We start from the raw sequence: 144,179 nt of genomic DNA, 5'->3' as shown, positions 1-144,179 counted from the left end.
TGATCTTTGTTAATTTGATTAATATGTGTCTTGGGGTGTTTCACCTTGGGTTTATCCTATTTGAAACTGTCTGTGTTTCTTGGACTTGGGTGATTATTTCCTTCCCCATTTTAGGAAAGTTTTCAACTATTATCTCCTCAAGGATTTTCTCATGGTCTTTCTTTTTGTCTTCTTCTTCTGGGACTCCTATAATTTGAATGTTGGAGCGTTTCATGTTGTCCTGGAGGTCTCTGAGATTGTCCTCATTTCTTTTAATTCGTTTTTCTTGTTTCCTCTCTGATTCATTTATTTCTACCATTCTATCTTCTATTTCACTAATCCTATCTTCTGCCTCCGTTATTCTGCTATTTGTTACCTCCAGAGTGTTTCTGATCTCATTTATTGCATTATTCATTGTATATTGACACTTTTTTATTTATTCTAGGTCCTGGTTAAACCTTTCTTGCATCTTCTCAATCCTTGTCTCTAGGCTATTTATCTGTGATTCCATTTTGATTTCAAGATTTTGGATCATTTTCACTATCAATATTTGGAATTCTTTCTCAGGTAGATTCCCTACCTCTTCCTCTTTTGTTTGGTTTGGTGGGCAACTCTCCTGTTCCTTTACCTGCTGAGTATTCCTCTGTATCTTCATCTTGATTATATTGCTGCGTTTGGGGTGGCCTTTTTATATTCTGTTAATTTGTGGAGTTCTCTTTATTATGGAGCTTCCTCACTGTGGGTGGGGTTGTATCAGTGGCTTGTCTAGGTTTCTTGGTTAGGGAGGCTTGTGTTGGAGTTCTGGTGGGTGGAGCTCGGTTTCTTCTCTCTGGAGTGCAGTGGAGTGACCAGTAATGGGTTATGAGATGTTAAAGGTTTTGGAATAACTTTGAGCTGCCTGTATATTGAAGCTCAGGGGTGTGTTCCTGTGTTGCTGGAGAATTTGCATGGTATGTCTTGTTCTGGAACTTGTTGGTCCTTGGGTGGAGCTTGGTTTCAGTGTAGGTGTGGAGGCATTTGATGAACTCCTATTGCTTAATGTTCCCTGAATTCAGGAGTTCTCTGATGTTTTCAGGCTTTGGACTTAAGCCTCCTGCTTCTGGTTTTCAGTTTTATTTTTACAGTAGTCTCTAGACTTCTCCATCTATACAGCACCGATGATAAAACATCTAGGTTAAAGATGAAAAGTTTCTCCACATTGAGGGACACTCAGAGAGGTTCACTGAGTTACAAGGAGAAGAGAAGAGGGAGGGGGTAGTTAGAGGTGACTGGAATGAGATGCGGTGAGATCAAAAGAGGAGAGAGCAAGCTAGCCAGTAGTCACTTCCTTATGTGCGCTCTATAGTCTGGACCACTCAGAGGTATTTACGGAGTTATACAGGGAAGAGGAGAGGGAGGAAGTAGACAGAGGTGGCCAGGAGGATAAGAGAGAGGAATGAGAAGGAGAGAGACAAATCCTGCCAGTAACCAGTTCCTTAGGTGTTCTCTACCATCTGGAACACACACAGATTCACAGAGTTGGATAGAGAAGAGATGGGGAAGAAAAGAGACAGAGGCCACCTGGTGGAGAAAAAGGAGAGTCCAAAGGAGGCGAGAGTGGTCAAGCCAGTAATCTCGCTCTCAGGTAAAACTGGGTAGTGAAGTTTGGGTTTTTAAATGTACATAATTGACAACAAAAACCTAAGAGCAAAGATTAATAATCTAGAGTAGAGGTTGGATTTTCAAAAATACAATATTAAAGAAAAGAAGCAGAAGGAAAAAGGAAAAAAGAAAAAAAAAACACAAGAATTATTTAAAAAAAAAAAAAAAACAAAAAACAATAACCACCCAAAGACTATATATGGTGTTTGGCTTAAAAAAAAAAAAGTCTTTTTTTTGAATAGTAGTAATAGGTTATAGAAATAAAAATTAGAGGAGAACTAGAAGACTTAACTATTAAAAAAAAGTTAGAAAAAAAAAGGAATGATTTAAAAAATAGTAAAAATATATCTAGCCCTTCTCTGATGTTGTGGGCAGTGTGGGGTCACTTCCAAGGCGGTTCCCTCTGTTTAACTTCTTCTTTATGCTGGTTTTATAGGCTCACTAGTTCAGTCGTGCTGTGGGGAGGGGGGATGCTGCAAACAAATAATGCTGTCGTGTGCACACAGTGTCTCAGCCCCTCTGGACCTGTCCCTTCTCTCGGCGTACAAACCGCTCCGGCTCTACGATGCTCAGCCAGGAACTGTTTGAGGCCGGCCCTAGGCTGCGTGCACTTCCCCGGTCTAAGCCGCTCAGGTTTGGCCCTCAGGTAGCCCTCAGAGGCACAGATTCGGTTGGGACTGCGTTTTGTGCCCTTCCTGGGTCCTAGTAGCTCAGGAGTTTGGCGAGCACGATCGCTGCGACTTGTTGCCTTTTCTGCCTCTGCTGCTCAGTTTTCTGGGTGGACTGCTGGCTCCCCTTGTGAGGCAGATGGTGACTGTCCAGCACCCCCAGAAGTCTTAGCATAGAAGCCTGCTTGCAGTTTGGTAAGTGAAGTCTCTCCGGGTCTGCAATTGCCCCTTTCCAGCCCTTACAGCTCTGGCTGCCTGTCCCCGGCAGGGGATGGTCTGCAGCTGGCTTTTTCTGTTCCATCCTTTGTTCAGTGCTCGGTCCTGGCGGTGTCTTATGTTTGAGCTTTTCGCGTGGTAGCTATCCCACAGTCTGGTTTGCTAGCCCAAGTTAGATCGTTCTGGTTGCGCGTGGGCATTCCTGCCCGATTCTTACAAAGCACTGCAGCCTGCGCCTCCTGCGCTTCCCTGCCCTGCCCCCACTTCCTAGTGGCGGATGCAGGTGTCTGTGCTGCTTTTCCACTGGGGGAGTTACTGTTGGGCTTGTAATCTCTTGGTTTTAATTATTTATTTATTTTTCCCTTCCTGTTATATTGCCTTTTCCCTTCCTGTTATATTGCCCTCTGTGTTTCCAAGGCTCGCCACAGACTCGGTAGGGAGAGTGTTTCCTGGTGTTTGGAAACCTCTCTTCTTAAAATTCCCTTCCTGGGATGGGCTTCCCTTCCTGGGATGGAGCTTCCGCCCTACCTCCTTTGTCTCCTTTTTCCCCTTTTATATTTTTTCCTCCCTGTTTTTGAAGACAATGGTCTTCTTTTCTGTTGCCTGATGTCCTCTGCCAGCCTACAGAAGTTGTTTTGTGGAGTTTGCTCAGCGTTGAAATGTTCTTTTGAGGAATATGTGAGGGAGAAAGTGGTCTTCCAGTCCTATTTCTCCACCATCTTAGGACCGCCCCCCTATTGACTACTAATTAAAGTCTCCTTTGCTTCACTTAGATTTCTGATAGTTGTGAAGAAGCAAAAGACCTGTTGTGCAAGAACTACATGACGCAGGATGAAATTGCCATGCTACGACTGGAGATAGATGCAGTGAAAATTCAGCACAGGGAAAAGGAAAATAAACATTTTGATAACATTGAAATTGTAAAAGGAAAGAATGATGATCTTCAAAAGGCAATAAAACTGAATGAGGAAACGTCAACAAAGACTATATCCCAGTATATTAAGTCAGCTTAACGCTCCAACAGCTGAGAATACAATGCTAAACTCTAAGCTGGAGAATGAAAAATAAAGCAAATGAAGACTGGAAACGGAAGTGTAATCCTACCGTTCTAGACTGGCTGCTGCCTCACACGATCATGATCAATGTCAGACATCAGAAAGAGACCTGGAACTTGCCTTCCAGAGAGCAAGAGATGAGTGGTTACATTTGCAAGACAAAATGAAGACTGATGTGGCTAACCTGAAAGATAACAACAAGATGCTTTCCCAGCAACTTTCTAGAGCAGAAAGTAAGTTCAATAACCTAGAAATTAAGCTGCATCACACGAGAGATTCTCTCAGAGAAAAGATTTTGATGTTAGAACATGTCCAGAGAGACCTAAGCCAAACAGAGTTTCAGAAGCAGGAAATTGAACACACATATCAGAATGAACAAGGCAAAGTGAATAAATATATTGGAAAGCAGGAGTCCTTAGAGGAGAGATTATCTCGACTCCAGAGTGAAAACATCCCACAGCAACTGGATGATGCACAAAACAGAGCCGACAGTAAAGAGAAAACGGTCATTAGCATCCAAGACCAGTTTCAGCAGATCGTGAGAAAACTTCAGGCCGAACGTGAGAAAGAAGCTCTGATGCTGGAGGAAAGAAACAAGGAGTTAATCAAGGAATGTAATCATTTAAAAGAGAGAATGTGTCAGTATGAAAATGAGAAAGCAGGAAGAGAAGTGAGTATCCAGAAGAAGAAATTCTCAGACTTTCTGAAAGAAAGTTCACAGTGATTCTTGATTTTGGCTAAATGTTGGATCTAGTTGAACATAAAAAATACATAGGCTGTGAATCTATGGTCTCTAAACCAGCCTAAAAGTATACCTTGTATCCAGCAAATAAAAATTAGACCCAAGAGATGCTTTACTTTGAGTAGAGACATCGTATTGCTTTATGAAATGTTAAGAGATTCAGTTCTAAATTATTAATATAGATAGTGTTAGTAATTTACTCTTTTACTATTAGGATAAGAATTTTAATATTTATGTTACCACATTTCAGTATCATGATGAAGCAGATAAATGAAATGCTCAAACCTAAAATGAATATTTCAAAATTAAGTTTCAGTTACATGGATTACCTTGACAGTCAATTCCAGGTTTCCCAGATGCTATATTTTATATTTTGTAATTTGCCTTCAGTAGCTTGTCATACTTTTTTGTCATATTTGTTGGTATAATTTTATTTATATAAATTTGAATTAATTTGGGAAAATTTCAGCCTTGAATCATTTTTTATTATGGCCTCTCAATGCTTTAAAGGCATCTATTTGTCATTGAATCATAATTTGGGACTCGAGTGGTGAGCTTTAGCCAAACTATTCCTGATTTAATCTTCCCACTGCTATTTATGTTATTTACTTAGAGCAGTTTTACAAATAATTTGCTCGTAATTCTTGTTTTAAGGATCAATTAGTATCATTTGAATACAAGTTTATCCACTAAAAGTGAAGGATGACAGGATTTGTGAGCAGCAGGAATAGAGTGAGTCAGGGAGAAGGTCATAGGGGCTGCAGTCTGGAGGCAGGTGGAGGCCAGGATATCGAGGCTCCTTGAAGGCCATGGAGCAACCTCATTGTTTAAATTTCATTTTTCTTTTATATTGGAATATGATTAATTTACAATTTTGTGTTAGTTTCAGATGTACAGGAAATTGATTCAGTTATTCCTACACATATATCCATTATTTTTCAGTTCCTTTTCCCAGGTAGGTGACTACAGAATATTGAGTAGAGTTCCCTGTGCTCTCCAGTAGGTCCTTATGGTTGGCCAAGGGCAAAGTTGGAGAAGAGGGATAAATTAGGAGTTTGGGATTAATATAGACATACTACTAGATATAAAATAGATAAGCAACAAGGGAATGGCCTCATTTTTCTGCTGAGGTAGAATCTATTGGAAAGAGCTGAGCACTGGTTGGAATATGTGAAGATCTCTGAATTAATGAAAGCTTTTATAAAAAAGGAAAGGAAAATGTTTCCACAGTGTGGAATTTTCCATCACTTTTCCTACCTACACACTCAGTTCTTTCTGGACGTGAGGTGGTGAAGCTGTACACATTTATTGGGAGGGGCAGGGCATGGACAGTGGGGCCACATCCTTTGTCTGAGTAACTTAATATCAGGAAGGCTGGAGGGTGGCCCCTTCTGTGTTTGTAACCAAACTCAGTAAAGAGGATAAAGAAGGTGAGTTGCTGTCTGTGGTGATAATTTTCAAAGTACATATGTTGGAGTTATCTATTATTAACATAATATAATAGTAAAGTGATTTGATAAACTCAGTGACAGAGCATCTTATTAGGCAGTTGTGAGACAACTTCAACAAGAACTGGCTGATACCCTCAGAAAGCCTCAGAGGCGTCACTGGAGGTTGTCACATTATCGTGCCAACTTAGAAGTTGAGGCACAGGATTTAAAGAATTTATGTCAACTCACAAGTCAGGTATGTATGAAAGTGAATATGTTGACTGTTTATATGTAGGATAAAGTGTTTTAGGACACTCGTTTTCATGGACAGCTTTCTTTTGTATTTTCATTGCAAGTAATTTACTACAATTTTATTATCTTTATAATGCACTCATTTCTAAAACTTGACTTTCATTCTGCCATTTGCATTATATATTTTTTTCTTATATTATTTATACTTAGGAAAGTTAAGAATTGTGCAGCATTCTTCACAGAAGTTGAGAGACTGTTTCTTTGAAACAATACTTTTTGTGTGTGTGTGATACCTGTATTGCCATGATAAGGCAAGCCAGATAAAATCAGAGGATGTTTAATGGAATGTTTCAGGAAATTATCTTTTCTCATCTTCACTTATGTCAATGACTGTAGATATATATATATATATATATATATATATATATATTTCATAGATTTCAGAATAACTTGTGTGGAAATGGTATTATACAAACTAGTTGAAGTTAAACATTGCCTTTTCATTTTAGATATATTATAAAAGCCTGGAGGTACTCAGATGGTGTATAGTATGTACATCCAAAATAGAGAATTAAGAAGATTATTTAGACCCTGCCATTGGATTAAAAAAAAAAGCTATTGAAATATAATTCGTGTATCATATAATTCACCCACTGAAAATGTGTAGTTCACTATCTCAGTGTAGAAAGGTGTTACCTGTGACCAATTTTAGAGCCTTTCCATCACCCCAAAAAGGAAACCCTGCATCCCTTAGCCACCCCTCATGGCCCCTGATCTCCCTCAGCTCCAGGCAAACAGCAGTGTAGTATCTGTCTCGGGCTTTCATATAAATGAAATCACACAGTGTGTGCTCCTTTGTGATGAGCTTTTCTCATTTGATGTCATGTTTTTGAGTTTCATCCATGTTATAGCACGTTATCAGTTCTTCTATTTCTGTCAATTGTCAAAAAATAAACAGTATGTGGCTAAGCCATTTATCCATTCACCAGTTGATGAAGCTTTGGGTTGTTTCCACTTTGAGGCTATTAATAATGCTGCTGTGAACACTGATTTACAAGTTTCTGTGTGGACACGGTTTTCTTTTCCTGTGGTTGGATTTTATCCTCAGAGTTAACTGGCTTATTTCACCTTTTCTTGGCCTTTGCTCAGACTGTCCTTTCGGTGTTCACAGTTTTGTTTTCTCTTGGGTAGTCCTCCATTTATTCACACCTGGTGCCCAGTCTCTTCTCATCCATGGAGCTTTCCTGACTGTCCAGTTCTCATTGAGCCTTTTCTATTCAGCCTTTCTCATCTAGTCTGTGAAGAATATTTTAGCCCTTAATTTTATATTGTTGTCCTTTTTTTTTTCATGAGGGAGAATCTTGTCCAAGTATACATTGGTTTAACAGGGAATATTTATTGATATGCATAATACTTGTCTGCATAAATGGAAAATATTTTAGCTTAACAATTGTTAGGATACAACTAAGTACTTTTTACCATACCAATAATTTCTTCTTGGAGATACTGGTATAGTAAAACTTTTATTAAGAAACTAAATTCTATTAGTGTAATAGAATAGAATTGTTCAATTAAATGCTCATTTTTTTCCCTGACTCTGGAATAAAAATGTAAATTTTCCTTCCTTCATTATACAGCCAGAAGTGGGATTTATGGATTTCTAGCCTTTCACCAACTGTAAGGTTCTGGAGTTGGCTTCTCTGATATCCATAGCTTGTAACCTTAATTTTCTCATCTGAGTACTTGCTAGACATTAACAGTTCCCGGGAATGAATTGATTCAGAACTTTGATTTAGCAGTAGGGTAATATTTCCATTGCAGTGGCTTTACACTTCCTCTGATGGTCATGTTAAGTTCTGTACCACACCATCCAGGAGGTGCTCTTTGCATATTCACCCATGGTCATTGTCCACTGAGTAGTACAGAGAAGTAAGTTACAAATTATTATAAGTGGAGAACACTGCTAGTTGATTAGTGCAGTCAGTGAACATTTTTGAAGTACTGGATGCATATGTTCTGGGCCTCGTGCTCACCCTTACTGCCACTTGGTATGGAGAGGGATTTCAGTGTGACTTGTGTTGAAAATGACTTTTGTTGACATGACATCTGCCTGATATATCAAATTGTTTTGCAGATAAAATACAGCGACCGTAAAAACACCAATTACAAACAGTTCTTATTCTACGCCACTTCCTCTTTTAAATAGTTTATGTATGTGTTTAGTCACTCAGTCATGTCCAATTCTTTGTGACCTCATGAACTGTAGCACACCAGGCTCCTCTGTCCATGGCATTCTCCAGACAAGAATACTGGAGCAGGTTTCCTTCTGGCAATACTAGAGCCATTTCCTTCTCTCAAGTACATTATGTAAACTCCACAATATAATCTTCCAAACATCCCACTGAGGTTATCTCTATTTTATGGATGGAGAAACTGAGATACAGGAAGGTTAAGTGATTTGCTCTAGGACATGCCGCTCAGAACTGATGGAACTGTGACAGAGGCCCACACATTCTGGCTCCTGTGTAGCTACTGCCTCTCACACTAGGTTGTCACCAACAGCAGTGTTAGCTGTCATAACCACTGGAAGACCTGTGGTCATTTACATATGTGGATATTTAAAGTGATGGCCGATGTGGAGCCTGGATTAAAAAATATATATATATTTGTTCATCATAAGGTAGTTTTCTGTCTTTCCGCATTTGAGTAGTTTATAAATTTGTGACTTTATTTGAGAAAATCTGATTTAAAACATGGAGGATGTTGTGTTTGAGTGCTGGAAGAGAGGTCAGTAACCTGCAGAGGGCAGACAGGAAATATTTTCACTTTGTGCACTGTAAGATGTCTGTTGTAACAACTCATCTCTGCTGTATGGCAGGAAAACAGCTGTTAACAGTATGCAGACAAAAGAGACAAAAACCAATGATGGTGGGTTTACTAGGTTATTAGTAGTTAAAAGAGTTGTTTTTTTCTTTTTTTGTTGCAAGAAGCACTGGATCAACTTACAGAGGCTGTGAGATGTGCTGGAAAACACAAGATCACATCAAGAAGTATGATTTAAAGCAGCATAGAAAATAAGTATAAAGCAGATAAACAGTATAATATAAGAATAGATCAATAGTGATAATAAACACATTATCGTGAAGCTGTGTAACATTTCAGCTTTGAGCTGTTTTGAGATGCATAATTTCCCCCCATTATTTCCATATTTTGCACATTATCCACAAGTGAAAAGTGAAAGTTTTAATCGCTCAGTCATGTCTGACTCTTAGCAACCTGTGGACTCTCGCCGTCCAGGCTCCTTTGTCCATGGAATTCTCCAGGCAAGAATCCTGGAGTGGGTTGCCATTCCCTTCTCCAGGGGATCTTCCTGACTCAAGGATCGAACCTGGGTCTCCTGTATTGCCAGCAGATTCTTTACCATGTGAGCCACCAGGGAAGGCAATTAGTCACAAATAGAAAAACAGTACAGTTGCCGAATCATCTACTTTTCAAATTTCTAAGAACCTATGTAATTGTACCTGCAGATGTTTGTTCAAAAACAGTGTGATATGTTAAAAATTTATGTGTGAAAGAATGCCGTGACAGTCCAAGGGTTAAAGCTATGCCTTCCAAGGCAGAGGGTGTGGGTTTGATCCCTGGTTGGGGAGCTAGGACCCCACGTGCCTCACAGCCAAAAAAAAACAAAACATAAAACAGACGCAATATTGCAGTCAATTCAATAAAGACTTTAAAAATGGTCTACGTAAAAAAAAAAAATCTTTTAAAAAAACCCTATGTGTGAGAATAATTATTTTAAAATCTGCATTTTAGGCTTGAAATGGAAAATGCTGAGTTACAAACTACAGTCAAAAAGCAAGCGGGCAAAAATGAACAGCTTCAGAAAAACCTGTCAAGTACAAGATCAGTAAGTTAACCTCTTAATTTCTGTCATACTGAGAAAGGATTTTAATTTTTATTTTTACTAATGATAAGAATATTTTGCACAATGTGAAAAGTTTCATTCATTAGCTTATTGTATTTTTACTGGTACTGCTTGCTACTGGTACTGTGATTCCTCTATAGAAGAAGTCGACTGAATTCATAAAATTAATGATTTTTATAGTAAGATTTTAATTAAAAAAATTGTGACAGTCCAAAAGCAATATTTTATATAGACCAAATTTTGTTTGTTCACTCATCTGTCAATGAAATTCCACCTTCTGACTATTGTTAATAATGCTGCTTTGAACATTCATACACAAACATCTATTTGAGTCCAGAAATTTGCGTAATGATTTGATTGAGAATTTTGAGTTTCTTTTGTAATTCAGATCTTTCTGTGAGTTTTTGAGAATGAATCATTTTAAATATTGTAGTTTGTTCTCTTCATTAAGAATGAATACTATGTCTGTATAGAACCATTTTTCTGAACAAATGTATTTTTCATTTGTTGGATTTTTTTTTTAAGAGATGGGGGTTGCATGGGAATTTTTCAAAGATTATTTTAGTAAGGTGTGACTTAACAAAACCTGGAACATCTTGAACCATTGATGAAAATAATTTAGAGCATCTCTAGAAAGTAAAATGTAAATATAGGCAGTCTTTAAAAAAACTTTCATTAACATTTAGTATTTTATGTGTAAAAGTTTCTATTTCTAACAAATAAATGTTAGCAATTTAAATTCTAGAAAAATGATGAAATGAAAAATCATTTTAAGTTGTTTTAAGAAAAGTCATCATTTTGAAATCTGTTATCGGCATCAGTCAGGTTTAAAAACTGTGTTTACTATAAATTCATGTTAACTTGTGAACCCATGAGAAATAATATTCTTAAGAAAGAATAAGTCTCTCCAGGTGTTTAAAAATAATTTTCTTAAATTGTTTTCTTCTAAGTCTGAAGATAAAAAGGAACAATTAAATACATTGAATTAAAACAATCTCTGGAAAATAGCTTGGACCAAGAAAAGAAGAAAAACAGTGAGTTAGAAAAAGATATTACTGGGTAAGATTTTAATATTTCTGATAATCTCAACTATTAATAAAAGTATAATTTTAACTTATTTAAAACCTTAGACACAAATTCATTTTCATGTGTATTTTCATAATTAAACACATTATCCTATTTAAAAGTTTACTGTGGAAAATCAGCACAATCTGAAATGGTTTTGAGTGAAGCAGTGTTGTACTTATCTGTAATGATTTCTAAAACAGTAACAACCGTGACTCTGCATATAGTAATGTCACTCTCTTCCTCATCATCTATGCTGAATTTTACTTCTGCAAAGTATCTTTGTTCTTTTTGGTAATCCTGCCTTCTTTTAACTGTGTTCCTTCCCTTCATTATTCAAGTAATGTATTATCTAAAAACCTACCTATGTTATTGTTGAACAACAGTAATAAGTATCTTGATTTGGCTTATATTTTCTTTGTGCCCCAAAATTTTAGTTATGAAATGTACATCCAAAAATCTAGGTGTAACTTAAAGAATAATAAAATCAGTGACCATGTTTTGATCAGTAAGATAAAACACTGCTTCTGTTATTTTTGCTGAGTACAGTTAACCCTCATCATCTACAGATTCAGCCAACCCAAGACCAAAAGTATTCAGGGAAAAAAAATTGACAAGTTCCAAAAAGCAAAACTTGGATTGGTCTCAAGCTGGCAACTATTTCCATAGTGTTTACACTGTATTTATAACTATTTACAAGTGTTTACATTATATTAGATAATGTAAAAGATCTAAGGATGACTGAAAGTATAGGGAAGATGTGCTTAGGGAGACTTGAGCATCCATGGATTTTGTATCCACGGAGTGTTGGGGGATTTTTGAACCAGTCCTCTGTGGATGCCAAGTGATGATTATACAAAGGGTTCTTCTCGGATTCTTATTAATATTTTTCTCTTTTAATTTTCTCTACATTGCCTTGCATTTTGTTAACAATGTGCTGGGCAAGATTTCTACATCTGTTAAAACAGTCTTGAAGAGACTGGTACACTCTCTCTCTCTTCTGATTTCCTTTCTTCTAAAACTCTCAGCCTGGGTTATTTCCTGCTTAACTCAGGCACCAAAGATTTTTCTTTTTTTTTTCAATTTTAAGTGAGAATCTTGTTGGTTTTTTAAATCTATATTCTTTTCTTTTTGTAGAGCCTGTGATCAGTAGGAATAAACGTGTCTTGTGTCTTTTCAAAAAACATTCATATGTCATATCTCTTCATCTTTAGCTTGAATACTGATCTCTGCTTTATAACTAATATTTAATAACAAATTAATATTTCATACTAGCATGCTAAAAATTGACTTTAACTTATTTATAAGAACTCATATATTCCATATATCACACACAGTATATTTAGATGTGATAAAAATTTTTTTCATAATATTTATCTAAGATTAGAATTTAGTTATTATGCTTTCAAGGAATATTAAATTTGAACAATGACAAAGGATTCTAATTTATAGATTTGTTTGTTTTATCTGATAGAACATATATCTGTTTAATTATTAAATATCTGCTCTTAAAGAACTTACTCATTCTATACATTTCATCACCTTCTCTGCTACAGATTTAAGAAACTCTTAAAAATTACAAGAATGAAGTTAAATGAATATGAAAATGGAGAGCTTAGTTTCCATGGAGATTTAAAAACCAGTCAAACTGAAATGGATATTCAAATTAATATGTAAAACATAAGGTAATTTTTAGTCAGTTTTAGAGCCCCAAAATCACTTATTTTGGGGAAATATAAATCATTACATTCTTTGAGCAGTGAAACACAGATTGGTCTGTTAATTTTTTAGGTTGGACACCAGTAAAAAAGACAGCTTTTCCATATATCATTTTTAGATAAAAAGGGCACATTGTTGACTCTCTCTGTCTTGAACCCTGGCTGGTGATCTGAAGCTGAACAGCACAGCATTAATGACCCCAAAGCACCCGTTGTTTTTGGTGACAAGTTTGTTGAAATCTAATGATCATAGCATGCAGTTCATTCATTTAAACTGTATAGTTCAGTAACTTTATTGTGTTTAAAGAGTTATACAGGCATTACCACGTTAGAACATTTTCATCAACCTCCAAAGAAATCACCCTGTGCCAGTTTTCCCTTCCTGGTCTCCCAGCCTGAGGGAACCATGACTCCATTCCCTGACTGTGGAGACATCCCTTTTCTGGACATTTCGTGTCAGTGGAATCACACAATATGGGAACCTTTGTGACTGCCTTCTTTCATTTAGCATAATATTTTCCAGGTACATCTAACATGCATCAGTATTTCCTTGCCTTTATTGCTCAAAAATATTCTATTGTATGGACGTACCACATTTTATTTATCCATTCATCATCTGATGGACCTTTGGGGGTTGTTTCTACTTTTTGGCTAATGTCAGTAATGTTGCTGTGAACATTAATGTCTAAGTTTTGGTGTGAACATATTTTTTCACTTCTTTCAGGAATACAGTTATGAATAGAATTGCTGTATTACACAGTAACTCTGTTTAACCTTTTGAGTACCTTCCATACTGTTTTCCAGCATGGCTGCATCATTTTATATTTTTATCCAAAGTATGTAAAACGTTCCCATTTCTATACATTCCTGTCAACACTAGTTATTACCTGTCTCTGTGAGTATTGCCATCCTAGCAAGTCTGAAGTGGCATCTCGTGGTGTTTCATTTCTCTCTCTGAGGAGAGGACAATGAAGATTGAGTTCTAGATTAGTAACTACTCAAAGCTACCCATCTCTTTTAGAATTTCAGTAAATTGAGATGAGGTCAAAAGTCTGATTTTGGTAATTAAACTATTTCTAGTTATTTCTTATAGTTCAAATCATAGGTCTCATTGCTTACTAGTCTTCATTGTTTTCAAACTTGAGCAGAAATTCTAAAGAGTCACACCTGCCTATTTGTAAGAAATTGTAATTGAATGGCACCTTGAAAAAAACTTCTTCGTGAATAGTTCTTAAGTCTTTCTTCTAGTTATTTGCTTCTTCTCATCAACATTGTCATAAAAAATTTCACCCTTTATTATATTCCAGTTTATAGGAGATCAATTTCTACCTGCATTTAAGTTATGCTTTTATTTTCTTCTTCAAAAATCCATTTTTCTGTTTTTTTCCTAATCAGCTTTAAGCTTAGTGTCTTCAATAAACAACATTGGTTTCATTCAAAATCTACACTTAGGAAAAGGTGGCCAGGACGGCTGGCTTCTCATCCCCTAGGCTTCAGGTGGGTCAGCTCGAGGGCTGGGGGCTGGAATCGAGTGAAGGTGTGTTCATTACCATGCTTGATAGTTGATATCTGTGGTTGGCTGGACTTTGGTGAAGGCAGACAAGTGAAACACCTACCCTGAACACCTAGGCTCTTTGCAGCCTGGGCTTACTTGCAACATGGAGCCTGGTTCCCAGGTTGAGAGCCAGGCAGAAGCTCTGCCTCCTTGTCTAACCTCGCTTTGCAGTTCACACAGCATCACTTTCATCATCTTCTGTTCAATAGGAGCAAGTCAGTTATACCTCGCCTGTATTCTACCTTTTTTACCGAATAAAGATTTTAAAACTAATGGGTACATTTAAAAACTAGCACAGTTACTCACTGGCCACAATTTTTCATATTCCTTCCACTGAAAAATACCCTTTTCCCTACTCATTCCCTCACAAGTCTCAGTTGTTAAGTGTCAGGCCCAGGCTCAAGTCGAGGTCTTACCATCTTCATCAGGTACAGATGGCACATGGGGATGGGGTTTCTGGGTGTGATTTCTAGAGTGTGACCCTGTGAGCACAACCCTCTCAGTACTAAGACTTGAGAACTAAAGGGGCAAGTTATCTGCCACCTACACCCCCACCATTCTGCTGAATGACTAGACTCTCCTGTCCAGAAATGGGAAACGGGAGGCTCCGTAGTCCATGGCACCTCAAGGTCCAGTTTGGTGCTGCCAGCTCTTTGATGCGGACTTGATCCTGCCCATAGGAGTGCTTCTCCTTTGCTCTACCCTCTGAGCTCTGTGTGCTGTCCTTTTCAAAAGAAATGACCTCTGTCTGTAGCTGAGTCATGTTTCTTAAGCCAGCTTCCTCTTTATTGAACTTCTAAGAAAATCCCAAAGGCCTATTCTCATTTGTATGTCTTGGTCTCTGTTAGGCCAAGCACTATTTTTTGCTGCCAAGGTTATCTTTAAAGCTTTTAGTGTCCTGTGAATTGGATTGGGGTTCACATCATTGGAGAGGCTACCCTCACAAATCTTTTTTTGAGAGAAGCTCTGCACCTTGGGCTTCTTGTGAAGCTTTGTAGGATGATGCCTTTAAAATTCTTATGCCTTTAAGATCTTTATAGGAATTTGAGGCACCACCTTAAGTCTTTCCAAAGTCTTAATGAAGGCTTTTACAGTCTACAGGCTTCACCTTTAGACCATGTTTTTCTGGCAGCACCCTAGATTTGATCTTAGCCTAGAAGCTCTTTCTCTATGTTAGCATCATGTGACCACTGGACATGTGGAGATGCTGTAAAGGAGATAACAGATATTGAACCCAAATATAATTGAGCCTGGAAGCTTTATATTTAATAGTCCCCTTACCTTTTTATGATAGCTTCTCCCTCTCATTGATGTTACTTTCAGCTGGTTCGTAGCAAGAGTCTCCTTTCTACTGTGTTTCAGTGTCATTTTCTTCTCTTGCCTAGAAGCTGTCACCAGCAGCCTCTTTAAGGGGCATCAGGATTCAGTTTACAATGTCATGAAGCCCTTTGTGTTTTCATTTCTTTCTCTGCATCCATTCAGACCTCACCTACCTCCAGGTTGAAAGGCATTCTCACATCTTTTAGTTCTTTTCTGTGAAGAAAGCTGAGCGCTGAAGAATTGATGCTTTTAAACTGTGGTGTTGGAGAAGACTCTTGAGAGTCCCTTGGGCTACAAGGAGATCCAACCAATCCATTTTAAAGGAGATCAGCCCTGGGTGTTCTTTGGAAGAAATGATGCTAAAGCCAAAACTCCAGTACTTTGGACACCTCATGTGAAGAGTTGACTCAATGGAAAAGTCTCTGATGCTGGGAGAGATTGGGGGCAGGAGCAAAAGGGGACGACAGAGGATGAGATGGCTGGATGGCATCACCGACTCGATGGTTGTGAGTCTGAGTGAACTCCGGGAGTTGGTGATGGACAGGGAGGCCTGGAGTGCTGCAATTCATGGGGTCGCAAAGAGTCGGACACGACTGAGCAACTGAACTGAACTGAACTGAACTGAGTGGCATTTTTAATAACCGTATCTGTGCCAGGTATTTATCGCCAGCAAATTGTATAATAAACCACGTCAAAGCCTAGTGGCTCAAGGCAGCACTTCCTTTGTTCACAAATTTGTGTTGGGGCAAGGCTCAGTGAGTGAGGCCAGCACGTTTCTTTTCCAGTTATCAGCAGCTGGATGTCGTGAAGGTGGGGACCAGAGTCATCTGACGATTAGTTCATGCACATGTCTGGCAGTTGGAGCTCGCTTTTGGTTGGGACATTAGTTGGGGGTGTCAGTGGGGGCACTGACAAGGTGTTCAGTATGTGGTCTGGGCTTCGCAACATAGTGACTGATGCTAAGGGTGGGCTTTCCCACAGAGCAAAAGTCAGTTTCCCCAGACTCTGTCCAGTAGAAATCAGTTACTGAGGCCAGCACATATTTAAGGGGAGGCAATTTCAGAGAAAAGTGTCACAGAATTTGTAGACAGTTTCAATACCACCACCTCCACTCACCTCGACTTACCGAGTAATCATTCTGTCTAAAGGAAAGTTCTTTGCAACTTGGTGTCACCGAAATTCCCCGCAAAATTTGTTTGTTATTTTGTTTGGTATGTTCTGTTTTGTGAAAAGTAACAAATGGTTACAAAAATGAGGCTTTGTTGTTGTTGTTGTTGTTCAGAAAAATATATAGGTCATCTCACTAAGCTATTAGGAGATGGGATTTCTTTAACCTTTTGAATTATTTTTCTTTGGAATACAGTTCAAATTAGCAAAAGCTATTCATAGTTCAGAAAAAGACTTATGGGATTAGAATCCATATTTATAAGATTTATCAATGAGAGTCTTATTTTCACAATTTTCTTTTGGGAAGCGTTTATTAACTCAGCCCTAGATAACTGAATACAGTATCCCTCAAACTTCTTTAACACATAGGGCATTAAGATGGGGGGAAGGAGTAATAGACATTCTGCCAAGAGGTGACTTGTAGGCATTTTATGGAGAAAAAATAGAAAAGAGTGTAAAATCAAGTGCAAATGTTGTGTGACAAAGATGATGACGGTGAAGAATATATTTTGTGACTCTTGGTGGTTTGAACTTCTTTCTTGATTCTCTGAGTAATCCCTGGTCCTACATTCTACAATACAGATACCATCATATCTATTTGATCCTCGGTTTGAGTTAGGCTGTGCTCAGTCCACTTGCCTCATTACCAAACAGTATAATTTTATTCTTGCAGATTGATGATCTTACAGCAGAGCTGGAAACCACATCTTCAAAATGTCTGCACCTGGATGCAAAAAATCAAGTTCTTCGAGAGGAGTTATTATCTATGAAAGGAATGCAAAAGAAATGTGAAAAACTAGAGAAGAATAAAAAGAAGTTGGAGCAAGAAGTAGTAAACCTCAGAGGTCATATAGAAATGAACATGATAGAAGACAGTCAAGTAGAGCAGTATAAACAGGAGACTGAAGAAAGGGCGAGGCAGGATCTCATAGAGAAATTAAAGGAAGTCAACATATTTTTGCAGGTTAATTTGTTCATCTGTCATGTGCTTGAGTTCACCTCATTGTAAATTATGTTTTGGATCTATATAGCTTATGTGTTTCCTCTACTTCCCTTAGAGCAGTTGGTTTGGTAGTTTTCTGGAAAGAAGGGGCCACTTGTTTCTCCCTTTAAATATTTCCGTTTCCATCACAGTTATCACCAAATTGACCTATCAGAATGATTCTCACTAGAGAATCCTTTCATTTATAAGACCATCTGGTATAAAACAAGACTACTAGGAGGAAAAGAAAATACTGTGGTTTAGAACTGTTACCATCCTCTTGAATTATTTTTAAGTTGTCTTGTTCAATTTTTAAAATTTTAAGTTGATCCTCTTGTTCTTTGAATTATCAGGTTATATAAGCACCACCATAACAATAATTCCAGTTTAATTTTATAATTCATATTTAATTCACTTCACATTGACAATAATTGTTTTAAACTTCTGCTCTTTTTTTTTTTACCTTTAAAATTGCTTTCTGAATCATTGACTCAAAACTAAAGGGAGCAAATACCATTTTCCAGGTTAATGATTATTTTAAAAATGTTATCTTTTAAAATTTGCCTTAGGGTTCATGTTTGGGAATGCATGTAAGAATTAAAGATTTTAAAATTTAAAAAAAAAAAAAAAATTTGCCTTAGATACAAGCAGCATCTCAGGAGAACTTAGAGCAGTTACAAGAGAAGGGTAATGCTTCCGTAGGAAGTCAGATGGAACTCAGAATTAAAGACTTGGAATCTGAACTCTCCAAGGTGAAAACTTTGCAAGAAGATTCTCATAAAGCAGAGTTGGAAAAATATAAGCAACTCTGCCTAGTAGAACTAGAAGTTAGAAAGTGATTGGAAGGTAAACTAGACAAGTAAGTCAAAATATAAAATCACAGAAAGTAAATTTAGTTCGTCTATTTGTCTCTAAAGCCTAATTTTTATAGAGCGCAGTTCCTGAGATTAGTAGGAAGTGAAAGCTAACTAGATGGTCACTGCTAGAGGGCGCCCTAAGACAAACTATTAATACTGTGTACTTTTAAGTTTTACCACAGAATCGGAAACGACTGAAGTGACTTAGCAGCAGCAGCACACTGCATAAAGGCATGCTTGTGAAATTGGGGGCAGTTACCACAGGGGTGAAAGGCAGGATAATTCACAGAGTGGCTAGAAATAGTATGGTGACCTGACTGAGGCGGGGTGTCGAGGATGGAAAGGGCAGGTCCCACCTCCAGTGCCTAGTCCAGGTTTCCCCACTGTCTGAAAGCAGAACACTCCTAGGAAGCCTTTCATAAGCCAAAACAGCATACAGCAAAGAAGCAGGTACCCGAGGGCACGTTCTGCTAGTTGAAGCCTAAAGTGAATATGCACAAGTGAAGCACAGGTGCTCCCAAATAGGGTTCAGGGTTGTGGGGACTTGACACTGAGATGTGGGGTGTGGCTTCCAGGGAAGGAGCTCAGTGGGGCCAGTCTCCCTGCTTGGGGAGCGTGATGCCTCTCACTGTAAAACGTACACTGAACCTTTTTATAAATCAAAAAGTCTCTTCAAAAAAAAATTTTTTTTTTCTAAAACAGATGCTGACATAGGCCTTTCCTAGAAGTGAAGTAACATAAAGTGAACTTTGGAAAAGCAGGGGATGCTTGTAATTGTTCCTGGGGCTGGTTTAGCTCTTTTCAATCACCCATTGACTTTCTTGTCCTCCTCTCTAGATTGTGACTCTAGATGACTCCTCAGAGCCAAAAGCTTAGTTTCTCTGAGGTCATTAGTGAAACCTGTATACAAGGGTGGTGAAAGCAAATGCTTGAATGTGGCTTTGTGGGATGCAGTGTTTCTTCAACCCTGAAATGTTTCCTGGAGGCAGGTGTGTCCCAGAGGGCAGCAGGTGTCACTGTGAGGCCACCTCCCTTTTTCTCTGATGCCCTTTCTCTCCTCTCCCAACTGTGACTTGCTACTTGAAGAGCCCTAAACACATGTGTACTTCTTTAGAGCAAGGGTACAACTATCATTGTTTACAGTAGGTCTGCTCTGTGTTTTCAGTGTTCAAACAGTTTATTGGGAATTCCATTTACTATATGGCAGCTTTAAAAATGCAAATCATTAAGCTGGTGTTTTCCATCTTCCTCAGGACTCATGAGAGGATGGCAGTGATCAGCACCAAGCTTGAGGTGAAGAAAGAGCAGAACAAATCTTTACTCGGCACTCTTAGCACGAGGCCAGTCCTGGAGCCCCCTTGTGTTGGAAATTTCAATAATCCTCTAGTGCCCAACGGAAATCTTACTCCAAGAGCAAACATAGGGTTTCCTACCTCAATTCCACGCCCTTTGAATAACAGCATGGAGACTTACTTGACCAAGGTTAGTTCTATTATCTTTTTTCCACTGGGTTTCAGATTTCTGATACGAATGATCCTTGTTTTTAATTTGGTGAACTTCTGAGTTGTTTATTTGACTTAATGCACACTAAGTAAAAGTCATAATTAGCTGTGCTAATAAAGGAGACAGAAATTTTATGATTATTTTGTCCCAAAGTTCTTGATTTTTAGAGATACTTACTAACTTATTAAATTTCTTGAAAAGCTGCATTTAAATTCTACTTTAGAAATGAAATCTTATTGCCTAGTATCCAAAAGTATTCTTTCAGATGTTTCACTTCCTTTCCAATTGATTTCAGTTGGCAATGGTTCATAATCATTTCCAAGCTCTGCTGTACCCAACGAGGTTTTTCTACCTCTAAGCATAAGTGAATCACTGCATCTAAACACTAACCACATATGGATGCTTTTTGTTTAAAGGAAGCCTAGATAAATCTTTTCTTTGAATTAAATAAACTTATAATACTAAACTAAAATATTAATTTCTAGTTTTAGCTTAACATTTTTTTGTCATTTTCTTACATAAATGTTGTCATTTCTTACAAAAATGCCATTTTTTGTCATTTTCTTTAATTGCTATTTTACCTATAGCATTTTAATTTAAAATTAAAGAAGACAATATTGCTGAGCATTTGTAGAATATTTCTAGATATGTAGTTAATTCAAACATTTAAATATTATAAATGAAGCTCACTTTATCTGTATCTTGACATCACCTGGATAAATGGTATCTAAGATAGCAATGATGGGGAGTCTTGAAATTGCAACCAGTTTTCATTGTTCAATCATTGTGTTTAAAATATCCATTTTAGTCAGTGCACACAGGTTTATAGTTTTAATGGTGTTTTCCTGATGTTTGTGATGCACAGAAAAGTAGCCCTTGTTAAATGCAGTCTCAACCTGTTTTCTCATTTGGTTTCTTGCCATCATAGGAGAGCAATTAAGGTTTCTTTTACAGCACTGCATCTACATTGGGTCTTAGTACTTGAGAGCTGTGAACCTGGAGGAAGTGCTTTAGCTGTGCGGTCACAACGGGCCTCCGAACACTTCATCCCAAGTCAGACACTTGCCTACACAGGCCTAAGAGGAGGAAGCAAATGCTTGACCCCCATCCCAGACACAGGCTGCCTACTGCACACCCAAGTTCATGGTGCTGTAGGCGCATACATCTTTTCAAAGTAGAGATTTAGAGCCAAGCAAGCACTCTCCCAAAACTCAGCCATTAGATAAATCTCCTCACCTCTCATAAGGAGGGTAGGAGTACAAGTCCTCACCTTGAAACTTTTCTCCTTCAAGTTCCCTGATTTATGCTTTATAAATTAATTGTATCACCTGACTGCGACTTATAGGACTTTAACAATAATTTATTCTTGTTCTTGCCTTTAAAACATGATTTAATTAGAAAGCTACTATGTCATGTCATACCACAAGTATTATTGAACTATGTAAGAAGGTTTTACATATTCATTTTCTCTGCATTATAGTTAAAAATCTATGTGTTTTAATCTGAGGAAGTAGCTGGCATAGGACTCTGGACTCAGTAAGAAAGTCATTGGTTTTTTTACTTCTTTTGTAGAATTATGAACTTTGCCTAAATCATGACTCTCGTACCTTAAAAAAGTTTTTTTTTTTCCAAAGTAAAAACCTTTCTTAAAAAAAAAAAAACTTTTGTGTGGAACCATATTATATAAAATGGGGAAAAGTATAAAGCCTTTTAGACAAAGGAGTGGCCAGTGGTCCTGTGTTTTTGTTAAATGGAAAAGTTTAAAGAAAACTGCAGATGTGTTCTCCTTAATAACATTCAACTCAAACTACTGCCTCCATTTGAACAGGATCCTCACCTAGAAATCAAAATAAAGGTGTATTTAGGGCAGGAGCTGTTAGGGGGAAAATATAGTAATCTTGTGGGTCATTCCTAGGATCATGGGTCATTCTCTAATTCTTTGAAATTATGTGTACTCAATAGACTGATATTTATCATACTTTTTACCAGATTAATGTTCCATACATAGGTTCTCTGTTATTTATAAGCAGAATAAGTAGGAATGCATTTTATTTTATTTATGTGATTATTTTTCTACTTAAGTAATCTTCAAATTAGGTCTAGTCTATAAAAGTATTATTTAAATGTCACATTTAGTAAGCTATATAATTCTTATGATAATATCTCTTGCTTAACTTAAAGATAAATAATATTTGACTTATTTCAATGTGGCAGGAGTTGGACAGGGCTATAACTAGAGAACTAAGAGAAGGTATGTTGCCAAAATGTATGAATTAAATTTAGATATTGATTTCTGAAATACACTGTAAATAATAAATGGCATCTCTTTCCATTGTTTGGATAACAGATGCTATGTTAAATGTTTTCCTCTTATACATAGCTAATGAAAAATGTGAAAGCATAAGCAGTCATAGTGAAAAATATTCTTCTTCCTCATTTATTCATCATGTTCCATAATTTTAAAAAAAATCTCAAAAGGTCTCTGTATTTCCATTTATTTCTGGCTGTATCCTTTCTCTACTACTGCCATCACTGTGGAACTGCCCATCTGCACCCTGAGACCATTCTCAGAAAGCATGGAGTTCATCAACGTCTCAAGTGTCTGGTAGTGGTTAAGGCTAGAACACCCAGACTCAAGCAGTCATGTTTGTGTAGCTGTCACTTGGTGGGTGACTTTATAATTTCTGAGTCATTGACTTTGTCACTGGTTTATCTCTTGCCATCAGGAAAAGCTCCAAACACATGCATCAATTTGGGTCCTTCCAAAGTAGTTGGCCTTATCTCTTTACCACCTTACTCTGTCCCTTAGCTGTGCATCTAACCAGCCAGACTGTATAGGATCCCACAGATTCGTTTCCTCACCTCTGATCTTTGTACGTGCTTCTCCCCTCTGACTCTTGTACTTTTTCCTGTCCTTCAGGTAGCTACTTCTATAGCACCTCCACCAAAAAGCTGGCAGTATTGACACAAAGCCGGCTGTCCCTTCTGAGTGTTTCTTGTGCCATCTTGTATACCTGTCTTAGTATTTATGACTCTGTATGGAAATTGTCTGTTCATCTATTTTTACAGTTTATTGCATTATCATTTCTCAGGTGAAGGGTTAATAGGGTAGCAGAGATGTGCCTGCAAACGGGCCTCTTTGCTAGGGCTGGATGTCCTTGCAAAGGAGGCGTTCTGCCAAAGAGTCTGGACACAGCCTTGAGTTTAACGGTCCCTTGCAAATGAGGGAGCATTCCCTTCTTGTGATAAAGAAGGAATAGAGGGCTTTGTACAGTCTCTGCAGTAGACCAGGATTTTACTCCCCTTTGCTATACGATAACATGTATGCACCTGCACTGTGCTGAAAAGGCTTATTCATGCAGTCTGGAATTCTGCCTAGGGGGCTTTTATAATAAACGACAATTAGTTTTTTGCCCACTTCTATTCCTCTGGCCGGAGTGTGCATGTTGTCTGTCTTTTGTGTGTCTTGTTCTGTGTCATTTCACTTGTAATCTCCAACATCTGGCACCCAACGTGGGGCTCGAGTGAAACCGAAAGGGTGAGTAACCCCGGGGGGATTTTAAATCCATAGCAGGGGAACTTTCGGGAAAATTATGGGGAATTCCTCACCCTAGCAGAGGGGAGCTTTCAAAAAAAAATCATGGGGAATTCCTCATCATCATTATGGGCACAATACATGGAGTTAGTCCAAGGACTTCTCCACTCCATAGGCATTAAAGCCTCGACTTGTCGGTTGAGTGAGCTCTTTCGCTTGGTGGAGCAATATTGTCATTGGTTTCAATATCAAACTAAGTTACAGTTAAACTTGAAGGAATGGAAAATAATTCAAAAGGAATTGAGAAAGCAACATCAGAAGGGTAATGTGATCCCTTTGAAGTTGTGGACTTTGTGTAGTGCTATAACACAGGCTTTGACCTTGCTCTCTACTGATAATGAAACTAAATCTAATGCTTCAAGGAGGGGAAAAATTTTATGAGGATGTGTCAGACGTTGGTGGGGCTTCTGCATCGCCTGAAGGCAAGGATACAAATGAGCCTTCTCCTGTAAATGGTGAAACATCTGATAGTTCAGAATCAGATTTGGAGGCTTCTTTGGTTTTGTCAGAGGAGGGCAAAGAGATTAAAGAAATGACCTATCTATTCCAGGAATGGTGGAAATCCCATATGGAGGAGAAAAAATCTACACCTTCTGCTCCTCCTTGTGCTTCTCTTTTCCCCTCTGTGGTTAATCAGCCCAATGTGGGCAGGGAACATTGTCGGTTCTCCTTTCCTTTGTCTATGCTTCATGATGATGACTCGCCTGCTCCCCCTGGTGGGTTTATCGATCTTCCACAATTGTTTCCCATCCAGAGACAGCAGGATGGCAATGTGATAAATGTTCAATATGCTCCTTTGGAATATAAATTTTTTAAAGATCTTAAAACTGCAGTAGTGCAGTACGGTCCTCAATCTCCCTTTGTTTTGGCTATGCTGGAATCATTGGGAAAAGGCAAATTAATCATTTCATTAGATTGGGAATCTATTGTCCAAGCTGTCTTGGAGGGCTCTCAATGGTTGCAACTTCATAGCTGGTGGGAAGAAGAAGCTAGAAAGCAGGTTCGGATTAATGAGAGACAGAATCCCCCTGATCCTCTTGAGGACAAGCTAATGGGAGAGGGCCAATATCGGGCTTTAAGAGAACAGACTCAATACTCTGACCAAGACTTACAACAAGTCCGCCAGGTCTTTTTACGAGCACCTACTGGCCACACCCAGCCCTCCTTTGTTAAAACAATGCAAGGCCCCAATGAGCCATATACTGATTTTCTAGCAAGATTGAGGGTAGCTGTGGAACGGGCTGTAGGGAGGAATGAGATTTCAGAGATATTATTACAAACTTTAGCATTTGAAAATGCAAATCCTGAACTCAAGCATATACTGGGACCTTTAAAGGGACAGGGTGCATCGATAGCTGAATATATCAGAGCCTGCTCAGGAATAGGAGGGACTGAGCATTAGGCTAATGTCTTTGCTACAGCCTTGGCCAAAGTTATGAGACCACCAAAGGGAGGTAACTGCTTTCATTGTGGAAAACCTGGTCATATGAAAAGAGAGTGTCGGAAATTAAAAGTTGATCAAGGTGTAATTCCTAAAGACAGATCTCTTGCTGGGAAGAATAAGACTCCTCCTGGACTTTGCCATCAGTGCAGGAAGGGGTTTCATTGGGCTAATGAATGCAGATCTAAAACAGACAAAATGGCCAACCCAATACTGGGAAACTATCCTGCAGGCCTAAGTCCTTGGGGCCCAGGAACAATACCGGGGACTTATCCTCCTTGCCCTCCTCCCATCCCATCTGTCCCAACCCTATTCCCTCCCAACAACCGTTACGAGTCAATGCCCTGTTAAAAGGACCTCAGATGATGATTTTGAACTTACGGTCTGCTACTTCAGGGAGTGCTGCTGCTGATTTGCCACTAGCTGATAATGTTCTTTTGTCACCAGGGGAAGGCATTTATAAATTAAAAACAAATGTATTTGGACCACTGCCTAAAGGCACTTTTGGCTTGATATTAGGCTGTAGCAGCACGGCTTTGAGAGGTTTAACCATATTTTCTGGGGTAATAGACTCTGATTATGTTGGGGAAATTTTAATTATGGTCTCTATTTCTATCACACTTTCATTGTTAGCTGGGGAACATATTGGCTCAAATACTTCTCCTACCTTATCACCCCTTTTTGGCTCTTCCTAATGAACAAACAGGAGGATTTGGAAGTACTGGGCGACATATATTTTGGGAAATGCTTGTCAAAGATTCCCGCCCTGTTCTCTCCTTGAATATACAGGGAAACAACTTTGAAGGACTAGTAGACACAGGGGTGGATGTTTCAGCCATTTCTTCTCAACAATGGCCCCAAGATTGGGAAAAAGAAAAAAGCCCTTTAATGCTGACGGGATTGGGCTCCATTGCAGATGTCTGGAAGAGTACCCATCCCTTACAATGTCAATTCCATAATGGAAGATCAGTGTTTGTTACCTTTTATATTGTAAATATACCTATTAATATATGGGGAAGAGATCTTCTCTCTCCTTTGGGGGCTTCTGTAACCATTCTATAGGAAAACTAGGAGCCACTGCTCAAATTCCTCGAGCACTCCCATTAAAATGGTTAACTAATACTCCAAAATGGGTTGAGCAGTGGCCATTACCACAAATGAAGCTCGAGGCATTAGAATAATTAGTACAAGAACAACTCCAACTTGGTCATATAGAGCCCTCTACCTCCCCCTGGAATTCTCCTGTTTTTGTTTTAAAAAATAAATCTAGAAAATGGAGAATGTTAACTGATTTACGAAAAGTTAATAAATGTATTGAACCTATGGGAGCCTTGCAATTGGTACTCCCCTCTCCAGCTCTTATTCCTCAGAATTGTTCCTTAATGGTGTTAGATCTTAAAGACTGTTTTTTTTTTTTTTTTTTTTTTTTTTTTTACCATTCCCCTCCAATTGAAAGATAGAGATAAATTTGCTTTTACAGTTCCTGTTCTTAATCATGCTCAGCCTGTTAAGCATTATCAATGGACAGTCTTACCACAAGGAATGATAAATAGTCCTACCTTATGCCAAGAATTTGTAGCTTGCTCTTTACAATCCCTCCATCAAGAATACGCCAATTATATTCTATATGATTATATGGATGATCTCCTATTGGCAGCTCCTAGTATTGCTGAACGTGATGAATTCTTTTTAAAAGTACAGGAGGCTTTAAGACTATACAATTTGCAAGTAGCCCCGGGAAAAATTCAAAAGGACTTTCCTATTTCATATTTAGGGACAATATTGGAACAACATAGAATTAGGCCCCAAAAGTTGCAAATTAGAAGAGACCATCTCAAAACCTTAAATGATTTTCAAAAGTTATTGGGAGATATTAATTGGCTACACCTGGTACTTGGGATTCCTACTTATCAATTACGACATTTGTTTTCTACTTTAGAAGGAGATACAGCTCTGGATAGCCCCCCGGACCTTAACCCCATTGGCTTTACAGGAATATCAATTTGTTGAGCGACGACTAAATGATGGCTTTTTGACTTACTTACATGCATCTCAACCTATTTCTTTTGTAATATTTCATACCCCTTACTCCCTATCTGGTATAATTGCTCAAGAAAAAGGATTAATAGAATGGGTTTTCTTACCTAACTGTTTTTCCAAAAAATTGACTGTATATATGGACAAATTAGCCTTCCTTATACAGAAGGGTCACCGTCATATTTTACAATTATCAGGATGTGAACCACACCAGATTGTTACTCAGTTAATAACTGCTCAAATATCTCGATGTTTACAATTTAATGAAAACTGGCAAATTTCTCTTGCCTCATATCCTGGTTCATTTTCTAATCATTATCCATCATCTAAATTAATTGATTTTCTCTGGACTAACACTATGATATCTCATTCCCCGATTTCAGATGTTCCAGTAAAGGGACCCACTACTTTTACAGATGCAAATAAAAATACTGCTGGATATTGGAACCTGGAAAATTCCAAGGTTCTCCCCCACTCATTTTCTTCTGTACAGCCCGCTGAATTGTGGGCTATCTATTTAGTTTTGCAAGATTTTCCCTAACTTCCTATTAACATTGTTTCAGATTCTCAATATGCTGTTCTCTCTTGCCTACAGCTTCCCCATGTCTCCCTTCCATTGACTCTTAAAACAGTTATTGATAAATTGTTTTACCAAGTACAACAGTTGCTCTTGCAGCGTTTAGAGTTAATTTTCTTTAGTCACATCCATGCACATTCTGCCCTTCCTGGACCCTTATCATTCAGAAATGCTACAATTTATGTCTTACTTTATCCTATAGAAGCAGCAAAACAAGAACATCTCTGACAACATACCAACTCCAAAGGGTTACAAAAATCCCATGCTATTACTCGAAAACAAGCTCAAAATATTGTTCATTCTTGTTCTATATGTGCACCTTTTGTTTTGTCATTCACCCCACCAGGTGTCAACATAAGAGGACTACAAGCAAATCAGATATGGCAAATGGATGTAATTTACATTTCTTCCTTCGGACAACAAAAATGTGTGCATCATACTGTAGATAATTGCACACATTTTCAATGGGCCACTGCATTACATTCTGAAAAGGCTGATGCTGTTATTACTCATTTGTTGTCTTGTTTTGCAGTTATGGGATTACCAATTGAATTGAAAACTGCACCTGCTTACCAATCCGCACAATTAGCTCACTTTTTATCTCAATACCATATAACTCATACTTTTTGTATTCCTTATAATAGTCAAGGGCAAGCTATCATGGAAAGAGCTAATCATAGCTTGCATGATTATCTTGAAAAAATAAAAAAGGGGGAACAAGAGAGATTTATGAAACTTAAAGACATTATGAATAAAACCTTACTTACCCTACATTTTTGAATGTTTGGAGCAAGGGAAATCTATCAGCAGCAGAGTTGCATTTTCTAGGGAAAGAAGAGGATAAAAAGATCTTGAATATGCCTATTTGGTATAAAGATAAAGAGAAAGGTTGGATCCCAGCATCATTAATATATTTGGGACGAGGGTATGCTTTCATTTCTGTTGATAATTACAGGTTTTGGACCCCAGCAAGATTGATCTAAATCAACAATGGCTGATCCCCTTGTTCAAAAATTCAAAGAGCTTACTATACAGAGAAGCCTTACTTCCCGCACAAGGGATGCAACACCTCCTACATGGGGTCAAATGAAGAGGTTGACCCAGGAAGCAGAGAAGACGTTAATGAAGGCGGGGCAACCTCTGAATCCTACCAATCTTTTGCTTGCCATGATGGCAGTGGTGACATGTCAGGTAATCGGTGTATCGGCAAGTAATCATACATATTGGGCATATATACCTAATCCCCCATTAGTAAGAGCAGTTTCCTGGGGGGAACCAGAAGTGCAGGTATGTACTAATGAGACTGCCTTCTTTCCTCCGCTAGCTTGTGGGGGAATAGAACAACTATCTCATCATGAACAACAATATAATATTAGTAATTTGACCATTGCAGTAGAAGGTATTCCTTTATGTATAGGGGGACACCCCTTTTGTCTGTCCACCAAGGAACATTCTCATCATTCTTATAAATACATAGGGGGTGAAATATAATAATTACCATTTTGCTACTTTTACTGTGCTTGTTTCCACCAGGGGATTTAGCACCTCGACAGAACTGATAGATATTCATAATGGGAAACACATGTCGCTATGTCCTGTTAACTTTTTTGTTCCTTCTCTAGAATCTTTGGAGTGGGAACATTGCCGAGGTCATCGACCCTTTAAAGTCATGAATTATTCTGGGGCCATCATTGTAGATTGGAGTCCAGATCATGGGCAATTCTTAGAAAAATGGTCAAATAAATCTTTTAGGTGGCATCGTGCAAATAGCACTTTGATGGGCAATGGTAATGAAACAGTTAAATGGCAGCAATTTGCACTTGTCCCTCCTCAATTACAATTGCAAGGATATCCGCACATTCAAGGAGATATTTGGAAACTATGGGTGGTTTCTGGTAACCTCACTATCTGGTCAGGAAACTATGCTTTGGACAGTGGTGACTCTTCAGGTCCATTCCATGTTAATTTACATGTTAATAAATCTTATTCTGCAATGGCATGTGTAAAATATCCTTTTGCATTGTTATATGGGAATTGGACCTGGAATGATACTGTGGTGTCTGTGTCATGTGACTATTGTAATCTAACTTAATGTGTAAATCAGTCTTGGTGGGAAGAATTTGAAAGACCAACCTATAATTCCAACTTCTCGCTAGTAATTGTTAAGGCTCGGACAGAAGTATGGTTACCTATAAATCTGACTCTGCCGTGGTCAGATTCTTTTGCTGTTTCTCATCTAGTAACCACTGTACAGACTTTGCTACACTGATCTCGAGGTATGCTTGCTGTGGTCATTGCTTCGATTTTAGCAGTTGTGCCAGTAACTGCAACAGCAGCAGTAGCAGGTCTTGTGTTACACCAAGGAATTCAAACAGCTGATTTTATTTGGGACTGGCATAAAGACTCTCATTAGTTATGGCAACAACAGTGAGATTTGGATGCCCAACTTGCTATCGATGTGCTCAATCTTGAACACACCATTTCCTGGCTTGGAGATCAATCGGCTGTTTTATCTACACGAAGTGTGTTGAAATGTGATTGAAATTCTTCTCAGTTTTGTATAACACCTGTACCATTTAACATGAGTGAAGGATGGGATAAAGTAAAACGATCCTTGACTGGGCATCAAAATCTCACTATGGAGATTATGGACCTGGAAAGACAAATTTTGTCTACTTTTAGCAGGACTTTATCTGACATTATGGGGTCTGATTTGCTGAAAAGTCTTCAAGAGGGAATGAATAACTTAAATCCATTAGGGCACGTATCCTCACTAATTGGGACTACTTTTGGGAACACTGTGTTTATATTACTTTTATGTTGTGTTGCTTTTCTAGTCTTCCAGCGATGGCGGAAAGGGAAACAACTAAAGTGCAAAGCAGAGAAGATCCGGACCATGCTACAGTTTGTAAAAGCAAATAAAAAAGGGGGAGATGAAGGGTTATTAAGGTAGCAGAGATGTGCCTGCAAACGGGCCTCTTTGCTAGGACTGGATGTCCTTGCAAACGAGGCATTCTGCCAAAGAGTCTGGACACAGCCTTGAGTTTAATGGTCCCATGCAAACGAGGGAGCATTCCCTTCTTGTGATAAAGAAGGAATAGAGGGCTTTGTACAGACTCTGCAGTAGACTAGGATTTTACTCCCCTTTGCTATACGATAACATGTATGCACCTGCGCTGTGCTGAAAAGGCTTATTCATGCAGTCTGGAATTCTGCCTAGGGGGCTTTTATAATCAACGGCAATCAGTTTTTTGCCCAGTTCTGTCCCTCCGGCCAGAGTGTGCGTGTTGTCTGTCTTTTTTATGTCTTGTTCTGTGTCATTTCACTTGTAATCTCCAACACTCAGGGTGACTGGGTCACCTTCATCTTGTAATTCCAGTGTTTATCGCAGCACCTTAGCAGATAATTATTGAGTAAATGAATGAAGAATGACAAAGCCAGAATACTAAGCCACATGTGGGACCATGGGCTGATTATATAATTGTAATCTTGTATTTTGTTTTCTGTCATTTATAGATATGTTTCATTTTTCAGAGCACTTAGAAATATCTGTTTTGTTTTTTTTTTGTTTGTTTGTTTTTTTTTTTTTTTACTGAGTTAACTCAAGTATTTTAGATAAAGAATGGAATCCTTTTTCTTTCCAGCTGCTGCTGAATTTGAATCTGAGTCCTATGGATTGTCTCCCCTAGGAGCTACAGATGGGTCAAATCTGTTTCAGGACCTGCTTTTGAAAACATCACAAGAATATGTACAGATTTTGAAGAAAAATGATCTGAAAGATAAATAGTAAAAATTTCCCTTCTGGACTGTTTTCATAACATTTTAGTTGTTTCTCATTAAACATGATGAGAAAATCTTTATTAAAGGAAAATATTTTTATGTGTATGATGAAAATTTATATGGTATTTTAAAAATACTACTTTTAAGTAGTATTAATACTACTTTTAAACAGCAGTATCTAAGTACTTTTGATGCAAACAGTAGTATCTAAGTATCCCATGTATTTTCTCTGCAGCTAACTTGAGCGATTTAAAAACCAGCACTGTTAAGTTTTCCATATTTGAAGTGAAAGTGTTAGTCACTCAGTCGTGTCCGACTCTGTGACCAATGGACTGCAGCCCGCCAGACTCCTCTGTCCTCCACTATCTTGTGGGGTTAGCTCAAATTCATGTCCATTGAGTTGGTGATGCTATCCAACCCGCTTGTCCCCTTTTTCCTCCTGGCTTCCATATTTCCCAGCATGAGGGTCTTTTCTGATGCGTCAGCTCTTCACATCAAGTGGCTGAGGTACTGGAGCTTCAGCCTCAACATCAGTCCTTCCAATGAGTATTCAGGATTGATTTCCTTTAGGATTGACTGGGTTAATCTCCTTGCAGTCCAAGGACTCTCAAGAGTCTACTCCCAACACCACAGTTCAAAAGTATTAATTCTTTTTCAGTCAGCCTTCTTTATTGTACAATTCTCATATCCATACATGGCTACTAGAAAATAGTGTATATATGTTAATATCAATCTCCTAATTTGTCTTTTCCCTCATGTTTCCCCTTTCATAACCATAATTTGATTTTGAGATCTTGTGAGTTGTGTAAATAAGCTTATTTTTATTAAATTCCACATGTAAGTGATGTGATACTTGTTTTTCTCTGTCTGAGTTACTTCACTTATGATTGCAATTTCGAGATCCATCTGTGTTGCTGCTAATGGCATTATTATTTCTTTTTATGGCCTAGTAATATTTCATGTTCGCTGTGTGTGTGTGTATACTGCATCTTCTTTATCCATTTTTCTGTTGATGGACACTTAGGTTGCTTCAATATCTTGGCTATTGTAAATAGTTCTGCAGTGAACATTGCGGTGCATGTACCTTTTTGAATTATTGTTTTCTCTAGATATATGCCCAGGACTGAGATTGCTGAATCATATGGCAACTCTATATTTAGTTTTTATAGAAAACTTTATAGAGTTTTCTACAGTGGGTGTACCTAGTTGCATTCCATAAGCAGTGTAGAAGGGTTCCCTTTTCTCCACACTCTCTCCAGCATTTATTGTTTGTATATTTTTTGATGGTGGCTATTCTGATTGGTGTAAAATGATACCTTATTATAGTATTTCTGCATTTCTATAATTAGTGATGGGGAGCTTCCTTTCTGAGCATCCTTCATGTGCTTTTTGGTCATCTGTAGGTGTTCCTTACAGAAATGTGTATTTAGATCTTATACTCATTTTTTGATCAGGTTGTTTGGTTTTTGATATTGAGCTCTTTGAGCTGTTTGAATATGTTGGAGATTAATCCCTTGTCAGTTGCATCATTTGCAAATAGTCTGTGGGTTTTCGCCTGTCTTGTTTATGATTTCCTGCACTGTGGAAAAGCTTTTAAGTTTAATTAGATCCCATTTGCTTATTTCTGTTTTTATTTTCATTACTCTAAGAGGTGGATGAAAAAAAGATCCTGCTGTAATTTATGTCAGAGTGTTTTGCCTATATTCTTCTCTGAGTTTTACATGACCTGTCTTATATTTAGGTGTTTAGTCCATTTTGAGTTTATTTTTGTGTATGATGTTAGGGAGTGTTCTAATTTCCGTCTTATATGTGCAGCTGTTGAGTTTTCTCAAACCACTTATTGAAGGGCCTGTCTTTTCTCCTTTGTATATAGTCTTGCCTCCTTTATCCTAGATTAATTGACCACAGATACGTAGGTTTCTCTCTGGACTTTCTGTCTTGTTCCATTGATCATTCAGTATATTTCTGTTTTTTGCTAGTACTGTGTTTTGATTACTGAAGCTTGCAGAGTAGTCTGCAGTCAGGGTACCTGATTCTTTCAGCTCTTGCTTTTCTTTCTCAAGATTGCTTTGTCTATTTGGGGTCTTTTGTTTCCATACACAACTGTAAAATTTTTTGTTCCAGTTGTGTGAAAAATGCCATTGGTAATTTGATAGAAATTGCACTGACTCTGTAGATTGCTTTGGATACTATAGTTATTTTGACAGTTATACAGTTATAATGTCACTTACATTTCTGTATTTCAGTTTCCTCTCTTTCCTTCTTAGTTTAGCTAAGGGTATTGACATTGTTTCTTTCAGGAAATGAACTTACAGTTCTTGCATATGAGCACTGGGCTGGCACACCAGGCCTCTGTGCACATGGAAAATGTGTTTAGAGGTGTTGCTTAGCAACGATCATTCTGGGATGAAAGATTCCAAACCGTTGAGCTTCTCAGCTGCGAGGTTGTGGCGGGACGGCTCTGGCTTACCTGTAGTGCTCGTGTTGGGTTTAGGGGACTGTGAAGAGTCATGGGAGAGGTGAGGTGTTTTTAAAGTCCATAGGCTCTGCGATGAAGATTTTTGGCTTCGGGAGTAAGAAGGGTGTGTCGTCCTTTGGCTCCTCCACCAACCTGGTGAGAGACAGTGGTCATGGAATCAACTTCCAGTCCAGGTACCACATCCGAGACAAAGACCTCCGAAAGATCCACAAAGCTGCCATTGTGGGCAACGTAGCCAAAGTGCAGCATGTTCTGTTGTTTGGAAAAAATGGCCTGAACGACAGGGGCAAGATGAAGAGGTAAGCGGAGTGGAAGGGCCTGGCAGAGATCCCTCCTTTGAGTCTGCCCTCCAAGGTTCCTGGATACCTTCCTGGGATCCAGCACCCCGCAGACTTTATAGACAGCAAAAAGCCTTAGCTGGTTTTGGACCCACTTATAATTCCTCTTATAGAAATTTACTGATAGTTTTGAAGTCATTTAACTGCATGTCGGTAATCACAGAAATGAAATGAAGCATGAATAGCATCTGTTTTTCCTTTCTTCCTCCTGCTTTTTATTTGCATGGGTTAGCATGATGATGTACTCATGATGTACTCATGAGTAAAAGCTCTCAAGTTATATAGCCTTCAAGGAATCTTCTGAACTTTCTGGCTCTCACATTTTTTCTCATGTGATTTATGAAAGCACTTCTTCATGGATCGCCTATTGTGGATCATGGCAGTGGAGAGATTCCTGATGTTGTCAATATCTTATTTTTAATGTATATATTTTTTATACCATAAAGTTATATATTACAGAAAACTGCATAGTGAGCAAAATAATTCCCATGCCAAATCAACTTCTGGATTAAAAATTCTTCAGATAAAATTCAATATCCATTTTATATCAGTGTACATTTTGGTATATGTGTTCTTTGATGAAGGACCTTAGAAGACAGCTTTGAAGTTGGAAGCTGGCTGTGTCCTTGCGTAGGAAGGCATTTTCTTAGGATGTATGGTCTTTCTATATTTAAAGCAAATCAACATTTCATGGTTTTAAAGATTTGGGGTTGCATATACTGTCTTTAATTATTGTGATGAAATTAAAAGTTTTGTATAATAGAGGAAGATTTGCCCTTCTAGATATCAAAATGTGCTATAAGTGCCCACAAAGTGTTCATTTACTAACGACTGAAAAGATAAACAAATGGAACAGAATGCCCAAACACCCAAATGTATGTAAAACTTTAAAACTTGAAAATGATGACCTTTTCTGTGAGAAATAATAAACTGTGTGTAGATGGTGGAGAAATAACCTGGTAAAAGAGAAAAGTAACTCAGTTTTTATCTCACCAAAAAATTCCAGGTAGAGTATGTATCAAACATTTCAAATATGCACAGTGAGAAATGTATCAGAATAAAACTCAGATTCCTATTTATACATTTTTTATCTGCTGACGGAGACCTTCTGTTTTTTTTTCTATTTCTGTTCCTTAACCTTATTTTTTTTTAAATTGGAGAATAATTGCTTTACAATGTTGTGTTGTGTTCTGCTGTATAACATCATAAATCAGTTGTAAGTATACATATATCCCCTTCCTTGTGAGCCTCCCTCCCACCCCAAAGACCTTTCTAAGAATGATTTCAGAAGAAAGAATTCTGGAGTTTCCTGGATTTTGGCACAGATAAAAATGATTTCTCACTTTCAAGTTTTTTGAGGATTGATATTTTCTGACAACTTTCAGCCTTTTCAGAAGTCAAGGGAATCTAGGGAGTTCCTTGGTCATCCAGTGGTTAAGACCCGCTGCTGTGGGCCTAGGGTTCAATACCTGGTGGGGGAACTAAAATCCTGCCAGCTACTGGGATATATTGTACAACATGGGGAATATAGCAAATGTCATATAATAACTTTAAATGGAGTATGACTTATAAAAATTGTGAATCACTATGTTGTGTACCTGTAATATATAATAATATGTAATATGCATCATCTATATTTTAATTAAAAAGAAGATACCTTAGACAAAAAGACCTTATGGTAATTAGATCAACAGGAAAAATGAGAAATGAGCAAACAAAAATGCTACCAATTTTAGTTGTACAGACATTGTGAATTATAGATTTCGTTCCAATGTCAGAGACGTTAAAATGTCAGAAAATGAACGTATTAGAATTATTGAAGTACAGTGTTGTCTCTAATCCTCAAAATGTATCTGCAAAGGAGGTATGATATCCTTTGACTTCATTGAGATGTTGTCCTTGTGAAATAGTAGTAATAATAATAAGTATGATTATATTACCTAACAGTTACTGAGCTGTTACCTGTGCCAGGAACAGTTCTAAACTCTTTGCATGGATCTCATTTAAGCATCGCAGTGCTGTCCTGTGAGAGAACTACTTCTCTCTCTCCATTTTGTTGTTGAGGAAATTGAGGCACAGAGAGGCTGAGCGACAGCTAAGTGACAGAGTGAAAGTCAAATTCAAACCCAAGTTGAGCTGAATTTCAAGGTCATGGTCATTCAATTCAAGTAAATTGTTCTTTCATTACTGTGTTAAGAAGAGCTTATGCTAATATATAATGTTCTTTCTCCAGAAGGAAATGAAATATTTGTTTTACAGCGATAAGAATAGCATGCTATTGAATGTTTTCAATCACAAGAGCAATTGTTTGTTTTGAAACAGTAACACTACAGTTTCCTGAAAACTCCTCTTGCTTTCATAGGACTGCCCTCCACTTAGCCTGTACCAATGGCCATTCAGCGGTGGTAACTCTGCTCCTGGAGAGAAAATGCCTGCTTAACCTCTGTGACAATGAAAACAGAACAGTGCTGATGAAGGTATGGGGCAGCGAACCTTGTCCACATGAGGTGGATGTGATTTAACTACTGAGACTAAAGTGAAAGCATCTCATTTAGATATAGCAAAGCGGTGAAGCTTGTGGACCGTTTACTTTGAATTCCTAGAATTTGCACTCTGTTTCTTGGTGCAACACTGACAGGCCATAGAATGCCAAGAAGAGGAGTGTGCAACTCTTCTGCTGGAGCATGGTGCCGACCCAAATGTCACAGACGTCAATGGGAACACCACTCTCCACTATGCTGTCTTTTGCCAGAATATATCACTTGCAGCAAAGCTGCTTTCCTGCGACGCCAATATAGAAGCCAGGAACAAGGTATATCTCAACTAACTTTATTTACAAAATATTTGCAAAGCATTTTTTTAAACTAGAAGTGTTTTATTTCTAACTATGTAAATAAGTAAACTGAATAGTGTCCATCAAGCCCTGTTACCATGGAAACAACTCCAAAGCCACTGCAGCAGGGTGGGGAAAGATGTTGGAGCCCACAGAGAGGGCAAAGCTTTGTCTCCCAGCCAGCTGTCTATACCAGAAGGAAGATTTCTCGTCAGAACGTGCTGGAGAGTGGGTGGTAGGCTCAGAGCCCGCAAATGATGAAGGCCTGGGGTAAGTGAAGTGATGTGAGGAGTGGCTGCTTCCAGGGCCTCAGGGAATGGGTACCCCTGGAGGTGGGTGCGAGGAGGAAGGAGACCCAGTGCCCATGAGGGGGAGCCGGGTGAGTGCAAGTGGGCCTGGGAGGCAGCAGGCCTAGAGCCCTGAGCCCTCCAGGACCCCGGTTCTGAGATCCAGCCAAGAGGGTCAGGTCATGTTTGACACACAGCAAGGGCGTTCACTTGTGCTGGTGACTGCTTGGTTCGCGTTGTACACCTCGGGGTCTCCTGCGTTCAGCCCTGGGGAGCTGCTCGGTGGGGTTGCAGCTGTGCGTGTGGAGCTGGTGGTGGCGAAGCCGCCCTTCTTGCTTTCTCCAGGACACATGTGACGTCCTGCAGCGGCAGCCCCACCAGGAACTCCCTCCATTCTCACAGGTGGGCTCAGTTTTTCGTCTTTGGAAGGTCCAGCCTTCGCTGTGTCAAACTATTTTGAAGGAACCAAATTGTCTATGATTTCACTTGAAATCATGGTATTTCTCAAGCATTAGAGAGTAAAGCATTCCTTTATGTGTTTATGGCTGGTATTCGTGATAACACTGCACTTGTTAAAGGTAAAATATTTTCCAAATATTTTCCCCCACTTAAGTTTTTTTTTTTTTTTTTGATAATCAGTCTAAAATAACACAGTAAAGCAAAATTTGCCTCAGTAGACTTTGTCTTGAAATTCAAACATAATGAAAGCATCTTACAACATATTAGAAATTTTGCTGCTGTTCACAAATTCCCATTTTATGAAAAATGGTTTATATAAACACAGTTTCTCTCTCATTGCCCAAGTCTTAAGAGGGTAAAAGGAAAAGAAAAGGAGCAAGCAAGTGAAAAGTGCAAGCCAAGCTGGAATTTTGACAGTTGGGAAATGCCAAGAGGAGGATTTATTTATTTTAGTATTTATTTATTTGGCTGAGCTGGGCTTAGTTTCAGCATGTAGGATCTAGTTTCCTGACCAGGGGTCGAACCCAGGCCCTCTTTCTTGGGAGGCACTGAGACCCAGCCACGGGACCACCACAGAAGTCCCGAGATTTTGTTTTGTGCTTTTTATTCCCTTCAGTTTATATATTTCTTATATGCTTTTCAGTTTTCAGGGATAATTGTTGTTATTTTGAAGAAGAGTGTGAGTGAATTGTAAACTTGCCTAGGTGCCAGTTTTAAGAAGACTCTGATCCAAACAGACTGACAGTGAACAGGTGGTGATTAAGTGGGAATTAAGAGAGAAGAGCAAATAACTACCTGATATTACCCTATCCTGGCAGAACCATCCACTTAGGTAAGAGTCTAGACTCTCCTCTCCCATCTAGAATGTCTTGATGGGAAGGAAGTAAGGGGTTTATAAATAATGAGATCAGGTTGCCTTTTGGTTTTACTAGTCCCTGTTCTACCACTGTTTACCCAGGAAAATTTAAAAAATTGCAGTTTTGATGACTCTTGCCTCTTACACTTTTCTTTTTTATTCAAACCTTTACATAAGAGAAGGAATTGGCAGTGTGAGTAAGAGATGAGACTGGAGTGGCTGCTGCACTAATCCTCAGCTATATTCTGCTGGTGAACCACAGTTATTTGGGAAAACGTATTTTTAAAATGTATTAGCCTAGGCTGTTCGCTGTAGATTTTGACTGAGTAAATTGAGGAACTCTTGGGCGTGTGTGTTTAGAATTATTCCCTTGAGATTCTGATCCAATCGTTGATGAATAACTATGGAGTGAATACATGTAATTTCTAAATGCACCCTTCACAAAGGAAAGTAGTCTCCTGAAGTGTTGGAGTTTGATCAATGCTAGCTACTTCCATCAGCTCCCTCCTTTCCAACAATATTAGCCTGACTTTTTCTCTGCCCCTGTGTTTGAGACATTAGAAGGAATATCTTTGGCAGTGTCTATGGGCTTGAACAATAACTCCTTTTCCTTCCAACCACTCATCATTCAGTGACACTCCGAGAGTCTTTAGCGATTTGCTCATGGCGAAGTCACTTCGTCTGTAGAGTCTGACCCTTTAAGGATTTTGCACCTTCACTTATAGTCCAGGTCATTAGGTCAACGGATGTTTGTTACCAACAGGGTTTTCCTGACTGCAGTAATAGTAACTCATGAGCCTTTTTTGGTGTCAGCTGCAGGACAGACTCTTGCAGTATGTCTGTTAGAATTGCTGATCCCTGGCATAAGCAGATGAGAGCTTTAAAACCCATGAAGTTAGTAACAGTACAGATTAGAATTGTTTTAAGCATTTATTTTCAGCAGGCTTGGTAACTCATGATCCATTTTATTAACAATCTAGAAGAATTCTAGAGATAGACTGTAGTTTCAACAGGCAGTGGAAACATTCTTGACTGTGAATTATGAGTCTTTTTAAAATAATTTATGTTTACTTGAATTATGAGTCTTAATAGCCATATTTATTACATACTGGGACCCACACTTTTTGTGAAACATATGATACTAAAGAAAGGAAAGGTTTCACATACAAATATTTGCTTTATACCCACCTGTTTGGAAACAGCAAACATAAAACAAAAAGTGGACCATAGACCAAACATGGCTCTTGGATATGTTTAGTTTACCTCCACACATTGAGTCAACATTTCAAATTTAGGAGGCCCATGCAGAAGTTCAGGCTTCTCCAAGGGCCAAATCTAGACCCCCTTGAGCCCATCCTACTGTTTGGTCTGCGTGCAGAGGCTACCCCTTCTGTGTGGGACATGTGTTTTGGGGGTTACCGGTCTCACCTGGCTTTTTCACTTACTCAGGTCATCAGCTTTCCATCCATAAGCATTTGAGTTACCAATTTTTGATTGATAGTTCATTTTGATAAATATTTGAAAGTTTTTTAAGACAGTCTAATTAATCTATAATTGATTTCATATTTTAAAAAAATCTCTTAAGAATGGGATTAAATTTTTCAAATTAGAATTGTTAAGTTGCTTGTGGCAGTTTTGCACTGAATAACTCTCACAAACACACAGATTATAAGAGACAGTGCAGGGAGAGCTGGTGGAAGAGCAACTCCCTGAGAAAATGTTGAGCATGTATTTATTGGTAATTTTATGCTGCAATCTTTAACTAAGAGCAGTAAAGCAAGACAGACACCAGAACTCTAGGATTTTGGAAGCTTCCTCCTGGTCATCTGGAGGTAATCACATGAGAGCCATCATGAAGGGTCTTTGAAGATAAGGTGGGGAGGGCACTCATTCTGCATGCAGTTAGCAGCTAGCTAAATGCTGACCTCTTAGCCAGAACATCTAACTTAAGGAAGGGCGGTGGAAAGAGCAAGCAAGGAAGAGAGAATGAGTAAGGTTAAATTCCAGGAGACATTTCTGAGAAAGCAGTAAAACAGGGTTCCCACAGTTGATTTTTTGGAAAAAAAAAAAAGTTTCTTTCTTTGCATGTTCATGTAGAGAGTAACGTTCCCACTGGAATGTCTGTAAACCGTTTGAGTTTACTCATGGTCATCCTTGGATAGGTTATGCATGCTACAGATAGTATTATGTATTTCTGCCTCAGCATTGTCCCTAAAATATGCAGTTGATACAGTAGCTAAATGATACCCACACCGCTTGCATTGGGAGCTTGACACTTAGCCACTGGACCACCAGGGAAGGCCCAGAGGAGGAGCATATTAAAGAGAAAGAAGGTGCACAGGGCAGTGATGAGGGGGTTCTCTTTCATTTACTTTCTGACTTTTATTCTTAAGTTCAGAGAATCTATTGCACAATTTTAATTTCAACTTAGAAATAGGTTAACTGTGTACATTAGAAATGGTTTTCCCTGTTTTACAGGATGACCTGACACCACTGTTACTTGTGATACATGAAAGGAGAGGGCAAATGGTGGAGTTTTTACTAAAGAAAGAAGCGAATATACATGCTGTTGATAAGATGAAAAGGTACTGTTCTTTTTCTTTTTAAAACCCTTAGTGCTGTTCTAGGATGGTAATATCAAGATTAAATGAATAAGAGGATTCATTTGTGATCAACACATCATCACTTAGGTAGAAAATCAATTATTCTGACTGGGAATCATGAACAATATATAGCAGGAATGTATAGCAGGTTTCATATTCCTTTATACTATTGACTGATGTCATATGCAACCTCTTTTTGTTTTGTTGGTTGATCTTGTAATAGCTGAGAGATTTCAAATTAGTTTTATTAGCTTTGTGAAATATGGATTCTGCTTTTTAGTTTACCTCATGACAATATCAAGTTTCTTAATTCTTTAAAAAGAATTCTTTAACCTCTACTTTGTATGTATATATTTTTATAAAATGCATAGTAAACCTAAAAGACTTGATTTTGTCTTTTGGATAACTCTTTGTTTTAAATTACTTTGTTTGAAGAATGCTGATGTTACTAGGTTGCAAAAGAGTCAGATACATCATAATGGCTAAATAACAACAGCCACAAAAAGGTGATTATTACTCACTGTCACCAGATCCTGTGGGCTCATCAATTTTTATCCTTTCTCATTTTAGTACATTTTGATATTTTCATTTTTAATGCAGGTAGAAGGAAGAAAGATAGCTTTGATTGGATAAACAGTTCCTTTAACAAAGACAAGTCAGAGGTGGACGATACAGATGAAAATGATGGGCTTTAGAGTCAGGCTAGGTTCAATTCCTAGGTTTCCTACCAATTAGGGTTATCATCAGCAAATAAGTTTCCTGATAAAAAGGCAAATAGTAATGCATCTTTCAAAGGTGCCTGTGTGTAAGAAAGATTTTATATATAGTATTTCATTTTTAATGCCTATCACATGCTCGTCCACATCATTAACTGCCACCATGACTATGTTTATTCTCATTATTATCAATATTTTTGATTTAAACCTGCAAGTAGCCTTTCCTTAACCCAACCTCTAACTGACTTTGAAGCTGAATATATCAGATTAAGGAGGAAATGGGGAATTTATCCTTTAAATAGTCACCTGCCTCAGATAAGTGACCTCAGTATCATTTCTTGTCCATCGAGCACTTTATTATTATTTTTAAAAAGCATTTATTTGTTTGGCTGCATGGAGTCCTAGTTGAGGGAACTCTTAGTTGCAGCATATGGGATCAAGTTCCCTGACCAAGGATGGAACCTAGGCCCCCTGCATTGGGAGCCTGGAGTCTTATCCACTGGCCCACCAAGGAAGTCCCCATCACGGACTTTTGAAATAGTAAGTGCTCCTACCTGGCATCCCAGTGGAACAGGAGGCTTCTTTTCGGTCCCTTCATTTTAGCCTTGGAGGTAATTTGCAAAGATGAACACTTGAGCCTGTAAATTGTCAGTTCTTCATGAAAGGGCAAGGCGTTCACTTGGTAAAGCATATCAAATTAACTGTTTAAGGAAGTCAACTCAACTTCCTGAGGCTGAAGTCATCTCTCTGTTGTTTTAGAACAACCCTCATGCTTGCTGTCAAGTATGAATCAGCAAATGTCGTCAGACTTCTCCTTCAGCAAGGTGCTGACATCTTTTCTCAAGATGTTTTTGGATGGACTGTAGAAGAATATGCTGTTATTAGTGGGTTTAATATGTAAGTGTTCACATTAAAATGCTAGTTCTCACTAAACTGCAGCCAAAAATAATTTTAACTGTTACTTGCTACGTGACCAGTGAGAGTTCCAGTTTGGTGCAGGCAGTTTGGAGAATGGTGGTGAGATGTTTCCCCTCAAGAGCTGAAAGCCAAGCAAAGGCCAATTAGTTACTCTTGGCTGTGGGTTTGGGGTGCTTTATCTCAGGACATGTAGACCTTGATCCTTAGAGAGCTTGACATTAGCCACTTCATTCCGAGTGTGACCTCTCGGTACAGTGTATGAACAGTGTCACAGTTGTGATATTTCTAACTAGTTCTTTGGGTCTCGAAATACTTAGTTTAGCAGCAAATCCTGTTTTCCCTTGAGAACTTGCCTCTCTATACACTTCCACTTGAATTTTCCAAGAACCTAGAGGATTCCCTAAGGTCAATGAGACAGTCCTGTTCCACAAGTCATTTGGAGGGGAGAAAATAGTTCTTTCTCATCATTCTGTTGCTTGCATTGATTCTACTGCTGCAGCACTGCGGTTCCAGCTTGTCTTGACAGGGTCTACTTGGCAGCTGGATCTGTAGTCTGGATGTGGCTCTATAAAGACCTTTAATAAAATCATTTTAAAAGGAGAGAGATAAAAAAAAAACTCATCCTGCAGTGGGCTCATGATTGACCTTTGCTCCCAGGCCACCCCTCTGGGTCCAGGTTTCCCAGCCTTTAAGGTGATGCACAAGTCGACTTCAGAGTGAGAGCTCCTTTGTTCTCATATATATGCTTGTCACTCAGTCACTGTTGCAAACAAAGCACCAGCACCCAGTTCAGGCAGCTGGGCTGCCTAGCTTCCCCCTTCACTCAGAGACGTTATGTGGAGCCCATGTGGAAGCCTAGATCTTCCCGATGAGGTGCTCTTGAGGCTCTTATTTATCTTTTCCGCTAGCAGATGTCAGTGGGGACCATTTTAGGCTGTCAGAGAGGGTCAAGTGCTCCTGCAGAGATTGAGCAGACTTCCCTTTCCCCTTTGTATCTAGACTTGAAGCTCAAGGCGGCTTTTTGTTCAGTGGGGGCACCTTTTCTTAGGTCACAGGTTCCCTGTCATCCTTCCCAGAGTAGTGGGTGCCAGCTTGCCTGAGATTCCCTAATTATGCTTGGCCCCTCAAAGGATCTGTTTCCTTTAATAATGAAAATCTTCCAACGGATTTCTCTCTGTCTCCACCTTAAATGTTTTCAGAATCTGCCCCATAAGGAACCCACTCAGCAGAAATCCCTAAATCTCAAGTAAGATAGTTGGAATTCAGAGAGGTAAGCCCTGTCTAGAGCTTGCCAGTACCCACTGTAAGAGTAGGGATATGTCTTCCAAGTGAATTGGAGAGGAACATAGAGATTAAAAATCATTGTCAGAAAGATCTGCTGGTTCAGAGTTTGAGTAGGTAGAGAAGGAAGAGTAGTGGTCCAGGGCAGGTCTTGATTGTGATTAGTTTTCTACTCTTGGTGTAATTAGCTGCAATAATGGGGGATCGTTATGTTCTCTAATGTAGTGAATGCCTATGTTATAAATAAATTTAGGTACACATTATCTAACAGCTGAGATTCCTTACATTGCAAACCACAAAGAACAGCTAATCACCAGAATTAATAACAGTTTCATGCAACACTTGAATGTTAAACATATGAAAAGGCACACTGAGATTTACTTGGAATTCCAAAGTAGTTACAGCAATAAAGTTGAAGGTGAACTTACTCCACTCATTGACTGTTTCTGCAAGCATTTGGGGGGTATATTATCTCATTACATCCTGTTAACCCTCTTGTGAAATAAGGTAGTAATATCCCAGTTGTGTAGAGGAAGACTTTGAACTGAAGAGAAACAATTCCTGCAGGAACAAAGAGCAATTGGTTATAGAACTAGAATTTGCAAGCTCGAGAGATTTTTCATATGCCAAGCTAAATCTAGTTAATTATTGGAGCTGTACGGCCCTGAGTTCATGATTATTTCATCTTCCTTTTCTTTCTCCTTTCCGTTCAGTTCAGTTGCTCGGTCGTGTTCAAATCTTTGGGACCCCATGAACTGCAGCATGCCAGGCCTCCCTGTCCATCACCAACTCCCAGAGTTTACCCAAAATCATATCCACTGAGTCGGTGATGCTATCCAACCATCTCATCTTCTGTCGTCCCCTTCTCCTCCTGCCTTCGGTCTTTCCCAGCATCAGGGTCTTTTCAAATGTCTACTCTTCACATCAGGTGGCCAAAATATTGGAGTTTCAGCTTTAACAACTGTCCTTCCAATGAACACCCAGGACTGATTTCCTTTAGGATGGGCTGGTTGGATCTCCTTGCAGTCCAAGGGACTCTCAAGAGTCTTTCCCAAGACCACAGTTCAGAAACATCAATTCTTCTGTGCTCAGCTTTCTTTATAGTCCAACTGTTAAATCCATACATGACTACTGGAAAAACCATAACCTTGACTAGCGGACCTTTGTGGAGAAAGTAATGTCTCTGCTTTTTAATATGCTAAGTTGGTCTAACTTTCTTTCCAAGGAGTAAGTGTCTTTTAATTTCTTGACTGCAGTCACCATCTGCAGTGATTTTGGAGCCCAAAAAAACAAAGTCAGTCACTGTTTCCCCATCTATTTGCCATGAAGTGATGGGACCAGATGCCATGATCTTAGTTTTCTGAATGTTGAGCTTTAAGCCAACTTTTTCACTCTCTTCTTTCACTTTCATCAAGAGGCTTTTTAGTTCTTCTTCACTTTCTGCCATAAGGGTGATGTCATCTGCATATCTGAGGTTATTGATATTTTTCCCGGCAATCTTGATTCCAGCTTGTGCTTCATCCAGCCCAGTGTTTCTCATGATGCACTCTGCATATAAGTTAAATAAGCAGGGTAAAAATATACCTTTACTTTTTCCTTTACTACATGCTAAATAAAAGTTTATAGAACTTAGAAACTTGAAATGTATGCGACAATTGAAGTTTTAATATTATCTCTGACATTGTCTGAAATGATCTAAGAATTTGGTAGTTGTTTTTCATATCACTGTTAAAATATAATTTATCGTATTTTTAATACATAGCTTTCGCCAACTGATTTCTGAATATAAAGAAAAGAGATCTAAAATTTCTCCTGAAAATAGCAACCCAGGTACGTCATCTGACACCAAATTACTCTCAGTGATTCTACCATAGATAAAGTAGGAATGAGGAAGTTTTAATAATGAAAGAACTGTGAAAAAATTAGTGTAAATTGCATGTGAATTTTATTTTTTAAATTAATTTCTTTATACTCTAGTATTCAGAATTCTTTAAGAAGTTAATTGTAGGTCATTTAACATCAAAGACAGTATTTTCTGAAAAGAAATCCAAAAAAAAAAAGAAATCCATCTCTTTAGTATGACCCCTAAAGTCCTTAGATCTTTGTGTAAATCAGAAAAAAAAAAAAATTAAGTGAGTATGATGTATATTTCATCTATAGTTATAGTATAGCAGATTGGACATCTTATGAAAGTGAACTTTCATTTTTAGAAATGGTTTGCATTTAGTGAATGAATAGTTAGTAGTTACTGTGTAGTGATTAGTCTCACTAAAATAGTTACCATCATTAAAACTGGGAACTTGAATAATCCTTTGCTGGTAAGATAAATGATAAACAATAACTGCAAAGCTGAGCCAGTGTGCAGCATAGTAGTGAGAGATTATTTCTGAAAGATACCTACCAATTGTACAGAAGGCAGAAAAGCAATGCCTGGTTGAGAACCAGTTATTTTGCCTATTGTACCAAGCAGATCTAGATTACCAACTTCATTCCTTACAGATCCAGAGAGAATGAGATAGGTTGACTTCATTAGGATCAGATATTTTCTTTTGTGTGTTGGACAATTGTCATGAGAATATAGTTTTGTAAGAACAAGATGTTCTCTTGCCATCAGTTAAAAGATTATCATAATAGATATTCAAATAGAACAACTTGGGACTCTGCAGGTTCTAATAAAAGCACAAAAATACTTTGCATTCACAAAAACAGCATTAGGTCCACTGGATGTAGCATCTAGCACATTGTACAAGGTATCCAATGATTCCTTTAACTGAGTCAAGTGAAAGTGAAGTCACTCAGTCGTGTCTGACTGTTTGCGATCTAATCAAAGGGGGCTTCCCAGGTGGCTCTGTAGTAAAGAATCCACCCGCCAATGCAGGAGATACGGTTTGATCCCTGTGTTGGGAAGATCCCCTGGAGAAGAAAATGGCAACACACTCCAGTACTCTTGCCTGGGAAATTCCATGGACAGAAGGGCCTGGTGAGCTATAGTCCATGGGGTCACAAGAGTCAAACACGATTTGGTGACTGAACAACAAAAAATGTAGGTTGGTTTATTACACTAGTCAGAGGAGATACAGAGATGACAGTGTCTTGGTCTTCAATACGCTAAGAATAGAGTTCTCTCTGGTTAATTTCTGTATTTTTCTAAAGAAAATTTTCAAAGAAATCATGCTTATTTATTTGTTCATTTGTTCACTAAACAGATAACTTTCAAGTGTCTTTTATGTACTAAGTATTGTTCTGATGTCACAGGGTGCAAACATTGAAAAATAACTGCCCCTGCTCTCCTTGCTCAAGCTTGCAGTGCTCCTCTCCTCGTGGAGTCACTGCATGTGAATTATCCCTCCAGCATCAGATCATGACGACCCCTGGGAAATGTTGTCCAACAGCACCAGAGTCTGTGGCTCCCTCCATCCTTCCCTCTCTCCCCTTGTTCATCAGCTTAGGATGTGATGTATGGCTTCCAAACTGAAAAAGCATGATTTCTGTAAACATTTGCCATATAATGGGAAGGACTGATATAATGATATCCCTAACTAGTACACTAGTACCACTCTTTGGACCATCCTCCTCTGTGTGGTCCAGATACTCTTGAGCAATGGAAGGAGATAGTCTCAAGAGATTCCTTTTAAGCATGTTAGTATATGCACAGAAGCTGAACTTTTTAAAAGAAGTCCATATATATATATATATATATATATATATATATATAGTTATTAGTTATAGTTATATAGTCCATATACTATATATATATATAGTTCTCTCTCTATATATATAAGGAACTATATATAGGGAAATATATATATATATGAGAGAGAGAGAGAGAGAGAGAGAGAGAGAGAGAGAGAGAGAGAGAGAGAACTTTATAAAAAAGTTCAGCTTCTGTGTACCCTACTTCATGCTCACCACTACAAGTCTATTCCCCATTCTCACCACTGAGTTGAGCCCCTTTACCCGTTTGCCCTCCCCCACCTGCCTTTCTAGAGATTATCCTTTCTAAACCTGGAATCACTACATCTTTCATACTTCTCTTGCCTTTGGAAAGAGAGCCAGGAAGAGAAGACTTTTGTTTCCGATGTTTTACCTTGCTCTGAGGTTCAGTGCCTTTGACCAAGCTTCCCTGTGATAGAGCATTTTCACTGTGAACTGAAGAGCCAGAGAAGTTGTCATGTCCCAGCAAGACACCTATAGTCTCTGTTCAGTGCTCCAGGCAATAGAAATCCAGAAATACTGTGTTGTTTAAGCGTGCTATTGTCAGCGTATAGTACTGGTTGTATTAATGGTATAATATAATTTTCTGTTAGTCTCCTGGAGTTTGGTTAAGATTATGGTCATTGTAAAGAGCAGTTCTTTTCTTTGTTATTTTGTTTTGCATTTGATGACTATAAAGGGGAGGAGTGGTTCTATGGCATTAGTGGCCTACGAGTATAGTACAACCACTGTTCCCTTCCTCTAGTGTGGCCTCTGGGTGCGGTTTGAAAGGAATACTTTTAAACAAAGCCTAAGTCTTGAGGTTTTAATATTCTGTATTTTTCTTCCATTGATTTAAAATGTATCTTGCTTTTTTCTTTAATAGTGGATGAGAGTTCTGAAGAGGACTCTTAAAGGAGGTAGGATTTTATGGATGTTTTAAATTATATGTTTAACTAAGGGAACATGGAGAAGAGAAACTAATGTTTGTTGAGTGTTCTACTCTGGGTTAGACACTGCATTATGTGCTTAACATTTGTGACCTCATAGAGTCATCATAGCAGCTTTGTAAAGTAACTGTGTCCTACTTTTACTTAATTATGCAACTGTGGTTTTAGGAGGTTTGACAATTGGCCTTCCTGGCTCTCAGGTCCACTCCCATTGCCCTCAGCAGAGACTGAGAAGTGCCCATGTAGCACATAAGTTAAAGATATAAGTTAGTTCTTTGACTTGAGTAAATTTTAAGTTTCGACATTGTGGGCAAACTCCCTGTACTCCCTTAGAGTAAAGGAGAGAAGTGGTGCCATCTCAGTAAGTGGTATCCCTGCTGACGGACCAAGACTCCCATTTTGGATGGACTCAGATTTGTCTCTGAACCTTTAACAGACAATGGAGAAGGAAAAGCCTATTCTTCTGCTTTGTTTTAAGTCATCAGGTTTATTTCAGTTTGGGCAAACAAGAATTACTGCAATCCATCAATTGGATTTTCAGTTCAGCTATTAGAACTTTTAGTGAAAACAAATTATTTCTAGGCTCTGCCGATATATTGGCTGTCACTCTCTGTTATGGAAACTAAGAATGAGTGTTAACTAGATATTTCATAGGTTTGGAGAGATGGATGCAGAAATAGGTAACGAAAAACTTTTTTGGAGACTTCCCTGGGGGTGCAATGGTTAAGATGGTTAGTAAGACATCTTCCAATGTAGGCAGTGTGGGTTCAATACTCTGTCAAAGAAGCTAAGATCTCACATGACCTGGGGTCAGACAGCAAAAAAAAAAAAAAAAAAAATAGAAGCACCATTGGAACTAATTCAGTAAAGACTTTAAAAGTGGTCCACGTCAAGAAATCTTAAAAAAAAAAAAAAAAAGCTGTTTTAAAACAGGGCAAATTTTATTCATGTCAAGAAAGTTCATTTAATATATAGACAAACTTTCACTTTTTTTTTCCTTTGTTCAGGGACATGAGCTCACTCATTTCTATTGTATGTTTTTGCTTTAAATGTTTCCCAACAAACATGGCGTTGATTTAGGGCCTACATCAAATGATGATGTCTTAGATTTTAAAACTAAGGTAAAGTGTTCTGTTGTGAAATTAGTTTTCCCGCTCTGAAATTAGTTTCATGTAGTATTTACTCTTATGATTAGACAGTGGAAGTGACAAATAGATTCAAGGCATTAGATCTGATAAACAGAGTGCCTGAAGAACTATGGATGGAGATTCATGACATTGTACAAGAGGCAGTTCTCAAGACCATCCCCAAGAAAAATAAAAGGAAAGAGGCAAAATGGTTGTCTGAGGAGGCATTCCAAATAGCTGAGTAAGGAAGAGAAGCAAAAGGCAAAGGAGAAATGGAAAGATATACCCATTTGAATGCGGAGTTCCAAAGAATAGCAAAGAGAGATAAGAAAGCCTTTCTCAATGGTGAATGCAGAGAAATAGAGGGAAAAAAAAGAATGGGAAAGGCTAGAGATCTCTTGAAGAAAATTAGAGATACCATGGGAACATTTCATGCAAAGATGGACACCATAAAGGATGAAATGGTATGGACCTAAAAGAAGCAGAAGATATTAAGATGAGGTGGCAAGAACACACAGAACTCTACAAAAAAGATCTTTATGACCCAGATAACCAGGATGGTGTGATCACTCACCTAGAGCCAAACATCCTGGAATGTGAAGTCAAGTAGGCCTTAAGAAGCATCACTATGAGCAAAGCTGGTGGAGGTGATGGAATTGCAGTTGAGCTATTTCAAATCCTCAAAGATGATGCTGTGAAAGTGCTGCACTCAATATGCCAGCAAGTCTGGAAAACTCATCAGTGGCCACAGGAGTGGAAAAAGTGTTTTCCTTCCAATCCCAAAGAAAGGAAATGCCAAAGAATGTTCAAACTACCACATAATGGCACACATCTCATATGCTAGCAAAGTAATGCTCAAAATTTTCCAAGCCAGGCTTTAAGAGTACATGAACCATGAACTTCAGATGTTCAAGATGGATTTAGAAAAGGCAGAGGAACCAGAGATCAAACTGTCAACATCCTCTGGATCATATGAAAAGCAAGTGAGTTCCAGAAATGCATCTACTTCTGTTTTATTGAATGTGCTAAACCATTTGACTCTGTGGATCACAACAAATTGTAGAAGATTCTTCAAGAGATGGGAATACCAGACTATCTGACCTGCCTCTGGAGAAATCTGTATATAGGACAAGAAGCAACAGTTAGGACTGGATATGGAAAAACAAACTTGTTTCAAATCAGGAAAGGAGTACATCAAGGATGTAAATTGTCACCCAGCTTATTTAACTTATATGCAGAGTACATCATGCGAAATGCCAGGCTGGATGAAGCACAAGCTGGAATCAAGATAGCAAGAAGAAATATCAATAACCTCAGATACTCAGATGACACCACCATGGTGGCAGAAATTGAAGAAGGACTAAAGAGCCTCTTGATGAAAGTGAAAGAAGAGAGTGAAAAAGTTGGCTTAAACTCAACATTCAGAAAACTAAGATCATGGCATCTGGTCCCATCACTTCGTGGCAAATAGATGGAGAAACAATGGAAACAGTGACAGACTTCTTTTTTGGGGGCTTCAAAATCACTGCAGATGGTGACTGCAGCCATGAAATTAAAAGACTCTTGCTCCTTGGATGAAAAGCTATGCCCAACCTAGACAGCAGATTGAAAAGCAGGGACATTACTTTGCCAGCAAAGTTCTGGCAAAGCTATGGTTTCATATGGTTTTTCTAGTAGTCTAAGCTATGGTTTTTCTAGTAGCCATGTATGGATGTGAGAGTTTGACTATAAAACAGGCTGAGTGCCGAATAATTGCTGCTTTTGAACTGTGGTGTTGGAGAAGACTCTTCAGAGTCCCTTGGACTGCAAGGAGATCCAATCAGTCCATTCTAAAGGAAATCAGTCCTGAATATTCATTGAAAGGACTGATGCTGAAGCTGAAACTCCAATAGTTTGGTCATCTGATGCGAAGAACTGACTCATTGGAAAATACTGGTTCTAGGAAAGTTTGAAGGCGGGAGGAGAAGGGGACAACAGAGGATGAGATGGTTGGATGGCATCACCGACTTAATGGACAAGAGTCTGTAAAACCTCTCGGAGTTGGTGATGAACAGGGAAGCCTGGTGTGCTGCAGTCCATGGGATTGCAAAGAGTTGCACACAACTGAGCAACTGAACTGAGCTGAACTGAGGTTGATATTTTCATAAAATTTGAAGAACAGTGTAGATGCATAAAACTATATTAATAAAATCATATGAAACAGAGGCTTTGCTCATAGTATAAGCATGAGAATACTGAATAGTATAAGGCTTAAGAATGCTGATATGTTATTGATTTATTGTATATAAATTCTAAATATATGTTTCTCCACATACATTATTATACTTGTGTTTTTTTCCCATAAAGTTTGTTCTTGGCTAGAAATGTCTCACTTTTTCCTTTGTTCTTACTCCTCTACCTTTTTAATTAAAAAAAAAAATTTACTGTTAACCTAATTTTTCCTCGCAGAACACATTTCTTCAATGTCTGTTCTTTCAGTCCATCTCTCTCTGTCTCTATTGTGAACATGTTTGCTTATGGCTTTCTATTTATAGTGTGGCTTTCATTCATGATCATTGCCCTATGGGTTTTACCTTGTTTTTTCCCTGTTTCATGGACGCAGCTGAATTTTTTTCCCTGTTTCATTGGTCTCTAGCTGTTTGACAAACAGAATAGAAGTAGCTTATCCTGTTTTCAGTTTTAGCCTATCTAAATAAGGTTCTGTTAAAACCTAAACTTTCATATTTCCCTTCACAAGTGATAATCTATGCATATATTAATCATGGAAGCAAATTTCAAAATATAGCAATTAATTTAAATGTCTTAGTTTTTCAATAATGCTCTAAACTACCAGGGATAAATTACTACTCTAGAACGTTTTGGAAGAGAAAGTAATCTAGTGGGTGTCCTAGTATTTGTATAGCAGTCAGTTAGGGATAAGGAGAGGAACATCTGGGGCTTCTGATGTCATCTGTCATAATCCTTTCCCCATGAGCAGGTCAGTCAGTGACAGAACTGGGATTTGAATCCACATCTGAATGACTCCAGAGCCTGTGCTCTTTGTGTTAGATCAGAGAGGAATGGGGGATGTTATAATTCTTTTCTTCAGGTTGATACTTGTTACATTCTTCAAGCTCTTATTTTCTTCTTCAGCATGTCCTGAAATCAAAGTTAACGAAACTAATGAAGGCTTCTCAGCAATCCAAGAGAAACAGTAAGTTATTTGAGGACTGTCTTCCTGGTGTTATTCCTTGATTTGAAATGACACATGTTCTCAAGTACTCTTTCCTGTTTTCACTGTAGCAGAAGCAAAACGTGGCATTTTGAGACCAGAGAGTACAACTTTGTCTGAGGACAATAATTCTGATAGAAACGTTGAAGATGTGGTTGAAACATTTCCCAAATCATCACCCTGGTTGGAGGGCATCTGTCACCCTGCCTTCCCATAGCCTGAACCTGTTTCAAAACTTCTCAAGTCTGTAGCAGGCCTTGGTCGTACCAAGGTAAGTTGTTCTGTTTGTAGCTCTTCTTTCCCTGTATTTGTTCACAAACCAGTCCCCTGATCCTTATGGTGACAAAAAGGATCCCACCACAGAAATAGAAGCCCTGAAAGTCAAGATATGAAGTGGTGTGGTAATGAGAGCCATACATATGCGTGATTCAGATTTATAAATATTGGCATACTAACTGGGCTGTTATGAAAGAAGAGAATAACAAAGCACTGAGGAAAAACAACTAGATGAATATGAAGATGGGGAGGAGGATAAAGGGGAATAATTCCTTTCAGAAGGACAAGATGAATATAAGATGGAATGAGGGTGAAGATGAGACAGATATTATACAAACACAACAGAAATAGTGGGGGTCAGTCAGACCAGGAACTCTATATTATAAATATGCAAGAAATTATTTCAAGTTCAACTCAAGAAGAGAAAGTGAGGTTGTAAAAAAAAACAATGCTCAAACTCTTTTGAATGACATATAGCTGATTTTTATGAAGAACTAAAAAAAAATGTGTTCCTTATTTTTTTTTGGTGGTTGTTTTCCAGGTTGGTGGTGGTTCTTGTTTTTTCGTTGAAGTGTAGTCAATTTAAAATACTGTGTAAGTTTCAGATGTACAGGAATGTGATTTGTTTATACTTGTGTATGTGTGTATATATATACATTTTGAATATACTTCCCTCTGGAAGTTCATTTAAATTTGAAGTCATTTCTCTTTTTTTAAAAATTTTCACTTTGAAATTAATGAAGCAATGTCTTCTATTTAACCTAGCAAAACTTTCATTTAGAGATAATTCAAAATGAGTCCTGTTTTAGGCCTTAGGAGATATATTATGAATTAAGAATTTCTGGCTCTTTTGTTTCTTCTGGTTTCTAACTTCAGTTCAGTTCAGTCGCTCGGTTGTGTCTGACGCTCAATACTTAATGTACTTATCTAATTTATCTTACTGTTTGCTATAACCTTGGTGGGTTTTTTAGATCTTTCTAAAAATAAAGAGGAAGTACATAAGCATTTTATCTATTCTTTTTACTAAAATTATAATTTATAATTTTATAAATGAGATTCTTAATCTCTCTGCATTAAATGAGAAAATTTTCAGCTGCAACAGTCTGAAAGAAGAAATGTAGAAGTATATTTTTTCCTCTGGAGAGATTCTACTTTCTTTTTTTCTGAATGTCAGCAAATAATGGTCAATTACATACATTAAATGAATGAAATCACAACTTATGCTTTTTTTTTAGATAGACTACTTGTTATTATAAAATTATAAGCAAAGAAAAATTACCACCAGAGTTTATAAAATTATCTGTGGAAGATATTTTTTCTTTAAAAAATATCTCTAGCAACATGTACATTCCACATCAATTTTATTTTTTATTTTAAATGGAGGCTAGTTATTGTACAATATTATAGTGGTTTTGCTGTACACTGACATAAATCAGCCATGGATGTACATGTGTTCCCCATCCTGAACTCCCCTCCCACCTCCCTCCCCATCCCATCCCTCTGGGTCATCCCAGTGTAACAGCCCTGAGCACCCTGTCTCATGCATTGAACTTGGACTGGCGATCTGTTTCACATATGATAATATACATGTTTCAATGCTATTCTCTCAAGTCACTGCATCCTTGCCTTCTCCCATAGAGTCCAAAAGACTGTTCTTTACATCTGTGTCTCTTTTGCTGTCTCACATATAGGGTTATCGTTACCATCTCTCTAAATTCCATATATATGCGTTAGTATACTGTATTGGTGTTTTTCTTTCTGGCTGACTTCACTCTGTATAATAGGCTCCAGTTTCATCCACCTCATTAGAACTGATTTAAATGTATTCTTTTTAATGGCTGTGTAATACTCCATTGTGTATATGTACCACAGCTTTCTTATCCATTCATTTGCTGATGGACATCTAGGTTGCTTCCATGTCCTGGCTATTATAAACAGTGCTGTGATGAAAATTGGGGTACACGTGTCTCTTTCACTTCTGGTTTCCTCAGTGTGTATGCCCAGCAGTGGGATTGCTGGGTCGTGTGGCAGTTCTATTTCCAGTTTTTTAAGGAATCTCCACATTGTTCTCCACATTGGCTGTACTAGTTTGCATTCCCACAAACAATGTAAGAGGATTCCCTTTTCTCAGCACTCTCTCCAGCATTTACTGTTTGTAGACTTTTGGATAGCAGCCATTCTGACCAACGTGAGATGGTACCTCATGGTGGTTTTGATTTGCATTTTTCTGATAATGAGTGATGTGGAGCATCTTTTCATGTGTTTGTTAGTGATCTGTATGTCTTCTTTGGAGAAATGTCTGTTTAGTTCTTTGGCCCATTTTTGGATTGGGTCATTTATTTTTCTGGAATGAGGTGCAGGAGCTGCTTGTATATTTTTGAGATTAATTCTTTGACAGTTGCTTCATTTGCTATTATTTTCTCCCATCCTGAAGGCTCTCTCTTCACCATCCTTATAGATTCCTTTGTTGTGCAAAAGCCCTTAAGTTTAATTAGGTCCCTTTTGTTTATTTTTGCTTTTATTTCCATTACTCTGGGAGGTGGGTCATAGAGGACCCTGCTGTGATTTATGTCGGAGAGCATTTTACCTATGTTTTCCTCTAGAAGTTTTATAGTTTCTGGTCTTATGTTTAGATCTTTAATCCATTTTGAGTTTATTTTTGTGAATGGTGTTAGAAAGTGTTCTAGTTTCATTCTTTTACAAGTGGTTGACCAGTTTTCCCAGCACCACTTGTTAAAGAGACTGTCTTTTCTCCATTGTATATTCTTGCCTCCTTTGTCATCGATAAGGTGTCCATAGGTGCATGGATTTATCTCTGGGCCTTCTATTTTGTTCCATTGATCTATATTTCAGTCTTTGTGCCAGTACCATACTGTCCTGATGACTGTAGCTTTGTAGTATAGCCTGAAGTCAGGCAGGTTGATTCCTCCACTTCTATTCTTCTTTCACAAGACTGCTTTGGCTATTCAAAGTTTTTTTTATATTTCCATACAAATTGTGATAGTATTTGTTCTAGTTCTGTGAAAAATACCTTCGGTAGCTTGATAGCGATTGCATTGAATCTATAGATTGCTTTGGGTAGTATACTAATTTTCACTATATTGATTCTTCCAATCCATGAACATGGTATATTTCTCCATCTATTTGTGTCCTCTTTGATTTCTTTCAACAGTGTTTTATAGTTTTCTATATATAGGTCCTTTGTTTCTTTAGGTAGGTATAGTCTAAGTATTTTATTCTTTTCATTGCAATGGTGAATGAAATTGTTTCCTTCATTTCCCTTTCTGTTTTCTCATTGTTCATGTATAGGAATGCCAAGGGATTTCTGTGTGTTAATTTTATATCCTGCAACTTTACTATATTCATTGATTAGCTCTAGTAGTTTTCTGGTGGAGTCTTTAGGGTTTTCTAGGTAGAAGATCATGTCATCTGCAAGCAGTCAAAGTTTTACTTCTTCTTTTCCAATCTGGATTCCTTTTATTTTTCTGCTCTGATTGCTGTGGCCAAGACTTCAAAAGCTATGTTGTATAGTAGTGGTGAGAGTGGGCACCCTTGTCTTGTTCCTGACTTTAGGGGGAGTGCTTTCAATTTTTCACCACTGAGGATAATGTTTGCTGTGAGTTTGTCATATATAACTTCTTATGTTCCTTCTGTTCCTGCTTTCTGGAAAGTTTTTATCATAAATGGATGTTGAATGGCTTTCTCTGCATCTATTGAGATAATCATATGGTTTTTATCTTTCAGTTTGTTAAGGTGATATATTACATTGGTTGATTTATGGATATTGAAAAATCCTTGCATCCCTGGGATAAAGCCCACTTGGTCATGATGTATGATCTTTTGAATATGTTGTTGGATTCTGTTTGTTAGAAATTTGTTAAGGATCTTTGCATCTATGATCATCAGTGATATCGGCCTGTAGTTTTTGTGGCATCTTTGTCTGGTTTTGGTATTAGGGTGATCGTGACCTCATAGAACGAGTTTGGAAGTTTACGTTCCTCTGCAATTTTCTGGAAGAGTTTGAGCAGGATAGGTGTTAGCTCTTCTCTAAATTTTGGTAGAATTCAGCTGTGAAACTGTCTGGTCTTGGGCTTTTGTTTGCTGGAAGATTTCTGATTACAGCTTCAATTTCCATGCTTGTGATGTGTCTGTTAAGATTTTCTATTTCTTCCTGGTTCAGTTTTGGAAAGTTATACTTTTCTAAGAATTTGTCCATTTTATTGGCATATAGTTATTGATAGTAGTCTCTTAAGATCCTTTGTATTTCTGTTGTCTGTTGTGATTTCTCCATTTTCATTTCTAACTTTGTTAATTTGATTTTCCCCCCTTTGTTTCTTGATGAGTTTGGCAAATGGTTTGTGAATTTTATTTATCTTCTCAAAGAAACAGCTTTTAGCTTTGTTTATTATGGTCTCTTTTATTTCTTTTGCATTTCTTTCTGAGTTAATTTTTAAAGATTTCTTTCCTTCTACTAACCCTGGGGTTCTTCATTTCTTCCTTTTCTAGTTGCTTTAGGTGTAGAGTTAGGTTATTTGACTTTTTTTCTTGTTTCTTGAGGTAAGCCTGTATTACTCTGAGCCTTCCCCTTAGCACTGCTTTTACAGTGTCCCATAGGTTTTGGGTTGTTTTGTTTTCATTTTCCTTCATTTCTGTGCATATTTTGATTCCATTTTTGATTTCTTCTGTGATTTGTTCGTTATTCAGAAGCGTGTTGTTCAGCCTCCATATCTTGGAATTTTAAATAGTTTTTCTCCTGTAATTGACATCTAATCTTACTGCATTGTGGTCAGAAAAAATGTTTGGAATGATTTCAATTTTTTTGAATTTACCAAGGCTAGATTTATGACCCAGGATGTGATCTATCCTGGAGAAGTTTCCATATGCACTTGAGAAAAAGGTGAAATTCATTGTTTTGGGGTGAAATGTCCTATAGATATCATTTAAGTCTAACTGGTCCATTGCATCATTTAAAGTTTGTGTTTCCTTGTTAATTTTCTGTTTAGTTGATGTATCCATAGGTGAGAGTGGGGCATTAAAGTCTCCCACTATTATTGTGTTTTTGTTAATTTCCGCTTTCGTACTTGTTAGCATTTGAGTCACATATTGTGGTGCTCCTGTGTTGGTGCATATATATTTATAATTGTTATATCTTCTTCCTGGATTGATCCATTGGTCATTATGTAGTTTCCTTCTTTGTCTCTTTTCACAGCCTTTATTTTAAAGTCTATTTTATTGAATATGAGTACTGCTACTCCTGCTTTCTTTTGGTCTCTATTTGCATCAAACAACTTTTTCCAGCCCTTCACTTTCAGTCTGTATGTGTCCCCTGTTTTGAAGTGGGTCTTTTATAGACAACATATATAGGGGTCTAGTTTTTGTATCCATTCAGCCAGTCTTAGTCTTTTGATTGGGGCATTCAACCCACTTACATTTAGTTAATTATTGATAAGTATGATCCCGTTGCCATTTACTTTGTTTTGGGTTTGAGTTTATATACCCTTTCTATGTTTCCTGTCTAGAGAAGATCTTTTATCATTTGTTGAAGAGCTGGTTTGGTGGTGCTGAATTCTCTGTTTTTGCTTGTCTGTAAAGCTTTTGATTTCTCCTTCATATTTGAATGAGCTCCTTGCTGGGTACAGTAATCTGGGTTGTAGGTTTTTCTCTATCATCACTTTAAGTGTGTCCTGCCATTCCTTTCTGGCCTGAAGAGTTTCTAGTGAAAGATCAGCTGTTATCCTTATAGGAATCCTCTTGTGTGTTATTTGTTGTTTTTCCCTTGCTGCTTTTAATATTTGTTCTTTGTGTTTGATCTTTGTTAATTTGATTAATATGTGTCTTGGGGTGTTTCACCTTGGATTTATCCTATTTGGGACTCTCTGGATTTCTTGGACTTGGATAACTATTTCTTCCCCATTTTAGGGAAGTTTTCAACTATTATCACCTCAAGTATTTTCTCATGGCCTTTCTTTTTGTCTTCTTCTTCTGGGACTCCTCTGATTTAAATGTGGGAGTGTTTAGCATTGTCCCAGAGGTCTCTGAGGTTGTCCTTATTCCTTTTAATTCTTTTTTCTTTTTTCGGCTCTGCTTCATTTATTTCATTTATTTCTACTTATCCTATTTTCTGCCACTGCTATTCAACTGTTGGTTCCCTACAGAGTGTTTTTGATCTCATTTATTACATTATTCATTATTGACTGACTCTTTTTTATTTCTTCTAGCTCCTCATTAAACATGTATTGAATTTTCTCAATCCTTGTCTCCAGGATATTTATCTGTAACTCCATTTTGTTTTCAAGATTTTGGATCATTTTTACTATCATTATTCTGAATTCTTTTTCAGGTAGACTCCCTATCTCCTTTTCTTTGGTTTGGTTTGGTGGGCATTTATCATGTTCCTTTACCTGCTGAGTATTTCTCTGCTTTTTCAACTTGTTTAGATTGCTGTGTTTGAGGTGGCCTTTCAGTATTCTGGCAGTTTGTGGTTCCTCTTTATTGTGGAGGTTCCTCCCTGTGGGTGGGGTTGGACGATTGGCTTGTCAAGGTTTCCTGGTTAGGAAAGCTTGTGTCGGTGTTCTGGTGGGTGGAGCTGGATTTCTTCTGTCTGGAGTGCAATGAAGTGTCCAGTAGTGAGTTTGGGATGTCTATGGGTTTGGTGTGACTTTGGGCAGCCTGTATATTGAAGCTCAGGGCTATGTTCCTGCATTGCTGGAGAATTTGCCTGGCATGTCTTGCTCTGGAACTTGTTGGATCTTGGGTGGTGCTTGCTTTCAGTGTAGCTATGGAGGCTTTTCGATGAGCCCTCATCGAGTAATGTTCCCAGGAGTTAGGAGTTCTCTGGTGTTCTCAGGTTTTGGACTTACGCCTCCCGCCTCTGGTTTTCAGTCTGATTCTTACAGTAGCTTCAGGACTTCTCCATCTATCCAGAACCAATGATAAAACATCTAGGTTAATGATGAAAAGCTCCTCCACAGTGAGGAACACCTTGAGAGGTTCATAGAGTTACATGGAGAAGAGAAGAGGGAGTAGGGAGATAGAAGTGACCAGGAGTAGGAGAGGGGGAATCAAAAGAGGAAAGAGCCAGCTAGGCAGTAATCAATTCCCTATGTGCTCTCCACAGTCTGGATCCCTTGGAGAGGTCCACGGAGTTACAAAGAGAAGAGAAGAGGGAGGAAGGAGACAGAGGTGACCAGGAGGAGAAAAGCTTGAATGAAATGGAGAGAGACAGATCCGGGCACTAATCAGGTCCCTAAGTATTCTCCACAGTCTGGAACACACAAAGAGATTCACAGAGTTGGGTATAGAAAAGAAGGGGGAGGGAGGAGATAGAGGCGACCTGGTGGAGACAAAGCAGAGTCAAAAAGGGGAGAGAGCAATTAACCCAGTAATCATACTCCCAAGTAAAAATGGGTACTGAAGATTGGGTTCTTTAAGGTACAAAATTGATAAAAAATACCAAAAAGCAAAGATTAATAATCTAGAGTAGAAGTTAGACTCTGAAAAATACAATATTAGGAAAACAAAACAAAGTCATAAAAATTATGAAATATAGATATGAAGTTTGGTTTAAAAACAAGGTCTTTTTTTTGCAAGGTAATAGTAGGTTATAAAAATGAAAATTAAAGGAGTAATGTCAGGGGATGTTCAGCTTTAAGGAATCCAAATGTTATTCTTTTCTTTTGTGTGCCATTTCTCAAGGATTCTCTATTCCTCATCAGTTGCTGTAGGAACAAGCAGAGCTGCACACAGTTCCCAGAACTGAGATCCTGAGAAAGGGCACCTGCTAGGTCCCTTCAGTGACTCCCTCCAGTGACCTCACTCAAACGTGATCTGCTCAGTTATGCCCCTCTCACTCAGGACATGAAATGTTTTCTGGCCCTTTGAAGATTGTTATTTGCTTGGCTTTGTTTTTGTTCAGTTTTTTTTAACTGCCTAAAGCTGCCTTGTATGAAGATATATAAACATGCTTTTCTGCAAACAAAGCACCCTTGTTTCATTCGACACTTGGGTTCCCTGCATCCCTCTTCTCATCAACTCCAGTCTCCAGGTCCCGGTCTACAAAGACCATGACAGAGTAATAGAGAACTTAAAAAAATTAAACATTTAAATAATGATAATAGTAAAAATGTATCTAGGAATTTCTCTGGAGCTGTTGTGGGCAGTATGGGGTCAGTTCAGTTTTAGATAGTTCCTTGATCCAGCTTATACTTCTCAAGATCTATAGGCCCCTTCCAATGTAGTCGCTGCTAACTACAGGCTTTTAATCTGTTGCACCTGTCACTTCAAAAGCAGTTCCCTTTGTGTATTTTAGCTTCTTCCTTTTGCTGTTCTCTTCAGTGTCTAATTTCTGTCCTGACACAAGGGGGCGAAGGTGGTCACTTATTTAGGCTCACTTGTTCGATAATGCTATGGCAACAGAGGAACACTGCAAACAAATATCACTGGCATGTGTGGGGAGTGCTTGCAGTGTCTTGGCCACACTGGGTTTGCCCCTGCTCATGGCGCGTGCACTTTTCCAGTCTACACTTCTCAGGCTCTAGGTTGCTCTGCCAGGGAACTATCTGAGGCAGGCCCTGGGTTGCGTGCACTACCAAGGTCTAAGCCACTCAGGTTCAAGTTCTCAGGTACCCCACAAAGGGGCAGAACTCGGTTGGGCGTGCATTTTGTACCCTTCCCAGGTCCGAGCAGCTCAGGAAACCAGGTGCTTGGCGAGCGCTGTCTCCCCAGGTGGGGAGTGTGTCTTATTACCTCCTCGGTCCCAGCCGCTCAGTTTCCTGGGTGGCAGGGGGGGTGCCATATGTCTCTTCTGGGGAGCTAATCTTTGGCTGTGACCCTCCGGTCAAAAGTCAACCATCCAAAATCCCAAGGGGTTTTGGTTAGCAATTTGGTGCCTGCTTGCTGCTTGGTAGAGGGTGCCTCTCTGGGGCTGAGTTTGCCTCTTTCCAGCTCTGGCTGCCCCCTCCTGCCTCCCTGTCTCCAGTGGGGGATGGGACGATCCACAGCCATCTAGTTCTCCTCTGGTTTTCGCTCAGTCCTTTGTTTTTTGAGTGGGCCTGGCAGTGCCTTAGGTTAGGGGTTTTCGCAGGATAGTTCTCTCTCTCTCTCTCTTTTGTTTTTCCTCTCTCTCTCTGGCTATCCCACAGTTTGGATAGCTATCTCATGTTAGTTCCCTCAGATTGTCCCCTCAGGGCACTCAGGCCCAATCTTTACCCTAAGCAGTACAGCCCGCCCCTCCCTGTTCAGCCCCACTTGCTGGTGGTGGATGGAAGCACAGGGAGTTCCGATTAGGCACGTGATCTGTGGGTTTTATTTATTTATGTATTTATTTTTCCTCCCGGTTATGTTGCCTTCTGAGATTCCAAAACTCCCCACAGACCTGCTGGTGAGAGTGTTTCCTGGTGTCTGGAAACTTCTCCCCTTTTAAGACTCCCTCCCTGGGATGGATCTCCATCCTTACCACTTTCTCTCTCTTTTTATCTTTTATATTTTGTCCTACCTCCTTTCAAAGACAATGGGCTGCCTTTCTGGGTGCCTGATGTCCTCTGCGAGCATTCAGAAGTTGTTTTGTGGAATTTGCTCAGCGTTCAAATTTTCTTTCACCGAACTTGTGAGGGAGAAAGTGGTCTGCCTGTCCTATTCCTCTGTCATCTTAGGACTGTGTTCCCCCATATTATTATTAAGAAACTTTATTAATTTCAGTGTTTATAGATGTTAAATTACCATGTCAATTCTTTGTTATACATGTGAAACTAATGTGTAAATTTTTCCATATAGAAAAGTTAGTCATTGTGGTTACTTGATTTTTTTAGTTGTTTTTTTCTTTCCCATTGTGAATATTGAGTCTTTGTTGATAATCATAAATGTATTTGAAAACTTTTAAACCTCAACTTGGATAATCATAGTTTTACTCTTTTTTTTTCCTAGGTCATTCCTTTAATCTTTACCTGCCTCTCCAAAGGACATAGATAAAAAGTTAGAGTCATTAGTGTGCTGTTTACAGGGAAAGAAGCAGTAAACCATGTGAATGTTCAAATAGGGTTGTAAAAAATTTATTCTTAAATGAAGGATAATTGCTTTCCAGAATTTTGTTGTCTTCTGTCAGACATCAGCAAGAATCAGTCTTAGGGACACCCAGGTCCACTCCCTCCCAAACCCCTCTCCAATCTCCCTCTCCATGCCACCCTTCTCAATTGTTGAAGAGCCCCTCTTTGAGTTCCCTGAGTGATAGGGTAAATTCCCATTGGCTATCTATTTTACATATGGAATTGTAAGTTTCCATGTTACTCTTTCCATCCATCTCACCCTCTCCCCTCTTCCCCTTCACCCATGTCCCTAAGTCTGTTCTCTCTGTCTGTTTCTCCATTGCTGCCCTGCAAATAAATTCATCAGTACCATCTTTCTAGACTCCATACATATGTGTTAGTATCAGATATTTATATTTCTCTTCCTGACTTACTTCACTATGTATAATAGGCTCCAGGTTCATCCACCTCAATAGAACTAACTCAAATGCCTTCCTTTTTACAGCTGAGTAACGTTCCTTTGTATATGTGTACCACCACATCTTCATTGGAGAAGGCAATGGCACCCCATTCCAGTACTCTTGCCTGGAAAATCCCATGGATGGAAGAGCCTGGTGGGCTGCAGTCCATGGGATTGTGAAGATTTGGACACGACTGAGCGACTTTACTTTCACTTTTTACTTTCATGCATTGGAGAAGGAAATGACAACCCACTCCATTGTTCTTGCCTGGAGAATCCCAGGGATGGTGGAGGCTGGTGGGCTACCGTCTGTTGGGTCGCACAGAGTTGGACACGACTGAAGCGACTTAGCAGCAGCAGCAGCACATCTTCATCCATTCATGTGTCGATGGCCATCTAAGTTACTTCCATGTTCTAGCTATCATAAACAGTGCTGCAATGAACATTGGGGTGCATGTGTCTTTTTTCATTTTGGTTTCCTCAGGGTATTCTCCTAGGAGTGGGATTGCTAGGGCATATGGTGGTTTTATTCCTAGTTTCTTAAGGAACCTGCATACCGTCTTCCATAGTGGTTGTATCTATTTATCTTGCCACAAGCAGTGCAAGAGTGTTCTCTTTCCCCCCAGACCCTCTCCAGCATTCATTATTTATAGACTTTTTTTGATGGCCATTCTGACTGGTGTGAGGTGGTAAAGAATTGTGGCTGAGCGGTAAAGAATCTCCTATCAGTGGGAGACCTGGGTTTGATCCCTGAGTTGGGAAGGCGGGCATGACAACTCACTCCAGTATTCTTGCCTGGAGAATCCAATGGACAGGGGAGCCTGGAAGGCTTCAGTCCTAGGGTGGCAGAGAGTCGGACACGACTGAAGCAACTAAGCAGCAGCAGAGGTAACAGACTTTTGGATGATGGCCATTCTGCCTGGTGTGAGGTGGTATCTCATAGTTTTGATTTTTATTTTTACTGTGGTTTTTTTACCAAGTAAACATTGACAAGATAGTGCTTGAAGCTTGAAAGTATTACTACATTTGGATTGTCAAGTTGATCTGCAAGGAACATTTCAAGAGAAGCAAAAGCATGTGAAATAGTAATAAATATGTGGGGCTATAATAATAGCAGTTAGCTTTAGTGATGTTTTAGTAAGTGCAAACCATTTTGCATAGCTTAAGTAGCACGTGCATAGTACCTTTATGGCAGCCGTACTTGAAGTAACATAATGTAACAGTGCCCTGTTTGAAGGTGGCAGCTATGGAAGGAGATAAGAAGGGCCTGATCTTTTAGATGTGGCAGCCACTGCTTGGTGATGCAGCACCATGTTTGAATTCAGTATCCTGGTTCTGTCATATAGCAACTGTGGGATCTTGGCAAAACCTGTCTTAACCAGGTTAAAAGTAGAGTATTTCTTCAAAAGTGATTAGGAAAACTGCATGCAACTCATTGTTATCATCCATTCTAGCAGAGTATCTCTGAAAGCCTTCCACAGAAGTATGTGGATCATTTACTTGGAACTGCTGGTCAAAGAGGAAAAAAGACATTAAATGGACAAGTAGAAGGTAAGAACTATATTTTACAGAAAAATAATTTGACAGAATGTTGATTGAAAATGAGAATGCTGATGCATTCTGACAGGCAAAGAAGATCACCTGTCGGATGTGTAGTGAGAAAAAGGATGAGAAAAGGAGGGCAATTATGTATCTTATCAGGTGTCTACCACAGATTACATTGAGAATCCAGTTTAAGGAGCTAAATTATTAGTTCTTAGACTAACTTTGCGGCCCAATGTTTAAAACTTTGTCCTGTTAAGACTCTCCAATGCAGGTGGTGCAGTTTCGATCCCTGCTCAAGGAATTAAGATTCCATGTGACACATGACCAAAAACAAATTATTAGTTTTGTTTCAAGATACTCTATGACCTAAGGAAGGTCAGGAAATAAGAGGCAAGAGGGAATGAAGGATAAGAGAGGCCGAGGGTACAGGGAGGAAATGAAGAAAAGGAAGCACAGGTCTGTGGCGGAAGGGGGCAATAAGTAATGTAGGTCTTTAGATAAAGGGAGGGTATTTGACATGGACGGTGAATCTGAAGTGAGCTTCTGGCACCAAAACTTGTCAGAGAAGAACAGCAAAGTTCTCTCCTCTTCCTGTTTACTCGTAATTAGGAAGACGTTCAGAACTGTGGTCCCTGAGCGTGCAGAACGGTGTGTCATCCTCTGGGGGGAGCATGGCCATAGGTGCTCAGCTGTAATGTATGCAAATCGGTGTCATACGAAATGTTGCTGCTTTCCAGCATGGTGTCACATAGGACAAAACAAGAGAGCTGGAAAGAAGGAGAGAGCAGGGGGTGTGATGGGGAGACCAAGGATCCCACAGCCTCATAGAGAGTCCACTGGAAGGTTTCCAACTTCTAGTGCCATTTCAGTTCGGGGGGGTGGGCATGTTTGTGTGAGGAAATGGATGCTGAGATTTCCGGAGAATGAATTAAGTTGAAGTCATGTAGAAGCAGACTCCGTGTAGACCAGAGTTTCTCAAATTTTAATTAGTTGCTTGGGGACCATGTGTGAAGTGCACATGCTGAGGAGGAGGTCTGAGATTCTGTGTTTTTGACCAGCTCTCTGAGTAGCAAGGGTGTAGCCTTGCATATAGCGAAATCTGGAAGAAGAGCTTTGGATAGTGCAGGACATAACAGGATCAAAGAAAAGCATTATTTTGTGTTTCTTTCCTAGCATGTTTATAGCTAGAGGGAAGCAAAGAGTTGAAGTAGCAGTTATAGGTGTAAGATACCATTGCTAAGCAAAGAGGGAGAAAGAAGTGGTAGGTGTCAGGGAATGTTTAACTTTAGAGCTCCTGTATGTTGTTTTCTGTTTCTCATGAACCCTCTGTTCCTTATCAGTTCCTGGTATGCCAGGAACAAGTGGAGCAGCATGCTGTTCCCAGGACTGAGGCCGTGGGATGGAACGCATACATGGATTTCCTTCAGTAACTTTTACCCTACAGTAAAACTGTTTAGTCAAGACCCTTTCACTCAAGATTTGGATTGTCTTCTGGCCTTGTGACGATTGTTTCTCCTAGTTATTCCATTGGTAACGGTTGTTATACATCTGGCTTTTGTTGTTTTCTTAACTTTAGTTTTTTGCCTAAAGCTTCCTTGCATTACAATATATAAACTCACACAAACACGAATAATGCACCCTTGTTCCACTAGAGACTTGAGTCTCCCATGTCCTTCCTTCTCTCCCTGGCTAGTTCTTTGGAGCATGGAGGCCTGCTGAGCTCACTTTGCCACCTGGGCTTTCAAGACCTCCTTGAGAGGACGCCCTGTGCCTTAGTGAGCAGTACAAGCCCTATTCTAGGGCTTTATTTGTTTTCCATGTAAGCCAGGGTATATTAGTCTCTCTCTTTTGCTTTCTTTTCATCAACTCCGGTCCACCAGGCCCCAGTCTGTAAAGAAGACCACAGGTAGGTATGATCCATAGAAAGGATGTCAATGGGGAAAATTTAAGTCCGCAGATGCAGAGATTACTACCCTTTGGATAGGAGAGAATCTAGTGAAAGGACGAAAGGAGGAAAGGAAAGCCTTAGGGAGGTGAGTTTGGAGTTGATGAGGACACTTGAGAGAACTCCTTCTAGATGACTGCAGTGTATTTGCCCTGAAAAGAGATAAGATCATTATTGCTGCAGAGAATCTTGGAGGTGGGAGGGGGTGCTAGAAGTGGGGAAAACCACAGCTCCTCCGAGCAACTCTTAGGCATCAAAGGTATATGTTGTGCTGGTATTTGTTATTCAAATTAGATTAATTTGAAAAAAGAGGGATTGACTGTTGGCGACGGAATGAAACACCAACACTGCAGAGTGGTTTGAATCTTTTTACTTTAACTCTTTGCTTCTTACAGCTGCTTTATTTTATATCTTTTGCACGACAATCTACAGGGCAAGTTGCCAAACACTATGATTTAATGACTATACAGTGCGCAGGCGCGGGGCGAGATAACCTTTACTTAACTTATTTACTGCAGCTAAGACTTTGTTTTGGGGAACTTCCTTATCAACTTAGAATCCATTTTGTCCCTGGGTCTGTTCCTTCTGAGGAATCAGAGAAACATCCTTGTGTGCAAGAAATGTTCTTTTCCCACGGAAACAAACTGAGGATTCTTAGCTGAACATCTCGTTTGCAAGCACTTCTCAACCTTCCTTATACTTTGTTCCCTACAATTGACTTTTTTTTTTTAAAAGATAGCTGATTCTTTGAAAGTTGTTTCATCAAAATCCTTTAAAGCATTAGCATGATGTACCAAACCAAACTAAATTTTGAAGCCAAACAGATTAATAGGGTCCATTCCCTAAATGCTAGAAATACTTCTAATAAATACTACACTGATTTTGAAACATGCAAGATTTTTAATTTCTAATAATTCTATGGCAGTTAAATGTAGTATTTCCTTTTCACTATCTTTAGTGGATTCCTATGTCTGTCTTACCAGTGTCTTAAAATCCCCCTAAAAACAAGACACTAAAACTGAATGTATTCGGTGCCAAGGCTGAGCACAAGGATTCTGCTCGGTACTAACTCTGCATGAATGTACAGCTAGCTTTCATATTTACATGTAATTAACTTTTGGTCCCTTTTTCCTTTTAGATTCTCCTGGGAAATACCCTAACGTGAAGGTAAAAAAGTTTATGATTTTATCTTGAATTCTGAACTGTGGATCGTCTCCTATGTACATAATTTAGTAATCAACTTGTTTCCAAACCCCATTCAGCCAGCAGTAAGAATGAAAGAGTCTGTTCCTAATAAAACAGTCAGAATGAAGGATTTACAAACATCCAGTTCAGATAAATTTTGCAGTACACAGGTAGCTCTGGAAAGAGGGACACTGAACTATTTGAAATGCTCAGTCTTCATACTTCTAATATTGTCTTTGAAAATTTAATTGAAGAATTGGACATACATAAAGCAAATGTCATTGTTGATACCTGTGTTTTGAAACAAAAGATATTAACAAGGATAAGAACAAGAAAATTTTAAATTGTAAGCTTCAACTCAACATGTTTCTGTATATGCTTTGATACTCTGAAGTTCTCAGTTTGGAATCTCTATACTTCTCAGGAACTCTCAGAGATTAAACTTTAGACTCTAAGTTTTTTTCTTTTTTTAGTGTTAATTTCTTCTTCTTTTTCTTTTTTTAGTTTTTTATTTTTTAAATTTTAAAATCTTTAATTCTTATATGCGTTCCCAAACATGAACCCCCCTCCCACCTCCCTCCCCATAACATCTCTCTGGGTCATCCCCATGCACCAGCCCCAAGCATGCTGCATCCTGCGTCAGACATAGACTGGCGATTCAATTCTTACATGATAGTATACATGTTAGAATGTCATTCTCCCAAATCATCCCACCCTCTCCCTCTCTCTCTGAGTCCAAAAGTCCATTATACACATCTGTGTCTCTTTCCCTCTCTTGCATACAGGGTCGTCATTGCCATCTTCCTAAATTCCATATATATGTGTTAGTATACTGTATTGGTGTTTTTCTTTCTGGCTTACTTCACTCTGTATAATCGGCTCCAGTTTCATCCACCTCATCAGAACTGATTCAAATGAATTCTTTTTTACGGCTGAGTAATACTCCATTGTGTATATGTACCACAGCTTTCTTATCCATTCATCTGCTGATGGACATCTAGGTTGTTTCCATGTCCTGGCTATTATAAACAGTGCTGCGATGAACATTGGGGTACATGTGTCTCTTTCAATTTTGCTTTCCTCGGTGTGTATGCCCAGCAGTGGGATTGCTGGGTATAAGGCAGTTCTATTTGCAATTTTTTAAGGAATCTCCACACTGTTCTCCATAGTGGCTGTACTAGTTTGCATTCCCACCAACAGTGTAGGAGGGTTCCCTTTTCTCCACACCCTCTCCAGCATTTATTGCTTGCAAATTTTTGGATCGCAGACATTCTGACTGGTGTGAACTGGTACCTCATTGTGGTTTTGATTTACATTTCTCTAATAATGAGTGATGTTGAGCATCTTTTCATGTGTTTGCTGGCCATCCGTATGTCTTCTTCAGAAATCCCTTGCATTCCTATACACGAATAATGAGAAAGTAGAAAAACAAATTAAGGAAACAATTCCATTCACCATTGCAATGAAAAGAATAAAATACTTAGGAATATATCTACCTAAAGAAACTAAAGACCTATATATAGAAAACTATAAAACACTGATGAAAGAATTCAAAGAGGACACTAATAGATGGAGAAATATACCATGTTCATGGATCGGAAGAATCAATATAGTGAAAATGAGCATACTACCCAAAGCAATTTACAAATTCAATGCAATCCCTATCAAGCTACCAGCCACATTTTTCACAGAACTAGAACAAATAATTTCAAGATTTGTATGGAAATACAAAAAACCTCGAATAGCCAAAGCAATCTTGAGAAAGAAGAATGGAACTGGAGGAATCAACTTGCCTGACTTCAGGCTCTACTACAAAGCCACAGTCATCAAGACAGTATGGTACTGGCACAAAGACAGACATATAGATCAATGGAACAAAATAGAAAGCCCAGAGATAAATCCACACACATATGGACACCTTATCTTTGACAAAGGAGGCAAGAATATACAATGGAGGAAAGACAATCTCTTTAACAAGTGGTGCTGGGAAAACTGGTCAACCATTTGTAAAAGAATGAAACTAGATCACTTTCTAACACCGCACACAAAAATAAACTCAAAATGGATTAAAGATCTACATGTAGGATCAGAAACTATAAAACTCCTAGAGGAAAACATAGGCAAAACACTCTCAGACATAAATCAGAGCAGGATCCTCTATGATCCACCTCCCAGAATTCTGCAAATAAAAGCAAAAATAAACAAATGGGATCTAATTAAAATTAAAAGCTTCTGCACAACAAAGGAAAATATAAGCAAGGTGAAAAGACAGCCTTCTGAATGGGAGAAAATAATAGCAAATGAAGCAACTGACAAACAACTAATCTCAAAAATATACAAGCAACTTCTGCAGCTCAATTCCAGAAAAATAAAAGACCCAATCAAAAAATGGTCCAAAGAACTAAATAGACTCTAAGTTTTTTCTAATGTCCAAAAATGCTTGTTTTAACTCTAGCCTTTCCCTAGAGTACAACTTCACTTGCTAATATGTCAGTTGTATTTCAGCTCATAATTGTTTCATTATAGTATCATTACACAGATGAATGTAGGCCAATCAGATGTTTTGATGAGCAGACTGTGTGTGTGTGTTGTATGTGCGTGTGTGTGTGTGTGTGTGTGTGTGAGTTTGTGGTGTCTTTGATTATTAGAAGTAGGGGAAGTAATCATACTTTAATGGCTATTGGATAGATACGATCTTTTGAAACTGATTCTGAAAGTTGTTGGCTTTAGGATCCTATTATACTTCTAAAAACTATTGAGAATTCCAAGGAAATTTTGTTTATGGCTATTGATGTTTACTATATGGGAGTTCAGCTGAGTTCAGTCGCTCAGTCGTGTCCGACTCTTTGCGACCCCATGGACTGCTGCACACCAGGCTTCACTGTCCATCAGAACTCCCGGAGTTTACTCAGACTCAAGTCCATCGAGTTGGTGATGCCATCCAACCATCTCATCCTCTATATTCCCCTTCTCCTCCAGCCTCCAGTCTTTGCCAGCATCAGGGTCTTTTCCAGTGAGTCAGTTCTTCACATCAGGTGCCCAGAGTATTGGAGTTTCAGCTTCAGTGTCAGTCCTTTCAATGAAAATTCAGGACTGAATTCCCTTCAGATGGAGTGGTTGGATATCCTTGCAGTCCAAGTGGCTCTCAAGAGTCTTCTCCAACACTACAATTCAAAAGCCATCACTTCTTCGATGTGCAGCTTTCTGTACAGTCCAACTCTCACAACCATACATGACTAATGGAAAAACCATAGCTTGGACGAGAGAGATTGATGTTGGAAAAGTAATGTCTCTGCTTTTTAATATGCTGTCAAGGTCGGTCATAGCTTTTCTTCCAACGAGCAAATGTCTTTTAATTTCATGGGTGCAGTCACCATCTGCAGTGATTTTTGAGCCCCCAAAATAAAGTCTGTCACTGTTTCCATTCTTTCCCCATCTATTTGCATGAAGGGATGGGACCAGGTGCCATGATCTGAGTTTTTTGAATGTTGAGTTTTAAACCAACCTTTTCACTCTCCTCTTTCACTTTCATCCAAAGGCTCTTTAATTCTTTTTCGATTTCTGCTATAAGGGTGGTGTCATCTGCATATCTGTGGTTATTGATATTTCTTCCAGCTATCTTGATTTCAGCTTGCGCTTCATCCAGCCTGGAATTTTGCATGATGTACTCTGCATATAAGTTAAATAAACAGGGTGACATTATACAGCCTTGATGTTCTCCTTTCCCTATTTGGAATCAGTCTGTTGTTCCATGTCCAGTTCTAAGTGTTGCTTCTTGACCTGCATACAGATTTCTCAGGAGTTAGGTCAGGTGGTCTGGCATTCCCATCTCTTGAAGAATTTTCCAGTTTGTTGTGATCCACACTGTTAAAAGCTTTGGGGGTGGTCAATAAACAGAAGTACATATTTTTCTGGAACTCTCGCTTTTTCGATGATCCAGTGGATGTTGCCAATTTGATCTCTGGTTCCTCTGCCTTTTCTAAATCCAGCTTGAATGTCTGGAAGTTCATGTTTCATGTGCTGTTGAGGCCTGGCCTGTAGAATTTTGAGTATTACTTTGCTAGTATGTGAGATGAATGCAATTGTGCAGTAGTTTGAGCATTCTTTGGCATTGCCTTTCGTTGGGACTAGAATGAAAACTGACCATTTCCAGTCCTGTAGCCACTGCTGAGATTTCCAGATTTGCTGAAATATTGAGTGCAGCCCTTTCATAGCATCATCTGTTAGGATTTGAAATAGCTCAACTGCAATTCCATCACCTCCACCAGATTTGTTCATAGTGAAGCTTCCTAAGGCTCACTTGACTTCACATTCCAGGATGTCTGGCTCTAAGTAAAGAGCCATCTGCTTATCACACCATCATGCTTATCTGGATCATGAAGATCTTTTCTATACAATTTTTGTGTGTGTGTTCTTACCAACTCTTCTTAGTATCTTCTGCATCTGTTAGGTCCATACTATTTCTCTCCTTTATTGTGTCAATTTTTGCATAAAATGGTCCCTTGTATCTTTTACTCTCTTGAGGAGATCTCTAGTCTTTCCCATTCTATTATTTTCCTCTATTTCTTTGCATTGACCACTGAGAAAGGCTTTCTTATCTCTCCTTGCTATTCTTTGGAACTCTCCACTCAAATGGGTATATCTTTCCTGTTTCCCTTGCCTTTAGCTTCTCTTCTTTTCTCAGTTATTTGTAAGGCCTTGTCAGACAACCATTTTGCCTTTTTGCATTTCTTTTTCTCTGGGATGTTCTTGATCAATGCCTCCTGTACAATGTCACAAATCTCTGTCCATAGTTCTTCAGGCACTCTGTCTATCAAAACTAATCCCTTGAATCTGTTTGTCACATCCACTGTATAATCCTAACGGATTTGATTTAGGTCATACCTGAATGGTCTAGTGGTTTTCCCTACTTTCTTCAATTTAAGTCTAAATTTGGCAATAAGGAGTTCATGGTCTGAGCCACAGTCAGCTCCCGGTCTTGTTTTTGCTGACTGTACAGCACATCTCCATCTTTGGCTGCAAAGAATAGAATCAGTCTGATTTCGTGATTGACCATCTGGTGGTGTCCGTGTGTAGAGTCTTCTCTTGTGTTGTTGGAAGAGGGTGTTTGCTATGACCAGTATGTTCTCTTGGCAAAGCTCTGGTCACCTTTGTCCTGCTTCGTTTTGTACTTGAAGGCCAAATTTTCCTGTTACTCCAGGTATCTTGTGAATTCCTACTTGTACATTCCAGTCCCCTATATTGAAAAGAACATCTTTTTTCAGTGTTAGTTCTAGAAGGTCTTGTAGATCATCATAGAACCGTTCAGCTTCAGCTTGTTCAGCATTACTGGTCAGAGCATAGACTTGCATTACTGTGATATTGAATGGTTTGCCTTGGAAATGAATAAAGATCATTCTGTCATTTTTGAGATTGCATTCAAGTACTGCATTTGGGACTCTTGTTGACTGTGATGGCTACACCATTTGCTCCAAGGTATTCTTGCCCACAATAGTAGACATAATGGTCATCTGAGTTAAATTCACCCATTCCAGTACATTTGGGGTCTTCCCTGGTAACTCAGTTGGTAAAGAATCTACCTGCTGTGCAGGAGACCCAAGTTCGATGCTGAGGTCTGGAAGATCTCCTGAGGAAGGAAATGGCAACTGTCATGGGAGTGTATGTTCCTCCGTTCTTTGTCTTGTCACAACAAAGATTTGGAGTGATGGACATTAAAGCCCTTGGCACATCACAGCATCACAGGGTCTTGGACAAATCTTGTTATAGCGCTTAGGCAAATCAGTGTTACAGCTATTTTATTAGAAGATAGCAGGAGATTCCATCCTCGAAGCATGAGGGCATGCCAACCCAAAGACTTGAAGGGAAGAGAGTGGAGGAGTGCATGGGGGAGGGAGAGAGAGAAAGAGCACATGCACGTGGGAGAGAAAGAGAGAGAGAGAGCTTTGGCTCCTCCTTTTATATGTTTTTCTTCCACCTGGGCCTGCCCTATGCAAATTGGGCTTAGCAAGGAGTGTTGTTTGTTCTACCTGAAGTCTTCACTCTGGTCCTCGGACTTTCTTTTGTTCTATTTTCGCGGGCTTTTCCCTTCCTTGTCTTTTAGCCACCGCCATTTTGGACTCCTTTTCCCTATTCTACCTACCTAACAGCAACCCACTCCAGCATTTTTGCTTGGAAAATCCTATTGCCAGAGGAGTCTGGCGAGCTACAAATAGCCCATGGGGTCAGAAGCGTCGGATCACGACATACGTCGTAAACCACAAACCAGTCCATTTTAGTTCACTGATTCCTAAAATGTCGATGTTCACTCTTACCATCTCCTGCTTGACCACTTCCAATTTGCCTTGATTCATGGACCTAACACTCCTGGTTCCTATGCAGTATTACAGCCTTGGACTTGACTCCCATCACCAGTCACATCCACAGCTAGGTTTTGTTTTTCTAGGGCTCCGTCTCTTCATTCTTTCTAGATTTATTTCTCCACCAATCTCTAGTAGCATATTGGACACCTACTCACCTGGGGAGTTCATCTTTCAGTGTCCTGTCTTTTTGCTTTTTCATACTGTTCATGGGGTTCTTAAGGCAAGAATACCAAAGTGGTTTTCCCTTCTCTTCTCCAGTGGACCATGTTTTGTCAGAATGTTCCAGCATGACCTGTCTGTCTTGGATGGCCCTTCACAGCATGGCTTACTCATAATTTCATTGAGTTAGACAAGTCTGTGGTCCATGTGATCAGTTTGGTTTGTTTTCTCTGATTGAAGTTTTCAGTCTGCCTGCCCTCTGATGGATAAGGATAAGAGGCTTATGGAAACTTCCTAATGGGAAAGACTGACAGAAGGGGAAACTGGATCCTATTCAGATGGGCAGGGCCATGATCAGTAAATCTTTAATCCAATTTTCTGTTGATGGGTGGGGCTGTGTTCCCTCCCTGTTGTTTGACCTAAGGCCAAACTATGGTGGAGGTAATGAAGATAATGGCACCTCCTTCAACAGGTCCCATACATGCACTGCTGCACTCAGTGACACTGACCGTGCAGCAAGCCACCTCCAACCCTCGCCTCAGCCAGAGACTCCTGGAAAATAAAACTAAAAATGGTAAAAATATAGGCACACACAATCATAATGGCTAATTCCACTAGTCATTAGAGTTCTGATGTCACATATCCGGTCTCTGGAGAACTCCTGTGTGCACTCAGAACATAACTGAGCATGGAAGTAACATTTAGAGTTGTTGTGAAAAGAGTTTTGACCTCTTGGATCTTCGGGCCCAGTGGGTCTCTGGACTTCAGGAATTATCAGGGCACACTACAGAACCACCATTTTAAACCATTGGCATGGTTGGATGTGAAATGATAAAGGGACCTTTGTGTTGACACGGGGTTTAAAGTTTCGCTTTTACATTTCTTGCTTGTTTCTTTGATTTCTCTTAAGAAATTTAGACCTGAGAGTTCCCTTTTTTTTGTTAAGCAAATATTTCTGTGTTGCACTCATTCTTCCCCCATGGTGCTCTGTGCTCTTTGGATCTAGTGTGGTCCTAGACTTATCCTATTTTCACGTGGAAACAATTGGTCACCCACAAGAGTATCATGTCTCATATAAGTTTATGATGTCTATCCAGGGCTTAAAAATCAGTTCTGAAGATATTGGCAATCTGAGGAAAGACCATCTCATTGTAATTAAAGAAGTTGTCATTGGTGGTGGTGATCAGTCGCTAAGTCAGGTCCAACTCTTTGTGAGCCCATGGACTGCAGCACACTGGGCCTCCCTGTGCCTCACCATCTCCCAGAGTTTGCCCAAGTTCATATCCATTGCATCAGTGATGCTATCCCACCATCTCATCCTCTGCCACCCCCTTCTCCTTCTGCCCTCAATCTTTCCCAGCATCAGGGTCTTTTCCAGTGATTCAGCTCTTCACATCAGGTGTCCAAAGTATTGGACCTTTAGTTTCAACATCAATCCTTCCAGTGAATATTCAGCATTGATATCTCTTACGATTGACTGGTTTGATCTCTTTGCTGTCCAGTGGACTCTCAGATGTCTTCTCTAGCACCACTCTTTGAAAGCATCAATTCTTTGGCACTCAGCCTTCCTTATGGTCCAACACTCACATCTGTATGTGACTACTGAAGAAACCATGGCTTTGGCTGTACGGACCTTTGTCAGCAAAGTGATGTATTTGCTTTTTAATGTTGTCTAGGTTTGTAACATTAATTAAAGTAGTAGCATTCATTAAAATTGTTTTAAAAACCATGATCTCTAGAGCACACAGTATTATAAGGCATAATTAAGTGTAAAAGAAGGTAGATATACATTTTCTTAATAATATATTTGTATGTTGAAAAATAGTCATGTATGGATGTGAGAGTTGGACTATAAAGAAAGCTGAACACAGAAAAATTGATGCTTTTGAACTGTAGTGTTGGAGAAGACTCTTGAGAGTCCCTTGGACTGCAAGGAGATCCAACCGGTCCATCCTAAAGGAAATCAGTCCTGGGTGTTCATTGGAAGGACTGATGTTGAAGCTGAAACTCCAATATTTTGGCCACCCGATGCGAAGAGCTGACTCATTGGAAAAGACCCTGATATTAGGAAAGATTGAGGGCAGGAGGAGAAGGGGCCGACAGAGGATGAGATAGTTGGATGGCATCACTGACACAATGGACATGAGTTTGGGTAGACTCCAGGAGTTGGTGATGTACAGGAAGGCCTGGCGTGCTGCAGTTCATGAGGTTGTAAAGATTCGGAGATGACTGAGCGACTGAACTGAACTGAACTGATGTTGAAAAAATAATTATTGGTAAAGTTCTTATGAAATATAGAATATGCTGTCTTGCATACAGGGTCATCATTGCCATCTTCCTAAATTCCATATATATGTGTTAGTATACTGTATTGATGTTTTTCTTTCTGGCTTACTTCACTCTGTATAATCGGCTCCAGTTTCATCCATCTCAACAGAACTGATTCAAGTGTATTCTTTTTAATGGCTGAGTAATACTCCATTGTGTATATGTACCACAGCTTTCTTATCCATTCATCTGCTGATGGACATCTAGGTTGTTTCCATGTCCTGGCTATTATAAACAGTGCTACGATGAACATTGGGGTACATGTGTCTCTTTCAATTCTGGTTTCCTCGGTGTGCATGGGAGGGTGGGATGATTTGGGAGAATGGCATTGAAACATGTATACTATCATGTAAGAATCGAATCACCAGTCTATGTCTGATGCAGGATACAGCATGCTTGGGGCTGGTGCATGGAGATGACCCAGAGGGATGTTGTGGGGAGGGAGGTGGGTTCATGTTGGAATCGCATGTACACCCATGGTGGATTCAGGTCAATGTATGTCGAAACCAATACAGTATTGTAAAGTAAAATAAAGTAAAAATATTAAAAAAAATAAATATAGAATATGTAATAGAAGTTGAGTGAATCAAAATCAGTAATACTAGGCAATGAAAAAGTAGAAGAAATGAGACACACTAGTTTACATCTCTTCATGAATGACAGTGACATGTGAGATACTGTAAGCTGTGAAGGACTAGTGAGTTTCAAGGGAGAGGAGGACATGGAACTGATTCTCTGAAGAAAGACTTTGTACAAGTTAGTCAGAGTTGCATTCTCACATTCTAATAAGTGGAGACTTTGTTTTCACATTTTTCAAATTGGGCTTCTGCCGCTCTGAGCCTCAATAATGAGACTTGTCAAAGAGCCAGGCATTTGAAAGTTGATGGTCAGTGTGCATTTGTGTCCCATTCAATGACCAAAAATCAGTCAGCATCCACAGAATTTGGACAGAAGACTGTAATAGATAAAACGAAGATGAAGACTGCAGCAGTTTTCCCGGTAGGGAATTACTCGCTCCATCAGTTATGCAAGTTGGAGCTGCCAGGAAACAGAAGAAGCAAAGAAGGCAATGCAGAAGCCCAGAGCACTCAGCTGTGGGCCACCTGGGCACAGCCTTACCGTCCTTCTGATGGTTCCAAATTAGATTTTGTGGCAAAGTCTACCTTGTGCTGACTCCTTTTATGCAACCTGCTGCTGCTGCCACTGCTAAGTTGCTTCAGTCTTGTCCGACTCTGTGCGATCCCATAGACGGCAACCCACCAGGCTCCCCCGTACCTGGGATTCTCCAGGCAAGAACACTGGAGTGGGTTGCCATTTCCTTCTCCAATTCATGAAAGTGAAAAGTGAAAGTGAATTCACTCAGTCGTGTCTGACTCTTCGCGACCCCATGGACTGCAGCTTACCAGGCTCCTCCGTCCATGGGATTTTCCAGGCAAGAGTACTGGAGTGAGGTGCCATTGCCTTCTCCGTTTATGCAACCTACAGCCAATCAATACATCTTAGCAAGGTGTTTGCATTTTCCCTCTGACCATAGTAATATAATAAATAACAAAGAGAGTTAGGAAAAAGTAAGTTCGTTCAGGCTGGTATTTAGCATACACCTGAGAGTGGGTAGCAGGATTATGTTTAGAACTTTGAGACTAGTTGGGAGACTAGGTAGCCATCTAGAGACTGCCTTCTCAAAATGGGACTTCGTAGTGATGTTTTTATATGGCCGTCAATTCATAAGTATTAGTTATGATTATATTCAGTATAACTGCAAAATCAACTCTGATACCAAATAGTAAAATATTTCTTGTGTTTTCTGTGACTTCATATTTTTAGAATTGACTTTCCCAGTGGGAATGGGAGTCATGGGAAATTTTCTATATAGTACCTCCTTCTCAGCTGTGTTCACATAGTATATCAACTTGTTTTAGTATTTGTAATGAATTAAGAGTTCACGAGGTTTGTATAAAGGAGTGGTGTATCACTTAAAAGCAGTATATAGAAAGTCAATTCTGAGTCTACTAGGATGCCCAGTCTATTGAGTAACCATGTCTAAGAATGTATTGTCCATAAATACTAATTAATTTAGCACCCTTAATCAGTCATACTGTCAGGACTATGGTAAGAAATCATCCACTGTTTCTTTTTTCACTCCTGTACTTTTTTCTTTTCTATCCTCACCTTGCATTTACAGAATATTCTCAGTTATCTCCTAGAATAGTGACTACAGGCTCTAAACTCAACGTGTTTGTCTTTTTTTCTTTTAATCTATACAACTGAGTTGTTTGCTCTTGTTTCTCCATGAGCTTGGTAGGTCCAAGAAAAACAAATTCAAATAAAATGCCTACACGAGTCCCTTCAACACTGGACGATGTGAGATAGGAAAACTACAGAATAGATAGAAGCCACTTCAGTCAGTTCATGTGGATCATTTTCTTCTCAGTCAATACATTTTATAAAATAACGAGCAGTTATTTTATCCTTCAGGGTCCCTGGATTTGTACATTTATTGGTTTCTTAAAGATTTAGTCTATACTGTACCCTAAAAGTTTCATACCCTAAATATTTCTGTAAACACTCCCTCAGTTCAGGCCTGCATCACCTTGTTATTCCCAGTATTAATGCCTTCAGATTCACCTTCTTCCGGTTATTCGTATGCCCTTCAGATTCCTCCCTCCCGTGGTGTTTAGAGTCACCAGTCTCAAAAGCACACGTGACCATGAGGCACTCTGAGTCACATTAGTGTCCAGACCTCTTAAGGCGCCATTGATGCTCTCATAATCTGCCTTCTGCCTGACCCTTTATCTCTAGCCCTTTCAGTCCTTTGCTCTAGAATTCTGAACTACTGCTGGCTCCCTCGTCACTTGTCCCTGTTGTTGTTCAGTCGCTCAGTGGTGTCTGATTATACGTGGCCCCAGGGACCACAGCACACCAGGCTTCCCTGTCCTTCACCATCTCCCGGCGCTTGCTCAATTCACGTTCATGGAGTTGGTGATGCCATCCAAAATCTCATCCTCTGTCATTCCCTTCTGCTCCTGACTTCAACCTTTCCCAGCATCAGAGTCTTTTCTAATGAGTCAGCTCTTCAAATCCGGTGGCCAAAGTACTGGAACTTCAGTGCCAGCGTCAGTTTTTCCAATGAATGTTCAGAACTGATTTTGTTTAGGATTGACTGGTTGGATCTCCTTGCAGTCCAAGGGACTGTCATGAGTCTTTTCGAACACCACAATTGAAAAGCATCAGTTCTTTGGTGCTCAATCTTCTTTTTGATCCAACTCTCATATCCATACATGACTACTGGAAAAGACTTTGTTTTGACTAGATGGACCTTTGTCAGCAAAGTAATGTTACGCTAAGTTTGTCATATCTTTTCTTCCAAGGGGCAGGTGTCCTTTAATTTCATGACTGCATTCACCATCTGCATTGATTTTGGAGCCCAAGAAAATAAAGTCCGTTTCTGTTCTCATTGTTTCGCCATCTCTTTGCCACGAAGTGATGGGACTGGATGCCATGACCTTCGTCAGTCCCATCCCTTCACTTTGGACAAACATCTACCCTGTGGTGTGCGTGCTTCTCTCCCCATATTGCTACAGCCTGAAATGCTCTCCCTCTCCTGCCCTCTGTTCCCTTGAACTGTGTAAGTCTGCCCTCAGGCATTATCTCTAGACAAGCCATCCCTTACACCTTTTTCTACATTTTTCGTTAAACTCCAATGTCTAGTACTGAGGGGAAACCCGAGAAATAATTATTGAATAAAACACGGGCTCTGTATAAACCTAGAGGGGTGGGATGGGGAGGGAGATGAGAAGGAGGTTCAAAAGGGGCAATATATGTGTACCTGTGGCTGATTCATGTTGAGGTTTGACAGAAAACAACAAAATTCTGTAAAGCAGTTATCTTCCAATTAAAAAAAATAAAAATTCTATATATACCGAGATGACTTTTAAGAGCTTGTCCTCTGCATTCTAGGAGCCAAGAAGATAGGCATGTAAAAGAATAACTTACAGTTCAGGTCTATATCTATCACTAGGAAAATTTAGAAAGATACACTAGAAAAATCTTTAAAGGCCTAAGGTAGCCACAAGGAAAGGCATACCTCTTTATCAGAGGAAAGATGGCAGTAATCAAAGACAATTTCACAAAGCAGGTTGAGCCTTAAAAGATGAAAAGTAATTTGTCAGAAGAGTAGAGGGAAGCATTTCAGATGAAGGAACTGATTAAAGCTAAAAAGCAAGAGGAATTTTGTAAACCCTGAATAATGTTGCAGTTGATGCTTGGCATGTTGTTAAAAAGGTCCTGTTATGAAGTAGAGAAGAGAATGTATGGTGACTTTATATGTCTGTGCTGTATTTTGTTTTGTTTCTGATTGTTTTGTTCACTGCTGTTTGGATTGAGAAAGCAATGGCACCCCACTCCAGTACTCTTGCCTGGAAAATCCCATGGATGGAGGAGCCTGGTAGGCTGCAGTCCATGGGATCGCTAGGAGTCGGACACGATTGAATGACTTCACTTTCACTTTTCACTTTCATGCATTGGATAAAGACATGGCAACCCACTCCAGTGTTCTTGCTTGGAGAATCCCAGGGACAGGGGAGCCTGGTGGGCTGCCGTCTATGGGGTCGCACAGAGTCGGACACGACTGAAGCGACTTAGCAGCAGCAGCAATGACTGACTCTTTGAGCTGTTTGTGTTCCTGTAACCTGGTGACATCTGGTATTTCCCAAATGGTTTGTTGAAGTTTTTAGGTCATTGGAAGTAGTTCTTAAAGAAGTAAATATTCAGCTGAAGATTAAGATTGATTTAATGTCATTTCACACAATGTTTTAGATCTATGTTTTAAGTGACGATTATGTCTTTTATCTAAACATTCAAAGTAATTTTAACTAAACATGCAGATCTGTCAAGAGAACTAGACTTGGAAGTGATAACAGAGGAAGAACAAGAAAAACTTGATGAAGATGAGAATAACCATGCACAGGTATGTAAAACTGTAAATTTCAATATCTGGTGTAGTACTGTATGGGAAAATGTGTATCAAACAAGGCAAATTAGAATGGAAAGATAAGTTAGAACCGATCACGAATGAGTTAAAATGGAAGTTCAGTGAAATTTTGTGAGGACTACCAAATTACCATTTCTCCCGAGGAAGATCCACTAGGTGATAACCCTAAAGAAGGAGCAAACCAAAAGGAAATATCTCCTAATCTCACAAATAATATACCTGATTGTGAGGAAAAAGATGCATTTGGAGTATCTGTCTCTTTAGTATTCCAAGCATTTCCTGAACAAAAAGAACCCAGTCTCAAAAATATTTTTCTGTGGTCTGTAAAGTGTAGGTCCCTTGGATAGACTTGTGGGTCATCTTCAAAGCTTTGTGTCCCTGAAAATAAAGTAGACTTTTAAAACTACCAGCTAGACATTGTACATGTGCTTATGAAAATTGAGGAGAGTTTTTGTAATGATACAGAAAATAAAAAAGTAGGGGAGCTGGTAATTATATTCGAAGTGAAAGACCAAGAGATTGATATGCAGATGTCACAAAAATGAAGCAAGATTCCACTAATCGGAAATTAGACATGGGACAGGCATGTCACTCTAGTCTGTGGCTTGTCTACTCTGGTGAGAGGAAACATCAAATTCAAATAAAAATTCACGTTCCCCTTGCTGTTGTTAAATACTGATCTAAAAAATAAAGCAATACAGGACTGGTTCCAGAAGCCACTGTATGCAGATAATTGCAGTGCTAGTGACAATAAAAGCATGGAACCTGAATTAGAAAATGGGAATTCTTCTCCACCTAATAGTCATAGCGCATCTGAAGTGCATGTAAATGAAGAATTAGAGAAGGATATGCAGAGGTTTAAGAATGAAATAGACATGTTTCAAGTAGAGTTGCTGGCTCTGGAAAAAGAGAAAATTTAACTTCCAAAAGAGTTTCTCATTTTCTCTTGCTTTGGTTTTTCTCTTTCTTGATGATGTGGTCCATTTTGATTTTCCATTTATGAATAAAGCAGGGTCATCCAAAGAAGTAATTGTGTAGAAATCAATTATTATCTCAATAACAGGAATTCAGGAAACTATTTTCATGGCTTTTGTCCTTCAATCAATTCTAATATCTAATTCTTCTCCATCAGTCTTCATATGGACTGGGAAACTCAGTTAGCTATGTGCTATGTGGTCTTCTGAGCCAGAATAAGCACCAAGGAAATTGCTTAAGAAATATAATCAAAAAAAAAAAGAAAAGAAAAAAAAAAGAAAAATAATCAGCTAGGGTTTTGTGTCTTTTTTTCCCCCCCTTTAACTCTGTTGGGTTAAATATAAGTTATATTTCCATAGAATGGGAAGAATGACTGAGAGATGAGACATGAACATGTGTTCCCTCTAATCTCTTCATTGTGGTTGAATATGTGTGATCTTCTCTGCTTTCCGCAATCGCTGGGCACATAGATTTCTGGCCACTTCAGGATCTTTTAACTAACAAATACATGTGCTCCCACATATGCTTTAATCAGTACTCTCAGATGTTTCTTTTGAGACAGACCTTTCCATTATGTTGTTTACTAAAATGCAGAAAGTTTTGACATGTGTGATTTTGTTACATAGATAGTGTGTATGTGTGTGTGTGTGAAAGTTGCTCAGTCATGTCCAACTCTTTGCAAACCCTTGGACTGTAGCCTGCCAGGCTCCTCTGTCCATGGAATTCCCTAGGCCAGAAAGAAGACCAGAGTGGCTAGCTGTTCCCTTCTGCAGAGGATCTTCCTAATCCAGGGACTGAACCCAGGTATCCTGCATTGAAGGTGGATTCTTTAATATTTGAGCCACCAGGGAAGACCATAGGTAGTATAAACCCTGAGCAAAAAAGAAAAAAAAAAATTAAGGGTTTCTCTACAAAGGAGAAGACTGAGTTCTGAGATGCTATGAGATTTTTTTTTTCCAGTAATAAGGTTTTTTAAATTGTTTGTTTGCTCTTTTGTGTAAGAGGTGCTCTGACTGAGTTTGAACAGACAAAAAGACCAAAAAAAAAAAAAAGAAAGAAAGAAAGACTGAAAGAAAGAAAGAAAGAAAGAAAGAAAGAAGGAAAAAAACTCTATGTATTCTCCTGTTTAAAAAAAAAAAAAAAAAGGAGATGAGCCCTACCCCCAACTAAGGCATTGAGTTACTGTGCCAAAGTCACGCTTTTAACTTACCTGATTAATCTGATGAATTTATTTGGTAATATAAAACATTTGACATTCCAGAATTGTATTATCTCTTTTGGTGGCATAAAATGCTAGGGAGTGCCAGTTTAGGGGCCTTAAAGAAAACCTTGAACATTTTTTGATTTTATTGCTGTTTTTGGTAAATAGTGAGGCAATACTAGGTAATTATTTCTATACCCTCTAGCTGTAAGGTTTGATGGTTATTGAATGTGGAATTGGGAAGCATTACTTATATTCCAGAATTCCACACTAACTAACAACTGCTCAGTTTCATTCTGCTCCTTGGGTTTTGGTAAACTCTGGTTCACTGTGACTTTTTTTGCTATCTCCCAGATGGAAGTGAAAAAAGAATTGTAAAAGGCAGAGGGGAAAGAATAGCTTTAGTGCAGAGAGAAGAATGTTTTCTTTCTGAGGCATGAAGGTGTCACATCCTCTACATCTGGCTGTTTAATGGAAACTCCAGGTGGTAAAGACCAAAGATGACAGATTTTGTGTCTTTGTCTTTGTATTTCTCTGTCTCTGCCAGTCAGATGGGGAAGACTGAATATGAATAATTGCATCTTATTAAGAAAGCCATTTTTGAAATTTTGGGAATTTTGTTCTTTTCCTCAAACAGAAAGGAGCAGATTTTACAAACATTTCAGTGACTTGTAAGTGATAAAATTAAAATAAACACAGAAATATTTTTATCACTTAAATTCAGGGCGAGCACTGAGTCAAATAATAAAATTGAAAACGAAGATCTTTATAATCAGTATATAGCAATTATTCTTAGTGTCAAACTTCCATTAAAGTTTGAAGAAGAAAAGAAACACAAAAGTAGTGAAGTGGAAGTATCAGAGAATGTATGCAATGCTGCTGATGAGAGTGGATTGTTTCAGCAGAGAAAGCGTGGAGGAAATAGCAACCAGGAGTTTCCTGCTATCAGAATGAGGGTTCTGATAGGTAATCCTATATCAATATTTAACAGCACATCCCTTGTTATTTTCCTATAAAATAATTTCTAACTTGAGCTAATGTTTGTGATGTACAGATTTTATATTTTACTAGAGATATAGTTATTTTTTAATACTCTTGGCCTTATTTACTAGAGTTCCTTTGTTAACATACCACCATGTTACATATTGGAATATTCTGGATTTGACTGCATACTTGCTTTAATCAGTGTGTTGTATATTTAAATTTGTTTCATCGCTAATGAGCATCCTTTCATTTCAGTTTGAGGACTTTTTTCAGCATTTCTCATGAGGCGGGACTAATGGTGATGAACTCCATCAGGTTTGCTTTGTTTGGGACAGTTTATATTTCTCTTTCATTTCTGAAAGACAACTTTTCTGGAAAGAGTACTCTTGGCTGGCAGGTTTTTCTCTCCTAGCACTTTGAGTGTGTCCGTGGGTGGAGGCGAGATTGCTGTTAGTGGTGGGAGAACTGATGAGGCATCGATCTTTCAGCCATGATGCCGCTGTCACCACATCATGCGGGTGGTTTACAAATAAACTCTCCTCCCCTGGCCAAATATTTCCTTGGTTTCTTCTTTCATGGTATATGTGCCTCATGTCATTTAAAATATCACCTAAATTAAGTGTGGCTTTTTTTTCTGTGAATTCTCTTGTTGACTTATTTTTGGTTGCGCTGGGTTTTTGCTGCCACAGTTCTTGGGCTTCTCAGTGTGGTGGCTTCTCTGGATGCTGAGCGTGTGCTCTAGGGTGTTGGCTTCAGTAGCTGTGGAGCACGGTTTAGTTGCACCATGGCATGCAGGATCTTCCCTGACCAGGAATGGAACACCTGCCCCCTTTATTGGTAGGTGGACTCCTAAGCACTGGACCACCAGGGAAGTCCCTAAATTCGCCATTATTATATTTAGTAGCAAAATAAAAAATATAATATAAATCTACTTATGACTCCCATGTCTAAGAGTCAAGGCGCTTAGCCAGTGGACTCCAGGTTTTCAGTGTAGCCCTTGAGGTTCTTCTCAGTGTCTTTCCAGATGCATCTCTCTACTTTCTTCCATGTATTTTGTGCTCTTCCTTCCAGGTTTCTCGGAAACAACCCAGATGCCCTGTGCCTGATGTTTGTGCTCACATTCGAGTCTCCAAGTAGAATGATTTTCTCCCTTTTCTGTTTCTCATGACCTCCTCTCTTCACTTCTTCTGCAAATCCTTCCTTATTTCACTTATTACTTTCATATGTCAAGTTTTATACATCATATTGTATCATAATCATATCCGTGTTTGAAAGAAGAATTTGTTTTCTTGCATATGGTTGGTACTCTATAACTGTCTTGTAAATTAATCAATGACTTAAGATGGGTAAGAGTTGGAATATTATAAGAATTGATTGTTTTTTATTCTTTACCAGTTGAATTATTAGAAAACATTGGATTTTTTGTGGACTTTTTAAAGTAGCTATCCTGGCGTGCACAGGAAGGAAGTAAAGAAAAAGAACGATGATAAATGGACACCGGAAGAATGTGTGATTGCACCAATATTTGAAAAGACCGATTCACTGACTGGTGGTCTGCTGCATGTGAATGATGACAGCATTTTAAGGGAAGTGGATCAGGGTGATGACAGGTACATTCTCCAGATTCCTTGTTTGTAGGGGAAGGAATATTAACACTTAATACTTCTTCTGGAAATAGAGCAGCAGTATACAGTGCTCAAGCTAAGATTGCTCAACTCTAGTGGACGAACACTGCTGAAAGGTTAAGGTGAGGACCAGTGCCTTTGGCCAGAAGTCATTTCAGTAAACAGACCTCTTGGAAGCTGGACTGTAATGAATACACATAAACATTCAGTAGGGAATGTTATTGGGACAGAAAATGAAGAACTGGATGGTAACTGAAGAGGGACGTGGAGTTCACAGGTGTTACTTGTTTTATGTTAAGAAGGGAGCTTTTAGAGTATGGATGCTATTGGAAGGAGAAGGCAATGGCAACCCACTCCAGTACTCTTGCCTGGCAAACCCCATAGATGGAGGAGCCTGGTAGGCTGCAGTCCATGGTGTCGCTAGGAGTCAGACACTACTGAGCGACTTCACTTTCACTTTTCACTTTCATGCATTGGAGAAGGAAATGGCAACCCACTCCAGTGTTCTTGCCTGGAGAATCCCAGAGACGGGGGAGCCTGGTGGGCTGCCATCTATGGGGTCGCACAGAGTCAGACACGACTGAAGTGACTTAGCAGTAGCAGCAGCATGCTATTGGAAATGAGCCAGCAGAGGGAGTGTTTATTTAGTTTAGTCTTGTTTGCATTTCCAATACTAGGAAGCTTATTGATTGCATGACATTATCTTTAAACTATTACAGTAAACTAATTGTACATAATACTTCTGTTCATGTATAGTTTTATGGTAAGGGCTTGTTCATTGGTTCTGAAGTGTAATATTTCTATGTAACGGAATATGCAGATGATTGCTTAAGTTAATTCTATCATATATAGATTTTCAAAAATTACATAATTGTGAATTTACAAACACTTAGGCTATACTGACTAGGATATGGTCATTCCTTGATGATTCTAGTTGATAGTAACATGGTGAGTAACTATGATTCTGTAAGGTGCTCTGAAACATCACATCATATTAACTTCATAGTTGTTTATAGATTCCAAGGAAAAGGGGAAGATTTTGTCTATATTCAATAGAAAAACATTATTAGCAGTCTTTCACAAATTATTCCTTTTGCATGATAAAGATCTAAATGACAAAACCCATGCTTCCTTTACTAAGCGTGTCATTAGCACATATTGTGTGCGCAATACATGTATGTCAGATGCATGAAGAAACAGCAGAATGGATGAATGAATGCCTATTGATGAATTTCTTTACAGAAAACAAAACTTTATTGACAGTTATTTGCAGGCTTGTCTACCTCTAAAGTCTTTTTAATTTTTGAGAAATATGTTTTAAGATTCAGACATCATTACTTATAGCTATAGCTAGACCTGAAATAACACCATAGATTCATTTGCTATCATATTACTTTAAAAGGCATTTCAATATTACTTTCTCAACATATTTTGGAAGAGCAGTGTTGAAGCCAGACTTCCTGGGTTTGAATTCTGGGTCTGTTGGTGACATGCTGAGTGGGCTTGGGCAAGTTCCTCAGCCTTTGTGTGCTCCATTTCCTCCTATACCTATCTCCTAGAATGGCTGTGAGGATTAAAATGCCTTTAGGACATGTCAGGTGTTTCTAATAATGCATGGCTGATGCATAGGAAGTCCTCAAAAAGCTAATATCTTGGTTATTCAAATGGATTTCTTTCTTAGAAGGACTGAAGGAATACTTCCCAGATAGGTTGTATTGTCATAAAAGTTAGTTCTTATGGAAAAGGACAGGTGCAAAAAACACTGGTATACTGTTTCCTATCACAGAACGCAAGTAACTTTATGTTTTTCCTTTCCTTGGATCTAACTTTAATACTTTCTTAATATTACTGATATATTTTCTGTGTCCTTTAATGCTGCTTTTATTTATTTCTGCATCCTTTATAGACAATTACTTGCCAATGCAAAGAGTTTATATAAAAAAAGAAAAGTTTATGTATTGTTTGTATTTTTGAATATTTAATATAAGCCTGAAAAGAATCATTTGTTCTTTTAGGCCTGCAAGGAAAACACCGTATGAAAAGAAGGTATAGTAAAAAAAAAAAACAATGAACTTTCAAAAATATTATCCTTATTGAAAATACTTTGTCAAAGGAATAGTGGTAAAAAAGAAAATCTTCCTTTGTTGTAGAGAAATTTACTTTGAACACATCGTTTAGAAACACTGTTGATAAAGTTATCCTTTTGATAAAAATCTCTTTTTTTAAGAAATGTCTGTTTTTGTTTTGATACGGAGATTTATCACCTCTGTACACTTGGTGTATTTATACATATTTTAAGGACATTGTGAAACAGTATTGTTTACGTGTAGGTTAAAGAATAAATCAATTATGTGAACGACCTGGATGACTTAACTCAGTCGTCCGAAACTGATTCTGAGGATGGTGATGTGCTTTACGAATTCCACGTTGCAAGTAGAACCTCTCGACGTGGGGTGTAAAGGTAGGACCGCAGTGTAAATGTTAACGTAAAGCCTGTCTGTGTATAGAGTAGTGATATATGCACACCTTGTCCGTACTGCTCTAGAGCCAGGGATATGTTACAGTGCTGTGCATCTCAGAAGTTTCTTTTGCATTAAAAGAACATGAAAATGAGTGTATACTCTGAGCCGCAGGTCTATGATCTTCTCACTCACTGTACCTTCTGTTGACTCTTCTTTCCTATGCCTCCACCCATGGTCAGGTCAGCATCATTTTCCTCCTAGAGTAACTGAAATAATCTCAGGACTGCTTTCCCTGACACTCCACCTGGCAGAGCCTTGGTCTGCACAGCAACTGTAATTATTGCCTATTTTTAAACATTCAGGTCTCATCGTGCTACCCCCTTGCTTCAAGCCCAACTGTTGCCTCTCTTTGCTGCCTGGTTAAAGGTCAAAATTATGTAGTTCCATCTGGTTTTATTTTTCACCCTTCTTTCTACATGAATTCTAGAATCAGCTTGTCAGTTCCCTAAAATGTCTGCTGGTCTTAACGTTTTCATTTTCCTTCAGTTTAAAATACTTTGTACTTTCTCTTTTCATTACCTCTTTGATCCAAGGGTTATTTAGATCCGTGTGATTTAGTTTCCAAATATTTTATTGAGAGTTTTCTAGAGATCCTTCTGCGCTCTTGCTTCTCATGATTCGTTAGGTGCATCCAGAGGGGCCTTGGGGCTAGGGCTGATTATTTCCTGCCTTGGAGGCAAGACCTTGCTGACTACCCTGTTCATTCTGCTGGTACCTAGGGGTTTTTCCAGCCTGGCTCATGAGAATAGGTAGAATTCCTGGGACTGAGTGAGCACCAGCCACATGTTCCAATAGTCTTTCAGATGGTTTCTCCCTGGTCTCAGGTGTTTTCTCCCAGATGAGTGCTGTTTGTTCCTCTGCTGAATGCCCGAGGGGCTCCTCCTCAGGTCTCCAGGGTCCTTTTCCTCTCTGTTCCACTCTCTCCTCTCCACAGTTCTGATCTGTGATCTCTGCCCATTTTGGTTTCACCATACTATCAGCTTCATTACCTCCTGTCAGGGAGTCTGGCTGACTCAGCTTCCATTCCTTCTCCCCGTGTTGGGGCCTGGAAATTCTCTCAAGGCAGTGAGCTGGGGGCATTCCTTAGGCTAACCTCAAGTGTTTCCAGGATCATTGTCTTTCGTTCCCTGAAGTCCTTTGTCATGAAAATCATTGTTTAATGTATTTTGTGGGCATTGTTTTTGCTCGCTCCACTCAGGAAGGTAAATCAGTAGCTGTTCACTCTGTCTTGGTTAAAACATATGGCAGCTGGAGACTGTCCACAGGGTTGTTCCTCCTACTCTACTTATTACTTCCTGCTCATCCTTCATTTCTCAGTGTGACATCTCTTCCCCAGGGAAATCTTTCCTGGACCCAGTCTACGTCAAGTTCTGTTATGTGATCATAGAACTCTCTTTTCTTAGAATATCTATCTGAGTTCATATTTATTTTATTTGTCTTTGTCTGCTACTAGATTTCAAGCTAAACAAGAGCCAGGGGCATCTGTTTTATTTGCAGAGCTTAGAATAATAATGTCTTCCACATTATAGACCCTTAATACTTGTTCAGTGTGTGGATGAGTGAACGTGAAAGGCACAGTCCTTTATACTTAAAAATTACTCACATAATTTTTTTTGTTTGTTTCTATCTTTGTTTTCTTCATCATGCAAATTCTGTTAGCTTGTTGAAAATTCAAGATACAATTCTGTCACATGAAAGATTAGTAGATTTTCAAAGAAGCCACTGTGAACTAATTAGAGGAGAATTTTACAGAATGAAATTTAAGGTTCGTGGGCTACAAAAAGAGCTGTCAGAAACCAAAGAAGTGAAATCACAGTTAAAGCATCAGAAAGTGGAGTGGGAACGTGAGCGCAGCAGCTTGAGGTACTGTACACCTCACTTTTAAAGAAATATTTGAACTAATGTTTGTTTTAATACTGCAGAGACATAGACGTGTTATAAGGACTAACTTATCCTCTAGGATTTTACAGATGAGAAAGTGTTACTTGTATTGTGGAATGTGAAATTCTTGGAAATAATATAGCAGGTTCTTAACACTGAATGCTTCTAATACCTTAATGTATATTTTTCCAAATCATCATTTTCATGACCATACAAAAGTCTGCCATAATGGAAACTCCATTAAGTATTTACCAAATTGACTTTCAGTTGTTTTTAACTTTTCTGTGTTCTATTTAATACTGCAAGGAACACCTTTCTATAAATCATTTTTACCTTTCTAATTATTTGAACTACATTTTCTTTAATAATATCGTATAATGTGGTCAAAGTATGAGAACTTAAAAAAGGTCTGTGGTCTATATTTCTAAACTATTCTTAGGAAAGTTTTTATTACTTTACATTCCCACCCATAGATTTATGAAGTAGCCATTTTTCTCAAGAGAAAATGAAACAAAATTTTATGCAGTTTTTTTCTTAACCCTCTGTCTGAAAACAGTGACCATTATTAGGTGTTTTTCATTGCATTCCCCCCACGTTTACTATTTTAAACATTGTGAAGAGGGAACGGAAGTTATTGCAGCAGTGAATAATCTCATGATTTTCTAAGAAGAGGTTTAAATTTTGCAGATTCACCTTAAATCAAGAATAAGAGAATAGAAGAAATGCCGAGATGTTATATGAAAAAATAAGGGAACATTGAAGAAGAAAAGAAGACCAATATAGTAAAGAAGCTGAAGTGAAACAGCACCTAGAACTCACTCTCCAAGCAGTAGAAATGAAACTGAAGCCTGAGAGAAATAATCTGAATCAGGTAGAGTAATCTTTGGTGAAAATTTCAAATTTCTAACATGATTTTATCAATATTATTTATAATATCCCGTTTTTAAAAAATGCCATTTATTTAGTGTCATTTTGTTTAGTGTTAGAAGAACTTTTAGGTTAATTGTTAAAAACAAAAGAAAAGAAATTCAAAATTCCCAAAGAAACAAGGCTAGAAATAAGAATTGTGTGATCCTGACATGCTGGGTGCACTTTTTTGAGCAGAGGGAGGAAGAGGTCACATCAGTAGCTCACACAATAGATCCTGAGAAACCACAGGGTTGAGAATGGTGTGAAACTGGAGGTTAAGCTCTCAGCTAACCTCAGGCAACCGATCCTTCAGCCTTGACAGACCATTCGTGAGTGAATAGGTCTAGAAGAGAAGGGGTTCTGGGAGGGACCATCATGCCTAATTTTACCTCAGGTTGCCTCTGGCCTTCAATCTGGCAGGTGGCTGAGGGTCGTGGACCCCCCTTCCTCTGTGCCCATCACCCTCCAGTCCACCTGCCCCATGAACAGCTCAGAGCTGGCTCCAGCTTCCCCAGCTGCATCCTCCTTCACAGCAGAGTCCTCAAGGACAGGTGTTAACTGGCGTCCTTGAGAGAAGCAGGATTTTTTTTCCAGCAGTTGGTAGAAACCAGACACTCTTGAAGTTGGTTGTCCTTTCTGCAGAGTTCTCAAGTGGCATCTCAGAGCAGAGGAATTTGCTCCCACACCCGATGTCCCTTTAAAACATGGACTGGGTCCCATCCCTGATGTCCTAGCAGCAGATCTCCCACAACGAAAAGCTCTCGGGACGAGCTCGGGAAAGTAGTATTTGTAATTCAAATCCATTTGTCTAGAGCAGTCAGGTAGTGACATACGATGGCCTCATCCAAGGAGAGGCCTTTAATATTTTCCATAGGAATTGATCTCAAATCTTTTGTGACTATCTTGGAGGAGCCGGGACCCTGATTGTGGTTTAGGCAAGGAAGAGCGTGTGTGGTCCACCACTGACTGCGCTACCCGACCAAGTCCCTCTGCCTTGGAGTGAACGTGTCAGTCACTCCATGCATGTCATCACCTTCAGTGTCTAAATCAGAGTCCATTCTTGGCTCCACTGTCATTTCTTTAACCAATACCCTGTCAGCGACCTTTTCACACCATTTACTGTTTTTCATTTTGTAAAAACTGCAACATCAGTTGTAAAAACACTTTTTAACACTTTAAAAAGTTGTTTCTTTAGAAAAACATATAAAAGTGCCTCCCCCACACCAAGGGGAGGGGAAAAAAAAAGAACTCTTGCCACCAATTAAAGATATTCTGGGTTTAGGTAATGATTTCACTTCATCGATGGATCATTAGGTTAGTTTATCACTTCCCCTGATGGTAAGGAGGAAGCTATAGGCAGTTCAGAGACCACATTCTGAATGTCATTCTTCTGCTTGTGAGAAAATGAGCATCTGCTCTGTGAGTGTCTTATTTCAGTACAAGGAACTTTTGAAAACAGTGATAGATATGCCATAATATATACTTAGTGATAGTTATTAAGTGTTTTTCATTGTATTTTCCCCATCTTACTATTTTAAACACTATGGACAGATAATAAAAGTTATTGCAGCAGAAAAGAATCTCATAGTTTTCTAAGAGCTTTCTAAATTTTACCTTATTTACCATGAGTGCATGTACCATGAATGAAATAGGAAGCTTATTTTGTATTGATATGTTTGTACTAGAGACATGTGTTTTGACGTAAGAAGACTAGTAGAGTCCAAAGACCTGGCAAAAAGGCTGCAGCTTACTCATATTTTTAACTTTTTCTTTTCCAGAATCATTACAGTGAATGAGTTAATTAATGTTTGTACAACTGCCTAGTACAGTTGTTAATAGGTGTAATTCTTGTAATTGCCTATTAAAATGTTAGAAGGTAGCATATTCTCAAGGAAAAACTTTTTGTACAAAATTTAGTCTATTTATACAGAGGTAAGGCTCTTACTGTGAAGTAGATGTATAGGAGATATCAAATGCAGTGTTTATAAACCTAGTAAGTGGTGTTGTTTATTGAATTATACTTGATTAACAATATTCTGTTAGTTTTGGGTACACAGCACAGTGATTCAGATATATATGTATATGTGTGTGTATATTATATAAATGGGGCTTCCCTGCTGGCTCAGACTGTAAAGAATCTGCCTGCAGTGCAGGAGACCTGGGTTAAATCCTTGGGTTGGGAAGATCCCCTGGAGAAGGTGGAGAAGGCAATGGCACCCCACTCCAGTACTCTTGCCTGGAAAATCCCATGGGCAGAGGAGCCTGGTAGGCTTCAGTCCGTAGGGTTGCTAAGAGTCAGACATGACTGAGCTACTTCACTTTCACTTTTCACTTTCATACATTGGAGAAGGAAATGACAACCCACTACAGTGTTCTTGCCTGGAGAACCCCACGGAAGTGGGAGCCTGGTGGGCTGCAGTCTATGGGTTCTCATAGAGTCAGATACGACTGAAGTGACTTAGCAGCAGCAGCCTGGAGAAGGAAATGGCTACCCTCTCCAGTATTCTTGCTTGGGAAATCCAATGGACAGAGGAGCCTGGCAAGCTATAGTCTATGGGGTCGCAAAGAGTTGGACATGACTGAGTGACTAATACACATACACACTCACTCACACACACACTCACATGTACACACATATTCTGCTTCAGATTCTTCTTGCAGAATATTAAGTGTAGTTCCTTATGTTATACAGTACATCTCTCTTAGTTATTTTATATCTACTAGTGTGTATATGTTAATCCCAAAATCCTAATATATCCCTCCCCCTACCCCGCTTTCCCCTGTGGTCACCACAAGTTTGTTTTCTGTGTCCATGAGTCTCTTTCTGTTGTGTGAGTAAGTGCACTTTAGATTCTACATCAGTGTGATATAATACTTGTCTTTTTCTGACTTACATCACTTAGGGTGATAATGTATAGGTCCATCCCTGTTGCTGCAAATAGCATTATTTCCTTCTTTTTTATGGCTTACTAGTTTTCCATTATATAAATATTCCACATTAGATGCAATTTTTAAGTGTAGTCAGATCTATGAATCTTTTATTTTAAGCCTTCTGGGTTTGTTGTAGTTCAGAAAGAAGCCTTTCCAGTTCTGAGCTTCTTGAAAAGTCTCTTGGGATTTCATTTTTACTTTCGTGGATTCATTGTCTTCCATTAAATGTTTGAACCTTTGGGAATTTCTGCTTGTATAAAGTCTGAGGATTATTTTTCCCTGTTGGAGACACACTTGGTGAAGTCTTTTCATTGTATAAGCATACAAGTTAGTCTTTCATTTCAGAGGAAATTATGGAATATCACTTTATTGAGTACTAGCTAAAAATTTCCTTTGTTTCACTTAGGTTTCTGATAGTTGTGAAGAAGCAAAAGACCTGTTGCACAAAAACCGCATGCTGCAGGATGAACTTGCCATGCTGAGACTGGAGATAGATGCACTGAAACAGCACTGGGAAAAGGAAGAGAACTATTTTGAGAACATGGAAATTCTCAAAGTAAAGAATGATGATCTACAAAAGGCAGTAAAATTGAGTGAGGAAACGTTAACAAAGACTATATCCCACTATACAGGCCAGCTTAATGCTCTAACAGCTGAGAATACAATGCTAACCTCTAAGCTGGAGAACGAAAAAGAAAGTAAACAAAGACTGGAAACGGAAGTGAAATCCTACCGTTCTAGACTGGCTGCTGCCTTACACGATCATGATCAAGGTCAGACATCAAAAAGAGATCTGGAACTTGCCTTCCAGAGAGCAAGAGACAAGTGGTTATGCTTGCAGGACAAAATGCAATTTGATGTGGCTAATCTAAGAGATAACAATGAGAAGCTTTCCCAGCAACTATCTACAGTGGAAAGTATCTTCAATAAGCTGAAAATCAAGCTGCATCACACGAGAGATGATCTTAGAGAAAAGACTTTAATGTTAGAACGTGTCCAGAGAGATCTAAGCCAATCAGAGTGTCAAAAGCAGGAAATTGAACACATGTATCAGAACGAACACAGCAAAGTGAATACATACTTTAGAAAGCATAAATCCTTAGAGAAGAGATTATCTCAACTCCAGAGTGAAAACGTGTTGCTCCGACAGCAACTGGGTAATGCACGAAACAGAGCCGACAGTAAAGAGAAGGTGGTCATTAGCATCCAAGATCATTTTTAGCAGATCCTGAGAAAACTTCAGGCCGAACGTAAGAAACAAGGTCTGATGCTGGAGGAAAGAAACAAGTAGTTGATCAAGGAGTGTAATCATTTAAAAGAAAGAATGTATTGGTACGAAAATGAGAAAGCAGAAGGAGAAGTGAGTATCCAGAAGGAGAAATAATTCTCAGACTTCCTGAAAGAAAGTTCAAAGTGATTCTTGATTCTGGCTAAATGTTGAATCTAGTTGAGTATAAAAACATACACAAGCTGTGAATCTATGGTCTCTAAGCCAGCCTAAAAGCATACCTTGTATCCAGCAAATAAAACATTAGACTGAAGAAATGCTTTACTTTGAGTAGGGACATCGTGTTGTTTATGAAATGTTAAGAGATTTAGTTCTAAATTTTTAACATAGACAGGTACTAGTAATTTACTCTTTATTAAGGTAATAATTTTAATCTTTATGTTACCACATTTCAGTATCATGATAAAGCAGATAAATGAGATGTTCAAACCTGAAGTGAATATCTTGAAATGAAGCTTCACTTACCTGGATTATCTTGGTAGTCACTTCCAGGTTTCCCGGAGGCTGTATTTTATATATCATACTTTGGCTTCAGTAGCTTGTCATAGCTTTTTGTTATATTTGTTGGTCCAATTTTATTTTGGTCCATGTCAATTTGAGTTAATATGGGAAACATTTCAGCCTTGAATCATTTATTCTTAAAGCCTCTCAACTCTTCAAATGCATCTACTTATCATGAAATCATAATTTGGGACTCAGGTGGTGAGCTTTAGCAAAACTATTCTTGATTTAATCTTCCCACTGCTATTTATGCTTTACTTAACATTTTTACAACAATTTGCTCATAATTCTCATTTTAAGTATCAATTACTATCATTTGAATACAAGCTTGTCCTCTAAAAATGAAGGATGGCAGGATTCGTGAGCAGCAGGAATGCAGTGAGTCATGGAGAGGGTTGTAGGAGCTGAGGTCTGGAGGCAGGTAGAGGGCCAAGTTATCGAGGCTCCTTGAAGGCCATGGGAGCAACCTCATTTTTTAAATGGCATTTTCCCTTTATATTGGAATATGGTTGATTTACAATTTTGCGTTAGTTTCAGTTGTACAGCAAGTTGATTCAGTTATTTGTTCATTATTTCCATTATTTTTCAGTTCCTTTTCCCAGGTAGGTGACTACAGAATATTGAATAAAGCGGTTAGCCAAGGGCAAAGGTGGGGAGGAGGGATAAATTAGGAGTTTGAGATTAACATAGACACACTAATAGATATAAAATAGATAAGCCACAAGGGAATGGCCTCATTTTTCTGCTGAGGTAGGAATCTATTGGAAAGATCTGAGCACTGGTTGGAATATGTGAATATCTCTGAGTTAATCAAAGCTTCCAATAGGAAAGGAAAATGTTTCCACACTGTTTCCACAGTGTGGAATTTCCCATCACTTTTCCCACCTACACACTCATTTCTTTCTGGACGTGAAGTGGTGGAGCTCTGCAGATTTATTGGGAGGGGCGGGCATGGACAGTGGAGCCACATCTTTTGTCTGAGTAACTTAATATCATGAAGGCTGGAAGGTGGCCCCTTCCCTGTCTGTAACCAGATTCAGTGAGGAGGAAAAAGGTGAGGTGCTGTCTGTGGTGATAGTTTTCAAAGTCCATATGTTGGAGTTATCTATTATTAACATAACATAATAGTAAAGTGATTAGATAAACTCAATGACAGAGCATCTTATTAGGCAGTTGTGAGACAACTTCAACAAGAACTGAATGACGCTATAAAATGGAGTCTATGTCGGAGGCTTCACTGAAAGTCATGTCATGTTATTGTGCTAAGTTAGAAGCTGAGGCACAGGATTTGAAGAACAATTGCAAACTACCACAGCTACTCGCAAGTCAGGTATGTATGAAATTGAACGTGTTAACAGTCAATATGTAGGATAAAGTGTTTTAGGACACTCGTTTCCGTGGTCAGCTTTCTTCTGTATTTTTGTCACAAGTAACTTACTATAATTTTCTTATCTTTATAATGCACTCGTTTCTTTTTTTTTTCCTTCCTTCTCTATACAGATGTATTTATTTATTTATTTAAATTTTTATTTTTACTTTATTTTACTTTAAAATACTGTATTGGTTTTGCCATACATTGACATGAATCCACCACGGGTGTACATGAGTTCCCAAACATGAACCCCTCTCCCACCTCCCACGCCATAACATCTCTCTGGATCATCCCCGTGTACCAGCCCCAAGCATCCTGTATCCTGCATCAAACATAGACTGGAGATTCGTTTCTTGCATGATAGTATACATGTTTCAGTGCCATTCTCCCAAATCATCCCACCCTCTCCCTCTCCCTCTGAGTCCAAAAGTCTGCTCTACACATCTGTGTCTCTTTTGCTGTCTCGCATACAGGGTCATCATTACCATCTTTCTAAATTCCATATATATGCATTACTATACTGTATTGGTGTTTTTCTTTCTGGCTTACTTCACTCTGTATAATCAGCTCCAGTTTCATCCATCTCATTAGAACGGATTCAAATGTATTCTTTTTAATGGCTGAGTAATACTCCACTGTGTATATGTACCACAGCTTTCTTATCCATTCATCTGCTGATGGACATCTAGGTTGTTTCCATGTCCTGGCTATTATAAACAGTGCTGCGATGAATATTGGGGTACATGTGTCTCTCTCAATTCTGGTTTCCTCAGTGTGTATGCCCAGCAGTGGGATTGCTGGGTCATAAGGCTGTTCTATTTGCAATTTTTAAAGGAATCTCCACACTGTTCTCCATAGTGGCTGTACTAGTTTGCATTCCCACCAACAGTGTAAGAGGGTTCCCTTTTCTCCACACCCTCTCCAGCATTTATTGCTTGCAGACTTTTGGATTGCAACCATTCTGACTGGTGTGAAGTGATACCTCACTGTGGTCTTGATTAATGCACTTGTTTCTTAAACTCTGACTTTCATCCTGCCATTTGCATTATATTACTTTTTTCATATATTATTTACCCTTAGGAAAGTTGAGAATTGTGCCTCATTATTCACACAAGTTGAGAGCCTTTTTTTTTCTTTGAAACAATACTTTTTAAAGTGATAGCTATATTACCATGATGAGGCAAGCCAGGTTAGAATCAGAGGATAATATTAGTTTAATGGAACGTTCAGGAAATTGTTATTTCTCATGTTGCCTTTTGTGAATGGCTGTAGAGTTCTGTATATATCTATTTCATGGATTTCAGAATAATGTGTGCAGCAAGGATACTATACAAACCAGTTGAAGTTTAGGCATTGCCTTCTTTCCTTTTCATTTTAAGGATATTGTAAAAGCATGGAGGTACTCAGATGGTATAGAATATATACATCCAAACTAGAGAATTAAGAAGATTATCTGGATCCTGCGATTGAATTTTTTTAAAAAGCTATTGAGATATAATTGACGTATCATAGAATTCACCCACTCAACATGTGTAGTTCAGTATCTCTTAGTCTAGAGAGGTGTAACCGGTGACTGCAGTCAATTTTAGAGCATTTCCATCATCCCCTAACCCCTGAATCCCTTAGCCACCACCGGTGGCCTCTCATCTCCCTCAGCCCCAGGCAACCCCCAGTCTAATATCTGTCTCTCTAGACAAGCCTGTCCTCGGTGTTTTATATAAATGGAATCATGCAGTATGCTTCTTTGGGATTAGCTTTGCTCATTTGACGTCATGTTTTCACAGTTCATCCGTGTGATAACAAGTATCAGGTCTTTCATTTCTGTTGGTTGTCAACAGTAAACTAACCATGTATCCATCATTACTTGATGGAGCTCTGGGTTGTTTCTGCTTTGGGACTATTAATAATGTTGTTGTGAACATTGATTTCCATCATTCTGTGTGCACATGTTTTTATTTCCCTGTGGTTGGATCTTATCCTCAAAGTTAGCTGGCTAATTTCACCTTTTCTTGGCCCTGCTCAGACTGTCTTTTCTGTCTTTACAGTTTCTTTTCCTCTTGGGTAGTCCTTCATTATTTCAGACCTGGCGCCCAGTCTCCCCTCCTTCATGGAGCTTTCGTGACTGTCCAGCTCTTTGGGCCTTTTCACATCAGCGCTTGTTACCTAGTCTCTGAGGAACAGTTTAGCCCCTAATTTTACACCATTGACATTTCTTCCATGAGGGGAAATCTTGGCTAATTATACATTGATGTAACGGAATATTTATTGATATGCACAACACTTGTCTTGCATAAATGAACAGTAACGAAAGATTACAAGAATGAGGCTTTTTTTTGTTGTTGTTGCTGTTCAGAAAAATATGTGGATCACCTCTGTAAATTGTTAGGAAATGGGATTTCTTTAACTTTGCAAATAATTCCCTTTGGAATGCAATTCAAATTAGCAAAAAGTCTTTGTATTTCAGAAAAAGGCTTATGGGATTAGAATCCATATTTACAAGATTTATTAATTAGAGCCTTATTCTCACAGTCTTCTTTTGGGAGGGACTTATTAACTTAGCCCTAGATAACTTAATACAGTATCCCTCAAACGTCTTTAAAATCCTTGGACATTAAGATGGGGAGAGAAGTAAGAGATATCCTACTAAGAGGTGACTTGTAGTCATTTTATGAGGAAAGATAGACAAATATTATTGTAGAACAATAAAAGAGTGTAAAATCAAGTGCAACTGTTGTGTGACAAAGATGACAGTGAAGAATATATTTTTTGACTCTTGGTGGTTCGAACTTCTTTCTTGATAGATCTCTGAGTAATCCCTGGTCCTACAGTCTACAATACAGAAACCATCATATTTATTTGATCCTGGGTTTGAGTTAGGCTGTGCTCAGTTCACTTTCTTCATTAGCAAACAGTATCGTTTTATTCTTGAAGACTGATAATTATCCAGCAGAGCTGGAAACTGCATCTTCAAAATGTCTGCACCTGGATGCAAAAAAAAAATCAAGTTTATCAACAGGAGTTGTTATCTATGAAACTAATGCAAAAGAAATGTAAAAAACTAGAGAGAAGAAAAAGAAGTTGGAGCAGAAGCAGTGAACCTCAGAAGTCATATAGAAATGAATAAGGTAGAACACAGTCAAGTAGAGCAGTATCAACAGCAGACTGAAGAAAGAGCGAGACAGGATCTCGTAGAGAAATGAAAGGAAGGAAACCTATTTTTGCAGGTTAATTTGCTAATCTGTCATGTGGTTGAATTCACTTTCACTGTACGTTACATTTTGGATCTATACAGCTAATGTGTTTCCTCTACCTTCCTTAGAGCAGGTAGTTTTGTGGATTTCTGGAAGGAAGGGGGCACTTGTTTTCCCTTTAAATATTTCAGTTTCCATCACAGTTATCACTAAATTGACCTTTCAGAATGATTCTCACTAGCGAATCCTTTTACTTATAAGACCAATTGGTAAAAAATAAGACCATTAGGAAGAAAATAAAACATTGTGTTTTAAAACTGGTACCGTCCTCTTGAATTATTCTTAAGTCGTCTTGTTCAATTTTTAAAATTTTAAGTTGATCCTCTTATTCTTTGAATTATCAGATTATATAAGTACTACTATAACAGTGATTCCACTTTAATTTTATAATTCAGATTTAATTCACTTCACATTAATGATAATCGTTTTAAACTTCTGCTCTCTCTCTCTCTCTTTTTTCTTTTTTTCACCTTTGAAACCACACGCTGAATCACTGACTAAAATCTAAAGGGAACAAATATACTTTTCCAGGTTAATGATTATTTTAAAAATGTTATCTTTTTCAATTTGCCTTAGACACAAGCTGAATTTCAACAGATGGAACTCATAATTAAAGACTTGGAATCTGAACTCTCCAAAATGAAAAGTTTGCAAGAAGATTCTAATAAAGCAGAGTTGGAAAAATGTAAGCAACTCTACCTAGAACGTGAAGTTATAAAGTCATTGGAAGATAAACTAGACAAGTAAGTCAAAACAGAGAATCACAGAAACTAAATTTAGTTCATTAATTTGTCTCTAAAGCCTAATTTTTATAGAGTGGGGTACATGAGATTAGTAGGAAGTGAAAGCTAACTAGATGGTCACTGCTAAGGGGGCGCCTTAAGACAAACTATTAGTACCGTATCAAGTTGTTCCACACTATGTAAAGGCATACTTATGAAATAAGGGGAAATTAACACATGGGTTAAAGGCAGGATAAACCACAAAGTGGCTAAAAGTGATATTGTGACCTGACTGAGGGGTCTGGAGAATGGAAAGGGCAGATCCCACCTGCAGTGCCTAGTCCAGGTTTCCCAACTCTCTGAAAGCAGAGCACTCCTAGGAAGCCTTTCATAAGCCAAAGCAGCATAAAGCCAAGAAGCAGGTACCCGAGGACACATTATGCTACTCAATACATAAAACGAATGAGCACAAGTGAAGCACAGGTGCTCCCAGACAGGGTTTAGGGCTGTGGCGACTTGATGCTGAGATGTGGGGTGTGGCTTCTGGGGAAGGAGCTCAGTGGGGCCAGTCTCCCTGCTTGGGGAGCGTGGTGCCTCTTGCTGCAAAACATACACTGAACACTGTTTAGAGTTTTGGCTTTTTAAATGAGGCCAAAAATTGTCTTCAGATAATTTCATTTTTTCTTAATCATTAAAAACAGGTTCTGACATAGGCCCTTTGTAGAAGTGAAGTAACATAAAGTGAACTTTTTTTTTTTTTAAGTGAACTTTGGAAAAGCAGGGGATACTTATAATTGATCCTGGGGCCGTTTTAGCTCTTTTCAGCCTCACCCTTTGACTTTCTCCTCCTCCCTTGAGACTGTGGCTCTAGGTGATGCCTCAGAGCCAAAAGCATAATTTCTCTGAGGTCATGAGTGAAACCTGTATACAAGAGTGGTGAAAGCAAATGCTTGAAGGTGGCTTTGTGGGATGTGGTGTTTCTTCATCCCTGAACTGTTTCCTGGAGGCAGGTGTGTCCCAGAGGGCAGCAGGTTTCACTCTGAGGCCCCCTTCTTTTCTCTCTGATGTCCTTTCTCTCCTCTCCCAAATGTGACTTGTTACTTGAGGAGCCCTAGATATGTCTACTTTTTTAGAGCAAGGTTACAACTATCATTGTTTACAGGAGGTCTGCTCTTTGTTTTCAGTGTTCAAACAGTTTATTGGGAATTTCATTTACTATATGGCAATTTAAAAAATGCTGATAATTTAGGGAAACATGAGTAAAGTTGCTGTTTTCCATCTTCCTCAGGACTCATGAGAGGCTGGCAGTGATCAGCACCAAACTTGAGGTGAAGAAAGAGCAGAACAGATGTTTACTCAGCCCTCTTAGCACGAGGCCAGTCCTGGAGCCCCCTTGTGTCAGAAATTTCAATAATCCTTTAGTGCCCAGTGGAAATCTTACTCCAAGAGCAAACATAGGGTTTTCTACCTCAATTCCATGTCCTTCAAATAACAGCACGGAGACTTACTTGACCGAAGTTAGTTCTATTATCTTTTGTTCATTGGGTTTCAGATTTCTGATATGAATGATCCTTGTTTTCAATTTGGTGAACTTCTGAGTTGTTTATTTGACTTATGCACACTAAGTAAAAGCTGTCATTAACCGTGCTAATCAAGGAGACATTTAATGATTTTTTTGTCCTAGATCTCTTGTTTTTAAGAGGTACTTTTTAAATTTCTTGAAAAGATGCATTGAAATTCTACTTTAGAAAGGAAATCTTATTGCCTAGTAACTTAAAGTATACTTTAAGATGTTTGACTTACTTTCTGATTGATTTCACTTTGGCAGTGGTTCATAATCACTTCCAAGCTTTGCTGCACCCACTACAGTTTATCTACCCCTAAGCATAAGTGACAATGGCAATCCACGCCAATACTCTTGCCAGGAAAACCCCATGGACAGAGGAGCCTGGTAGGCTGCAGTCCATGGGGTCGTGAAGAGTCGGTCATAACTGAGCGACTTCACTCTCACTTTTCACTTGCATGCATTGGAGAAGGAAATGGCAGCCCACTCCAGTGTTCCTGCCTGGAGAATCCCAGGGATGGGGAACCCTGGTGGGCTGCCATCTACAGGGTCGCAGAGAGTTGGACACGACTGAAGTGACTTAGCAGCAGCAAGCATAAGTGAATCACTGGCATCTAAACACTAACCACATATGGATGTGTTTTTATTTGAAAGAATCCTAGATAAATCCTTTTTATGAATTAAACAAACTTGTAATACTAAATTGGAAGATTAATTTCTGGTTTTAGGTTAACATTTTTTGTTATTCTCTTGTACAAGTGTATGTCTTTAATTGCTATTTTACTCATAGAATTTTGATTTAAATTTCTAAAAACTATCTTGCTGAGCAGTTGTAGAATGTTTCTAAATTTGTAGTTAATGCAAACATTTAAAAATGATAAATGAAGCTCACTTTATCTCTGACTTGACATCATCTGGATGAATGTTATCTAAGATAGCAATAATGTGGAGTCTTGAAATTGCAACCAGTTTTCATTGTGTAATCATTGTGGTTAAAATATCCATTTCAGTCAGTGCACATGGGTTTATCATTTTAATAATGTTTTTGTGATGTTGGTGATGCAGAGACAAGCAGCCTTTGTTCAATGCAGTCTCAACCTGTTTTCTCATTTGACTTCTTGCCATCATAGAAGAGCAATCTAAAGTTTCTTCGACAGCACTGTGGCTATGCTGGGTCTTAGTACTTGAGAGCTGTGAAACTGGAGGATGTGCTTTAGCTGTGCAGTCACAGCAGGCCTCTGAAAACTTCATCCTAAGTAAGACACTTTCCCATGCAGGCCTAAGGAGAGGAAGCAAATGCTTGACCCCCATCCCAGACACAAGCTGCCTACTGCAGACCCAAGTCCACAGTGCTGTGGGCACATAACATCTTTTCAAAGAAGAGATTTGGGGCCCGGGCCTGCAGGGCGGGGTGGGCACATGGCCCATCCCTGACTCGGAAGATCCGCGCCCTCCCATCTCACCACCGGGGGGGACCTCTGCCTCCCCGCTAACTGAGGCCCCTAGCTCCGCACCCGCCCGCGCGTCCCCCTCCACCTGGTCTAGCCCGCGGGAGCCGCGCGGACCTCTACCAGCCCGGCGGCGGCGCGCACCCTGCGGCCTAGGGCGCCGGGCGGCCGCAAGCCTTCTCCCCCTCCCGGAAGCGCGGGGCGGGGTCCCCGGCCCGGCCGCGGGGGCGGGCGCGGGGCGGCGGGCCGGGACGGGCCAGGGCGCGCTCGGCGCTCGCGGGCCCTGCCGGCGATGCGCGCCCCACTCCAGCTCCAGGCGCCAGAGCGTGGGCCCAGGCCACCCGGTTCCAGTCCAGCAGCAGCGGCGGCTGCGGCAGCAGCAGCAGCAGGGCGGCCGCTCGCAGGGAGGCCCCGCGCTCCTCGCAGCCCGTCCCCGGCGCGGTGCATGGAGACGAGGCCCGCCGTCCGCCCGTGAGCCCGCCGCCCGGCCCAGGACCCACGGGGGGCTAGGGTGGCCTCGGGCTCCGGCCGGCCGGTCCCCCATCTCCCGCCCTCGGCCGCCCGAGGAGGGCTGCGCGCTGCCCGCGGGCCTTGTCGCCCGCGCGGATCGCCGCTGCCCGGCCGTCCCGTCCCAGGAAGTGGCAGTCCTGACCGCCATGGCTCACTCCCCGGTGCAGTCGGGCCTGCCCGGCATGCAGAACCTAAAAGCAGATCCCGAAGAGCTTTTTACCAAACTGGAGAAAATCGGGAAGGGCTTCCTTCAGCGAGGTGTTCAAAGGCATTGACAATCGGACTCAGAAAGTGGTCGCCATAAAAATCATTGACCTGGAGGAGGCAGAAGACGAGATCGAGGACATTCAGCAGGAAATCACAGTGCTGAGTCAGTGCAACAGTCCCTACGTAACCAAATATTATGGATCCTACCTGAAGGACACTGAATTGTGGATAATAATGGAATATCTTGGCAGGGTTTCTGCACTGTACCTTTTAGAACCTGGCCCTTTAGATGAAACCCAGATTGCTACTATATTAAGAGAAATACTGAAAGGACTTGATTATTTGCATTCAGAGAAGAAAATTCACAGAGATATTAAAGCTGCCAACGTTCTGCTCTCTGAGGTGAAGCTGGCAGACTTTGGAGTGGCGGGCCAGCTGACAGACACCCAGATAAAGAGAAACACCTTCGTGGGCACCCCTTTCTGGATGGCGCCCGAGGTTATCAAGCAGTCAGCCTACGACTCAAAGGTGGACATCTGGTCCCTGGGCATCATGGCCATCGAGCTTGCCAAGGGGGAGCCGCCGCATTCCGAGCTGCATCCCATGAAGGTCCTATTCCTTATCCCAAAGAACAACCCCCCGACGCTGGAAGGGAACTACAGCAAACCCCTCAAGGAGTTCGTGGAGGCCTGTTTGAACAAGGAGCTGAGCTTTAGACCCACTGCTAAGGAGTTACTGAAGCACAAGTTCATAATCCACAATGCAAAGAAAACCTCCTACTTGACCGAGCTCATCGACAGGTACAAGAGGTGGAAGGCTGAGCAGAGCCATGAAGACTCCAGCTTGGAAGACTCTGACACGGAGACGGACACAGACGGCCAGGCTTCTGGAGGCAGCGACTCGGGGGACTGGGTCTTCACGATTCGGGAGAAGGATCCAAAGAGTCTGGAGAATGGAGCTCTCCAGCCATCAGATCTGGAAAGAAACAAGATGAAAGACATCCCAAAGAGGCCTTTCTCTCAGTGTTTATCTACAATTATTTATCCGCTCTTTGCAGAGCTGAAGGAGAAGAGCCAGGCATGCGGTGGAAATCTGGGCTCCATCGAGGAGCTGCAGCGGAGCCATCTACCTGGTGGAGGAGGCCTGCCCCGGCATCTCGGACACCATGGTGGCCCAGCTGGTGCAGCGGCTGCAGAGATATTCTCTAAGTGGTGGAGGAACTTCATCCCATTGAAATCCTTTTGGCATTTGGGGTTTTGTTTTTCCTTTTATTTTGTTTCCTTCTTCACCCTCTTCCTTTTCAAAACTCAACGAGAGCCTTTACTGACTCCGCTGAAGAGGCGCACCATCAGGGGCCCATTCCCGCCACAGGGTCACCTGTCCAGGGCCCCACAGCCCGTCTCTGCTGGCCTGGGGCCTGATGGACTCCCGGATGGGATGGGGGAAGGCCAGCTCCTCCAAGCAATTATTTTATTATTCTCGTTTTTAATTTTAACCATAGTGCACATATCAAGGAAAGTGTCTTTGAAAACAAAAATAAACCCTGAAATGTATATCTGGGATTATGATAAGGCGACTGAAGAAATGAAACCTCAGGTATCCTGCTTTACGTTGATAAGCACCCCCCGCCCCCCTCCTTACCCCCCCCACCCCGCCCACCCCAGGAGACAGAGAAATCGCTCTGGTGGGTCAGTGTACAGACTTGTAAATAGTGTCATTTTTACGGAAACCCTCTCCGAGTGCATAGGAATCACTGTGTACACATCAGCCAAGTGCTTCTGTAGATACCGTCAGTGGAGTAAATATTTGACAGGTCATAACTTGAGTCTATTGCCTTGCCTTTATTACATGTAAATTTTGAATTATGTGACCAGTGATTTGGGTTTTATTTTGTTTCTGCAGGATTTGCCATTAATAATAATTAAATGCCCCTCTTCGGGAACACTCCCGCTGTTTGTACCTCAGCAAATGCAGATTTTTTTTTTTTTCCTCCTGTGTGCCCTAAGACCCCTTCGGTACACTTAGAAGTTGATTTTCCTGTTTTCATTGATGGTACTATTTTTTAAGTGTTTTAAATGGAAACATATCACGCCTCATGAAGCTTTAAGTTATTTCAAGTTTCCCCCCAATGAAGCGTCCTTGTCTCACTTTGGCTGGAGCGCCTGGCCCATGTCACACCACACCAGCTGGCCCATCCTCCCAGGAGGGTTTTCTGTTGCATCTTGTAGTGAAACCTGCATATCATCTTTTGAAACCTCAACATGTCTGAATGCTTTCACGAATAAATTTTATAACAGGAAAAAAAAAAAAAGAGATTTGGAACCATTCAAGCACTTCTTAGTTCCTTGTCCCAAACTCACCCGTTAGATAAATCTCTCTTCTCATATGAAGGGTAGGAGTATAAGTTCTCCCCTTGAAACTTCAGACTGAGGAAATTAAGTTCAACTGTAATTTCTGATCAGATTTAGATTATAATTGAGATTACACTCATATTTTTTGTATAAACTAACTAATGATGAGAGCTTGGATAGAAGTATGCTAGACAGTAGAGATCTGTTGCATGTTTTAAATTTTTCTCTAAATAACCCAAAATGTGGATAATTCATTGTTGACTTGTGTTAAGTTAGTTAACCAGGTTTTATCTGGAGGAAATGAACATCCTTTTAAGGACGAATCTCTTCAGTTTTGGCCTGCTTGATTCAAATAAAGATTTTCTCCTTCAAGTTCCTGTCTTGTTTTTTTTTTTTTTTAAAATATTTATCCTTTCTAAATTAACTATATCAACTGCTACAAATAGAAATTTGCTATTGATTTATTCTTATTTATGCTTTTAAAGCATATAATTTAGTTTGAAAGTCATGTCATGCCACAAGCATTGTTTAATTATATAAGAAGGATTTATATATTCATTCTGTCCATGTAATAGTGAAAAATCTATGTGTTTTTTCTTGACCTGAGGAAGTAGCTGGTACAAGACTCAGTAAGAATGCCATTGGCTTTGTTACTTCTTTTGTAGAATTACGAACTTTGAGTAAATCAATGAGTCTCATATCTTACAAAAGTTTTTTCTTCAAAGAAAACAACCTTTCCTCTAAAAAAAACTTCTGCGTGGAACCATGTTATATAAAATGGAGACAAGTATAGAACCATTTAGCTAAAGAGTGACTTCTCTGTTCCTCACCCCTGCAGTGACCCCTGTAGGACCTTCCCCTTCTATGGGACGTAGTTCGGAAACTAACGCTTATGAGAAAATCCTTCTCGCTAAACATCTTCAGAATTAAATCTTGCTGGCACATTATTTGCTTGTATATAATTTTCTCACCTTTCTGTGTTTTCGGTAAATGGAAAAGTTTAAAGAAAATCACAGATGTGTTCTCCTTACTAACATTTGACTCAAACTACTTCCTGCATTTGAACAGGATACTCACCTAGAAATCAAAATAAAGTCTCAGAAGTACATATTTAGGCCAGGAGCTTTTAGGGGAAAAGATAGTAATCTTGTGGCTCATTCCGAGGATTATGGGTCATTCCCTAATTCTCTGAAATTATGTGTACTTGATAGACTGATATTTATTGTACTTTTTATCAGATTAATCTAAATAGCATTCCATATATATGTTCTCTGTTATCTATAAGCAGAATAAGTAGGAATTCATTTTCTTTTTTTTAAATGTGATTTTCTTTGTATACTGAGGTAATCTTCAGGTTAGGTCTATTCTCTAAAAGTATTATTTAAAAGTCACATTTAATAAGTTATAAACATATAACTTTTTATCTTAAAGATAAATATTTGACTTATTTCAGATGCAGCGGGAGTTGGACAAGGAGCATAGCTAGAGAACTAAGAGAAGATATGTTGCCAAAATGTATGAATTAAATTTAGACATTGATTTCTGAAATCACTGTAAACAATAAATGGCATCTCTTTCCATTGTTTGGATAACAGATGCTATGTTAAATATTTTTTTATACATAGCTAATTAAAAATGTGAAAACATGAGCAGTCATAGTGAAAAATATCCCTCTTCATTTATTCATCATGTACCATAGCTTGAAAAACAGTCTCTGAAGGTCTGTGTATTTCTTTTTATTTCTAGCTGTATTCTTCTTCTGCTTCCTCCATCCCTGTGGAGCTGTCTTCCTACACCCTGACACTATTCTCAGAAAACGTGGCATTCATCAGCTTCTCAAGTGTCTGGTAGTGGTTAAGGCTAGGAAACCCAGACTCAAGCAGTCACGTTTGTGTAGCTGTCACTTGGTGGGTGACTTTAAAATTTCTCTGTCACTAGATACGTTACCAGTTTATCTTTTACCCTTAGGAAATGCTCCAAACACCCACATCAATTTGGGTCCTGCCAAAGTAGTTGGCCTTATCTCTTTACCAGCTTACTCTGCCGCTTAGCTCTGCGTCTAACTAGCCAGGCTGTGTAGGATCCCACAAATTCGCTTGCTCACCTCCAGTCTTTGTACGTGCTTCTCCCCTCTATCTCTTGTACTTTTTCCTGTCCTTCAAGTAGCTACATACATATCACCTCCACCAAAGAGCTGGCAGTATTGACACAAAGCTGGCTTCCTCTCCTCAATGTTCCTTGTGCCGTCTTTTATATCTTAGTATGTGTGACTCTGTATGGAAATTGCCTGTTTGTCTGTTTTTCCAGTTTAGGGCATATCATTTTTCAGGGTGGACTGGGTCACCTTCATCTTGTAATTCCAGTGCTTGTCACAGAACCTTTGCACAAATACATGAGTATTCATCAAGTCACTCAATTGCATGAGTACATGAATGAAGAATGAGAAAACCAGGAGCTCTGATACTCAGCCCCACATGCGACCGTAAGTAGATTATAAAATTGTAATCTTGATTAGTATTTTATGCTGTGTCATGTATAGATATATTTCATTTTTCAGAATACTAGGAAAGGTCTCAGGTTTTTTGTTTGTTTGTTTGTTTTACTAATCTTAGTTAACCCGAGTATTTTAGGTAAAGAATATAATTCTTTCCTTTTCTTTCAGTTGATGCTCAGTTTGCCTCTGATGCCTTTAGAGTGTCTTCATGAGGATCTACAAATGTGTCAAATATGTGTGATGACCTACTTTTGTAAACAGAAGAACAAGATATACAGAGTTGAAAGGAAAAATACATGATTTAGAAAGATAAATAGGAAAAGTTTCTCTACTGGACCGTTTCCATGACATTTTGTTGTTTCCCATTAAACACGATGATAAAATATCTATTAAAGGAATCTAGTTTTGTATTGTGTGTATGATGAAAATTTATGTAGCATTTTAAGTGATGTTTCCCTGCATCTACCTTACTTTTTAGCAGATTTAAACATCAGCACTGTTGAGTTTTCTATATTCTAAGTGATTCAATTAGTCATTAGTCATTCAATTAGTCATTCAATTGTGTCTGACTCTGTGTGACCCCATGGACTGTAGCCCACCAGGTTCCTCTGTCCATGGAATTCTCCATGCAAGACTACTGGAGTGGGGAACCATTCCCTTCTCCAAGGGATCTTCCAGATCCTGGGATCATACCGAGGTCACCTGCATTGCAGGTGGATTCTTTACCACTTGTGCCACCAGGGACGCCCTTTATAAACTCAGACTGAGCTTTAATACCAGCTATTTAAACAGCACCCAAACGAGCAGACTTGTCATTAATATTTAGTGGTGTTGATTGATAGCATTTTTGTACTTTCCAGTTTTTATCTCTACCTAGATATTTAGATACTGCTGTTATGGCTTTCGTCAATGTTTTGATGTGTTACAATTGTTAATAGTGGCATAAACTTACTATATGTAACTTTAAACACAGAATCATAGGCCTTTCCTCATGGAGAAATAAGATTTGCCTGAGTTTTTTGCCTTCTAAATGAATTAACTTTTTTATAATTTTTATTCTTAATTAGAGGATATTTACTTTACAATATTGTGATGGTTTCTGCCAAACATTGACTTGAATTGGCCATAGGTATGCGTATGGCCCCTCCCTCTTGAACCTCCCTCCCCATTTGACGCCTCTAGGTTGTCACAAAGCACCAACTTTGGGTTCCCTGCATCATACAGCAAATTCAAAAAAGACACATGTACCCCAGTGTTCATTGCAGCACTACTTACAGTAGCTAGGACATGAAAGTAACCTAGATGTCCATCAACAGATGAATGGATAAAGAAGCTCTGTATTATTCAACTATAGAAAGGAACGCATTTGAGTCAGTTTTAGTTGACTTTTGATTTACTTTTGGAGACAGAGTTAAAATTAGAGAAAGTTCCTCTAGATAAATAGGATTTGCCTAAGATTTTTCACCTTATCTTTACCTATCTACCAATCTATCTATTTTGGGTTTGCTTTTTGGAAAAAGTATTGGAAGACTTTTTTTTTTTTTTTTTTTTGAGATAGGACCAGACAAACAGACATTATCAACAAAACTCCCCTAACTCCCATATATCCTCCTAAGGTACCATTTATCCTTCCTAAATGTTATTTGTTCTCCCATAAGTGCCTCACCCAAGTCACCTGTTATTTAGAAGATGCCTTTTTCTCCTACTTCTTATCATTTACTAAGTAGTATATCAACTCCCAGGAATTCCATTAATGCTGAAGAAGCTGATGTCGAACATTCTATGGAGAACTACAAGACCTTCTGGAACTAACACCACAAAAGGATGTCCTTTTCATGGTAGGGGACTGGAGTGAAAAAGTAGGAAGTCACGAGATACCTGGAGTAACAGGCAAATTTGGCCTTGGAGTCCAAAACGAAGCAGGGCAAAGGCTAACAGAGTTTTGCCAAGGGAATGCACTGGTCATAGCAAACACCCTCTTCCACCTACACAAAACAAGACTCTAGGCATGGACATCACCAGATGGTCAATACTGAAATCAGATTGATTACATTCTTTGCAGCCATTCAGGTATGACCTAAATCAAATCCCTTATGATTATACAGTAGAAGTGACAAATAGATTTAAGTGATTAGATCCGATAGAGTGCCTGAAGAACTATGGACAGAGGTTCATGATATTGTACAGGAAGTAGTGATCAAGAACATCCCCAAGACAATGAAATGCAGAAGGGCAAAATGGTTGTCTGAGGAGGGCTTACAAATAGCTGAGAAAAGAAGGGAAGTGAAAGGCAAAGGAAAAAAGGAAATATATACCTGCGTCAATACCGAATTCCAAAGAATAGCAAGGAGAGATAAGAAAGTCTTCCTCAGTGATCAATACAAAGAAATAGAGGAAAACAATAGAATGGGAAAGACTAGAGACCTCCTCAAGAGAGTAATAGATACCAAGGGACCATTTCATGCAAAGATGGGCACAATAAAGGACAGAAATGGTATGGACCTAACAGAAGCAGAAGATATTAAGAAGAGGTGGCAAGAATACACAGAAGAACTATACAAAACAGATCTTCATGACCCAGATAACCACAAAGGTGTGATCACTCCTCTAGAGCCAGACATCCTGGAATGTGAAGCCATGGCTTTAGGAGGCATCACTACGAACAAAGCTAGTGGAGGTGATGAAGTTCCAGTTGAGCTATTTCAAATCCTACAAGATGATGCTATTACAGTGATGCACTCACCATGTCAGCAAATTTGGAAAACTCAGCAGTGGCCACAGGACTGGAAAATGTCCGTTTTCATTCCAATCCCAAAGAAAGGCAATGCCAAAACATGTCCGAACTACCGCAAAATTGAAGTCATCTCACACACTAGCAAAGTAATGCTCAAAATTCTCTAAGCCAGGTTTCAATAGTATGTGAACCTTTAACTTCCAGATATTCAAGCTGGATTTAGAAAAAGCAGAGGAAATAGAGGTCAAATTGCCAACATTCAGTGGATCATCAGAAAAAAACAAGAGAGTTCCAGAAAAACATCTGCTTCTGCTTTATTGACTACACCAAAGCGTTTGACTGTGTGGATCACAAAAACAAAACCAAACAAAACTTTGGAAAATTCTGAAAGAGATGGGAATACTAGATCACCTGACCTGCATCTAAGAAATCTGTATGCAGGTCAAGAAGCAATAACTGGAACTGGAACAGATTGGTTCCAAATTGGGAAAGGAGTACGTCAAGGCTTTATGTTGTCACCCTGCTTATTTAACTTATATGCAGAGTACATCATGCAAAATGCTGGGCTGGATGAAGCACAAGCTGGAATCAAGATTGCTGGGAAGATACCAATAATCTCAGATATGCATATGACACCGCCCTTATGGCAGAAAGTAAAGAGGAACTAAAGAGCCTCTTAATGAAAGTGAAAAAGGAGAGTGAAAAAGTTGGCTTAAAACTCAACATTTAGAAACCTAAGATCATGGCATCTAGTCCCATCACTTTACTGCAAATAGATGAAGAAACAATGGAAACAGTAAGAGACTTTATTTTTCTGGGCTCCAAAATCTCTGCAGATGGTGACTGCAGCCTTGAAGTTAAAAGGCTTCCAAGTTAAAAAGCATGCTTCCAAGGAGCATGCTTGCTCCTTGGAAGAAAAATATATGACCAACCTCGACAGCATATTAGAAAGCAGAGACATTACTTAGACGACAAAGGTCTGTCTGATCAAAGCTATGGTTTTTCCAGTGGTCATACATGTATGTGAGAGTTAGACTGAAAAGAAAGCTGAGCACTGACGTATTGGTGCTTTTGAATGGTGGTGTTGGAGAAGACTATTGAGAGTTCCTTGGACTGCAAAGAGATCCAACAAATCAATCCTGAAGGAAATCTGTCCTGAATATTCATTGGAAGGACTGATGCTGAAGCTGAAACTCCAATACTTTGGCCATCTGATTTGAAGAACTGACTAACTGGAAAAGACCCTGATGCTGGGAAAGATTGAAGGTGGGAGGAAAAGAGGATGACAGAGATGAGATGGTTAGATGGCATCACTGACTCGATGGACATGAGTTTGAATAAGTTCCAGGAGTTGGTGATGGACAGGGAAGCCTGGTATGCAGCAGTCCATACAGTCACAAAGAGTCAGGCACGACTAAGCTACTGAACTGAACTGACTGATATCAACCCCCAGTGGTAGTCACCCCTTACAGTCACATTTCCTTGTGAACCTCTGCATGTTATTGTTTCATTGCTCAGTCGTGTCCAACTCTGTGTGACCCCATGGACTGCAACATGTCTTGCTTCCCTGTCCTTCACCAACTCCCAGAGTTTGCTTAAACTCATACCCATCGAATCAAACATGCCTTCTAATCATCTCATCCCGTGTGACCCCCTTCATTCTGGCCCTCAGTCTTTCATAGCATCAGGGTCTTTTACAATAAGTTGATTCTTTGCATCAAGTGGCTGAAGTATTGGAGCTTCAGCATCAGTCTTTCCAATGAATATTCAGGGTTGATTTCTTTTAAGATTAGTTTGTTCTCCTTGCTGTCCAAGGGACTCTCCAGCACCACAGTTTGAAAGCATCAGTTCTTCAGCGCTCAGCCTTCTTTATGGACCAACTCGCACATGTGTACATGACTCCTGGAAAGCTTGAATATTTTGCAGATTAATCTCCTGTCAGTTGCATCATTTGCAAATATTGTCCCCCATCCTGTAGGTTGTCTTCTCTCTTGTTTATGATATCCTGTGCTGTACAAAAGCTTATAAGTTTAATGAGGTCCCATGTGCTTATTTTTGTTTTTATTTTCATTACAATTAAGAGATGGGTCAAAAAAGATATCACTATAATTTGTGGCAGAGAGTGTTCTGCCTATGTTCTCCTTTAAGAGTTTTATAATGTTTATCCTTACATTTTGGTCTTTAATCCATTTTGAGTTTATTTTTGTGGATTGTGTTAGGAAGTGTTCTGATTTCATTCTTATACATGTAGCTGTCCAGTTTTCTCAGCACTGCTTATTGAGGAGGCTGTCTTTTCTCCATTGTATAGTCTTGCTTCCTTTGTCTTAGATTAATTGACCAGAGGTGCATGAGTTTCTCTCTGGACTTCCTATCCTATCCCATTGATCTATGCAATATATTTTGATTTTTGTGCCAGTACCACTGTTTTGATTACTATAGCTTGTGTTATACTCTGAATTCAGGGAGCCTGATCGTCTCAGCTCCTGCTCTTCTTTCTCAAGATTGTTTCGGCTCTTCAGGGTGTTTTGTATTTCCATACACACTGTAAAATTTTTTGTTCTAGTTCTGCAAGAAACACCATTTGTAATTTGATACAAATTGCGTCGAATCTGTAGATTGCTTTGGTTAGTATAGTTATTTTCGACAGCAGGAAACGGTTTATTCAGAGTGGTCTAGGTATGTGGTGGCCACCTTGAATTAAATCAGATTCAATCAGATTCATTAAATCAGATCTGATTTTCCTAGCCTGTGGCTCTTTGTGTCCTGCAGAAGGTGCCAAATGACTGGCCAGGGTTCTGATGCTTTGGAAAATGTGAGATGTAATTCTAAAAGGCCATCATCTTAAAGCATTCAGTGGTCTGTCTGCAACACTTCCTTTTTTTTTTTCATTTTAGTGTAATGTGGGTCAAAAGGAGAAGCAGACAGGAAAATGGTTGCCTCTCCTGGCATGTGGTAATATTGTGGAATATGAAAATGTAAGTCAAACACAGAGACAGCCCAGTCAAACAGCACCTAAACACAGAGCTTGTATGGGAACGTGTGTGTGTGTGTGTGTGTGTGTGTGTACTTGTGCTTCTGAGAAAGATTAAACAGTAAAGAATGGAAGTGATGAAACACACTTAAAAAAAAGGTAAAGAGAAAATATTGTAGAAAAACCTATAAAAAAATAAAATAGTGGGCCATGAAAGAGAGAAAGAGAGACAGGAGAGCTCAAGGGGGCATGAGACCAGGGAAGTTGGATAAAAGTACTGCCACGGGAGCTCCAGGAGGCAAGATCCTAGTCCTCTCTTTCTTGCAGTTCTAGAATTTCAAATGACTGTCATACAAGTAGAGGACAAGAAGAAACACACCAAGTCATCTGGAACCAATTCAGTGGAATTCTTTATTTCAAGGACTCTTTATAATTTCTCTATATTATATTTTACATATATCTTACATACTATATTTTACATATTATATATAATATATATATATATGTGAATGACAATGTCAGGTGGTAAGTTTTGAATTTTCAATGATATCAAAGAGAGTGTGGCAGGAATTTAGGAGGAAGTAGCATGGAAGTGAGCTAGTGTGGTCTGGAGAGAAGACTAGGTCGGGAGGGCTGGGACATGGCCTGGGCCCTGAGTGATGGGAATGAACAGTATATTTGAGATGAATGAACAGAATTTGCTTCCTAGAATAGTTGTTAAGCAAGGATGTTATGAACATCCATAAACCTACAGTAAAGATGGCAGAGTGGCAAAGGGATTAAAAGAATAATCTTGTTAACAACCTTCAGAGGAGTTATAAAGGATGAGAAGCCAGAAGTTCCCAGTTTAGCATCATCATCTTGTTTTTCAGTGTTCTTGCATCAATTGTACCATAGTTTAAAAAAATTAATAAGTTGGTAAATGGTAGGAAAGATTGACATGACATATTTTTCACAGATCCATATTTATATCACCCAGCTGCTTTAAAGAGTTAAAATTATGATCATAAGACACATGAAGGGCATAGACAATAAGCATCTTAAGAAGAGGATCAGGACAATTTGAAACCAAAGGAGGAAGATTAGTGTAATTAAAAGTTGCTGCTGCTACTGCTAAGTCACTTCGGTCATGTCAGACTCTGTGAGACCCCATACTTCTTGTTTAATAAAGAAAGCTATATTCCTTAAGATTTACACTTAGACATATTATTGTTTGAGGTTGTATTTTGCCTACCTCATTACATGGAAGAAATTGGAATCTTGTTACTTTGTTTTCCTCACCCAGCTCTTCTTACCAGCCCTCCTACAAAGCATTAAAAAGAAAATATTTAAGCCAAATTTGTCCAGGAGGTTTCATTGAGCATGTAGAGTATCCTGCTCACAGACTCGCTGTTGTGTTTATTCCCTGGCACTTCCCCGCAGGTTTCTCTGAACCTTAACATCTAGAATCCATGACCTGAAGTGCTGAGAGCTCTCCCCCTTCACCTGTAGGCAAACCGTTTGATTTCTACTCCCCTTGTCTTCCCATAAAAGGGAGTTTTGGAGGATAGTTTCCCAGGAAATCTCCAGTGGTTTTCAGATCAAAGACTGGTTTTGATGCCTTATCTCATTCCTTCCAGCTGTTTTGAGTTCTGTTCTCCTCGGTTAGCAGGAGCTTTTTCAAAAAGCATTGGTTATTTTGCAGCTTCACAGGTGAGAGCAGAGGCTTCCCAAGGGCCAATCCAGTTCAATTTGAGGTTGGATCAGTCATCCATGTGGTTGGCCTCTGGTTCTCATCAGCTGTCTTCTTCTATGAAGAGTGAAGATGGCGTGCAAAACGGTGATACAGGCAGAAACGTTTCACGGTTCCTGTGTTCCAAGAACGGAGATGCTCCACCAGCTCAGTCTTGAACCTTGTTCCCAGCAGGTATGACAGACTTGTTTGAGTCCTGAGCTGCTGTCAGAGTGGAGAGTCTGATTGGATCTCTGTGATAACCAAAATGTTTAGCCTGGTACATTGCATATTGACTGATTTCTAACTTGAAGTCCTGGAGGAAAGGATAGCAGGGACTTGTTCTTGTGTATTGTCAGTGGTGGTGTCTTAGATCAAATGCCTGCGAAGTTCCAAACTGGGACCCAAGTCAGGTGACCCAGCCCTCTTTCTCATGTACTGAACAGCGTCAGGGACGTCTCTCCCCAGCGGGTAGTTGAACTGTGTATTCTCATCTTCATCATGGTAATGTAACAAACTCTTCATGCTTGGCAATGAAAAGGTGGACAATTCAAACCAGACGATTATAATGCACGTGGCTCTGGATGTAATAAAGACAGTCGCATGATGAGACACAGTCTCTTTCTCACACACACATTCCACTCATATATGTTTGATTTTAATTGTACTCTGCATCTACTTATACTCCTCTCTTGACTTGGCCCACACCATCATGGACCATGCGGCACAGAAAGACAGCTAGGGAGGCACCAAACTGACCGTCCACTAGTGGTTATTTGAGAGCTGATCATCAGGCTTCAAGTTCATGGCTGCAGTGGGTGCTGCCCCTACATCAGTAGCACAGAAGCCTTCCTGTTGTACCAGAACGTCCATCTAAAAATGGGTAACATCAGTCGGAAAACTGGGGCAGAGGGTAACACTGCCCTAGCAGGTTAACAGCCCTTGATAAACAACAAATCTCAGGTCCCCTGGAAACTAGGGAGGCCTGTAGCTGTCACGAACAAGTCAGACCACATAGATCTCATAGGAGACTCAATCTGGCGCTCTTGGGATCAGAGCAGATAATTTAAAGTCTCTTTCTATATAACTGTGTGTTCTTTGGGAAAAAAGATTGGGGTGGGGCAGCAAACTGCTTTCAAAATTCTGCACTAAAGAATGTTATTAGTATTTAATATTCTGGTTTGATTGCAAACCTCTAAGAGGGGGAAATAAAAGAGCGCTTTTCCCAAATGTTTTTCAACTTTGGTTCCATCTTCACTGAGAATCACTCACATTTCAATGCACACAAATGCCCCCCCCCAACCCCTGCCCCAACCCAGTTTGTAGAATGGCAGCTGGAGAGGTCAAGGAATCCCCCGCTGTCCAGGGTTGACAGCTCTGTGGAGACTCAGCACCCAGGTCATTGGGAATCAGCTCCCAGACAGTCTGCAGGTGGAGGGCCTTCACAGTTGGACCCCCACAGGCTTGGCAGTATGTGAATGCTTGCTAAGGTTACATCAATACGTGGATTAAAAAAAAAAGAATATCCACAGCCTGCCAGTGTGCCCTTTCCAAAGCTTGCTCTGCCAAGATCTGAGGGGCAGTGAGTGGTCCCAGGTGGGCAGAGGGTCTTGCTTTCTACAAAGACCTCTCCGTAAAGGTGAGACCAGCCTCTCTCTCTCTGCTCACTATGATGAGTTTCTCCAGGGCCCACACATCTCCCAGGTGCCAGATAAAATGTGTTTTTTAAAGAAAGTGTAAGAGTCTGTTGATTTAGTATTAAATCTTTTTGCAACTCAGATGATTTCTAATACTTTGCTTTCATGAAAATTGAGGGAAGACTTAATTGAGCCATCAGAAATTAGATCATTAAAAATCATCTTGATGATAGACTACCCTATCAGAGGGAGCTTGGTAACGGACATTGCTATGATAAAGTTCCTTTCATTTTCTTGTTCATTTTCATGAAAAATGTTTCAAAGTGTATACAACAAACGTAACAACAATAATTGTAAAATGAGATTAATGTTGGTGAGGATTGCCATCTATTTTAGGAAATAGATGCATCTTAATTTAATAAGTCTGATGAACAATTTTCCAATAAAATTTTACTTTTTGTATTTAATATTAATAAAATACTGTGTGATAAATCACATATTAATAGTACCTATAGTGATAATTCAGTTTAGAATTATTCCTTTAATATCTAGAGCTATTTGGCTATAGGATTTAAACATTACCTTCAAATTAAAATGTACAAAATTGAATTCAAGTTATATATATATGTTTGCTGCAGATAATTATGGATGATCAATGAAAGGATTTTAGGCATAAAATGTATCACATTAACATAAAATTATGTGAAGAAAGTAGAGTGGAAATACCAGTTTAAGGAGGAAATGAAATAATTTTTGCCTACTAAAGATGAGCTTGTATGTGTATATTAAAATGAATTATGGTAGATATAAAAATGCTGTGGTATTAGATTGTCCTGGAAACAGTGAAGAAGTCATATTAGGATTTTATTTTTAAAATTTCCTATTTCTGATTCACCAGAGGTTATATCCTTTGCAACAATTTAAGTTGATGAAGAAATGGCTTAGATGTTAACTTGAACACATGTGAAGAGACATATAGTTTTTTTTTTTAAATGATATTGTTACTATGCATTTTGAAAGATGCACAAATGAATAATTTGAAGAGACATACAGTTTAAAGAATTACTTTAAGGGGGAACCAAGCAGGAAATTGAAGGTTTCTATATACAACAGCACATAAGGAGAATGAAAAAACAGGGGTCCAGAAATGGCTCCATTTGGTCTGGTTCAGGCTCTTTCCACACTTCCTCCTACTGCCCTCCTTCTAGTGCAGGATCCAGGTCTAACAGGTCCTCAGCTCCCAACTAAATATTCCACGTTACCACTACTCTCCTCCTCCCACGTGTGGCACTCATTTCTTTCACACTTAATGACGATCATGTTGACTTGGCCCTGGGACCACCTCATGGAACTATCCGGAGAGTCATCATCCCCTGGCCCATGCTCCCTACCTCACTCTTGCCTCAAATCCCAGAAACCCTCAGAAAATAGAAAGCCCAAGTTTAGGCCTAGGCCCTAAGCCCTTGTCCATCTATCATCATCTGAACAATTGCTATAAATTTGGGCATTTGCAGTTTTCAAAGTGCCTCCCTCTTTATACTTCCTCTTTTCCTCTGCCACAACCTGCTGTGATAGATGAAGGTAGAAGATGAATGGATGGATGGATGGGTGGATGGATGGATGGATAGGTAGGTAGGTAGGTAGAAAGAAGAAACTGGGGCTCAGGATTTAAATGCTTTGCCTGTGATGACACAGCAAGAAATGGTGGAGTTAGTATCTGGAAGCAGGTCACCTGTCTTCAGACTCTTAACCTTATGCAAGACATCATGGGCAAGTCTAAGGTCAAAGAAAACCAACTGGAATCTTTTGAGTCTGGTGTGGCCCACTCAGAAACCTTACTGATCATATAACCCTGAAGAGTGTGGTGGGTGTTCGCATGTGGTACTTCTCTGATGGCTACCTTCACACTTCATCCAGGTTCTCTGTCAGACATTTGGAAAGAACTTACAGCAAGGTGAAATGAACATGTAAGTGTACTTCCACGAACGTGGAACACAACAGGACATGATGATGTGGAGCTAAGAGAGCTGAGTATAAACAAACATTCACATAAAAATGGGCAAGTTTTGCCGTGAGTGGTGTTTTAGTCTGGATAGTTGTACCGGAAATAAAACTTGGTTGGAAGTCAAAACACCAGTCATCTAAATGTAGTTTTATTTTTAATTAAAGACACTGACTTTTAGAAACCAAGAGAAATACTAAACCTGTTTCAATTTACCTCAAAGTGCCCACATTTATAGTTATTTCTGGCTAAGTTGACTTCACCTATGCTTTTGTGTCATTTTTTGGAAAACTTTTGAGGATAACTTTTTTTTTTAAGTGCATTCAGACATACAGTTAAAAAAAAAATTACTCCGACTTTGTAGCTTTATTTTTTATTCTCCAATGTGAGATATTTCATTTGAGACAGCCCTTAAGAATGCTGTAAAGTTAGTTGGCATTTAGGGTCACAAAAATTCAGACACAACTTAGGGACTAAACAACAATTGAACAACAGGGTGATTGATTCCTTAGGACTTAAAGGAGTCGATCTGTAAGTCAGATACACAGTGAATAATTGTAGTTCACTTAGCACACATAGGACATCATGTACTAAAGAAAGGACTGTGGCATTATAAACAGCAGAAGGTTGCTCTCAAAGACGACCTGGAATTTCAAGTGCACGCATGGCCAGGAGTTCATCAACCTGGACTTATTCTACCTGTCCTTGTGGATTAGCTCCAGCTGTTTCCTTCTGCTGCTGCTGCTGCTGCTGCTAATTCACTTCAGTCGTGTCTGACTCTGTGCGACCCCATAGATGGCAGCCCACCAGGCTCCCCCATCCCTGTGATTCTCCAGGCAAGAATACTGGAGTGGGTTGCCACTTCTCTCTCCAATGCATGAAAGTGAAAGATGATAATGAAGTCTGTCAGTCGTGCCTGACTCCTAGAGACCCCACGGACTGTAGCCTACCAGGCTCCTCCATCCATGGGATTTTCCAGGCAAGAGTACTGGAGTGGGGTGCCATTGCCTTCTCCGGTTTCCTTCTGAGCATAGCTCAACTTGCTGAGTAGTCAGGCTCACTGTCAGTGACCAACATGGGTAGATTGTCCAGCAGGTAAGGGTGAAAGTCAGGGTTCCTATCCAGGGCTGACATGGATCTCGGGGTTCCTATGGAGTTTCAACAGGTGAGTCAGTCCTCATCTCGTGTGGAGATATGCAAGTCCGCTTTCCATTCGAGCTGTCAAAGTACTGTCAGGCTTCCTGTTGAGTTGACATAGGGATTTGTGGCTTTCTCTCAAGGTGCCACAGGGCTGTCACACCTGCCATTGTATTTGGAGTTGATACTCGGGGTGACAGTTGAGTCAGTGCAGGGGAACAAGGTGTATATGGAGTGGATTGGGACATCAGGGTCTGTTCTAATTGTGGCACGACCCCTGGAGTTCCTCTCGAGTTCCAAGTTGAGAGTGCCTCCTCTTGAGCTGCAACGGGAATGCCGGGTTTCCTTTCCCTACGATGCAGGTAAATGGACCCTCATCTCGAGATGAGGAGGGAAAAACGGGGCTCTTCTTGAGTTGTGACGAGACACTCGCTTTTCCTCTCAAGTAGAGATGGGTATGTCGGGGAACTTCTTGAGTTGCATCAAGGGTGGCAAGGACCCTTGAGAGGCTCAAGAGGGAAGGTTGGATTTCCCTCAAGATGCCGTGGCAGAAAGGGCTCATCTTTGCGTTGAGGAGAGCATCTCCTGGTTTTTCTCTAGTTGAGGCAGGAAATTTGGGGACGAGTTATGACGGGGACCTCAGGAACCCGCTTGTGTTGCCTCAAGAAAGTCAAGTCTCCATGTGAGTTGCGATGGACCTCAAGGGATTCCTCTCCAGTCAGTGGCAGGGCCTAGATCCTCATCTGGACTTGAGGCTGGAACCTCAGGTTTCCTCTCCACAGCTGACATGGATCTTGGGGTTCCTCTGGAGTTTCCACAGGGGAGTCAGGCCTCATCTCGTGTGGAAACATGCAGAGCCGCTTTCCTCTTGAGCTGTCAAAGTAGTGTCAGGCTTCCTGTCGAGTTGACATGCGGATCTGTGGCTTTCTCTCGATGTGCCACAGGGCTGCCACACGTGCCATCGTGGTCTGAGTCGATACTGAGGGTGACAGTCGAGTCAGTGCAGGGGAATCAGGTGTATCTGCAGTGGATTGGGACATGGGGTCTGTTGGAATTGCAGCACAATCCCTGGCTTTCCTTTCGAGTTTCAAGTTGAGACCGCCTGCTCTTGAGGTGCGACAGGAACACACCGGGATTCCTTTGCTGAAGAAGCAGGAAATGGACCCTCATCTCGAGATGAGGAGGGAAAAACGGGGCTCTTCTTGAGTTGTGGCGGGACACTTAGTGTTCCTCTCGAGTGGAGACGAGTATGTCGGGGAACTTCTTGAGTTGCAGCAAGGGTGTCAAGGAGCTTTTCGAGGCTCAAGAGAGAAGGTGGAGTTTCTCTCGAGAGACTGCAGTGGAAAAGGGCCTCATCTCACTTTGAAGGGAGAATCTCCTGGTTTCTCTTGAGTTGCAGCATGAAACTTCGGATTCCTCTCGAGTTACGACGTGGACCTCAGGTACCCCCTCATGTTGCCTCAGGAAAGTCCAGTCCCCATGCGAGTTGCAAGGGGCCTCTTGGGATACCTCTCCAGTTGGTGCCTGGGCTGAGGTCCTCATCTGGAGTTGAGGCCGGAACCTCAGGGGTCCTCTTCAAGGCTGACATGGATCTCAGGGTTCCTATATAGTTTCAACCGGAGAGTCAGCCTTCATCTCCTGTGGATTCATGCAAGTCTGCTTTCCTCTCAGGCTGTAAGTCGTCATGCTTCCTGTCTAGTTGACATAGGGATCTGTGGCTTTCTCTTGGGGTGCCACAGGGGTGTCACACCTGCTACCGTGTTTGGAGTCAATATTAGGGGTGACAGTAGAGTCAGTGCAGGGGAATAAGGTTTATCTGGAGTGGATTGGGACATCAGGGTCTTTTGGAATTGTGGCAGGACCCCAGAAGTTCCTCTCGAGTTTCAAGTTGAGACTGCCTCCTCTTGAGGTGCGATGGAATGCTGGGTTACTTTCCCAAAGAATCAGAGAAATGGACCCTCTTCTCAGGATGAGGAGGGAAATAAGGCGCTCTTGAGTTGTTTCGGGACACTTGGTGTTCCTCTCAAGTGGAGACGGGTATGTCGGGATACTTCTTGAGTTGCATCAAGGGTGTCAAGGAGCCTTTCTTGGCTCAAGAGGGAAGGTGGGATTTTCCCCGAGATGCCGAAGTGGAAAAGGGTCTCATCTCTCACTGAGAGGAGAATCTTCTCATTTTTCTCGAGTTGTAATAGGAGACATGGTATTCCTCTCAGTCACAATGGGGATCTCAGGGAACTGCTTGTGTTGCCTCAGGAAAGTCAAGTCTCCATGCAAGTTGCAAGGGGCCTCTTGGGATTCCTCCTCAGTCCATGCTGGGTCGTTGGTCCTCATCTGTAGTTGAGGCCAGAACCTCAGGTTTTCTCTCCAGTGCTTACATGGATCTTGGGGTTCCTATGGAGTTTCAACAGGGGAGTGAGGCCTCGTCTCGTGTGGAGACATGGAAGTACGCTTCCTCTTGAGCTCTAAAAGTCATGTCAGGTTTCCTGTCAAACTGACATAGGGATCTGTGGCTTTCTCTCTAGTTGCCACACTTCCATTGCCGGGTACAGCCCCGGTGGATCCAGGGAATTCCAAGCAGGGATGGAGTCAGCCAGGAGCGACTTATTTATAAAGAGAGATTAGGAAAGAATAGTTTAGTTGGAAAATTAGTAGAGAAAAGATGTTGAATATCTTGGTTTACACAGGAGACCAATGAAGCTCTGAGACAAGGGGCTTGCACTGTCTAGGTAGGCCACCGGCACCCGTTTGAAGAGTGGAGGGTGCCCCGCTTTGGTCTCCCTCTCGCATGGGTCTTAGGATCCAAGGGAAATAGGTAGAAATGGAAAGCCTCTGTGCTCCAGATGGGAATTTACCTGAAAAATGGAGAGATGAACGAAATGGGGGAGCCTAGCATTGGTGGCAGACCCACAATTTTATTTCCAAAAGCAGCTTATACCCCAAATTGTACATAAAGAAATAATGGAATATGCAGAATTTTGCAGGGGCAGCAGTCCTGACTCTTACTGAGACAAGGCTTTCTTTTTCAATACCCTCTCATATACAAAAGGTCTTAGGTGGTTTTACATCATGTTCTGGCCAGGGGGCCTGTTAACATTTTTATGGCTCTTTTCCTAAATAAATGTCTATCAACGAGAAAACTCATTTTCCCTTGAAGTGTTTATTCTTTAATCCACATCACCATCAAAGTACTAAATAAAGTTACATTCCTGTAGAACAAGGATGCAGTGGGTTATAACGAAGAAAGTACTTAACTAAAACATCTAATGTTGCTAATGCCAGGACTACTACATGTTTTTTCTATATACCAATTATATCTACAAAAAAAAAAAAAAACAAGATATGAAAACTTGGCAGCAAGTATTGGCTCAACAATGAAATGCTTAATCAGTCCTATTCTAATGATTTTGACTCCTTATAAGCCCCTATGTTCCTAGGATGTTTTAAGCTTCCTGTGCCTCTTGTGGTCGGGAGGCCGCAAACAATCACATGCGCAGCTGTAAGAGTCTGGACAAACCTGTCAGGCAGGCTAGAAAGCCATCAGAGTGGTTTTTGGATTGAAACACCCTTGTTATGCCCAGGAGACTTATTATCTAAAAGCTCTAAATTAATCCTTCCAGAAAAAGGTGGTGGGGGACAGCCCCCTGTTAATGTCATAAGAGTAAGTGGAAAGCATAACACAGTAGAGCAGGCAGACTCTCTTTTTGGGGGTAGATGCTCGAGAAAGTCCTGGGGGACCACTGAGGCCTGATCCTGCCTTTGTGCTTTGTCAGGCTCCTTTCCTCATGACCTTTGCCATGGGTGGAATTCCCATGCTGGCTGCTGGCAGGCTATCACACCTGCCATCATGTTTTGAGTCGATACGCAGGATGACAGTCAAGTCAGTGCAGGAGAATCAGGTTTATCTGGAGTGAATTGGAACATTGGGGTCTTTTTGAATTGTGGCACTCCCCTGGAGTTCCTCTCGAGTTTCAAGTTGAGACTGCCTCCTCTTGAGGTGCGACGGGAATACCGGGATTCCTTTCCCGATGAAGCAGGGAAATGGACCCTCATCTCGACATGAGGAGGGCAAATGAGGCTCTTCTTGAGTTGTGGCAGAACACTCGGTGTTACTCTCGAGTGGAGATGGGTATGTCGGGGAACTTCTTGAGTTGCATCAAGGGTGTCAAGGACCCTTTTGAGGCTCAAAAGGGAAGGTGGGACTTCTCTTGAGATGCCACAGCAGAAAAGGGCCTCATCTCGCGTTGAGGGGAAAATCTGCTGATTTTTCTAGAGTTGCGGCAGGAACCTTGAGGTTCCTCCTGAGTTACGACTGGTATCTCAGGGACCCGCTCGTGTTGCCTCAGTAAAGTCAAGTCTCCATGCGAGTTGCGAGGGGCCTCTTGGGATTTCTCTCCAGTCAGTGCTGGGTCCTCATCTGGCGTTGAGGCTGGAACCTCATGCTTCCTCTCCAGTGCTGATATGGATCTCGGGGTTCATATGGAGTTTAAACAGGGGAGTCAGCCTCGTCTTGTGTGGGGACAGGCAAATCTGCTTTCCTCTTAAGCTGTAAAAGTAGTGTCACACTCCCTGTCGATTTGACATAGGGATCTGTGGATTTCTCTCGTGGTGCCACAGGGCTGTTTCTGGGTCCAGCCCCAGTGGATCCAGGGAATTCCAAGCAGGGATGGAGTCAGCCAGGAGAGACTTATTTATAAAGAGACATTAGGAAAGAATAGTGCAGTAGGAAATTATTGGAGAAAAGAGTCTGAATAATTTGGTTTACACAGGAGACCAATGAAGCTCTGAGACAAGGGTCTTGCACCATCTACGTAGGACACCTGCGACCAGTCTTCAAGCTGCCTTGCCTTGGGTTCCTTCTCGTGTGGGTCTTAGAAGCCAGGATAAATAGGTAGACAGGGAGAGCCTCTGTGCTCCAGATGAGAATTCAGCCTGAAAAGGTGAGAAAAGAACCACATGGGGGAGACTAGCATTGGTGCCAGACCCACAATTTTATTTTCAAAAGCAGCTTATATACCCCAAGTTGTACATAAAGAAATAATGGAATATGCAGAATTATGCAGGGGCAGCAGTCCTGACCCTTATTGAGACCAGGCTTTCTTTTTGCATACCTTCCCGTATACAAAAGGTCTTAGGTGGTTTTACATCATGTTCTGGTCAGGGGGCCTGTTAACATTTTTATGGCTCTTTTCCTAGATAAATGTCTATCAATCAGAAAACTCATTTTCCTTTGAAGTGTTTTTTCTTTAATCCGCATCACCATCAAAGTACTAAACAAAGTTACATTCCTGTAGAAAAAAGATGAAGTGGGTTATAATAAATAAAGTACTTAACTGAAAGATCTAATGTTGCTAATGCCAGGGCTACTACGTGTTCTTTATATATACCACTATATCTACAAAGAAAAGATATGAATCTTGGCAGCAAGTACTGGCTCAACAATGAAATGCTTAATCAGTCCTATTCTAATGATCTTGACTCCTCGGAAGACCCTATATCCTAGGATGTTTTAAGCTTCCCATGCCTCTTGAGGTCGGGAGGCTGCAAACAATCACATCTGCCGCTGTAAGAGTCAGGACAAACATTTCAGGCAGGCTAGAAAGCCATCAGAGGGGTTTTTAGATTGAAACACTCTTATCATGCTCAGCAGACTCATTATCTAAAAGCTCTAAATTACCTTTTTCCAGAAAACGGTGGTGGGGGACAGCCCCCTGTTAATGACAGAAGAGTAGGTGGAAAGCATAACACAGTAAAGCAGGCAAACTCTGGTTTTGGGGGTAGATGCTCGAGAAAATCCAGGGGGACCACTGAGGCCTGATCCTGCCTTTGCGTTTTGTCAGGCCCCTTTCCTCATGACCTTTGCTATGGCTGGATTCCCCATGCAGGCTCCCGGCAGGCTGTCACAAATGCCATCGTGTTTTGGGTTGATGCTCTGGGTGACAGTCGAGTTAGTGCAGGGGAATCAGGTATATCTGGAGTGGATTGGGACATCGGGGTCTTTTTGAATTGTGGCACACCTCTTGGAGTTCCTCTTGATTTTCAAGTTGAGACCGCATCCTCCTGAGGTGCAACAGAAACGCCGGGATTCCTTTCCTGAAGAAGTAGAGAAAAGGACCTCGAGACGAGGAGGGAAAAGCGGGGCTCTTCTTGAGTTGTGGCGGGACCCTCGATGTTCCTCTCAAGTTGAGACGGGTATGTTGGAGAACTTCTTGAGTTGCATAAAGGGTGTCAAGGATGCTTTTGAGGCTCAAGAGGGTAGGTGGAATTTCTCTCAAGATGCCGCAGTAGAAAAGGGCCCCATCTTGCATTGAGGGGAGAATCTCCTGTTTTTTCTCGAGTTGCGGCAGGAAACTTGGGGTTACTCTGGAGTTACGACGGGGACCTCAGGGAACCTCTCGTGTTGCCTCAAGAAAGTCAAGTCTCCTTAAGAGGTGCCAGGGGCCTGTCAGGATTCCTCTCCAGTTGGTGCCGGGGCCGAGGTCCTCATCTGGAGTTGAGGTTGGAACCTCAGGGTTCCTATCTAGAGCTGACATGGATTTCGGGGTTCCTATGGAGTTTAAACAGGGGAGTCAGGCCTTGTCTTTTTTTGTAGATATGCACATCCACTTACCTCTTGAGCTGTAAAAGTAGTGTCAGGCTTCCTGTCGAGTTTACATAGGGATTTGTGGCTTTCTCTCGAGGTGCCACATTGCTGTCACCTGCCATTGTGTTTTGGGTCGATAATCAGGGTGACAGTCGCATCAGTGCAGGGAAATCAGCTTTGTCTGGAGTGGATTGGGATATCAGCGTCTTTGGAATTGTGGCACGACCCCTGGAATTCCTCTGGAGTATCAAGTTGAGACTGCCTCCTCTTGAAGTTTGATTAGAACGCCAGGATTCCTTTCCCCACGAAGCAGGGAAATGGACCCTCATCTAGAGATGAGGAGGGAACAATGGGGTTCTTCTGAGTTGTGACGGGAACCTCGGTGTTCCTCTAGAGTGAAGACAGATAAGTCAGGGAATTTATTGAGTTTCATCAAGTGTGTCAAGCATCCTTTCAAGGCTCAAGAAGGAAGGTGGGATTTTTCTCGAGAGGCCTCAGCTAAAAGTGCCCCATCTTGCATTGAGGGGAGAATTTCCTGGTTTTTTCAAGTTGCAGCAGGAAAATTGGGATTCCTCTTGAGTTACAATGGGAACCATAGGGACCTGTTGGTGTGGCCTCAGGAAAGTCCAGTCTCCATGCGAGTTGCGAGGAGCCTCTCAGGATCCCTCTCCAGTCGGTACCAGGGCCAAGACCCTCATCTGAAATTGAGGCCAGAACCTAAGGGTTCCTCTCCAGTGCTGGCATGTAAATCGGGGTTCCTATGGAGTTTTGAAAGGGGAGTCAGGCCTTGTCTCATGTGGAGACATCCACATAGGCTCTCCTCTCGAACTGTAAAAGTAGTGTCAAGCTTACTGTGGAGTTTACATAGGGAATGGTGGCTTTCTCTTGAGTTGCCACAGAGCTGTCACAAATGCCATCATGTTTTGGGTCAATAGTTGGATGACAGTCAAGTCAGTGCAGGGATATCAGCTTTGTCTGGCGTGGATTGGGACATCGGGGTCTTTTAGAATTGTGGCAGGACCCCTGGAGTTCCTCTCACGTTTCAAGTTGAGACCGCCTCCTCTTGAGGTGCGATGGGAACACTGGGATACCCCCCGCCCCCAACGAAGCAGGGAAATGGACACTCATCTCGAGATGAAGAGGGAAGAACGGGGCTCTTCTTGAGTTGTGGTGGGACTCTGTGTTCCTCTCGAGTGGAAACGGGTATTTCAGGAACTTCTTGAGTTGCATCCAGTGTCAAGGACACTTTTGAGGCTCAAGAAGGAAGGTGGGTTTTCTCTCGAGACACCGCAGTGGAAAAGGGCCCCATCACGCATTGAGGGGAGAGTCTCCTGGTTCTTTCAAGTTGCGGCAGGTAACTTGGGGTTCCTTTCGTGTTATGACGGGGAACTCGAGGACCCGCTCATGTTGCCTCAGGAAAGTCAATTCTCCATGCGAATTGCAAGGGGCTTCTCCGGATTACTCTCCAGTTGGTACTGGGGCCGAGGTCCTCATCTGGAATTGAGGCTGGAATATCAGGGTTCCTCTCCAGTGCTGACACGGATCTCGGGGTTCCTATGGAGTTTTGACAGGGGAAGGGAAATGAACCCTCATCTCATGATGAGGAAGGAAAAACGCGGCTCTTCCTCAGTTGTGGTGGGACCCTCGGTGTTCCTCTCGAGTGGAGACTGGTATGTCGGGGAACTTCTTGAGTTGCATCAAGGGTGTCAACGACCCTTTTGAGGCTCAAGAGGGAAGGCGGGATTTCTCGAGACATCACAGCAGAAAAGGGCCCCATCTCGCGTTGAGGGGAGAATCTCCTGTTTTTTCTCGAGTTGTGGCAGGAAAATTGGTGTTCCTCTCGAGTTACATTGGGGACCTCAGGGACTCGCTCATGTTGCCTCAGGAAAGTCAAGTCTCCATGCGAGTTGCGAGGGGCCTCTCGATATTCCTCTGCAGTCGCTGCCAGGGCCAAGGTCCTCATCTGGAGTTAAGGCCGGAACCTCAGGGTACCCCCTGAGTGCTGATATGGATCTCGGGGTTCCTCTGGAGTCTCCACAGGGGACTCAGGCCTCGTTTCATGTGGAGGCATCCACGTCTGCTCTCTTCTCGAGCTGTAAGGGTAGTGTTAGGCTTCCTGTTGAGTTGAAATAGGGAACAGTGACTTTTGCTCGAGGTGCCACAGGGCTATCACAAATGCCATCATGTTTTGGGTCGATAGTCTGGATGACAGTAGACTCAGTGCAGGGAAATCAGCGTTGTCTGGAGTGGATTGGGATATCAGGATCTTTCAGAATTGTGGCATGACCCCTGGAGTTCCTCTCGAGTTTCAAGTTGAGACCACCTCCTCTTGAGTTGTGACGGAACGCTGGGTTACTTTCCTGAAAAAGCAGGGAAATGGACCCTCTTCTCAAGATGAGGAGGGAAATAAGGTGCTCTTGAGTTGTTTCAGGACCCTCGGTGTTCCTCTCGAGTGGAGACGGGTATGTCGGGGTACTTCTTGAGTTGCATCAAGGGTGTCAAGGAGCCTTTTGCAGCTCAAGAGGGAAGGTGGGATTTCTCTTGAGATGCCACAGCAGAAAAGGGTTTCATCTCTCATTCAGGGGAGAATCTTCTTGTTTTTCTAGAGTTGTGGCAGGAGACATGGTGTTCCTCTCGAGTTACAACGGGGATCTCAGGGACCTGCTCGTGTTGCCTCATGAAAGTCAAGTCTCCATCCGAGTTGCGAGGGGCCTCTTAGGATTCCTCTTCAGTCGGTCCCGTAGGTCCTCATCTGGAGTTGAGGCCAGAACCTCAGGTTTCCTCTCCAGTGCTTACATGGATCTTGGGGTTCCTATGGAGTTTCAACAGGGAAGTCAGGCTTCGTCTTGTGTGGAGACATGCAAATCCGCTTCCTCTCGAGCTGTAAAATCAATGTCAGGTTTCCTGTTGAATTGTCATAGGGGTCTGTCGCTTTCTCTTGAGGTGCCACACTACCATTGCTGTGTCCAGCCCCAGTGTAATCAGGGAATTCCAAGCAGGGACGAAGTCTGCCAGAAGGGATTTATTTATAAAGAGAGATTAGGATAGAATGGCATAGTTGGAAAATTAGTAGAGAAAAGCAGTTGAATATCTTGGTTTACACAGGAGACCAATGAAGCTCTGAGACAAAGTACTTGCAATGTCTACGTAGGCCACTGGCACTTGTTTGAAGAGCGGAGGGTGCCCCGCCTTGGTCTCCCTCTTGCGTGGGTCTTAAAAGCCAGGGGAAATAGGTAGAAACAGAAAGCCTCTGTGCTCCAGATGGGAATTCAGCCTAAAAAATGGAGAAACGAATGAAATGGGCGAGCCTAGCTCTGGTGCCAGATCCACAACTTTATTTCCAAAAGCAGCTTACATACTCCAAGTTGTACATAAAGAAATAATGGAATATGCAGTTATGCAGGGGCAGCAGTCCTGACCCTTATTGAGACCAGGCTTTCTTTTTGAATACCTTCCCAGATATAAAAGGACTTAGGTGGTTTTACATTATCTTCTGGCCAGGGGGCCTGTTAACATTTTTATGGCTCTTTTCCTAAATAAATGTCTATCAACGAGAAAACTCATTTTCCCTTGAGGTGTTCATTCTTTAATCCGCATCATCCTCAAAATATTAATAAAGTGACATTCCTGTAGAACAAGGATGCAGTTGGTTATAACAAAGAAAGTACTTAACTGAAAGATCTAATGTTGCTAATGCCAGGGCTACTACCTGTCTTTTCTATCTATCAACTATATCTACAAATAAAAGATACGAAAACTTGGCAGCAAGTATTGGCTCAACAATGAAACACTTAATCAGTCCTATTCTAATGATTTTGACTCCTCAGAAGCCCCTATGTTCCTAGGATGTTTTAAGCTTCCCATGCCTCTCGTGGCTGGGAGGCCACAAACAATCACATGTGCAGCTGTAAGAGTCCTGGCAAACCTGTCAGCAGGCTGGAAAGCCATCAGATGGGTTTTTGGATTGAAACACTCTTATTATGCCCAGGAGACTCATTATCTAAAAGCTCTAAATTAACTTTTTTCCAGAAAAAGGTGGTGGGGGACAGCCCCCTGTTAATCTCAGAAGAGTAGGTGGAAAGGATCACATGGTAAAGCAGGCAAACTCTGGTTTTGGGGGTAGATGCTCGAGTTGTCCCAGGGGGACAACTGAGGCCTGATCCTGCCTTTGCGTTTTGTCAGGCCCTGTTCCTCATGACCTTTGCCACAGGCGGGATTCCACATGCAGGCTCCTGGCAGGCTGTTACACATGCCATCTTGTTTTGGGTCAATACTCTGGGTGACCTTCTAGTCAGTGCAATGGAATCAGGTTTATCTGGAGTGGATTGGGACACTGGGGTCTTTTTGAATTGTGGCACACACCCTGGAGTTCCTCTCGGGTTTCAAGTTGAGACCGCTTCCTCCTGAGGTGCAGCGGAAATGCCAGGATTCTTTCCTGACGAAGCAGGGAAAAGGACCCTCATCTCAAGATAAGGAGGGGAAAATGGGGCTCTTCCTGAGTTGTGGCAGGACCCTCGGTGTTCCTCTGTGTGGAGATGGGTATGTCTGGGTATTTCTTAAGTTGCATCAAGGGTATCAAGGACCCTTTTGAGGCTCAAAATGATGGTGGGATTTCTCTCAAGATGCCACAGCAGAAAAGGGCCCCATTTCGCATTGAGAGGAGAATCTCCTGGTTTTTCTCGAGTTGCTACAGTAAACTTCGGGTTCCTCTCAAGTTAGGATGGGGAACTCAGGGACACACTCGTGGTGGCTCAGGAAAGTCAATTCTCCATGCGAGTTGCAAGAGGCTTCTCTGGATTCCTCTCCAGTCAGTGCCAGGGCTTAGGTCCTCATCTGTAGTTGAGGCTGGAATATCAGGTTTCCTCTCCAGTGCTGACATGGATCTCGGGGTTTGTATAGAGTTTAGACAGGGCAGTCAGGCATTGTCTTGTTTGTAGACATGCACGTCCGCTTACCTCTCGAGCTGTAAAATTAGTGTCAGGCTTCTTGTCGAGTTGACATAGGGATTGGTGGCTTTCTCTCAAGGCGCCACATTGCTGTCACACATGCTATCGTGTTGTGAGTAGATACTCAGGGTGACAGTAGAGTCAGTGCAGGGAAATCAGCTTTGTCTGGAGTGAATTGAGATATCAGGGTCTTTTGGAATTGTGGCATGACCCCTGGAGTTTTTCTCGAGTGTCAAGTTGAGATCACCTCCTCTTGAGTTGCGACGGGAAGGCCGGGATTCCTTTCCCCACGAAGCAGGGAAATGGACCCTCATCTCGAGATGAGGAGGGAACAACGAGGCTCTTCTGAGTTGTGGCATGACCCTTGGTATTCCTCTCGAGTGGAGACGGATATATCAGGGAATTTCTTGAGTTTCATCAAGTGTGTCAATCACCCTTTTGAGGCTCAAGAGGGAAGGATGGGTTTCTCTCAAGACACCACAGTGGGAAAGGGCAACATCTCCGGAAGAGGGGAGAATCTCCTGGTTTTTCTCGAGTTGTGGCAGGAAACTTGGGGTTCCTCTCGAGTTACGACGGGGACCTCAGGGACCCGCTCGTCTTGCCTCAGGAAAATCAGGTCTCCATGCGAGTTGCGAGTGGCCTCTTGGGATTCCTCTCTAGTCATACCGGGGCTGAGATCCTCATCTGGAGTTGAGGCCGGAACCTCAGGTTTCCTCTCCAGTGCTGACATGCATCCAAGGGTTCTTATGGAGTTTCAACAGGGGAGTCAGGCCTCGTCTGAGTGGAGACATCCACGTCCACTTTCCCTTGAGCTGTAAAAGTAGTCTCAGCCTTCCTGTCGAGTTGCCATAGGGATTTGTGGCTTTCTCTTGAGCAGCCACAGGGCTGTCACACCTGCCATTGTGTTTTGGGTCGATAATTGGGGTGACATTCGAGTCAGTGCAGGGTAATCAGCTTTGCCTGGATTGGATTGGGACATCAGGATCTTTTGGAATTGTGGCATGACCACTGGAGTTCCTCTCGAGTGTCAAGTTGGGACCACCTCCTCTTGAGGTGTGATGGGAACGCTGGGATTCCTTTCCCCACGAAGCAGGGAAATGGGCCCTCATCTCGAAATGAGGAGGGAACAACGGGGCTCTTCTTGAGTTGGGGCAGGACCCTCAGTATTCCTCTCTAGTGGAGACAGATATGTCAGGGAATTTCTTGAGTTTCATCAAGTGTGTCAAGTATCCTTTCGAGGATCAAGTGGGAAGGTGGGATTTCTCTCGAGAGGCCTCAGCAGAAATGGGCCCCATCTTGCGTTGAGGGGAGAATCTCCTGGTTTTTCTCAAGTTGTGGCAGGAAACTTTGGGTTCCTCTCGAGTTATGACGGGACCTCAGGGACCCGTTCGTGTTGCCTCAGGAACGTCCAGTCTCCATGCGAGTTGCTAGGGGCCTCTCGGGATTCCTCTTCAGTCGGTACCGGGGCCAAGGTCCTCATCTGAAGTTGAGGCTGGAACCTCAGTGTTCCTCTCCAGTGCTGCCAAGGATCTCGGGGTTCCTAAGTTTTGACAGGGGAGTCAAGCTTCGTCTAGTGTGGAGACATCCGTGTCGGCTCTCTTCTCGAGCTGTAAAAGTAATGTCAAGCTTCCTGTCGAGTTGACATAGGGAACGGTGGCTTTCTCTCGAGGTGCCACAGGGCTGCCACAGATGCCATCATGTTTTGGGTCGATAGGAGGGGTGACAGTCGAGTCAGTGCAAGGTAATCAACATTGTCTGTAGTGGCTTGGGACATCGGGGTCTTTTAGAATTGTTGCACAACCCCTGGAGTTTCTCTCGAGTTTCAAGTTGAAACCGCCTCCTCTTGAGGTGCGATGGGAACTCCGGGATTCCTTTCCCGACGAAGCAGGAAAGTTAACCCTTATCTCGAGATGAGGAGGGAAGAATGGGCTCTTCTTGAGTTGTGGCAGGACCCTCGGTGTTCCTCTAGAGTGGAGACGGGTATTTCGTGGAACTTCTTGTGTTGCATCCAGGGTGTCAAGGACCCTTTTGAGGCTCAAGAGGGAAGGGGCAATTTTTTTCAGATGCCACAGTGGAAAAGGGCCTCATCACGCATTGAGGGGAGAATCTCCTGGTTTTTCTCAAGTTGCAGCAGGTAACTTGGGGTTCCTTTCGAGTTACGATGGGGAACTCAGGGACCTCTCGTGTTTCCTCAGGAAAGTCAGTTCTCCATGTGAGTTGCATGGGTCTTCTCCGGATTCCTCTCCAGTTGGTGCCGGGGCCTAGGTCCTCATCTGGAGTTGAGGCTGGAATATCAGGGTTCCTCTTGAGTGCTAACATGGATCTCGGGGTTCCTATGGAGTTTCAACAAGGGAAGGGAAATGAACTCTCATCTCTTGATGAGGAAGGAAAAATGGGGCTCTACCTCAGTTGTGGTGGGACCCTGGGTGATCCTCTAGAGTGGAGACTGGTATGTCGGGGAACTTCTTGAGTTGCATCACGGGTGTCAAGGACCGTTTCGAGGCTCAAGAGGGAAGGTGGGATTTCTCTCTAGACACTGCAGCAGAAAAGGGCCACATCTTGCATTGAGGGGAAAATCTCCTGGTTTTTCTCGAGTTGCGGCAGGAAACTTGGGGTTCCTCTTGACTTACCACGGGGACCTAGGGACCTGCTCGAGTTGCCTCAGGAAAGTCCAGTCTCCATACGCGTTGTGAGGGGTCTTTCAGGATTCCTCTCCAGTTGGTGCTGGGGCCGAAGTCCACATCTAGTGTTGAGGCTGGAACCTCTGGGTACCTCTCTTGGGCTGACATAATCTCGGGGTTCCTATGGAGTTTCGACAGGGAAGTGAGGCCTCATCTCGAGTGGAGTCATCCACGTCCGCTTTCCCCTGAGCTGTAAAAGTAGTGTCAGGCTTCCTGTCGTGTTGACATAGGGATTTGTGGCTTTCTCTAGAGGAGCCACAGGGCTGTCACACCTCCCATTGTGTTTTGGGTCGATATTTGGGGTGACAGTTGAGTCAGTGCAGGGGAATCAGTTTTGTCTGGAGTGGATTGGGACATCAGGGTCTTTGAAATTGTGGCACGACCCCTGGAGTTCCTCTCGAGTGCCAAGTTGAGACCGCCTCCTCTTGAGGTGTGATGGAATGCCGGGTTACTTTCCCCACGAAGGAGGGAAATGGACCCTCATCTCGAGATGAGAAGGGAACAACAGGGCTCTTCTTGAGTTGTGGCGGGACCTTCGGTGTTCCTAAGGAGTGGAAACAGGTATGTCGGGGAACTTCTTCAGTTGCATCAAGGGTGTCAAGGACCCTTTCGAGGCTCAAGAGGAAAGGTGGGATTTCTTTTGAGACACTGCAGCAGAAAAGGGCCCCATCTCGCTTTGAGGGGACAATCTCCTGGTATTTCTCGAGTTGCGGTAGAAACTTGGGGTGCCTCTCGAGTTACTATGGGGACCTCAGGGACCCGCTCGTTTTGCCTCGGGAAAATCGAGTCTCCATGCGAGTTGTGAGAGGCCTCTCGGGATTCCTCTCCAGTCAATGCCAGGGCCGAGGTCTTCATCTGCATCTGGGGTGGAACCTCAGGATTCCTCTTCAGTGCTAACATTGATGCTGGTGTTCCTATGGAGTTTCGACTGGATCTGTCTCCACTGAAAGGAACACCGAGTGTCCCACCACAACTCAAGAAGAGCCCTGTTTTCCCTTCCTCATCTCGAGTTGGGTCCATTTCCCTGCTTCGTCAGAAAAGGAAACCCGGTGTTCCCGTCACACCTCAAGTGGAGGCAGTCTCAACTTTAAAGTCGAGAGGAACTCCAGGGGTCATGCCACCATTCCAAAAGACCCTGATGTCCCAATCCACTCCAGATACACCTGATTCGCCTGCACTGACTTGACTATCACCCCGAGTATTGACTCAAAACAGGATAGGAGGTGTGACAGCACGGTGGCACCTCGAGAGAAAGTTACAGATCCCTATGTCAACTCAACAGGAAGCCGGTGACTACTTTTGCAGCTCTAGAGGAAAGTGGAGTCGAGCCCCTGTTGATCCAGGGTATCCGAATCCGGGATGACTTCAGCTAGGAGAGGTTCATTTATTAAGCGATATAAAGAGATATTAGGATAGAATAGTGGAGTGGAGAAAATAGAGGAGAAAGAGGCTGAAATAACTTGGTTTACACAGGAAGGGAGTTATGCCCCGAGACAAGGGACTTGCCCCATCTACGTAGGCTGCAGGCGCCCTCACGGTCACCCGAGGGAGTGAAGACGAAGAGCGCCTTCCCATTCAGGTCTTAGAAGCCCAGGCAAATAAGTAGACACGGTGAGCCTCTGTGCTCCACATGGGGATTAGCCTGAAAAGGAGAGAAAGAACAGAAGACATGGGGGAAACCAGTCTTTCCAGGAACTGGTCTGTCTCTTTATTTTCCAGGGAATCTTTTATACTTTAAGTTGTACATAGAAATCAATGGATAATACTAAGTCATGTAGGGTCAGCAGTCCTGACCCTTATTGAGACTGCACTTTCTTTCTGCATTCTTTCCAATATACAAAGTTCTCAGGTGATTTACATCATCTTCTGGCCAAGAGGCCTGCTAACTTTTTATGACCCTTTCTGATGATGATTAGTCAACTGGAAAACTTATTTTCTCCAAAGGTGACTTTTCTTAACTCAGGTGCCACTCTCTGAAAGCACTAGATAAGGTTACATTCCGATAGGGTACGGGTGTAGTGGGCTATAGCATGGAAAGAATAATTAACTCAAGGTCTAATGTGGTTAAATCAAAGGCTACAACTTATTTTTCCCACATACCAGCTATGTTAATTAATGTATATTCTCAAAGACATAATGGAAACTTAGCAGCAGGTATTGGCTCAATAATGAAACCCTCCACCAGTGCTATTTTAATAATTTCTTAACTCCCCGAAGGGCTCTGTATTTTTAGAGTATTACAGGGTTCCAGTGCCTGTCATGGTTAGGAGGCTATAAACAATCACATGCCTAACTTCAGGAATCTTGAACAAACCTGTCAGGCAAGCGAGAAGTCATCAGAGGGGTTTGGATTGGAACACTCTTATTATGCCCAGGGAACTTATTAACCAAGGCTCTAAGTTGACTTTTTTCAGAGAAAGATGATGGGAGCTAGCCCCCTGTTAGTGTCAGAAGAGTTGGTGAAAGGCATGATACAATAAGGCAGACAGACTCTGGTTTTGTGGTAGATGCTAGAGAAAGTCCAAGGGTTGGTCCCTTAATACCTGATCTTGCATTTGCCTTTCCCGGCCTCTTCCTCATGACCTTTGCCATGGGCGGGATTCTCCACACTGGCTTGCGGCAGACTGACTCCCCCGTTGAAAATCCCTAGAAACCCCGAGATCCATGTCAGGACAGGAGAGGAAACTTGAGGTTTCAGCCTCAACTCGAGATGAGGACCTAGGCTGATGCACCGACTGGGGAGGAATAGAGAGAGCCCTTCACAACTCATTTCATGTGGACACACTGAGACTTGACTTTCTTGAGGCAACATGAGCGGGTCCCTCAGGTCCTCATCGTAACTCAGGAGGAACGCCATGTTTCCTGCCACAACTTGAGAAAGACCAGGAGATTCTCCCCTCAACCCGAGAGGAGTCCCTTTGCCACTGCAGCATCTCAAGAGAAATCCCACCTTCACTCTTGAGCCTTGAAACGGTCCTTGAGACCCTTGATGCGACTCAAGAAGTTCCCTGACATACCCATCTCCACTCGACAGGAACACCGAGTGTCTCGCTATAACTCAAGAAGAGCCCCCTTTTCCCTCCTCATCTCGAGGTGAGGGTCCATTCCCCTGATTCATCAGGAAAGGAATCCAGGTGTTCCTATCACACCTCAAGAGGAGGTGGTCGGTCTCAACATGAAATTCGAGAGGAACTCCAGGGATCATGCCACAATTCAAAAAGACCCTGATGTCTCAATCCACTCCAGATAAACATGATTCCTGTGCCCTGACTCAACTGTCACATTGAGTACTGGCTCAAAACACGATGGCACGTGTAACAGCCCTGTTGCACCTCTAGAGAAAGCCACAGATACCTACGTCAATTCGACAGGAAGCCTGACACTACTTTTACAGCTCAAGAAGAAAGCGAGCTCTCCACACGAGATGAGGCCAGACTGCCCTGTTGAAACTCTATAGGAACCCTGAGATCCATATCAGCATTGGAGGGGAAGCTTGAGGTTCAGGCCACAACTCGAGATGAGGAACTAGGACCCTGCACCTACTGAAGAGGAATCCTGAGAGGCCCCTCGCAACTCCCATGGAGAACTGACTTTCCTTAGGCAACACGAGCCTGAGGCCCCTGTCTTAACTCAAGAGGAACCCCAAGTTTCCTGCTGCAACTTGAGAAAAACAAGGAGATTCTCCCCTCAACGTGAGATAAGGCCCTTTTCCACTGCAGCATCTCCAGAGAAATCCCACCTTTCCTCCTGAGCCTCAAGAGGGTCCTTGAAACCTTTGAGGCAACTCAAGAAGTTCCCCGACATACCTGTCTCCATTCGAGAAGAACACCGAGGGTCCCACCACAAATCAAGAAGGGCCCCGTTTTTCCCTCCTTATCTCGAAACGAGGGTCCATTTCCCTGCTTCTTTGGGAAAGGAGTCCGGGCATTCCCATCGCACCGCAAGTGGAGGCAGTCTCAATTTGAAACACGAGAGGAAGTCCAGGGGTAGTGCCAGATTTCAAAAAGACCCCAAAGTCCCAATCCGCACCAGATAAACCTGATTCCCCCAAACTGTCTCGACTGTCACCCCGATTATCGACTCAAAACACAATGGGAGGTGTGACAGCTCTTTGGCACCTAGAGAAAGGCAGATATCTCTAGGTCAACCTGAAAGGAAGCCTGAAACTACTTTTACTGCTCAAGAGGAAAGCAGACTTAAATGTCTCCATACGAGATGAGGCCTTACTCCCATGTTGAAACTCCATAGAAAACCCGAGATCCATGTCGGCACTGAAGAGAAATCTTGAGGTTCCTGCCTCAACTAGAGATGAGGATCTAGGCTGCTGCACCGACTGGAGAGGAATCCCGAGAGGCCCCTCATGACTCGCATGGAGACTTGACTTTCCTGAGGAAACACTGGCGGGTCCCTGAGGTCCCCGTCATAACTTTATAGGAACCTTAAGCTTCCTGACGCAACCTGAGAAAAAGCAGGAAATTCTCCCCTCAATGCAGGATGGGTCCCTTTTCCACTGCAGCATCTCGAGAGAAATCCCATCTTCTCTCTTGAGCCTCGAAATGTTCCTTGAAATCCTTGATGCAACTCAAGAAGTTCCCTGACATACCTGTCTCAACTCGAGAGGAACACCATGTGTTGCATCAAGGATTTCAAGGAAATCCCTGTTGTAACTTGAGAGGAACCCCAAGTTTCCTGCCACGACTCGAGAAAAACCAGGAGATTCTCCCCTCAGCGAGGGATGAGGCCCTTTGCTGCTGCAACATCTCGAGTGAAAACCCACCTTTCCTCTTGAGCCTCGAAAGGGTTATTGACACCCTTGATGCAACTCAAGAAGTTCCCCAACATACCCGTCTCCACTCGAGAGGAATACCGAGTGTCCCGCCACAACTCAAGAAGAGCCCCGTTTTTCCCTCCTCATCTCGAGATGAGGGTCCATTTCCCTGTTTTGTCGGGAAAGGAATCCCGGACTTCCCATCACATCTCAAGAGGAGGCAGTCTCAACTTGGAACTCGAATGGAACTCCAGGGGTCTTGCCACAATTCAAAAAGACTCCAATGTCCCAATCCACTCCAGATATACCTGATTCCACTGCACTGACTAGACTGTTACCCCGAGTATTGACTCAAAACAGGATAGGAGGTGTGACAGCATGGTGGCACCTCGAGAGAAAGCTACAGATCCCTATGTCAACTTGACAGGCAGCCAGACACTACTTTTACAACTTGAGAGGAAAGTGGTTTTCAGCTCCAGTTGATCCATGGTATCCGAATAGGGGATGGCTTTGGCGAAGAAAGATTTATTTATTTAGAGATATAAAGAGAGATTAGGATAGAATAGTGTAGTGGAGAAAATAGAGGAGAAACAAGGCTGAAATACCTTGGTTTACACAGGAAGCCAATAAAGCCCTGAGACAAGGGACTTGCATCCCCGCAGGTACCCTCCTTTTCTCCTGAGGGAGTGAAGCCGCAGTGCGCCTTCCCGTTCAGGTCTTAGAAGCCCAGACAAATAAATAGACACGGCGAGCCTCTGTGCTCCACACGGGAATTATCCTGTAAAGGAGAGAAAGATAACAAGAAAAGGGGGAAGCCAGTCTTTCCAGGAATTGGTCCAATTCTTTGTTTTCCAGGGAAGCTTTTATACTTTAACTTGTACATAGAGATCAATGGATAATACAAAGTCATGAGGGTCAGCAGTCCTGACCCTTATTGAGACTGCACTTTCTTTCTGCATTCTTTCCAATATACAAAGTTCTCAGGTGATTTACATCATCTTCTGGCCAAGAGGCCTGCTAACATTTTATGACCCTTTCTGATGATGATTAGTCAACTGGAAAACTTATTTTCTCCAAAGGTGATTTTTCTTAAGTCAGGCGCCACTCTCTGAAAGCACTAGATAAGGTTACATTCCGATAGGGTATGGGTGTAGTGGGCTATAGCATGGGAAGAATTTATTAACTCAAGGTCTAATGTGGTTAAATCAAAGGCTACAACTTATTTTTCCCACATACCAGCTATGTTAATTAATGTATATTCTCAAAGACATAATGGAAACTTAGCAGCAAGTATTGGCTCAATAATGAAACCCTCCACCAGTGCTATTTTAATAATTTCTTAACTCCCCGAAGGGCTCTGTATTTTTAGAATATTACAGGGTTCCCGTGCCTGTCATGGTTGGGAGGCTATAAACAATCACATGCATAACTTCAGGGGTATTGAACAAACCTGTCAGGCAAGCGAGAAGTCATCAGAGGGGTTTGGATTGGAACACTCTTATTATGCCCAGGGAACTTATTAACCAAAGCTCTAAGTTGACTTTTTCCAGAGAAAAAGATGGTGGGGGCTAGCCCCCTGTTAGTGTCAGAAGAGTTGGTGAAAGGCATGATACAATAAGGCAGACAGACTCTGGTTTTGAGGTAGATGCTAGAGAAAGTCCAGGGTGGGTCCCTGGAGGCCTGATCTCATATTTGCCCTGTCAGGCCTCTTCCTCATGACATTTGCCATGGGCGGGATTCTCCACACTGGCTTG

The 144,179-nt window shown here is 40.6% G+C and overlaps 2 pseudogenes; both read left to right on the top strand.

The window, feature by feature from the left end:
* Positions 1 to 34,021: 34,021 nt before the first annotated feature.
* LOC138439067 (ankyrin repeat domain-containing protein 26-like) lies at positions 34,022 to 111,563 on the top strand (annotated as a pseudogene).
* On the top strand, positions 106,306 to 107,763 carry LOC138439666 (serine/threonine-protein kinase 24 pseudogene; annotated as a pseudogene).
* Positions 111,564 to 144,179: the final 32,616 nt, after the last annotated feature.

This window comes from Ovis canadensis, chromosome 4 (assembly GCF_042477335.2).
Source record: "Ovis canadensis isolate MfBH-ARS-UI-01 breed Bighorn chromosome 4, ARS-UI_OviCan_v2, whole genome shotgun sequence".
In the NCBI taxonomy this organism is placed as follows: domain Eukaryota; kingdom Metazoa; phylum Chordata; class Mammalia; order Artiodactyla; family Bovidae; genus Ovis; species Ovis canadensis.
The sequence above is the reverse complement of the archived record's forward strand: the minus strand, read 5'-3'. Positions and strand labels throughout refer to the sequence as shown.